The 144179-nt window shown below is 35.2% G+C and overlaps 2 protein-coding genes across 4 annotated transcripts; both read right to left on the bottom strand.

The window, feature by feature from the left end:
- Window positions 1-13266: 13266 nt before the first annotated feature.
- On the bottom strand, window positions 13267-22099 carry LOC142335444 (chymotrypsin-like elastase family member 1). Of its 2 annotated transcripts, none has more exons than XM_075383936.1 (3): window positions 21789-22099; window positions 18150-18243; window positions 13267-13814 (listed from the first exon to the last, which is right to left on the bottom strand). In XM_075383936.1, the coding sequence occupies exons 1-3, from the start codon at window positions 22030-22032 to the stop codon at window positions 13328-13330; spliced, it is 825 nt and encodes a 274-aa protein (XP_075240051.1). In that variant the 5' UTR covers window positions 22033-22099; the 3' UTR covers window positions 13267-13327. The 2 variants fall into 2 exon arrangements, with proteins under 2 accessions (XP_075240051.1, XP_075240052.1); XM_075383937.1 differs by having other exon boundaries at window positions 18150-18240.
- A 15795-nt stretch (window positions 22100-37894) lies between these two features.
- Window positions 37895-133231, bottom strand: LOC142335442 (procollagen-lysine,2-oxoglutarate 5-dioxygenase 1-like). Of its 2 annotated transcripts, none has more exons than XM_075383934.1 (16): window positions 132742-133231; window positions 129779-129897; window positions 120414-120772; window positions 114405-114537; window positions 108204-108267; window positions 107754-107872; window positions 103287-103520; window positions 90928-91014; window positions 79899-80030; window positions 69358-69644; window positions 64959-65206; window positions 55214-55428; window positions 50050-50163; window positions 46610-46801; window positions 45969-46127; window positions 37895-38351 (listed from the first exon to the last, which is right to left on the bottom strand). In XM_075383934.1, the coding sequence occupies exons 1-16, from the start codon at window positions 132788-132790 to the stop codon at window positions 38070-38072; spliced, it is 2793 nt and encodes a 930-aa protein (XP_075240049.1). In that variant the 5' UTR covers window positions 132791-133231; the 3' UTR covers window positions 37895-38069. The 2 variants fall into 2 exon arrangements, with proteins under 2 accessions (XP_075240049.1, XP_075240050.1); XM_075383935.1 differs by having other exon boundaries at window positions 129779-129894.
- Window positions 133232-144179: the final 10948 nt, after the last annotated feature.

Genomic DNA, 144179 nt, shown 5'->3' with positions numbered 1-144179 from the left:
TTTTTTTTTGAAAAATACTTGAATTTTTGTGTTTTTCTATCTGTTCCTCATTTGGTAGACAATTATGCCAAAAATGTGGATGAGCGGGGTCGGAACCTTATGTGCGATCGCACAATACCGAGCCTCCTTGTCTATTTTTAAAATTAGAAATTTTTGTGAACTTATTATGGTTTTCCGAATACTTTGTGATCAGGTTTATTGTCTTGATTGCTTTGAAGAGAGAATTTTGTTTCTAATGTGCTTTTACTGTATGTTCCTAATTTGTTGTCAGTTTTTCAGTTAATTTTTCACTCAATTATGTTGAAAGGTTTTTTTTTGGAGAAAACGACTTGAGGAAATGAACCAAGTTTGGAAGAAACTGTTTGAATGAACAAGTGTGAACAGCAGTTTTTTTGGTTGCTATTCTTCCGTTTATGGCTAAGTTGGTTTTTTTAGAAGCATTTAAAGGTTAGAGCCTTTATGAATCCTTTGTTAACTGCGGCTAGCCTCCCTCATACTGACTTTTGTCATTTGAATTCAATTGAACAAAAATTTTATTGCATTTTGTTGATTTTTTTTTATGTATGTTCTGCCTGGTTATTTTTTCCTCTCGTTTATTTTTAAAAAAATATTTTCTTGTTTCAATTGGCTATTGAAGTTTTTCATTTTTGGTTCTTTGAAGTGACAATTTAAATTTAAATCGTTTTTTATTTTGAATTTTTGTCGTTTTCTTTGTTATTTTATCGTGAACAAACAGATTCGACACTAACTGTAAATGCTGATCTTTGGAGCGGAAAAGTATGATAAACGTTTAAAAAAACGTGATATGAATGCATTTTTATAGCTTCTCGCTCTTTATATATTTGGTGTTAGTCTAGTTTTAGTCTTTTCGTTTTTGCGAGTAAGATCTGAGGACGTGAAATTTGTTTTTTAAAAGGGACATAAATTTTTTTGATGTAATTAATGTTTGTTGTTGTTGTTGTTTGATTTTGCCGTTCTTCTTCGCTCGCTTTCTTAATATCGGCATGTCTCATCAATCTAAAGGATCGTTTTTTACTCGACTGAGTTATTTGCTTTGGAGGCTATCTTTTCGTTCATACAGCAGTTTTTTTTGAAAAATACTTGAATTTTTGTGTTTTTCTATCTGTTCCTCATTTGGTAGACAATTATGCCAAAAATGTGGATGAGCGGGGTCAGAACCTTATGTGCGATCGCACAATACCGAGCCTCCTTGTCTATTTTTAAAATTAGAAATTTTTGTGAACTTATTATGGTTTTCCGAATACTTTGTGATCAGGTTTATTGTCTTGATTGCTTTGAAGAGAGAATTTTGTTTCTAATGTGCTTTTACTGTATGTTCCTAATTTGTTGTCAGTTTTTCAGTTAATTTTTCACTCAATTATGTTGAAAGGTTTTTTTTTTGGAGAAAACGACTTGAGGAAATGAACCAAGTTTGGAAGAAACTGTTTGAATGAACAAGTGTGAACAGCAGTTTTTTTGGTTGCTATTCTTCCGTTTATGGCTAAGTTGGTTTTTTTAGAAGCATTTAAAGGTTAGAGCCTTTATGAATCCTTTGTTAACTGCGGCTAGCCTCCCTCATACTGACTTTTGTCATTTGAATTCAATTGAACAAAAATTTTATTGCATTTTGTTGATTTTTTTTTATGTATGTTCTGCCTGGTTATTTTTTCCTCTCGTTTATTTTTAAAAAAATATTTTCTTGTTTCAATTGGCTATTGAAGTTTTTCATTTTTGGTTCTTTGAAGTGACAATTTAAATTTAAATCGTTTTTTATTTTGAATTTTTGTCGTTTTCTTTGTTATTTTATCGTGAACAAACAGATTCGACACTAACTGTAAATGCTGATCTTTGGAGCGGAAAAGTATGATAAACGTTTAAAAAAACGTGATATGAATGCATTTTTATAGCTTCTCGCTCTTTATATATTTGGTGTTAGTCTAGTTTTAGTCTTTTCGTTTTTGCGAGTAAGATCTGAGGACGTGAAAGTCGATTTCGACTTGAGTCACAAGTTTTCCGGCTATTTCGTTAAAATATATGTTGCAAAAATACGGCTTAGTGTTTGTAAATGCTGCGTCCGTATACATAGCAGCACCAGGAAACAATTATGGAGGAAGTCTGATTGGTGTGTTATTATCTATAATTGTGTTCTAGGTGCCCGTGAAAATGTGGAGAAGTCTGCATCTTTATCTTTCTACCATATCCAAGAGTTGCTCGAAGCACTTTTGCTCACTGAAAATGCCGAAACGAATATATTTGGATCCTATAATTCACCAGTGTTGAAAAGCGTAGCTGGAGTGTTGAAATCATATGAAAAGAACAACCTCTTTCTGGCTGAATCAGCTATGATTCTTGTTCGACTGCAGACTTACGAAATCCCTTTCTACCGAAAACAGATTTCAAAACTGAAGAGCTCACAAGTTGACCTAGACAAGAAAGTGAGTGATCTAAATAGAAGGTCGGAGGATGCGTTGCTTAGGTATCAATCGAACTGTAAGAAGTATGGAATTGTTGGTGATAATTTAATTCAAGAGTTGACGGATCTGACGACGGGACTTGGAGACTTTTTGAACGGTGTCGGCAAGAAATGCAAAGAACTGGATGCCGCCATTGATCTGTACTTGAGCTATGCATCTAAACATGGTCTTATAGATGGGCGAGGTGATGAACAAAAGCAGGATTATCTCAAATTGCTTAAGTACGTTGCGGCTAATGGCAACACATCAGTGCATGATTATGAGTTCGGTGATAGCAATGGCAAAGGAGGAAGCAGTGCAAATGGTTAGTTCTAATAGTATATTTGAGTTACTAATTGCTCGGCTATTTCCTATTTCCCCCTCCTCCCGCGCTCGATAAAGTTTAGACCTCTCTTTCCTTCGTACTCTACTGTCAATATACGCAGTACTGTTTGAAACAGACATCAATTCTTTTGAAGACAGTTGGGTCCACATTAATAATTCGTTCAATTTTTGTCAATGTGCTGTTTTGTTGATAGCTAGAATTATGCAACCGTATAATTGTCTAGAAATGGTGGTGTTTCTTAGGCTTGAAACTTGATTGTGTTCCAGGGACTAGCGAGTATGAGTTAGTAAACAGGGAAGACTGTCCGTCTTCAATAACAAGCGGTGACATTTTGAACCCAGGGTCCAAAGTGGTTCCTGAAATATCTACCCAGTTGTCTGGTGCATCAAGTGGTGGTGATGCAAGTGCTCAAGACGCTGTTGGTATAGACTGGGGAATCGATGACGTCACAGCTATTTCTCAACCAATTACGTTACAGGCGCAAGAAGATGACGGTGGAATCGACTTTGGCAACTTGGACATTACCACGGATTCCCCGAATGTCAACGCGATTGATTTTGCCATTGAAGTCGTTGGCGATTCTGAAGATATTAGTTTTAATAATACTTCAGTTTCGTCAGCACAACTCAACAAAAAAACTCGTTCTTTGTTCGAAGCTCAAGATACGAGACTGACGTTTTTAAACAATGTAGAAGAGCTGAGATGTTTCCTGCTGGTAAGAAAGCTTGAATTGGAGCAGTCATCAGATGCCTCAATTTTTGTCCAATCAGAAGAGAGTGTTGATCAAGTCAACGGATATTTGAATGCTGCCAATGACATAATACATTCTTTGACCAATCAGAAAACCCGCGATTTGTTGATTATGTTGAATGACTGTTCACATATAGAAAAGATAGCCGAAGAGTTGATGACCAAAAAGAAACTATCAGCTCAGCTGAAGTTGAAGGCGGAATCACTTCAAGAGGCGCTGTACAATGCTGCCAAAGAAGAGCAATCGTTGCGGCCAGTCAAAGCTAAGTTGGAAGACGACTCTAATTATTTAAAAAGAAAGATGGAACAATCAATTTCTGAGTTATACAAAGGTAGACCTGTCGCAATTATGCTGACTCAATAATGCTTGCTTGCTTGCTAAAATGCAAAAAAGACTAGCTTTTATGTAAATTTTACCGTTATTTATTGTAAATCTATATACCTGTTAAAGTTTTAGGTATATGTTAATTAAATTTTTGGGGAAATTGGATACCTTTAGTAGATACTCTCTAGTTTTGTAGCAATTATATTAGTCCTGGTCTTTTTTATGCAATTTTTCGCTTGACCGATTTTTCGTCTGACCCATTTGACTTTTCGTCCTCAAAAACATGATAAACAGGTAGCGCCCAGCAGGCATTAAGTGTCATTAGAGGCCCTTAGCCGCGTTTAATAGTACTTCAATTAATTAGTGTGGTGAAGCTACTGGGAAGGTAGTTTAAGGTTAAAAGTTCACCTTTAGCAGTTTTTGAGCCCAAAATGTTGCAATTTTTCTTGTTTTTTCGCCATTTTTCGAATTTTTTTGTTGGAACAGTCCAAAATTGAGGCTGGTTAAAGTTTAAAGAGGTCTTTTGCAAGACATCAGTACTTTTTATAACCATTTTAAGAGCTATATGTTTTGATAATCCAAACAAACACATAAGTTTATGCTAATTTTCACAATTTTTTTAAGCTTTTTGATTTTCGTCATTTTTTGTGTTTTTTAACCCTAGGTTTCAAGGAACGTCATCTAAGGTTTGATAATAGGTTACTACATAGTTTCTATGGGTCATGGAATTGTTGTCAACGTTTTTGCATTACTAATTTTTGCATTTTTTTGGACAATACTTACAATTTTAGTTTTTGACGTTTGTCATTCAGGTTTTTTTTCCAGAGCCAGGGGCCAGAAAACCTCCTTCAAGGTTTGATAATATGTTACTGAATATTTTTTTGGCCATGTAATAGTTTTCACCTTTTTAATATCACAAAATTTAACAGTTTTTTTAAAAAAAATTTTGAACCTTTTTGATTTTTTAGGTTTCTCCAGCCTCAATAGCCGAGAAACCTCCTCTAGGATTTGATAATAGGCTACTGTATAGTTTCCAGATGTAATGGAATGTTTTTGAAGATTAAAACTTCACTGAATTTTAGAATTTTTTGACAAAACTTTTTTTTGTTAAGTTTACATTTAAGTCATTATTCTATTTTTTTTCAGCCTCAGGGTTCAAAAAACCTCCGTTAGGGTTTGATATCACGAATTTAAGCAATTTTTTAATGGAAATATATTCAATTTCAAGATATTTGAGTATTTTTGATTTTTTTTTCTAGCACCAGGGGCTCATGGGCAAGGTTTGACAATAAGATGCTGCATAGTTAATGTAATGGTTATCAATATTTTAATGACTCCCAGCCTCACCAATTTTTTGATAAAACTTATGTTTGTTTTTCAAATTTTCGGAAAAATGTTAGGTTCCAAGTTTATGATAGTCGCTTGTTTGTCGCACTTCATCTGTTGTTTTGTGGCTTGATGTCGTCATATATTACCTTCATTAACGCTGATTTATTGTAGAAATGTTTTATCATAAATGACTTAACCAGCACTTTCTAGGAAATCATTGCTCATTGCTCCGGAGTTTGTACCAATTATATTAATCCTGTTGGTCTTTTTATGCAATTTTTTGTCAGACCCATTTGACTTTTCTTTCTCAGAAACGGGATAAAGAGGTAGCACTTAATGGGCATTAAGTTATCATAGAGCGTTTGAGCTAACTAGTCTCCAAGTGTGCGTTTCACAGAAATTATTTTGGAGACTTGTACTTATGGTCTGAAGGGCGGTTTTTAGAAATTGATCCCACTCCTCCACCCACGCCCCCACGTCAGGCTGTCCCCCAATCCCTACCCCTGCACATCGTTCAGGCCTTAAGGGCCCCATGGAGCCAAAGATCCCCTACCATAGTTGACCCTCCCACCCCGCCGCGATCCACACGCCCCTTCAATTAAGCTAAATCTAGGATAACTAAAACGTGGCTATTTACTGACGAAGTCAACCACTCGCCGGTCGTTTGGGAGCATTTCGCCTGACGTTAGTCGATTATGTTGATCATTTTTTAACGTTTTGAGCAATTCCGGCGGGGGATCTGGCTTCTGGCCTCATTTGTACTGAGTTTGTTTCAGATATATTTAATTGCTCTCGAACGAAATTTGAAGCAATTATTGTAATCGTGTTGGTCTTTTTATGCAAAATTTTCGCTTGACCATTTTGCGCTTTCAATCTAGAACATTCTTTGACTTATCAATTGGCTTTTTCACGCTTGAGTTGTTTAAGTTGCTCGCATTCCAAAGTAAAGCTTGTTGATGAAATAAAAGCGGTTATAAGGTTGAAGAGAATATTGCCCATAAAGAAAATTTTATGTAGGCTAAAGCCTCTGAATTTAATTACCCCGCCCGTCATTCGAGAGCAATTTGTCCGACGTTAGTCGGTTTATGCTTACCTATGAGATTGAGGTAGTCTCCGAGTGAATTCCGATTGGAGAGGAGTGGTAAGTCATGGCAACTGAATTACCAACGCGTCTGAGGGATTTAGATTTTCAGGTTAACAAAAGCTTCTGGTGTTTTTGCTATGTTTTTATGCCTAACAGATGACGTAAAGACGGCCTCCAATTACTTATGTTATAATGAGAAATTATTTATGTTCAAACTTTGGATAAGTGAACGGTTCTTAAATTATGAAGTCAAAATTTCCTACGTACTGAAGAACCTTAAAAATGCAATTAAATGTTAATTTTAAAAACATGTTTTGCATTTGTCTGTCAATTGAGGCGGACTGAGGCTCAAGGCGGAAAATGTATTTGATTTTGCCGACACCAGCCTTCATAACGCGTCTTTCATTCTGTTTGATAATTGTAGTTATTTTTTCATGGAAATAATTGTTTTAAAGGTATGTTTAATACTGTGATGTTCAAACTGGTGTACCTCAACAAATAAAATTTGAAATAAAATGTCAAATGATTTTTGAGAGAACAAACTTTTGTAGCAGACGAAGATTTTTGCTTCCTTTTTTGTTCTTATTGTATAAGTTCTGTTCATGCAGATGAGAACTATGATTAATTTTGACTAGTTGAAATCCAGTATCCTTTGGTGTTTTTCAGTACAGCGTTTGAATAAAAAGTTTTGTTCAAACTTTAAGTTAATTGGTGGTGTAATTTTAATAAAGGTGTCCTTGATAAGAAATTAATTGCCAAAGAATTAAGTTATCCGATTTGTTTTCTATCATAAAATAGGTCATCGTAGGAAATAAAATTGACCAGAACAGACATCAAATAAAGCCAAGTTTTTGTTTTTTAATTTTTTATCTTTTGTCTTTTCCCATTTTAGTTTCACATTCGGCCAGAAACTTCAAGTATTCACGCGCTATTGGTATATTGAAAATATTCAATGACTTGTTTTCTTTTGGAACTTTTGACGGTTCTTCTTAAAATAAGCAAAAATGATCAAGCTTTTTTTCCTGAAGCTTACGCGACATCTTTTTCAGGCAATTGTCACAATACAAATTTTTAACATTATTCTGAGGAAATTTTTGAAAGTGCAAACCTCAAAGTATAAGTAAGAACAAACATTGTTCAGCATTTGATATCTGCATTTTGGCTGTCTGCAACCTAAAAAATATTGAGGTTTTTTAAAACCTGAGAATAAGGAAATCGTTAACAACTAAAAAAAAAATTAACTTCCTTAAAAGACTAGCTTTCAGTTTTCGAAAGATGCAGCAATGAATGATTGCACAGCAAGTTGTTAACGAACCATTGTTATAGAAAGAAAACTACGTTCAATTAAATAGCTGCTGATATGCATTTAATCTAAAGATTTTGTTTCTCATTTTTAAAAATTTACTTGAAGTGACGGTTTTGGTCATTGTTGTTGACAGTTTATCAATCCGCGTCGTTTCTATACATTGTTTTCTATAAGTTTTTTGATTGAAAGGTGAAATATCAAGTAAACAAATATGTACGAATAAAACTTTGAACGCTTGAGGTGGTAAGTGCTCAAAGCCAACGTTGTTTGCACACAATACAGCACAAAACTGCCAATAAAACTCCCAAAATTATGTTTCAACTTATTCAGACCACAATTTTACTGTTTTAGGAGCCCCTCTCGAGGCATATGAAGTTAAAATTTTGAAAACTTGAATTAAGTTTGATACTAATTAAAATACGGAAAGTTTATTCTTATCTCGACTTAAAAAGTTCCCTACTTGAAATGGTCATGTAATTCATTTTAAGTGTCAGTTTTTCCTGTTCAAGTTTTTTTGTGCAGTGTTCGTACAAAAATGAGCTCAAGAGAAAATTATTGAGTTATGGATGAGATTCCGAGATTTTCCCCCAGAAGCTTGCCTTCGGGCGTCTTATGATTTTTCCAAAAGTTTTCTGTATTTTGTTAATTCTTTTCGTATTTTCTTGAGAGGTAAGAATTCAAAATTAGCGTTCCAGCTCAAGTAGACTCGCTTTTTCTTAGCAGGGCAATTGGGATCTGAGTTGCGAAATGATCTCGGCATTAATTATCTTGTTTTTTGTTTCTTTAGTTGAAAATATCAGGATTAACGATGCGAACTCTTGGGAAACTACAAACGCAGCAGTAAAATGGGCAGTTGATTCAGCATTCCTGTAGTTGTCATTGGATTGTTTCAACTCAGCTTAATGCAGCCAAGATGAGCTCATTTTAAACCTAAACTCAAATTTTTGCAAAAATCTTCTCTTTTGTTGATAAAAATTCAACAGAAGCGGTATTAAACCGTAAAATAAAATGACATTAAGGCAGCGTTCAGTGTCTGAGTGAGCATCAGCAGTCTAAGATATGCAGATATTGTTGACGTCTCTATGCAGGCTTAAATCAAAATGAAACACGATAATTTGGAACGTTTTTTTTCGTAATTTCAACAACTTGGTGGTCATGGTAGCAAAAGTTTTGAAATTTAAAATTGCTTGTTAATCTCAGAAATCTCCGTCCTTATTTTACTTTTCAACATTGGAGGTACATTTTTCTATTAGTTGGAAAATATGCGGTGGTGTTACCTTTAGCTGCATAATGTGATTTTGAAGATATTTACCATAAATGCTTTCAGCGAAATTGTAAAATTTTTTTTTACAATTTTGTTCTTTTCTGTTTTGGAATTTTAGGGGTGCAAAACTTTTTTTCAGGCTGAAAATATTTTCTTATTATCATTCCAATATCGTTTTTGGTGACAATTAACATAAATTGAACAGAGAATTTGTAGAAAATCTTTTTTTTAAATTGATTGCTCGCTAAGTTTGAAAAAAATTGTTGTCTTGTGTGTTTTAAATGCGTTTTTGCGCGACCATTTTGATTCTAAAACTAGTTGACCGCTCGAAAAATTTTGCGTGTCAAGTTATCTTTTTCCGGACTCGTTTCTTATCGAAACGCTCACTTTTTCACGAATTGCGTTTTGTGATCGAAATTGCTTTTATTCAGAACTCGCTAACTTATTTGGCGATAATTTACTACTGACTGTTTTGGTTGAAAAGTGAGCCAAAATTGTGTTTTCATCTATTCAAATCTCATTAAAGGATTTCTGAATTTGTCCAAAATACTACCCCTTGCGTTTAAATCAAGTCCAACCTGTCGTTTGAGAGCAATTTGTGCCACCTAGTCGATTTATGTTTATTGTTCACAGTTTTCTGGCAATCTTCTTTTGTCTTTGTTAGGAGTGATATTGTATATCTTTTGGCTGAAAGTGGTGATTGTTGAAAAACGCCACAAATGTTCAAAATTTAATGGCTAATATTTTTTGGAGTTTTTTCTGTTTGTTCATTAGACGCGAACTGGTTGGTTATCATTGATTGTTGTTTTTAAAAATTGGGGAAAAGGTACAGTATTTTTTTCGGGTGATTTTTTAATTAGTCGAGTGTAAATCAAGTATGACGCAACAGTCAGTGTCGCACGCAAAAACGGATGTTAAGGTCAATTGTCTGACCAAAGTAAAAAAACACGGAGAGTTGCTCGCACTATTGTTAGTCAGTGATTGATCAATATTCTCATCAAAAAATCTCTTTTAGAATCGGTTTTGTAGTTGAAAGTTTTTCATAAAAAATGACGTTGTTCTGTATTTGTTTGTTTTCTTCGATGTTTCCGGATACGCACGCATATTTTGTTTAATAGTTCGGTGAGCACTATTTTAACTTAAGGGGTACCGCACGGTCTGCTGAGGATAAATGTTGAGGGGTCCCAAATTGAACATTTTTTTTCAAAAAAGTATTATCGGCTATCATATTTTGCGTTTTGTTCCTTTCATCTGTTTTTCTAAGTTTTCTTTTCAGTTTCATTATCTTAATGAAGTTAAATGATGTTTAAATGAGTAAATGTTCGTCTAGAATGTTTCTATGTGGCTTTTAATGCTCAAGGGCAACACATGAAAGATTTTTAGGCTCTTTATTACAAAAAGAAAAATTGCGTTATGATGCGTGTTTTTGCTGTATTCCTTTAAATCTGAAAATCGTTTTCCCGAAAACTTTTGTTTCCGCCCTGCGGTCAGTCATTGACCGTATACAATTTTTCAGGAGGTGACTTCAAGATTGTGTTTTGGCACATTGATTTTTACCTCTGGGCACCTGTAATAGTGTGCATGACGTCATTTGGTACTCTTTGCTTATGAATTGTGTGCAATCAAGCGTGCTTCTTAACTTAAACAATGACCTCTGCTTCTACTTTTGAAATCGTAATTGAGAGTGTACGCTACTAGGAATTCAAAAGGGGTCATCCAAACTATATTTTACAAGGCCTAGTACTTTAATTACGTTAGTTTTTCAAATTGTGTTTCAAAATAAAAGCAGAATTTGTAATCAGAATTACAATTTATTTGAGTATTTTTTGTTTGGTCTTTTATAACTAGAGTCTCAACAGTTTTTTGGTTTCTATGGATTTGTGGCTTTCGTTTCGTGGCTACACTCAGCAATTGTCTCTGATGGTATTTTTGTTCCAACCAACTTGTGGGGGTAGTAACTATATACTCAAACGTGTTTTTTGTTCAGTCAATTTTGGCCGATCGATTTTCGTCGTAGAGAGTTGAGACTGGTATCATTAGAAAACTCGTCCAGCGTAGAGTATGGAATAAAAAAAGATTTTTTTGATTTTCCTTTTTTACAGGGAGTTATTGAGGTTTAAACTTTTGTTAATAGTAGTCGGAATTCTTTTGTTTTCGTTCACATTTTCCGTATTTTTAAACCAATATTTCGTCAATTTTGCAAACAAACTGTTAAAATTGTTAAAAACAATTTTATTGGTTTTACTTATAGAGGAGGCTTGTCGATTGGTTTTATCCCAGTCTTTTGGTTAATATTTTGCTAAATTTTTTGAATTTTGCTCAAAAATGGCTCCAAATACGCTCTTTTATACCACTTCCTTTAAATATGCAGGAAGTAGAGACCTAACATCCGCTGTCACATTCTTTGAAGCCTACAAGAAAGGCTATTTGTTTTCTCAATTCCTATAGGAGTCTTCTGGAAATAAATTTTTGCTGGTTTTTCAAAAACATAACTCTATAAAAAGCATTCACTTTTGGTTTGCTTAAATGTTTCATGCGCAAATTAATCTTTTTGATAACGTACGGAAAAATTAATCTTTTTTGTTAGACGCGCAGCAAAATGGGGGCTTTGTTAGGACACATCTTCGATTCTTACAATCATTTATTGTTCGGATTATATTGGGGCGGGGTCTCTCGACATAATTTCTCATTTTTGTTTTTTTTACTTTGATTATCGACGAGAATGATTTCAAAACAAAGACCAATCATTGACAGGTCATCTTTCCAACAAAATAAGGCCAAATGAAATTATAGGTCTTCAGAGAAAAGCCTATTTTTCTTTTTTGCTTTGACAATGTATTCTCGTAAATTGTAGTCCATCTCTTTTGATTTAGTAATGTTTTCTTACTACAAAATTTCATGAAGGTTTTTTTATTTTTGTATATTTGCCTATATTTGAGAAAGTTTTTCAAGGATAATTCAAATTGGCGTTGAAAGAAATTCAAAAATTCATTCGATTTTTTTATTCTGCCTCTTTTTGTTCTTACGTTCTTGTAGGTATGTTCTTGAGAACCAAAAGCCCTAACTCTGTCTATGGGTGTTTAAAGGAATCTGTTAGTGATTTTACTTTACAGCTATCAGTTTTAGTGATTTTCAATTAATTTTCTTTTTTTAAAGAAACTTTTTTACTTCGGAATTTTGTTCTCATTGTCGTCAACAAGTAACTTAACCTCCTTATTGGCAGAACGCGTCAATGTTCTGTTGTTTAAAACATTTTTTGCGCTTTTGGTTATGTTTTGACTGACGTCTTTTGAGCTTAGAAATGTATATTCATAAGAAATTCGTGAGTTTTCGATAATCGTCAATTTCTGTGGTTCTTTTTCTTGTCTTTTTCGAGACTCTTTCAATGAGGACATTTAAATTTTAAAGAGATGCAAGCAGAATGTTCAAAATATTTCTGTCAGTTTCAGGTTTTTAATGGCGTTCCATGTCTAATAGTTTGTGATTCAGCGCTGTGTGTATTCCGTATTTAATGTTTTTGCCGTCTTATGATGAGGCCTCACTGTTAACTTTCTAGGCAGTTGCAAGTGAATCTGATTCTGTTTTAAGTTGAGAGCTTGCGGTTTGTTTGAATTTTCGAAAATATTTGTGAAAAAAATTTGCGAAAAAAGTCAGTGAATTGAGCTTTATCGTTTTTAACCCTTTGCTGTCGATTTGTAGCCTGGTCTTTTTAAAGATAGGTCGCATCTTCCTAACGAACCAAGATTCAACCTTGATAACTGTTTTTCCAACGAATGGTTTCTTGGCTTTGGTGCTACGCATTGTCATTAGAGAAATGTGATTTTTGGACAATTGCCCATTTCTGAGTTTTTAAATTTCTGGCCTTATTATCACACTAATGGAGTTACCCAGTTGTTGAAAAAAATTGCAATTGCAGATTTTTAATGTATTCAATGAATAGCTTATGTATTTAACGGTTGCGACACCGCTTTCTTGTTAAGTTTAATTGAATTTTTTGTTTTTGCCGCTCTCTTTGTTGTCGCCTGCTTATTTTGGATAATGATATGTCTAAATTGCTTGCTATGGGGTATAAATTAACCTTGTTAATGAGTTGAGTTATTACGTATTGTTTTTTAGTCAATTTGAAATTGGTTGTTTTTTTTTGTAAAAAGTTTTTTTGAATTTTGCGCTTTCTGCTCTTCTTTGTCAGCTTGTTTTCGAGTCGCACTATTGACAGGTCTGTTTTTCTTATTAAGTGTTTTTTCGATATAGACATCGAGTTTTGGTCGTAATTAATGTTTGCATTGTTTGATTTTTATTTCATCGAAACGTGGATGAGCGAGGTCGGAACCTTTGCGAACGCACATTAACCGAGCCTCCTTGTCTGGCTCTTACGAATGAATATAGTTTATTTTTTTCGTGTTGTTCATGGCTACGATAATCATTTAGAGAGCAAGAGAGTTAAATCTTCAAATATACTTCGATTATCATTCAACTAGCAAATTGAACTGTTCGCATTATCCAGTTAAAATGGGCAGGAATGCTCGCGAAGAAGCTACGATGTGTGTGAGGGTATAGGGCGTCAGGCATCGAATAGCTAATTACTCCGTATAGGCAGATCCTAGTATTTAGGTGACACGAGTATGCATACAAGGGGCCTCCATGGTCGACGTGGCATATACTAGCGTCAGGTACTAATGGGTTTGTACAAATATTGCTCTCAGGGCAAGGGATCAGGGGCAAAAATGCATCGGCCGATGATATCAAATGAGTTTCTTTCAATCTCAATTCCTGCAAGGTCTCGGGAAAATCCAGGGAATTGCGTGACGTGGAACCCATGCCAAATGCACCAAGAATGGCCTCCGGGGGTTGCGGATATTCACATAGGGGCAATATTCGGATCTGATTAGGATCTACAGTTTGGGCCAGGTGCAGTAAAGCCAGGTCATTGACTGGCTTGTCATTGACTACATCGAAGCTGTAATAGACAAAAAAAATCGGAAAAATAACTGAAATATGTATCAATCGGGTAAAGGCGCTAAGCGTCTTCTTGGCCCGAACTTTTAAGACCCCGGGGATGACTGCATTAAACATTTCAAACTGTAAAATTTTCGGATCTATTTTGTACCCCAAATTTGTTTTATGACCCGAGTTACAAATTATGCGTTGTTATATAGCCCGTTACTATGAGAAAAACAGAGGCTGGGGGTATAAAAATATACGCATTAAGCGGCGGGAGAGGGAGGAATGGGCAAAATTGATCCAAGCGTTCTTAGATACTATATACCCAGACCTCACAAAAACAAAAATATGGTGGCAAATCATGTTTCCCCTTGCACAAAATTCTGCTCAACGACATGAATGTGACATGGCTGTGAAGAGGTCAATTAACATTTGCAACATGAACTTAGATTGAGAGGAGAGGCTTCCACAGAAGGAATGAGAGAACATTTCATGCAGGAAGTACAATTTCTGAATTTAACAAGGCCTGTAAAAGTGCTGTAATACTGTGTCAGCCATTTGCATATGCTACTCTAACAATAATGTCATTTTGTCAACGTGATACGTTTTGAACACTTTCTGAAGATAATATGACAATTTATAACTCAAAAGTATTTAGCACTGAAGAAAAGCAGGCTCAGTTTAAAGATATGAACAGGTTTTTCGCCATACTAAGGACGTGGAAATATGTCCGCCCGTTTGAATACGTTGATTTAGCCAACCCTACTCGAAGACAACAGAACAAATTAGCAAATTAATCAATGATAGAGCTGAACTCTAAATGGCATAACCATTTTAATTTGGTATAAATGTCTGATTTAAATTTTTCGGATCTCATTTGAAATTTTTTGCTTTGCTGATCCTAAAAAATCCCCAGGTGCACAAATTAAAGAGTCGTCGAGACGAGCAGCAGATTTGATGCATCACAAACTGAAAAATTTGAAAAATATAGATCTATCTTTGTTTATAATTATAAAACTACTTAATATATCCCTGAAATGCAAAAGAAGCTCTGCTGTTAAGTGAAAATAAGCAATTGAGTTAGAGAGCAAGTTTTTGTTAACCTTTTAATGGAGAAAATCATAAAAAAATATTCCATAAAGATAATTGAAAATGCCAAGAACATGGTTCCCATAAAAACCGAAAACCTGCGTCGCACAAGTAAAACGTGAGCACATAAGCTAAAGTTTAATGCTAAAACTTGATGCTTTGGAAAAGTTTTAGTGCCTTTCAACGACCTGATTGGTTTTTCCAAAGAATTTTTGGCAACAAAATGTTTTCTTTCAGAGAATGTTACATTCCAATTTTAATCTGAAGTGAAAGCATATCCACAAAGAATCCGAAGTTCAAACTAGAAATGCGGCATGAAAATTTTAGCCGGAACGACACTATTAAAAACATAAACTTAGGGTTAAGTCTAATCTATACTGTAGTTATACCAGGTACCTAATGAGAAAAATTAGACTTGAGTCAATAAAATTTGCAGATAAAATAACGTGATTTTTGTTCCTCTCTTCAATCGCGCAGTGAGCTTCCTTCCAGCTATTTTTGTTTTATCCGCATTGAAAAAACTTCAATAGTATCGAGCTTCTATGTTTTTAGACTTGAATACATGCCTCTCAAAGGTGGTAGCATAATTTTTGATCTTGGGAAAAGTAGCAACTAAGTTTTAAACAAATACTCTCTTTTACAATAAATAATCTACTTTTTAAGTTGTTTTTTAATGCAAACTACACAAATTTTTGTAATTGGAAGACCAATTATCAATAGCAAACAAAATGTTTTTCCAAGATAAGTTTCATAGATCATAAGAAAATGTGCGATGTCAGAAGTGATTTCCTCTTCGTCCTCTTTAGTCTTATTGCCAATTTTATTTTCTTTAGATAATAGGATTAAGGGCATATCCATTTTCCTGAAAAACATACAGTGATTCAAATATGGTTCGCAATTTTTAATGTTCTGTTGTAATCAGGTCAGGTCTTGTAAACGTTTCTAAGTTGTGCTCTACGGCGGTCAACGACATTTTAATTATTTCGTCCCCTTTTGGATTCAATTATCATTACTGGACATCAATCGGGCTGCCGTCAAAAAGCAGTGCATCGAATCAATCTTTGCAGCTTTATTATTCAAGTAATTTCCACTGTTCTGGTTGACTAGAAAAAGATAGCTTCAGCTCTTATTATCTTGAAATAGTAAGTACATCACTGAAAACATCACCGCTGAACCTTTAAGTCAGTCATCATCACATCTGCGCTTTGCTGCGTCAATTTTTGTTTCCAAAACGGCTAGCTTTCCGGATTTTTTGGTTGAGAATCTATTGCTTAAAGTTCGCTCGGCTAGCGGCATCTCATGTTTTAGGGGGACCTTAGAGCAAGTTTTCTGTTCCTTCCTGACTAAGTGAAAACAAATTTTAGTCGTTTAGCTGAGTCCTGAAGTTGAAACGAAATTAATAAATAGGAATAAACACTCGGATATAAACAGGTTTATTTGCCAGACTAAGCACGTCGTAATCTGTCTGACCGTTTGTGGTGGAAGTGCTATTAATTAACGCTTGCATACGTTGGTTTAGCCAACCTTACTCCAAGACCATAGAACTAATTAGCAAAATAATCAATGTTAGAGCTAACTGATTAAAGAGACAAAATGACGTCGAATTGTTTCTTCGTAAGATTTCTGGGAAGATCCAAATTCCGCTTAGTGTTTTGAATTTTTAAACTTTTTTAATTAGCTTATATTAAATCGCAGGATATTTTAATTTGGTAAAAGTTTCTGATTTACTTTTTGTCGGATCTCATTTGAATTTTTTCTGGTTTTTTGATCCTCAAAAAAATCTCCACGTTCACAAATGAAAAAAGTAAGTGATGGAGACTAGCTGCAGATTTGATGTATGACAAACTAAAAAAAATCCTGATTTACTTTTTGTCCGATCTTATTTGATTGTTTTTCTTGCTTTTTTGATCCTCAAAGAATCTCCCCTTCACAGATGAAAAAGTAAGTGTTGGAGACGAGTAGGAGATTTGATGTATGACAAACTAACAAGAATTAAAAAATATAGATGTATTTTTGTGCCTAATTAAAAAATTATATCCCTGAAATATTAGAGATGCTCTGTAATTAAGCGAAAATAAGCAATTAAGTTAAAAGCAAGTTTTTGTTAACCACTTGAGGTAAACAGAAAATAAAAAAATAATGGAAAAAGATAATTGAATTTGCCAAAAACATGGATACCATAAAAAACCTGAAACATTCGGTGCACACTTAAAAGGTGAGAATGTAAGCTAATATTTAATTCTAAAATTTGAAGCTTTGGAAAAATTTTGTTTTCCGTAAACGACCTGATTGTTTTTCCAAAAGAATTTGTGACCAAAAATTAGTAATCGATATTTGAGAATATTGTCTTCCAATTTAACTCTTCAGTTAAAACATGGCCTCATAAAATCAAAATAGCAATCTATACATGCAATATAAAAAAAGCCAAATTGTACGCTATATCCATTGTCTTCTGTTTAGTTAAATTCTTAAATTCAAAAAGAAAAATTTTCAATTTTTCATCTCCAGATTTTGATGAAATATCAACGCGCTACTTTGAGAGAATCTCATATTTGTTTGACTGTGTATAAGAATTTGAGCTTCTAATAAAGATAGAAAAGAGGAAGATATTTATAGTTTTCAATTTTTGTTCTCCGTTATTGAAAAGTTTTGTTCTTTGAGAAATTTTCCGTTTCTTTGTTATATGCAAAGTCTCTGCTTTTTAGAAAAAATCCTTGAAAGAATTGCTGTTTTACATTATTGTACGATGTCTTCATTTTATTGGAAAACAGAGCTTTAAAGTTGGCGTAAAATCATGAGAAATTTGATGAGGGTGCTTTTTGTTTTATCTCCACATTGAGTTATTGAGTTTCCATATGATCACTTCCTTTGATTTTTTGTGATCTTCAAAGTTTCGAAATCTGGATAGTTTTGGTTGAATAGAATGCTGAGCTAAAACTTAAAAGTAACTTTAACTTAAAACTAAAAAGTAAGAAAGATTTTAAGTTTTGGTTTTCTTTTGAAAGTATTTTTGATTTTTTTTCCAGAAAATTGGCCAAAACGTTGATTTATTTGTTCGTGTGAAGCGTTAGCCTTTTCCGAGTGCCTGTTGCCGTTGGTTTAGATGATAAATTCTTGAAGAAAAGTGAGTGATCATCAAAATCGATTATTGACCATAATTCAATGTGTGCAAAACCAAGATAAACTTGAAATTTTGTTTTTGTTCCTTACAAACAAAAAATGATTTAGTTAAGAGGACCTCGGTTTTTGCAAAATTACTTACTTTCGCGGTCTGTAGAAGGCATCCACATTATATGCTATTCTGCTGCTGTTTGTTTGTGTGAAATCGGCCACTAGTACTGTAATAAATGCCTCTGCTGAAAAATCATTGAATTCATCAAATTACCTTGCTCTTTAAAACGTCTTTTTAAAAGTCTTTTGAACACCACTGGCCCAAAAATAGTAATAAATCTTTATTAGTTTTAAAATCGGAAATACTGGGAGTGCTCTTGGGACAATAAACGTTGCACATAAGAACTACTTCTCAGAAACTGGCTTGATTACAGCAATAGTTTTAAAATTTATTAGAATTTCTCCGAAGATTTATTTAGAGTTCTGTTTTTGCAATGATCCTTTCCATGCGTCTCCTCCCCTTTAAATAACCTCCGCTGTTCTACGAAAATTAACCTTTTAACGGCAAACTACCGGAGTTTAAAGTCGGGTTCGCTATATTGGATGGTAAAAAGATTTGTTGCAGACAAGGACTAAGGGGGATAAGTATTTGTCATGCCACATGCAACGCCACATCACTCCAGATATAAGAATGTGGAGTGAAAGCGGAAAGATAAGGCGTGTGATTGATGCGCCAATGATCGGTAGTTCAATCACCCGCCTAAGTGAGGCTGTCTGTGTGAGGATGAGCTCTCATTTAATCATATTTTCAGGTTAACCATAGTCTGGCCACTCTTGCCTGCCATTATGGTACCAAGTGAAGGTTTCAGACAAAATTGGCCATATTCACCAAAAAAGAAGCACTGCAGGCTAAAAAACCTATTACTGCTCCGCTGCGGTTACGCAAAAGCAATATTATCAAAAAAATAATCAAAAAAATTACCATGTATTGGGTGATGTGTCCAAATTTGCGTGTATGCTGTCTTGACGACCAACAAAGCTATGGTTTCCTCACTTAATTCTGATCAGAAAATTAATTAGAAAGTATGAAAAAAAGACATTTAAAAACCTTGCCCAAAAATTTCGTGTCAAAATTTGCCTCAACGAGATATTTGATGGAAAAGTTTTCAAGTTTCGAAGAAAGTTTTTTTCTCAAAACATAAAAATCGACGCAAACGTTTGTTTTCCGTTGTGATCAATAACCCGCAAAAATTGAACTACATAAGTTTTGAAGAAAGTTATGTCTTGACGCTAAGATGATTTAGGAGAATTCGTTGATTGTTAAGGATTTTGTAATTCTATAGCAATATTTTGACTAGACTTTTTGTAAATTGCAATTTGATGAGAGGTTACTAAAACGATTGACAACCTGTACAGTAAATTTGATCACAAAAAGTCCAATTCATTTTTTTGGCACTTTTCAATCATGAAATACAAATTTTGTGATACAAGTTTAAAAATTTGTTTAGCGAAAACACAAAATTGTAAAAAAAAAGCAGTAGTACGAAATTAAAAATTGAAAGGTCGCGGATTTCTTTTTCACTGTTCATCTGTGAAATTAAAGAACAAACCAGAGGAAGCTCCAAGCTTTTAATTGAGAGCTGAAATTAAAATTCATAACAATCGCATTAAATGAGGTGTCGATGGATTATGAAGAGCACAAAAACGTGCCTCATTGAAATTATAACTACATAATCCAGAAGGCGTATTTTATTGATCTATAGGACTACTGACAAAACGTCTATAGGACCGCACTTAACATAGTGAAATTTTGTGACAAGTTCTGAAACTACGGCCCCTCGAGATTATTTAGTTTTTATTTTCGAATGTTTTTGCGCCAGAATAAAAAATCACATGATTTTAGGTCTGCAATTTGAACAGAAACTATGCAGAAAGTGTCTATAGCACAACGAAGCAAAACTTTTGTGTAAAAAAACGTTACTGTTGTTTTAAAAGAACTTCGTATTTCGACGCTTCGGTTTTGTAAATGATTGGCCAATCTTCAAATCAAGTTGTTTCAGTTTGTAAAATGATTCAAAAAAATTGTTCCAAAATATGTTTGATGAGCAAAATTTCTCTATTATACAGCCTTCTGTATTTCTAACTCATCAAAACTTGAAAACCGATCCATGTGCTCTTTTTTTGCTAATGGATTTGGCTGGATGTTTCTCTTGCAAAATGTCTTCATAACAACTATTGCAACTCGACAAATGTAGAAACTTCCATCATTTTTTTCAATGTTTCATAGATTGACCCTAACAATTGGAAGCAGTCAAAACCATAAACAGAAACCTCATTGCACACTATAAACGTGCTATGTTTTCAACTTCTTAAAAAACACAAATTCGATCTGTGTAAGCTTTTTTAATGTTCCTCCTTATAACTTAGAAAACAAAAACTTCAGGTTATTTTTAAAATTTTCACAAAAAGATGAAAATTAATCATTGTTCTTATTTTTTATAATAGTCAATGAAAACGCAACTGATAACTGAGCGAGATTTTTGCTGGGATTGATTATTAAACGGTCCGTAATCTGTGAATAAATTTCTAAATGGGGCTAATTTAGCTTCAAAAAAACGGATGCAATTGTTCGCTGCATCTAAGTTTTTTGTGTCTTTCATTTTTGAAAAAAGAATGTTTTTTTTATTTCTTTGTTTGAAGTCAGAGTTCAAATTTGACAGAAAAGACTGGCTCTTTGTCAGAAAATGCTTGATAAAACACCCTTTATATCTTAAGATACAGTTTTAAGGTTGCAGCTTTTCTTTTTTGAGACTTTCAACAAAAAAATACGGAACAATCATTGCGGCAGCCCGTGGAGCCTGAATTATTTTGTATTGACTGGTCAAACTGTGAAGGCACAGGCACCTTTGTTTTTTATGGTTATCCATACTTTATTTAGTTTTTGATCAGATTATTGTCCCGTTTTTAGCAACTGATCAGACCGGTTGCGTTACATGTTGGTCTCTGATCAGAAAGTGCATACAAAACATATCCATTAATATGAATTTGTAACGTATTCTTGGGCCGTATTCAAACATTCGATTTAAATGGTTTCTGGGCGTACCCAGTGAACTGAAATTTGGTACATCTTGATAAGAATCATACAAAATCTTGGTAAAACTTGCCGAGATCTTGCCATGGTACTTACCAAGAAAACATCAAGATTTGTACAAACTTGCAAGTTCTTTGCATGGCTGTCAAGAAACAAGATCTTGGCAAGATTTCCAAGAAAAATTAACCATGACATGGCAAGATGTGTCAATAAGTATTAAAAATTCAATAGCGCCCAAAAACAAGATGTAGCAGGAAGTCATAAGATTAAGCAAGAATTATCAAGAATGTCGGAAAATACTGCTCCCGTTACCATTTTTGTCTGGATTCCCGGTTCTACCACCTCACTCCAGGTACAAACAAAATTTTCTATGTGTCAAGAATAATCAAGATCTTATCAAGTTACGCCAAGAAAATTTTTTGACATATCTTGATAAGATCTTGTCAAGATCTTATCAAGGTGTTCCAAGAAATATTTGTCTATCAAGATCTTGGCAAGATGTTTCAAGTTTTGTAAGAGTTATCAAGATCTTGCACGACATGGCAAGGTGTATCAAGTTTCGTTTCACTGGGAAACTCCTAAAAAGATCACGCTATAAGTTTCACAGTTGCTGCTTAACATCTTTTAACACTAACCCTATAAGTAATCGAAAACACTGACTCTGATGATTACAGATATTAGGAAAAATTAAGCACATACCTTGTCTATTGTCTATGCAGTGGGCTGCGGTGAGTACCCATTGACCGTGTATTCTGGTTCCCCCACAATAAAGATTGCCCCTACCTTCCATGCGCACTCTGACCTTGACATAGAATGCATGATGATCACTATTCGTTCCATTCACAATAGCCGTGGTCAAATAACGCGAAATATTTTTGAACGAGGTAATTTCAGCGACATGAACACTCAACAGTTGCAGCGTGAACAGTGCTGCAAACTTCATGTTAATGAAAACTCTCACAATATTACGGTATTTGCCAAAGTTGTCATTAGTTGTTTACAGCTGACAAACTTCATCAAAACACATCTTGATATTAGCTCGATAAACTCGCAGGTGGCACTGATCTCTGAAACGACTCAGCCATTTAATTAATCGGTGAATTCATTTCGTGGCATTTGCAACATTTATAGTAAAATAGATAATATATCAGCTGGTTTCTGAGTTTTTAAAAACGATTAAAATTATACATTAAAATATCAAGCATCTATTCAAGTACCTGAATAAAAAGTTAGCTGCAGATGTCTCCACAACCCTCCCCCCATTTTTCGTACCTGACATTCGGAACTTTTCCTTTTGTGCCCAACACGCTAGGCAGTCAAGAGTTGCACCTAAATAACCAGATATAGTTCCTCTTTTAGCAGTAGGTAAAATGTAGTAATTCAAAAGGATATATCTGAATTAACTTTTCAAAAATTAATTCTGAATCTAGTTGTGGTCTACAAAATATTGAAAACATAACCCGCCAATTGCCAGAATGGTTGCAAAATAGACTCAAAGAATTCTTGGTTACCCTAGTATAGACTAATGAAAAACATTTAGTGGGGGGGGGGGGGGGTGGTCATTTATTACTACAAACGAATACACGGTGCAGCACCACCAAGTCGAGCGCTAAAGTTTGGTCATGGTCTTTTCATAGCACTCTACCGCTCAACATGGTTATGGTCCTTTTTATAAATCAAAGAATCGAATTTTCAAAATTGGTTTGTTATTTGTTCTCATTTCTTTCTGTGAATGCTCAAGCAACCGCCAAAGCGGCATTACGATGAGCCGTACAATTTAAAGAACAGCTGAAGTATTTCAAACATAAAGCATCTAACGTCGGAAAAATTGCTCTCGAATGACAGGCGGCGCAATTTAATTCAGTGGCTGTAGCCTAGATAAATTTTTGTTTATGGGTGAAAACATCTTACGACGCTAGGATTCAAACTGCGACCTCCGGAGTCTTCTTCCGTCGCGTGTTGAAATTAACCCCCTGATTACACCCAAACTGATGTAAGAGTAGGGGGTAATTGTCAATGGGGGTAAAACGATGTAAGATTAGGGTGGTAATGCGCGGTAATTGGGCGATTTTTTAATTTTTACCCCAAAAAATACACCCCAAAAAGATGTAAGATTGAAGGGCCAAATTTAGGAAGGTAAAACGATGTAAGATTATTGGGGTATTGGGTTGCATTTTTAGATTTTACCCCCAAAATTTACCCAAAAAAAGAAATGTAAGTTTAGAGTGGTAATTTTAGGGGGAAAACGATGCAAGATGGGGGAAGTAATATAAAGGGGTGTCATGCGGGGAGTTTTGACATTTTAACCCCCTCCCCCACAAAAATAACGGGGAGATGAAAAGGTTTATGTGGGTGGGTAATGAGGAGTATGGGGTTGGATTTTTAGTTGTGAACCCTCTCAACCCCCCCCCACCACAAAAAAACTACCATCCAAAAAGATGTATGATTAGGGTGTAATTTTAGGGGGATAAAATTATGTAAGATAAAGGGGCAATAAGGTATTGGAAAAAATATTCATATGGATGGACCGTCAAGAATTGGGCAAGCGTTGATGATTTAGAGGCTAAAGAGGACCAAAGTTGCGGAGGGTACAGAAGTTGCTGGTTCAAGACTCTCATTCTTCGAGTATGGGGGCTAAAAGAATGTAATATTAGGGCCTTCTAGCGGAATAATTACCCCCTACATTTGCATAATTGTACCCCACAAAATTACCACCTAATCTGACACCATTTTACACCTCCCCCCAAAAAATTACCCCCTTTACCCCTAATCTTGCCTCGAATTACAACCCATTACTGTTCAAAATGATATAAATTTTTTGAGGGGGTTTGGCTAAAAGTTCCCCCGATTACACCTCTAGCCTTACATCTTTTTTTGGACTAAAAATTCGACACGCAGTCACCTCGACGGAGCTTTTAACCACTCGGCTATCAGGTCCCTGTCATCAAGTGTCTAACAATCGGTTTTGTGTGAGCAACCAAATTTATTTTGGAATGAGAGCAAGTGAAATCACTCAAAATCAAGAAGTCCGTTGGGTGGTGCAGGGGGTAGTTTGAATGTGGGCAGAGAGGTAGGTGGAGGGAGGGGGTAGGTGGGGGATGAGGGAAGTTGTAGGTGGGGGGGGGGTTAGGTGAGGGGTGGGCGCAGGTAAGTTAGGAACAAAAAATCTCAAAATGACTTCTTCAACTTGAATGTTACCAGCAGTTCTGAATAATTTTAGATTACAAGCTGAGCGACTATTAAAGCCGAATGTTCGAAAACAGAAGTGAACAGTCAAAAACAGAAGAAAAATTTCATGGCGAAAGAAGTCAAAAATCAAGTCATTTTCAAACTTGCTCTGGCTAAATAAGACCTGTCGAATGGCATTTCTTCTCTTCGAGTCGTAAGAACGTGTAGAAATCCAATTTTGCTCTTCGAGGTGTGAAAAAGACACACGTTAACAGTAATTTGATTCTCATTCGAGAGCAATTAAAAACTCAAGAAGTTAAATTTGAAATGTCAGGTCAAATCAACTGCAGGTAGCTAAATGGAACTAGTTAGTATAACTCTAACAATCTTCATTCCAATAGAATTGAGTTTAGTGTGTTAATTGTTTGTCATTTCAGTTAAACTTGTTGTGAAACTTTTGATTTCTAAAGTAGAACAGTTCTTTTTGACAATAGAACTTTATGAACAAAATAGCATCTCAAGTTCATATGAAGACAGCAACGAATGGCACAAGATTAGCACAAACATTTAAATTCTCCTACATTAAATCTTTAACGCCATGGAAACGTAATGAAAAATAGTTGAAAACTATCGAACATATTCTTTCAACAGCAGCGTCAGTTTGTTATCGGGTAGCATTTTTCTAAAACAGTAGCGTCAGTTTTTGACCGGGTAAACAGCAGTGATCAACAGCAGCGTCAGTTTGCATTCCGGTATTAATTTTTATATAACAGCAGCGTCAATTTGTGATCGGGTAAACGTCAGCGTTCAACATCAGCGTCAGTTTTTATTCGGGTACCAATTTTTTATAAGAGCAGCTACAGTTTGTGATCGGTTAAACAGCAAAATTTAACAGCAACGTCAGTTTTCAATCGGGTAACAACTTTTGTATAAAAACAGCGTCAGTCTGTTATTGGGTGAACAGTAGCTTTCAACGGCAACGTTAGTTTGCGTTCAGGTAACATTTTTGTATAGCACCAGCGTCTGTTTGTGATCAGGTGAACAGCAGCGTTCAACAGCAGCGCAAGTTTGTACTCGGGTAACAATTATTCTATAACGGCAACGTCAGTTTGTGATCGGTTAAACAGGAGCATTCAACAGCAACGTCAGTTTGTAATTGGGCAACAATTTTTCTATAACGCAGCAGCGTCAGGTTGTGATCGGTAAATAGCAGCGTTCAACAGCAGCGTCAGTTTGTCTTTGGTTATATTTTCCATGAAAGTCTAGAAAAGGAGGCGAATAGATAATATAAACCGACTAATGTCGGAAGAATTGCTCTCGAACGACAGGTGGATGCAAAAATATTTGACCCCTACAGGGATTCAACGAAAGCGTGAAAAAGTCACTTGAGAAATCAAAGAATGTTCTAGAAGAAAAGCGCAAAATGTCAGGCAAAAAAATTTCATAAAAAGACCAACACGTCTACAATAATTGCTATGAACTTCGTTCAAAAGCAATTAAAAAGCAACCAAATAGTACAAACAAAAGCAATTAAAAACATCATTTCACATGGTCTATTTGGTAACCAAACGCAGCACTCAGTATATTTTTCCAATTTTTTTGCAGAAGGCTTCATAAATTATATCATTAACAAACATAGCCGGCAGATTGCCGGAAAAGCTGTGAAAGAATAGACTTGCGTGCCGTATAATAGAGATAGAACCAGAGACAGATCTAAATAAAAAAAAAGAATATCATTAAAGCGATAAATTATTAAAGCTTGCTAAAATTCATCCCGCAGAAACCTTTTATTTATTAGGTACCTTTACTGCACATATGAGTTCCTTTGATCTTAAACAAATTCAAATTAAACTTAAGTTTTAAAGTTCAAAATTCATTTTATTGAGTGAGGTAAGTTACTTGTGATCAAAATCTAATCACGCAAAAACTTTAGCTGAAGACAGTGAGAAATGACGTCACGCATGCAAACGCCTTTAATGAGAGGAAGAAGTTATTCAGCAAAAATGACTTTTTCAGCTTTGCTGTGTGAACAAATGTAAAACGAAAAAGAGCGTCAGACGACGAAACAAAAAACTTAGCCGGAAGAAATCCGGAAGCGACTCGAAGCGTAAAAACTTGACAAAAACCTTTATGGCAGCTGATGTCTTTTTTTTGTATTAAACCATAAATTCATTCCCCCCATGTCTGATCTAAAAATTGGTGAAATTTAAACCACTGTCAATAAGAGAAACAAAATGCAGCAATAATATATATTACTGAAAACGTTTGGCAACGTCAAGTGCAAAATAATTAGGATATTCAATACACTGATAGGCTGAAAAGGCTTACAAGGCTGCCAATTGCCCTCAAATAGTTCATGATTCTAATCTCAAAAAGATCGCGAAAGCAAACGGCAGATAATAATAATAATAACTTAGAAACTAAGTTAAATTTTTCAAAAAAAAGTTAGGAATCAGAAAACTACTACAGTTAGATTTCTAATCACTGCAATTAAAACAAAAACAACAAGTACGTCTTTCTTGTTGTATATATGCTAGACAACATGATTTCAAACTAATTCAAAATTTAAAATAATCATAGAACAGCAACAGAGTAACATTCAAATGCAAAAATTCGTTTACGAACAATACCAAGGCCGAAAAAAATCACAAATAAAATTAATAAGTGGACATTCTGAAAAAGGCTCTCTAGCAAACTGTCAGTACTGCCATATGTTGAATAAAATCAATTGCAAACCAAAGAAATGGCGAAAATCTAAGAAAAAGCGGAAATCATTCAATTTTTTAATAACTGAAAAACTCAAAATAAGCAGTATAAATGTAGGCACCAGATCAGAGCTACAATGATACAAGCTAGAATGTGAACAAAATGGACACAAATTAAGGAGCATCATAACAAAGACTAATTCTTAATTTTTGAAAGTTAAAAATCAAACTAAAAAACAAGAAAAACGAACACATTTCATTTTTCAGCATTCGAGACATAGAAAAGACAATGAGTCATCCGAGACAAACATCCATCCTCCTGAGCCAAAGAAAAAAGAAAAAGCAGAAATCAAACATACGAAATTTTGAAACATTTTGCAAAAAACGGTCGAAAAACTTTGAAGACAGCGTATATAAAAAAACTGTTTTTCAAAAATTTAACGCTAAAAAATGATTGAAGTTTTAATTGAAAAAAATTATAGCCCCTCATGTTGCACAAAAAAACTATTTCTAGTAATTGAAACCAAAACACAGACAAAAAAATGAGAAAAATTGAAAAAAAACTACCAACATCGGATTAGCATATGTACAATTTTATAAAACAAAATTACATCGAGGTAAAAAGAGGCGTTGAGTATATGGATTATCAACGGAAGTTGCCATTTTAACTGATTTTTGACTAAAAGACGGCTAAAAGATCCCAAAATGAAGAAATTAATAAGAAAAAAACAAAAAATTAATTTAAAAAATTAAGAAATATGTGCCAGTTTTGAACTTGAAACGCGTTTTCATGCTCTGCAAAACACTGTGGTATTAATTTCCAAGGTTTACATTTTAATATAGCATCAAATAAAAATCATTTCTACAAAAAACCAAATTACAAGCAAAAAAATGGACCACTTAGACAAAAAAACGTCTAAAAACGGTTATCTATATGTGCCATTCAGTCAAAAACTAATTTTCAAAGTCAAAAAGTCATTCACTAAACGCAGCGCATGATCAAAAAACTTCTCTCGCTCAGAAAAAAATAGTTCACATGGCAATTTTTCTCACTTTCGCTTTTAGGTCAAAACAGCGTCTGAACGAATAGTGCTTCCGGTAAAAAAAAACCTTAAGAAAACGAATACTCCTCTTCGAGTCGTGAAAAACCAAGAGCACCGCAATATAGCTCCACTCAGCTTACAGCTTCGCAGCTATAAAAGACAAAAACAAAAGAAAGTTAGAAAACCTGAATCTTTCGCCACAAATTTCTCATAAGGGTCTGAGAAATTTTTTTAAAAGACGACATCAGTTGTTATTTTTTACAACGCAGTGCCCAATCGCTAAAATTGATCAAATTTTAAAATCTTAAAAACTTCTGTTGCGCGACATGTCAAAACAGAACCCAGTGATGTCAAAAAGAGTTTTCCGACGACTAATTTTGGGGTCAATTTTGGTGTGGCCTGCTTCAGTTGGGGAGGGAGGGTTAATTTACTAAGGGGATCCAAAAGATGTCATTAAATTTTGGATCTATTCCAATTCGCAGTTTATTCTATTCTAACTCACAGTCACAATTTGTGTTGCGATATAGGATATTATTGTCAAAAAATACTGCACCTGATCTTTTCCGTTTGTACCCCCAGCTTAGTGGTTCTATATTATTTGCAACCTCCAGACGCACGTGCTACATTTTTTACATAATAATTTACTATGTCATGACACGTGGTCTGTAAAGGGGGGGGGGGGTGCATAACGTACTGGGGGGACCAACGGAAAAGGATCCAAGATAGACACACAGCAAGCTGGGGGCAGAAGAGATCCGAAATTTATATGCCATAATTTACCTTTGAAATGAAAAACGAAACCAAATTGCCGCAGTTTTCAATTTGCTTTTAGTAGTAAACTGCCGCCGATTGTGTAGAGCTGCTTAGAATTGTGAATGAGATAGTAATTGGGAACCTAACCAACTACGTCAAACGAATTGCTCTAGCCGGGTGACCATTTAAGCACAGTGATGGAGGGGGTGGTCAAATATTACCCATTAAACCATATAATTTTTTTCAAGCGCTCTTCAGAAGCTTTGATAAACCGTACACTCGCAGAACCTAAAGCTCTAAAGAACTGCTTCAACTGCCATTGTCCTCAAGCTTTACTAATCTATATGGTTTTTGAGGACATAAGTCAATATAAGTCGCTAAAGTGAGCAAAATAATGTTAAGGAGAGGAAGTGAAAACGGTCAAACGAAAACTTTACATGAAAACAAAACGGCACAACCGTTTACACTTGTTTCAAATTTCGTTGGGAAGAAATATCACGCTGAGCAGTTTGAATTTTGAGAGTTTGAAGACATAAAACTCAATAGCAGCGTCGAAGAACTTTCAACCAAAGTTTTTCATGAGAACTACAAAAAAAATTGCCACGCTATTGCTTTGTGAAAATTGCATTTCAAAATTACAGTTTTTATTGGCGTACGGCGATTGCGGATTATTTGTGATTATGACATTTTTTAAAATTTGTGTGGATTGAACGGTTTTTATCCAAAAACTGATCAAGAATTAATAGGACAGTTGTGCCGTTTCTCTCAATTCTGAACGTTAAGCGATACTTTTTTGTTTACGGTACTAGCTTATGCTTACCTATTATCAGTTTTTACAACACGCAGTTGCTATGTATTATCTCTATTTTTTTGTGATGAGTTATCCTAAAGTAAACATGAAGGAACTCAATGAATCAATTACTCCAGTCGAGAGTGGTCCATTGGACCTGTTTCTATCTACACAAACATAATATAATATTGCATATCCACAGAACTTTTTATTTAATCACTGAAAAATGGAACAACCGACTAACGTCGGACAAATTACTCATTACGACGGAGAGGTATACCCCAAAAATTTCCGCCTTATTAAAATTGGCTCAAAAATTAGATACATACAATGAACGAAATTATGAGACATCCTTTGTATCTTACTTTTCGCAAAAGGGGTTCCGCCAATTTTGCGAAATAAAAGAAATTTCAGAACAAAAAGTAGGTTACAAGTCTTGTAGCGCGTTTCCGCTCAATTTAGGTATCTATTATTCGCGCGCATTTTGAGCATGCAATAAGCACTTAAATAAAGATTTAATTTGAAGCTTTCAAAGTTTTAACGTGCTTTAAATACATGCAACCACAAAAACTGATTTTTTCCGAAAAAACCCTCGCACATCAATGGTTTTGTATATCAATGTGGGACTGGCCGATTTTAATAAGTAGTAATAAATAGTACTAATAAGTAGTAATGAGTAGTAATAAAGTACTATAAGTAGTAATAAAATAGTAATAAAGTACTGCTAATAGTAATAAGTTAGGCTTAATTCAGTAAGTAGTAATTAAGTTAGGCTTAATTGCGAATTATATGCGAAATCGAGCTACATTGCGTGCGAAAAATCGATACACAAATGGAGCAGATGCGTGATACAAGCCGTGCGAAAAAAAGGTTAGAAAGTTTGTACTTGTATTTCGGGGCTAGGATGAGGACACTTTTGCGAACACGGGTTGATTATTTCCCTTCCATTTTGCCGGTTTCTGCTAAAGTAGCTATTTTCCGCAATGTTATTCCATTTTCAATTTATTAACATAGTAAAAACGAATACGAGATACACGCATCGGGCATATCTGCCCGTGACGATTTGGGTATACCTCTGCGTCGTAATGCTTTCAAGTGATTGGCTAATGTTAAAGGTTTTGGTATTTTGGCATTTCTTCTATTTCTAACACGGGTGAAAGAACCGGTACTGATTATTTCCTTTTTGCAAGGTCTAATTAGACCCCCCCTAGTTGATATTTTTCACCTTTATGGTAGTATACATTTATTTTGATGAATACTCACACCTCTAAAGGGATGTGCGCGCGCGTGTGAGTGTGTTGGAGGGGGGAGTGGGGAGGTTGAATTGACATGTCTGATTTCTTTAGCGTCAAACATATTTTCACGTTCTTCGTCTTCGGGACAAAACCGGATCAATCAAAAATGTAAATTCAGAGTTATTATTTTTAAACTAGCAGGTTGTAGACAAGTTGCAATTTACAATTTAGATTTGTTCTCAATGCACATGTACGATTTGTAGAAAATCAAGAACTAATTTTGAAAAACAGCAATCAAAAGGAAGGAACATTGGTTTTGTTTTTGGTCCCATTGTAAACTTCGAAAGCACCACAAAATTGGTCCATTGTGTAAATGATATTGTTTATTTTTAATGTGAATATACGTACTTTCATTGAACCTCAAAACGTACAGTTTGCTGGAGTAAATTTATCTAAACTATTTGTTTTCAATTATCGTTCGACTATCGTGACAACTTTGTATTATCGTGACAACAATTATCGTGACAACTTTTTGTTTTCCAGGAAAGCATAGTTTGCAAATAAAAGCATAATAGCAAAATAGGAAACTATTGCGTATTAAGAAAAGGAATTGAAAATTAGCACTGTGATAAGCTGGATCATGCGAAATTTGGTTTCTGTATTTTATCTGTTAACTAATCAATAGTAAACTTTGAGAGATCGATTTTAGTCTTGTTGAAGCTGTTTTTAGTTGTCTACAAAAAATCCCCACCCTCCAAGTATACGTTCTACGGCCAAAATGTACGTTTTGTGGGGTAATGTTTTTGTGTTTGGTAGCGGGAAAAGTGGACTTTGCAGAAAAAGGAAAGTGGACCGCTATCATCACTTCTGAAACCGTTCTTTAAACGTAAGTAATGACAGTTTGACTGGTATTTTAAAACATACCCGGGAGATTGCCGGAAATTAACCGTCGTTGATTCCCATGACCATGATTGGGACTGAAAGAAGAAAAAAACTCATGAAAAAAAAGATTTTTGAACACAAACAATTTGAAAGTGCGAACAATATCGATGTCATTTTGGAGCTGAACATTATCTTGTTTCGTAGTAAAACGACACAGGGGCTGCTATCAATACCAATAAGCATTAGAGATGGTAAATAAAAACAAAGTGTGAGTAACGGGCATCCAAAATTGGGGTTTATGCGTTTATCCCGTTTCTATTTCTGATGTCGTTTTTTGATACTGACTCTGTTCATTTTGAATTGCTCTGCTGAGCAACTGCTGTCTATAAACACTTTTAGCAGAATGAGAGAAGAGTGAAACTAGCTTAGAAAGTCAGAAAGGTTTTTACGCAAAATGTTGAACAAGTTGGGAAATAAGGTAAAGCAAAGGTTTTTTTATTCGACGAAGTAAAAGAAATAGGAGCGCTATAATAGCCGGCTGAGAAGCTGAGGCGGCTAATAAAAGCTAATAAAAATGATTTTTTATACAAAAAATCTTAAAGTGCGAACTATTTTGTTGTCATTTTGGAGCTGAACATACTCTTGTATCGCCGTGAGACGTCACGGGTGCTAGTTTCAATACCAATAAGCTTTAGAGATAATAACTAAGAACATAGTTTAAGAAACGGGCGTCTGAAAGTGGGTTTTATAGGTTTAACCCATTTCTTTTTTTGATATCATTTTTGATGCTGACTCTTTTCAATTTGAAGTGCTCTGCTGAGCAACTGCTGTCTAAAAAATTTTTAGCAGAATGTGAGAAGAGTGAAACTAGCCTAGAGAAGTCAAAAAGATTTCACGCAAAATGTTGAACAAGCTGTGAACTAGGGCGAAGAAGTTTTCTACGACGAAGTAAAAAAAGCGCTGTAATAGCCGGCTGTGGAACTGAGGCGGCTACTAATAAAAAAAATAAGAAAACGAAAATTCAATTAAGTTTTTAACTTGTATAGGTGCATATTCATTTGGGAAACAATAGTTCAAGCAATCCAGACAACTCCATTGCTCACAAAAGTTAGAGCAAGCCAAAATAAACACAATAACTTCTCTGATTTTGAAATTAAGCGAAAAAATGTAAAAAATAAGAAAATTATTAGCAATTTTTTGCAATTTGTTGTCAAAGTTCATGAAAAAATTGCTTTTTTACCACAACTTGTTTTTAATTTTTTTATAAAAACTGCCTGCGGTTCTTAAGCTTAATTTTAGCAACCAGTTAAAGAACTGGCAAGAATGACACAACTGGCAGATTGCCAGAAAAGAGCCGCAAAAGCTTTGTAGATCTGCAGTCTAAAAAATACAGTAAAAAAGACAGACGAAGTAAAATAATAATTTCATTAAGGCTGAGACATTAATTTTGATTATGAATCTGTATGTTATTGCTGCCTCTAATTACTGCTATTTTTAGCTGTGCGGCTAATAAAAAGACAACAATGGGCAAAACTTGCCAAAAATCTTAAAAGCGGAGATTTTGTTGAAAAACTATCAAAATCGAATTTGCGTAAAACTCCCTTTAATTAGCAGAAACTTTCTAAGCGCTATCAATGCAGTATAAAAACTATAAACCAGTCTAAGGTAACGTCATGGACAACAAAAATTTCAAAACATAGCCGGCAGATTGCCTGAATGGCTGCGTGCCATATAATAGAGATAGAAACAGAGACATCTAAATTGAAAAAAAAATGACGCCGCTTAAAAATCTAGGTAAAAAATATTCACCGATAAATTAATAAAGCTTGTTAAAATTCATCCCGCAGAAGCTTCTTGTTAGGGACCTTTACGGCACATATGAGTTCTTTTGACCTTAAACAAATTCAAAGTAAACTTAAGTTATAAATTGAAAAGTCATTTTATTGAGTGAGTTAAATCACTTGTGTTCAAAATCTAATCAAGCAAAATATTTTTGCTAAAAACAGTGAGAAATGACCTCACGCGCGCAAACGCCGTTAGTGAGAGGAAGAAGTCCATCAGAAAATTTAACTTTTTCGGCTTTGCTGTATAAACAAATGTACAACGAAAAAGAGCTTCAGGCGACGAAACGAAAAACATAGCAGGAACAATTCAAAAAGTTTCGTTGACTAAACAGAAAACTAGTCCTAGAACGGACTATGAATGGATTGGGGAAACCATTTGGAAAAAAATCCGATCCAAAAATCGAAAAAACAGTAAAAATCAAAGTGAAATTGCCGCATGTGAACAACAATCCGCTAGCGAGAGAGCGAAATTTTGTTCAAACCCCCGTTTTCTCACTCTACTTTAAATTTAGAGCAAAAAAATTTCATGCCACAAAACCACTCGCTTTTTCGCTTCACTTCTTTTTTCGGCGTGACCGAAATCACTACTCCAATTTGACACCAAAAATCATGAAAAATGTGAACAGATCTTAAAAGAAAACAGCGCCCCAATACAATTCAAGTTCTTTGAATTGTAAAAACTAAGAGCGCCGCAATATAGCTCCGCTCAGCTTACAGCTTCGCAGCTCTAAAAACATAGCTGGCAGATTGCCAGAAATTAGTCGCAATGGCTTCGTAGATCTGCAGTCTAAAAAACAGTGAAAAAGACGCACCAAAAAAATTTGTCTTTTCATTGAAGGCTGATATGTTTTTTTTGATTAAAAATCTGTACAAATTTTTTGCTGCTTCTTTTAGCTGCTCTATAATAACTTTCATTCAGAGTGACACACACCCATTTGACCTTATCTCTTTGAATTAAAGTAAATAAAACCAATTTCAAATTGAGGAAGTCATTTTTGAGAGTGAGGTAAGTCAAGTGTGACCAAAAATTAAATCACGCGCATGAACAAAAAACTCGCTCCACTAAGAGCAAAAATTGAGATCAAACATGTAATTCAGTTGAAATTGCATGAACGAATGAACAAAAAGTGGCTGTGACGTCATATGGTTGTAACAAAAATCATGAAGACGAAAAAAAACCAAGAGAAGGCCAGGTTAATTGTAACCGCTTCAGCAGAGGATAGCAACCTAGATAAATTCAGTAAATCGACTTTAGATGATGTCGTTGAAGCGTAGTTTAGATCACTACTAACACTTAAAATAAACATAGCTGGCAGATTGCCAGAAAATAGCCGCAATAGATTCGTAGATCGGCAGTTTAAAAAAAAACAGTAAAAAAGACGGACCAAAAAAATTCGTCTTTTCATTGAAGTCTGATCTGTTATATTTTGATCAAAAATCTGAATCAGTTATTGCTGCCTCTATTAGTTGATCTCAAATAACCTTCATTTAGAGTGACACACACCCATTTGACCTTATCTCTTTGAATTAAAGTAAATAAAAGTCAATTTCAAATTGAGGAAGTCATTTTTGAGAGTGAGGTAAGTCAAGTGTGACCAAAAAATGAATCATGGGAATGAACAGAAAGACTCGCTCCACTAAGAACGAAAAATGACGTCACACATGCAATTCAGTTGAAATTGCATGAACGAATGAACAAAAAGTGGCTGTGACGTCATATGGTCGTAACAAAAATCATGACGACGAAATAAAAAAAACATAGCAGGACAAGTCCTGAAACACAATTCAAAGAATTGAATCAAAAGCTAAGAAATATTTTGCTTGACCAGCAGATCAAGTGACAAAAACCCGCCAAAACACTAACGAAATCATCTAAAATACTTGAGAAACTAAAATAATCAAAGAAACTAAACAAAAATATACTCATTGCTAAGACTCTTGAAGCTTTTACCACTAAGGCAAAATTTGATCCCTTTACCTATTTCAAAAATATGTTCAAAATTAAATTCGTTTCTGAAAGCGGTCCAGTATTATCTCTGCAAGACCTGAAAAAAGTTCATTGGCCCTTGAAGATCGATTATTTCCAAAATGACCGAAAATTATTTAAAATTAAATTTTAGTGTAAAATTTAATTAAAAATTTTGCTCAAAATTGCAATATTATTATCTTCAGAATCAGTTCTGTGTATCTAGAGGCTATCCAGTAACCCAAGTCCGAGCCTTAAGAAAATCATTGGCTCAAAGATCGATATGCAATAAATTTTACAAAAAATTTCAGATTTCAAAAAAGTAGAAATTCGTGCTATTAAAATGCTGAAACTATTTAATTGCCCAAAGCAACTTATTGATAACATACTATTAAATTTGCGTGAGGTTATCTGGCTACTGAGGCAAGAAAACCTGAGTGAAAGACAAATGATTTGAAAAAACTTGAAAAAAATGCAACTTTTATCAAAAACATTTAAGAATTCGAAAGGCTAAATTGTTACTAAACCATTGAAACTAACAATTCCATTGAAACTAACAACCATAAAAAACTTTTCATCGGACCGTGGAATAAGTTTTCTGGCACTTGAAAATGGACAAATATCAAGAATTGACAAAAAAAATTTAAAAAAACTTAAAAAAATTGCACACTTTATAAAAATTGCTTAAATTCGAGTCATTAAAATATTGAAAAACAATTCATTGTTACTAGAAACTATGCAGTGCTCTCTTATTAAACCTTAAAGGAGATTATCTCGTCCCTGAAGCTGGAAAAACTCAAAAAAACGAAAATTGCCAAAAATCTTGAAAAAAATTGCAAAAATTAGTATCGTTTTGCGTGTTTGTATTTGTAGTACAAAAACAGAAAGCTCATAAAATGGTCATAACAGGTAATTTCGTCTCGCAAAATGCCTTCATCAACTTTTAAAAACTTTAACCTACGACTAATCAAACCAAAAACTGAAAAAAAATCACAAAAAACATGAAAAATTGCACCATTTTGAGCACAAATCTCCTAAAAATGACCGTTTAACCTTAAATAATGCCATCCCAGCAGCTGCACCACTCTATGCACTTGAAGTACTAGTGAAGGCCACTTTGGGTCACTAATGAAACTTAATGTCTGCTAGGCTTTACCTGTTTATCACGTTTTGAAAGATCAAAGTCATTAAAAATGTGTGAACACATCTTAAAAAAAACACAGCGCCCCAATACAATTCAAATTCTTTGAGTTGTAAAAAAAACAAGAGAAAGCCAATAATAGCCCCAGCTATCGCTGTACGGCTATTAAACAAAAAGAAACGGCTTGAAAGAGCCAGACGGGGACAAAAAAATGCTCACTTAGCAAAAATTTTTTCACACCAACTTTTCTCTCTCTTTTTCAAAAGAAGGCATGAACAAATGAAGCTCTCGCTCTCTCCCTCTTTCTTTCTTTCTTTCTTTCTTTCTTTCTTTCTTTCTTTCTTTCTTTCTTTCTTTCTCTCTCTTCTCCACTTAACGAGTTTGTTCACTGAAACAACTTGTTCAAACCTTATTCACTCCCTGAACTTATCACTCCCCGGTTTTCTTGCTCGCTCACTTATGAAAAACAGAAAATCATAAAGCCTCTTCGAGTCTTTAGAAAACAGCGCTATTATAGCCGGCTGAGAAGCTTGAGGCGGCTATTATAAAACATTATTTTCTCTACCTTTCTCTTCCTCTTTCTCTCTGCAGGTATATTTTTGCATTTGCTTTTTTTTCATAGTCAGCCTTTTCTTCGAAACCATTTGACCTTTGATGAACTAATTATATTTGTTCATAACAGGTTGTAGATCTGTTAGGAGATAGGGAATGAACCGCGGACCAACAGCAGCAGGAATTATAGGTTCTGCTGTCAATAACATACCCGGCAGGTTGCCGGAAAATAGCCGCCGTTGATTCCAATAAGCATGATTGGGATTGAAATAATAGAAGATATTGAAAAAAAAAGATTTTTGTACAAAAACATTTTTTAAGTCCGATTTATTTTGATGGCATTTCGTAGTTGAACATACTCCTATTTCTTAGAGAGAGGCTACAGGGGCTACTATCAATAACAATAAGCATTAGAGATGGTAAATAAGACTTATAGGAACGACATTCAAATAGCGGGCATCTAAAATTGGGCTTTATGGGTTTATCCCGTTTCTATTTCTGACTTCAATTTTTATACTGACTCTGTTCATTTTGAATTGCTTTGCTGAGCAACTGATGTTCAAATTCACTTTTAGCAGAATGAGAGAAGAGAGAAACTAGCCTAGAGAAGTCAAAAAGATTTCACGCAAAATGTTGAAAAGGCGGCAAAATGAGGTAAAGCGAAACATTTTTTTATTCGACGAAGTAAAAAAAAAATAGGAGCGCTATAATAGCCGGCTGAGAAGATGAGGGCGGCTATTAAACAATAATAATTTGCATATAGCTACAGGCCCATTTTTGACCTTTCAATAATTCGGCCAGTTTTTGCACGACCTTGCATAATAACAAACTTCGCACTTGTTTACAACAAAGTTCACAATATCTTCTTTTGTAAAAGTGACCTTTCTGTTCCACAGTTTGATCAGGGTTGCATAAATGACACTAGAATGTACCGCGTGCCTTTGGTAGTATTCAAACCACTGTGTAAATGGGTGAGTTGACCGGGATGCACCAAAATGTCGCCTGGATTCGAGTCAACAACTGAGCAGTTCTGTCGGTAGAAGAAGGTACCCCCACCCTCGAAGTCCACTCCTCTTTGGTTGAGAGCCATGTTCAGTGAGTAAGTAGACATGTCGTTGTGTAGTCCAAGATATGCCTGCTCTTTGGGTTTGTACCGGGCTATGAAAGACTGGCCAGGGTTCTCCTAACAAATTGCAATCTCTGGTTCAAAATCAATGCCAGAGCTGTAATTACATGCACAAAATTTGAAATGATAATAATTGTCTTGCTGTTGCATGCAAATTTTTTGCGCGGTGTCTGAGTATTTAGATTGCCGAAGAACAGCAACCGAGTGATTCGCGTGAGTTTACCGAGTTATGCTCACGTCTGTTTGCATTTTATAGCTCGGCTTATACTATGGTTCTTTGCGGGAATATAAAAAGATTTGAGCTATTAAACATAACCGACTAACGTCGGGCAAATTGCTCTCAAACGACCGGCGAGCGGTTGGCTTCGTCAACAGCTAGCCACGATTTAGTGACCTCAGGGCGCTACCTCTTTATCCCGTTTCTGAATACGAAAGTCAAGAGTCAGACGAAAAATCGGCCAAGCAAAAAATTGCATAAACGACAAACAGGATTAATATATATTTGCTAAAAATTGCTTTCGAGAGCAATTAACAACGGTTTCCCAAAAGTGCTTGTTCGATCGTTTATGATTAAAAAAATTTTCTACTAAAACTCATTGTTAATGAGGATCAGATATGGTGACATTACGCCACATAACAGCAGCTGAAGTGCGGAATCAACAAAAAGAGAGATTGAGAGAGATAAAACGTGAACGAGAAAGACAAGGAAAGGAACCCCACCCGAAAGAGATGGAGGAAGACAGGAATATATTCCATGATTGGATTCGACACTGAACTTCTAGTTTTCTAACAAAAAAAGTGAAAAAGGCAAAATTAAAAAAAAGTTTGCAACTTCGCAATAAAAAAATAAAATCATTTTTTGTCTCGAAAGTTCTGTCACCCATCTCCGAGACATGAAAAGTTTCGTTGGCCAGTAATGGTCGTTAAACTCAGAAAAGGACAAAAAACATGGAAAAAATTTGAAAAAACTTGCAAGTTTTAACAAAATCTTGCTAAAATTCAAAACATTAATATCTTGAGAACCATTTCCTTGTCTCAAGGGACTATCCAGTATCCATGTTTCAAGCCTGAAATAGTTATACTGGCTCAAAGATACATACGCTTGGAACATTAAATTTTTCCAAAAATTTGAGAAGTTTAATTATTATCCAAATATTACTATAACTGGAGTCATTAAAAAGTTGATCACAATCCCATTAACTCTACAAACAATTCAGCAGCTTATTATTAAACTTGGAGAAGGCCCAAGGCCCTTTTTTGCCGGAAAAAAATCAAAAACATGAAAAACTGCAAATATTTTAAAAAATTGCTTAAATTCGTGATATTAAAATCTTGAAGAACATTCCATTACATCAACAAACTATGCAGTAACATATTAACAAACACTAGAGGAAATTCCGGGTTTCTTGAGGCTGGGAAAACCTAAAAAATGACAAAAAATTTCAACAAACTTTATTAAAAATAAACAATAAATAAAAAAAATTGCAAGTTTTATAAAAAAAATTGATAAAATCTGTGATATTAAAAAAAAATTAGTCTATGACCAACAAAAATTATCCAGTACTAATTTTCAAACCCCAATGGAGGCTTTTTTGACTCTTGAGGCTCAAAAAATCTGAAAATTGACTATAAATTTAAAAAAATTGAAAAAAAATTGCAAAAAATATCAAAAATATGATAAATTTTGTGATGTTAAAATCTTGAAAGACATTCCGTTTAATCTCTAAACTATTCAGTAACCTATCTTCAAACCGTAGAGGAAGTTCTTGGCTCCTAAGGCTGAAAAAAACTAAAAATTGACAAAAAATTTAAAGAAACTTGAAAAAAATCAAAAATTTATCCAAAAAATGCGAAAATTTGCGACATTAAAAAGTTGAAAAACTATCCCTTGACCGTTAAAAATTTGTCAGTAACTTATTATCAAACCCCATAGGATGTTTTCTGGCCCCTGGGTCTGGAAAGACCTGAATAAGGAAAAAAATGTCAAAATTTGAAAAAAAATTGCACGTTTTGTTAAAAAATTGATAAAATTCGTGATGTTTAAATGTTGAAACCATTCCATTACCACTAGAAACAATGCAGTAACCTATTATCAATCCGTAGAGGAGGTTCCTTGACACCTAGGGCTGATAAAAAAAAGAAAAGTGTCAAAAATTTTCAGAAAGCTTGAAAAAATTTGCAAAATAGTATAAATTTTCGTTTTTATCAAGCGGCTGTTCGTCAGTAGCTAGTCATGGGAGGGGAGGAGGGGGGGGGGGCTGCACCGGGGGCTGATCTGATTGGGGGCAACACTGGGGTGGGGGCAACAGTGCGGTGGGGGGGGGGGTGGGGGCAATAGGGGGGGGGGGTCAACAGTGGGGGTGTCTTCAACCTCTAAGAACCGCCCTTCAAGTATAAGTCTCCAAAACAGTTTGAGCTGAAACAGAGCTGAAAGGCTCTATGAGCACTTAATGCCTGCTGAGCGCTACCTGTTTATCCCGTTTTTGAGGACGAAAAGTGTCAGACGAAAAATCGGTCAAGCGAATAATCGCATAAAAAAGACCGACAGGACTAATATAATTGCTACAAACTTCGTTTGAGAGCAATTAATAATTAACATCAAATCCAATATCCAATAATTAATTGAAGCAATTGAAACAAAACAGAGCATCGTGGGTTTATCCCGTTCTTTAATTGCTATCGTTTTTATCAAACTCAGAGTCTTTAGTTTATGCTGTCTTGCTAAACAGCAGATTTTTCAACGGAATATTTGCAGAACAATTGAACAATGCAACTACTCAAAAGAAGTAATTAATATCTCGCACAATTACAAAATGGGATGATGGTAACAATTAACAATATTGATTGAAGAAATACAAAACCGCCGGAACAATTTAGCAAATGACGAGAAGAGTAACCTTTAATCAAAAAGTAATCCCTACACTGCCTCGTGCCTATATAAACAAACAATTCCCAGAAAACTGTAACGAAAATTTTTAATTCACCGCAAAAATAGAACTACTACGTTTGAACAAGAGGCCAAAAACGAAAGCGAACATTAGTGCGCAGTTTTTTTGTCGCTTTTCCTACAAAAACATAGCCGGCAGATTGCCGGAATAGCTGCGAAAGAATAGACCTGCGTGCCATATAATAGAGATAGAAGCAGATACAGATCGAAATTGAAAAATAAATCGACGCCGCTCAAAAAACTAGGCTAAAAACATTCAGCGATAAACTGATAAAGCTGGTTAAAATTCATTCCACAGAAGCCTCTTATTAGGGACCTTTACTGCACATATGAGTTCCTTTGACCTTAAAAAAATTCAAATTAAACTTAAGTTTTAAATTGCAAAAGTCATTTTATTGAGTGAGGTAAGTCACGTATGATCAAAATCTAATCACGCAAATAACTTAAAAACTTTCGCTAAAGCGAGTGAGAAATGACGTCACGCGCGCACATGACGTCACGAGAGGAAGAAGTCATTCAGAAAATTTGACTTTTTCAGCTTTGCTGTGTGAACAAATGTAAAAGGAAAAAAGAGCGTCAGACAACGAAACAAAAAACATAGCCGGAAGAATTCCGGAAGCGACTCGAAGTGTCAGAACTTCACTAACAAAACCGTAATTGCAACGGAAGCCCTTACCGTTTGTAATAAACCATTAACTCACTACCTCCACAGGTCTGCTCTAAAAATTGGTGAAACTTAAACCACTGTCATCAAGAAAAACAAAAAGCAGCAAAATTTTATTTTATCGAAAACGTTTGGTAACGTTAAAAAATCCAAAATAATTAAGGTGGTCAAAAAGCTAATAGTCTGAAAAAATTGACAAGGTTATCAATAGCCCTCAAATAAATCATGATTCTAATCTGAAAAAGTTCGTGAAAGCAAACGGCAGATAATAATCTTAGAAACTAAGTTAAATCTTTTCAAAAAAGAAAGCTCAAATTTAAGAATCAGAAAACACCTATAATTACACTTCTAATCACTGCGATTAAGACAAAAAACAAAACTCACCTGTTCTTTCTTGTACATCAGCTAGACAACATGATTTCATACAAAATCAAAAATAAATTTGATCATAGAAAAGACATAAGCAGCAGAATATTCCCAGGCAAAAAATCGTTTTAATTATCACCAAGGCCGGGAGAATGCTATAGCAATTAGTAATAAGTGGAAATTTTGGAAAAAGTTTGCTATCAAACTCGCGGTACTGCCTTATGTTGAATAAAATCAATTGCAAACCAAAGAAATGACGAAAATCTAAGAAAAAGCTGAAATCATTCATTTTTGACAACTGAAAAAATCAATATACCCAAAATAAATGTAGGTACCAGGACAAAGCTAGAATGATACTATTTAGAATGTAAATATGGGCACAATGTAAGGAACACCGTAAAATAAGACATTCTTGATTTTTGAAAGTTGAAAATCAATTTAAAAAATTCAAGAAAAACGAATACAATTCCTTGTTCAGCATTCAAGACATAGAAAAGATAATTAGTCATCCGATACAAAAATCTATCCTCCTGAAGAAAACAAAAAATAGGAAAAAGCAGAATTCATAAACAGGAAACATTGAAACATTTTGCAAAAAAATGATCAAAGAACTTTTAAGTTAAGACTGCATTTATGCAAAATTTTCAACTGTTTTTTCAAAACTTAACGCCAAAAATTGATTGATTTTTTATTGAACTGAAATTAAAGTCCCTCATGTTGCACAAAAAACGATTTCTAGCAATTACAACCAAAATACAAACGAAAAACAGACGAAAATTGGAAAAAAACTACCAAAATCGGATTAGCATATGTACAATTTTGAAACAAAAATTACATCGAGGTAGAAAGAGGCGTTGAGTATACGAATTATCAAAGAGAAGTTGCCATATTAACTGATTTTTGACAAAAAGACGGTTAAAAGATCCAAAAATGAAAAAATTAGTATTAAAAAAGCCAAAAATTAACTAAAAAATCAAGAATTATGTGCCAATTTGTAACTTGAAAAGCATTTTCAGGCTCTGCAAAACACTTTGGTATCAGTTTCCGAGGTTGGCATTTCAATATAGTATCGAATAAAACTTATTTCTACAAGAAACCAAATTAAAGCAAAAAAATTGGGCCACTTAGACGAAAAAACGGCTAAAAACGGTCATCTATATGTGCAATTCAGTCAAAGACTACTTTTCAAAGTCAAAAAGTCATTCCTTAAACGCAGTCCATGATCAAAAAACTTCTCTCGCTCAGAAAAAATTAGTTCACACAGCAATTTTACTCACCTTCGCTTTTAGGTTAAAACAGCGTCTGAACAAATAATACTTCCGGTAAAAAAAAACCTAAAGAAAACCAATACGTCGTAAAATAACCAAGAGCACCGCAATATAGCTACGCTCAGCTTACAGCTTCGCAGCTATATTAAGACAATTCACGCAGCGAAATCAGTGTCTTTTTGCTCAAGAATTGCTTTAAAAAATAAGGTCTAAGCGATTGTTTAAGACAATACGCCGCAGATGCTTCTCTTCGAGTAGCAACAATAAGAGGAGAATAATAGTAACATGCATATTATAGACGATAGGCCTAATGATTGACGAGGCCTACTGAAAACCATACAACTAACTAGACGCAAAAGCGTTGTCGTCTAAGTACCTTTTCAATGATTGGTCAGTTTGTCGGCCATTAGATGCAGGTGGGCCATTAGATGGCATGTTTTATGAAAAGTGATTTTATTTGCTATATTATGTTATGAAACGTAAAACGATGAATTCGGATGAATTTTTCTCGACAGATGAGGACTCCAATTAATTGTAACCGCTTCAGCAGGGAGTTAGAATCCTGGACAAATTCAGTAAATCGCCTTTAAATGATGTCGTTGAAGCGTAGTTTAGATCACTACTAAGACTTAAAATAAAACATAACCGGCAGATTGCCGGAAAATAGCCACCGTTGATTCCCAGAGCTCTATTGGGATTGAAAGAATTGAAAACATCAACAAAAATTGATTTTTGTGAAAAAAAAACATTTTTAAGTGCGATTTATTTTGATGTCATTTTTTAATTGAACATACTCCTGCCGCTCAGTGAGAGGCTACAGGGTCTAGTATCAATACCAATAAGCATTATAGATAGTAACTAAAACTTCAAGATAACGCGGATTAGTAGTCATTTGGGTTTTTGGTCGTCCATCTTAGGCGAGAAAATTGATAACGCACATGGATATTCCAGAATGAAATTTTCTCTGTTCATCAAGGGAGCTTCAAATGATATCTTATGAGGTTATTTTATTTCACTTTAAGCACTAATAAAATTCTAAATGACAAAAATCATATAATGTTTGGCCCACTTTTATTTTGATTCTTTGTAGCGTACAGCCCCTTGTTGAGTTTAAATGTTGACAGTTGTGATTGAAAGAGAAATTTCATTTACAAAACAAAAAAAGTCACTCAAAAAGTCGAAACGATCAAGCAAAAAATTACTATTAAAGCATAGCCAATAGAATACCGGAAACAACTCTTGAAGATTCGTGCAATAAAAGATCAACTAAACTTACCTATTCCAGAAACCTGTCTATTTAAGATAAACCTACCTATTTCAGAAACCTACCTATTTTAGATAAACCTACCTGTTTCAGAAATATCAAAAAAGCATTATATAGTTAGAAACAATAAGTTTTTAGTTGGGAAAGGGGCTAGGTTTGGGGGAGGGAACGTAGGTAGGTGGCGGTACGGGTGTTGGGTAGGAGGTGGCGGTTTAGGTAGGTGTAGGTGTGTGTATGTGGGGGGTGGTAAGGTGAAGTGTATGGTTGTTAGGGGAGGTAGGAAGGTGTACATGGGGTAAAGGTAAGTTTGATCGTGGGGTTAGTTATAGGGAGTACGAGGGACTTTTATAGGGTTAAAAATTCCCGAAAGGATCTTTTCACCTAGAATGTTGCCAGCAGTTCAGAATTATTGAACGTTACAATCTAAACTACTGTTAAATTTCAATGTTCGAAAACAGAACTCATTTTCAAAAAACATAACCGACTACTTCGAACGAATTGCTCTCAAACGACTGGCGAGAGTGAGAGGTTGGACTCGACAGTCGCTAGGTATGGTTTAGGGAGGCTAGCTTTACTTTGGTAAAGTTAGCTTCAGCTTTAGCTAGCTATAGCTTTAGCTTAATTGCCGTGCTGGGGGTGAATTGGGGTAGGGGTCAAACTCTAAGAAGCTCCTTTCACACCATAAATTTATGTCTCCAAGGCAGTTTAGTTGACCCCTAAACTTAGAATGCAGCTTTAGTTGACCCCTAAAGCTGCATACTTAGAATTAAGAAAGAAGAGTCTCTAAGAGTCGTTAAGGCCCTTCGGGTGCTACCTGTTTATTCCGTGTTTTGAGGACGAGAAGTCAAATGGGCCAGTCGAAAAATCGGTGAAGCGAAAAAATTGCACAAAATACACCACAGGATTAATATAATTGCTGCAAATTTTAGTTAAGAGCAATTAAACAGAGTTAAACGTTCAAAGTTCAACTCATGACACAGGTCAAAGTTCAACTCATGACACACTTTCTTCAGCTAAAAAAAATGTTTATTACCAATCCTCCTCTTCGAGTCCTAAAAAGATCAACATGTTTACTATAATTGCTTCAAACTTCGTTCGTGAGCAAATAAAAGGGCTGTATTTGTGTGTGTGATGGTGAGCTTGAGTTTATATATGTACAACTAACGGTAGTGACATAGAAGTCGAACTGGGGGTAGATGACTTCGAGTAGAGGGAAGAGGAGGTGGTGGACTGCTTGAAGCCAGGGCTCGAACAGACCCACCTGTTCAAACTGGATGTCTACCGTGGGGTGCGTTTCCTCAACCAAACTGCCACTCCTGTTCACCTGTGACCCAATAAATATAAAACACAGTTCTATGCAGTTAACGAATACCTTAAGTAAGTTTTCAATTTTGATGCAACCCTATTTGAGAGGTCGACTGATGAAAAGACAGAGGTCAACCAATGTTGCGCATGAAAAGACCCTGGTCGACCGATATTGGTTATGAAAAGATTTTGTCGACTTTAATGGTCACAGCCAACCATGATTTGACCGATATTGTTCGGGGTTGAACATGGGTTTATGGAACGTATGGGATTGACCAAGACTACGTGAGCACATAAGCTAACACTAAAGATTGTTGGCTGCAAAAATTTACTCCAAGATCGCTTTAATAACACAGAAAAATCATAAATTTGTCTAATCTGAAACAAAAGAGGGATTTATTCGCAATTCCACTTGTACATACCTTGTTCAGCATTGACAGGTCTGAGAAAAAAGATTTCTCTTGGGTTATTCATTTTTTTATTAATGACAGTTGAGCTGACCTCTACAGAGAAGTCGTATCCACCTGGACCCCAGAGGCCGGACTGGTCACAGAAATCAATTACTTCTTGTGTGAATAATCTGTTGAATGTGGGGATCCGGAAAACCTCTGGACATGGTTGGTCAAACTGGGCTATGGAAGTGTACTTGAGCAACTTGTAGTACTCTGAACGAACGTATTTTCTCCTCCAAGACTGCAAAAATAAGTGACGTAATCACATGCATCAATCAGACAATTTAACGTGGGCTTCCCATATTAAGTCCTTGTCTTACAGAATCATAATGAGATTATTTTTGATTTACATGCAAGGATCCTACTGGGAAATAAGATATGATTTGTATGACATCAAATACGATACAAGTAGGATTACAGGTGAAGTTTAACCCGGGATAAATCAAAGGCCTAGTCTGATTATCAAATGCAAACAAGTTTGAGTCCCCCCTCATATGGTTTGCTCTGTTTCGGATTGCCCTCCCCCTCTGATTGCTCTGTTTCGTTATCTAAAGTTGCTATTCGTATCTTAATACCTTTGGATTTCAAATAATGAACGTGGAATTGATATACTCATCATTATATGATTTTAGGGATAAATAAAAGCGTATCTTTTCAATTTGTGCCCCCCCAGCGTAGTGGATGCATTTTATTGGCATCCCCCAGACGCACGTGCTGTAATTTTAAATAATGATTTACTATGCAATGACAGGTGCTCTGTAACTGGGGGTGCATAACGTACGGGGGGGGCAAACAAAAAAAATTGGATCTATTCTGTTCCCCCCCCCCCCCCCAGTGTGTTTTTTATCACCCCCAGTTACAAATTATAAGTTGTTATATAGCACGTTACTATGTAAGAAAATAGCACGTGCGCCTGGGGGTCATAAAAAATTTATGCTAACTAAGCTGGGGGGGGGGGCGAAACAGAATAGATCCAAAAAATCCTTAAAAACTCCTTACAAATTTAATTAACCAAAGAAACGTGAAAAGTAACTCCAAAATTTTGGAAGCGAAGTTGAGAAAAATGGGTAACTATGAGACTTTTTACTGCACATCATGAGTAGCAATATGCTCTTACGATACACCGGTACAGTACTGGGCCGCCGATATAGAATTGGGATACAACGTTTCAGTACTGAAATACTATGGGACTAAGATCCGGATAGTTACGTGCTATAAAACAGCCAGCAGATTGCTGGAAAATACCCGTTGTTGACGCGCTTGATGCACATCCGGATTGAAACAGAAAAAGAAAAAGCAGAGAAAAATTGACTCAATTTTTTTCAGTGTCAAAAAGTGTTCTACTTTGGCGTGCAGTTTCAGTTAGATTCTAAAACTATACTTAATTCAGCTTCTAAACTGAAAACTAATAAGCTTAATACCAATATCAGCTAGCAAACACTCTAATGAACTTTGACAACCTAATTCTCAATGACTCAATGAACGGGCTTTATCGGTTTATCCCGTCTCTTTGGATTTTGATATTTTTGACTTTGACAGTATTCACCACATTGCGTAATTAAATGCTTGAAAGGATTTAAAATCATGAAAATTGTAAATTATGTAAAACGAAAAACGTGATCAAAAAGTAAAGCGAAACAAAAAACATAGCAGGACAATGAGTGAATTGGGAAAACCATTTCTAAAACAAATCAGGTAAAAAACCAAAAAAACCCCAGAAAATCAAAGTCAAAATGCCGCTAGCGAGAACAAAAAACCTTTAGCGAGAAATGTAATTTTGATTCTAACGAAAAAACTAGGCCGATAATCAACTATGAATCGATTTGGAAAAAAATCCGATCCAAAAAATTTAAAAAACAGTAAAAACCAAAGTGAAATTGCCGCATGTGAATAAAAAATTAAGCAAAAAAGCGAATTTTTGTTCAAACACCGTTTTCTCTCTCTACTTTAAAATTAGAGTTAAACTATTTCACGCCACAAAATCACTCGCATTAACAAAACATAAATTTATATTCGGGGCATAAAAAGGGGAGGTGGGGTAAAAAGAATAGATCAAATTGGCAAACCGAAGTGCAAGCGCTACAAAAGCTATCAACATTGTATCTAGCGCGAGGCGCGTATTATATATCGGAGTGCTAAATAAACTACAAGGAAAATAACATCAAGGAACAATTATACCAAAACAAAATGAGTTAAGACTTTGCCAAGACAAGCGAAATGCGATCTTTTCCGTTTGTTCCCCCGCCCACATATTGTTTCCACCCTCAGACCCACGTGCAACATTTTTACTTATTGATTTACTATGTAGTGACATGCGTCATGCGTGCGTTCTGTCACTGCGGGAGCATAACATAGTGGGGGGATATAAAGGAAAAAAAATCACATGTGAAAATGGTTCCCGAGTCGTAAATCAACTTAAATCCACGTTTTGAAAAAATTTCATGACGTGTCACCTTTTCAAATTTTCTGTGGTAAATTCACAAGGGAAAAGAAACTGGGAAAAGTTTGGGCTGAAATCAGTTTCTCAATGTAAAAATAGTAAAAACCTTAGTATGTTTGCCTGTGAACACAAAAAAATATTTCTTGTGGCTATTGAGGTGCTAGGAATATTGGCCGACAGGGCGTTTAGCCGACAAGGAAAAAATGAGAAATTTAGCCGACAGTTTTATCATAATTGGTCATAAATTTTACTTCAATTGGTCATAAAAGTCTCATTGGTCCATAAATCAGTAGTTCGGTTGTGATAGATTCATATCAAGTCCCACGGGCCGCTGAGGCATGGCCATGGCCCGCGAGGCATGGCCAGATGCGTTAAAATACGGTCCGACCACGGATAGACCTTCGTTAATAACACTAGTTGATGAAAAAATTGCGTTATATTCCGCTCACGAAAGTGTTTTAAATTGGCCAATCGCAGCTTCAGAATAAGTTTTATTGCTCATTTTACTTAAATTGTCGGTTAAATTTCTCATTTTTTGGTTGTCGGCTAAACGCCCTGTCTGCCAATACGGCGGCCAACGGCTATTGAAGTTCAGCTATTCTATCGGATGGGAGCTGTAATGGGTGGGCGACAGGGCGTTTAGCCGACCACAAAAAATAATAAAGTTAGCCGACAACTTAAGTTAAATGAGCAATAAGAATAATTCTGAAGCTGCGATTGGCCACTAAGAAATAGTATTTCGTAATCGGGACAAAATATACGACGGTCTTTATTAGCTGGTGTAAAAAAGGGGCGTGGTTACACCCCCTCCAGGGGGAGGTGTGTGCGGCCATGGAGACGCCGCGTGGAGCGCCACCCGACCACACAACAATGATAATGGTCAAACAACTGATTTATCTACCAATTAAATTTTTTGATTAATTATGATAAACTTTAGCATTTTTCCTTGTCAGCTAAATTTTCCTGTCGGCCAATTTTTTCAAGTATTTGTTAACGATAAGTATAATCTAATCAATGAACGTGCTCCTATCGATGCCTTCTTAACTTACCGATGGTGACGTGTAGATCAATTTCAGTTCAGAGTAGGGGTCATCTGGGTCATAGTGGTCCAGGGTCAGCTGGTGACCAAATTCTTCGTAAGTGATGGAGGCCACATATATGTTCTAGGGCGAAAGCAGGACTTTGTGGAAACTTCCGAAGGTCAGAGTTGCGGAGTTTATATGTAAACGGTAAGAGGATTAATTGATGCCGCGACGTTCCAGATTGCCGGAAAATAGCCGTCAATGACCGCACTGACTGGGGTTGGGATTGCAACAGTCAGAGAAAAACAAAGCGGTTGCCTATTTTTTTCTAAGTGTCAAAAAATGTTTTCGAAGGCTGTCAGTTTCAATAGATTCGATAAACATGGTAAATTCAGCCTCTAATTTCGAGGACAATAAGCCTTATACGAATACCAATCAGAAAACTTTATGAACTTTGATAACTTAATGAACTTATTGTTTAAACGTCCAGTCTTAGTGACTCGGCTTTAGTGGTTATCACGTTTATTTAAATTTTGCTTTTTGCCGTTGACCGCATTTGAAAACATTTTCTGCTAAATCGAAACACTCTGTTGTACATAATAATTTTATTTGGTGCAGTAAAATTATTATACGAAGTAATTATTTAATGTTATACCTTATCTTGAAGGCCGTATCAAAAAGTCATTTTAAGTTCAGTATCTACCACTTTTAATTCACATATTATTTCTGTTGCCCGAATTCCCGCCCTGGGAATTATGTGTTCACATTTAGTTATGACTTCTGAATTGCTAACTGTTATAGCTTTCCATTCTCTCAGTTTCGCACCCCGAGTACAGTTGCCCAATTTAACTTATTTCTTGTCAGTCGTATTTAATATCTGAGTAAAATACACAAGTGTCAGATAGGCGATTCGCTAAGCGAACCCAGGAACAAAACTTTGTTAAGTGCACTCGCCGCACAAGTACACTCAACAAAAATTCTAATAGTGATTCGCATTGCAAAATCAAGTACACAATATTGATTGTGTACGACATGGCGCAGTCAGCAACGCAAAAACGAACCCCACTCGGCATAGAGCCTTTCTGGGAAAAACCGAGTGCAGACCTTCCGTTGAAGTGGGAGAAATGGCAGATGCAGGAAAAACTGGCTCTTCTTGCGAAGGAAAACATTGCATTAGACGTTTTGCTTGAACCAAATCCCGAAAATGTTCAACTACCGTTAGAACCGATTTACGAGAAAACAATAACAAGTTCCTCAGCCCAATCGGAACAAGAACGACTAGCAAGAAATGCGCAATTAAAAATGAACTGGGAAAATCGATGTCAGAAACAGATGGAGATTGGGATCATGTGTGGAGACAAGCCATGGACACAGGCAGACCGCAAGACACCATCAATACCATATCTCAGTTTGGGTACCAAAGGAAGACGCATCATATGTAGCAGAAACCCTTATCTTAAGATGGACATACTGACAACGGTGGAGCTTTTGGAATATTATGGAATCTACGTTCGTTTGTCAGCGAAACATTACCTTTGATAGGTACATGCTCCTCAGTACTAAACAGTCGAAGGGAGAATCTATCGAACATTTTTTTGACTAATTGATAGAATTGTCCGAGAATTGCGATCTTGGAAATCAGGAAAATACACTGATCAGAGATCTGTTTATTGCAAATATGCAAGATCCCGAAATTCAAAGAGAATTACTTCGAGAAATTCTCGAACCGCCCCAAGCTTTAATTTTGGCCGTAAACATGGAACTCGGACAACGGAATCAGTTACAAATTTCGAACACACAGTCCACATCGCGTGTCAATGCTATAATTCCACAACGGCTTTTCGCCAATCAATTCAACGGCCAAATACCTCAACTTCTAATCGACAGTCGAATCAACTATGCCGTAATTGTGGCCTGACTTGGTCAGCAAATCACAAGGATTAATGTTTTGCGAAAAGCAAGACGTGCAGTAATTGTGGTTTACAGAATCATTTTTCTCGGGTATGCCGTAAGCCGAAGTCTTTATTCACTACGCCCACTCGCTCTAATGTTAACTCAATAGAGGAAACTACAAATAAACAGTCTTTCAATGCGATCCAAAAAAAATTACAATCCGTAATGTGAATCCGACTATGATAGTTCAGATGATAGTATGGTAGCTAGCATCGTTAGTAACACAATTCAAATCGAACCCAAAAATACAACTTTACAGATCGGAAATACTAAAGCAGGACTCCTCATAGATTCCCGCAGCATTTGTAGTATTTTGAATGAATCTCTTGCTATGGAAGTAATTAGCAATTCTACTCTTGCTCGATGGCTGACAACAGCACCTGCTCAAGAACTCAAGACCTTTGCTAATGAACCAATACCTGTTATTGGAATGATGCAAGCACCGATAGAAAATGATGGTTGGCGGATCGATGACGCCGAATTTGTGGTCGTCAAAGACGGACTGAAACCACTGATTGGCAGAGACCTATTTGAAGTCCTGGGAAATTTAATCACTCTTACTCTTTGTTCAAATGAAGGTAGTATGGTCAACACTATTACAACTCAATGTCCATTTAAAACACGCATAGCAAAGCAATTTCCTCAACTTATCTCACGCATTGGTTGATCAAAAATTCACATTTTTAAATCTAAATTTCACAAAAATTTCCATCCAAAACATCGAAAGGGTAGAAGAGTACCCATTAATTTACAAGACCGAGTTAACAGTAAAATTGAAAAATTTCTTGAAAAAGGACACATAGAAAAACTTAATAAATCTTCTGATTAATATTTTATTTCTCCTATAGTTATTACAGTTAAAAGAGACCAAACAATAAAATTAATCTTGAAATCCTTAACAAATCCTTACATAAAATAACTATCAAATGCCAAATATTGAAACACTTATGGACTCCATATCACAAATAATAACAGATTACAAAACAGAACCAGCGGAAAAATCTATTTCTCTATTATAGACCTTAAGTACGCGTATAGCCAACGGAATCATCACCCTGAGACAGCCAAACATTGTAATTTTAATATCATCAGTGGCGATTTGACAGGCACATACCGATTTAGAACAGGGTTTCATGAACTTACAGACATGCCGGCCGAGTTTCAGAAGGCGATGGATTATAGGTTAATCGGTCTCAAAAACACATTTTGTTTTATGGACGACATACTGATTGTCAGTAGAGGTTCAGAAGAAGATCATTTTAATTTTGTATCAAACTGTCTTAAAAAACTGGACGCGGATAACTTTCGCATCAATCTTCCTAAATGTCAATTAGCGAAGCAAGACATTTCATGGTTGGGGTATAATATTAACCAATCAGGGACATCACCTCTTGAAACTAAAACTTCGGCAATCCTTTTATTACAACCAACTAACACACTTAAAAAGTTACGCTCTTTCCCTGGTTCGGTTCATTACATTAGTAAATTTATTCCCAATCTAGCTCAACTTTGCCATCCTCTAAGACCCGTTTTCGAAAATCTACGAAGTACTTCTGTACTGACGAACACACCATACAATTTAATGCTGTAAAAACACGAATTGCGAACCACACAAAAAACATTCATTATAACCCGCAACTCGAAACACGTGTAAAAAGTGATGCTTCTCTCTCCGGCCTTGGAGCAGCATTAGAACAATTGACGGTTAATGGTTGGAAACCGATTTCTTTTGCATCTAGATTTTTAAATAGTAATGAAGAACGTTATAGCATCAATAAACTTGAACACCTTGGAGTGCTTCGGTCCATTGAATATTTTAAAAATTACTTTTATGGCAAAGAATTATCACAACTGATCATCGAGCTCTTCTTTCAATTTTAAAAGAACACAGATCAAACAAAAGCTATAACAGTCGTTTATCACGATGAGTTGATCGACTTTTACCCAAACAATTTAAAATAGAACCTTTGCCGGGCACAAGGATGGGACTTGTTGATTATATATCCCGAAATCCTTATCAACCGGCAAAAAATATTTTTAAATATTATGAAGAATTTTTAGCTGCGACATTATCACGTATACATACTGATGCAAAATTACTTCAATAAGAAAAAAATATTTCTGCTGTCACACTTAATAAATTTTATCACGATAATAGATCTGATATACCAAAAGCTAGCAAACAACATACAAAACAAGTATTAAATATAAATTTCGCTAAGCCTAAATTATTAATAAAAGACAATATGTCACCAGCTCCCCAAAGTTCTAGTTCAAAATTACCCTTGAAACGTAAATCTAAATTTATTTGTGATCCCACAACGCGCGTACGCTTAACAGATAATAATTCAGCACTCGCTACGCGAATGTATCATTATGATCTGCTCACTCCAAACACTATTAATTCGGATAGTGAACACGCAATGCGCGTACGCTTAACTCAAAATAATTCAACACTCGCCAGCAAAAGACTAATCAAAATTTCACCCACATTAATTGTACAAAATTTGATAGCACACTTGCACCGCGAGTACATTTAACTCAGTTAATATTATTACGCACATCACTGTGAGATTCCCATGTTCTACCATTTCTCCAAAGATTACGCAGCTTTTCATTGCAAATTATTCCTTAAACATTTTAGTTGAAGAAAGCGCAAATTTTTGCTACGAAAGTGTTGAAATGCGCTGAAATAGATATGAAAATTGTGTTCTATGTGCTGATAAGGAGCTGAATTTAACATTGCCGGTAAATAGCCGCAATATAAACAACTAAAGAAATAAGATAGACAGATTGACCACCAGTTCGTTAATAGACCACCAGATTTTTTGGGTTAGACACGCACTGTCATTTTTATGAGACACATAGGCTCTATAAGGAAAAAACCCTAATACATCTTTTTCAAAATTAATATTCGAAATCAAAATCTCAAGACTCTAATACTCAAGACTTAGGGCATTTACGTTTGGCACTACTTAGATGCACACTATTGATCTTTAACTAGTAAATGTTCAAAAAATTTAAAGTTTATAAAGTGAGTTCAGAAGTCAACTTTTTTGAGTGAGTTAAGTCACGCAATTGACCTAAAACCACAATATCCGCTATCGGTTCGCGGCTACTAAAAACATTAGAATATTCAGCGTATTGAAACATATTTTCAATGCAATTACTGCTTTTGCGATGACTCCTCGACACGTGATTTGAAGTTTTTACGAATATAATATACAACAAAGTGTACCTGTTGTGCGAGACAATGATTGATCAAATTGTCCAAATGATCTGAGTGTAAAGGCTCTTGTTCGGTTGAATGGTTCGTTTTGTAGAAGTTGAGGATGGTCTTAAGAGTGGTGGCTATGGTGGTGCCTTTGAGCATGATGGGCCCTCCTCTGTACACACCATTGGCTATTCCTTTCAACACCGACTCTCGCTTCTCATCAATGTCATCATAGTAGCCTGCATAAACGCATTTATGGACGACTGATTTAGCCCTGAATACCTCACCCCCACCCCCCAGAATCACGCCTATATATATATATATATATATATATATATATATATATATATATATAAGAACGCACACAATCAATCTTTTTAATATTATCGACCCCACTTTGGGCGAGGGGCTTCATGCTCAACTGGTTCAGTTAATTTTGGTCGGTCGATATTTGACGTAGAAAGACAAGAGTGGTATCATCAGAAAGCCCACAGAGCGTAGGTTATTTTAATTTTTTGTACTTTTCATTTTTTGATGAGTTATCAAGGCTGAAAGTTTTGTGAACATTTCATAAATTTGACTTTATTTTTGTTCACTTTGGGTCATTTTAAGAAAAGGGTTCGTATTTCATCCAAAAAAAATAGAACTGCCTATCACCACTTTTATTTTAAATACTCCTAAAAATTCGCCTTAGCTGTGAACTGTCTTCGAAACTCCATTTTTTAAATTAAAATTTTACCAGATTTGCGAAAATTAGCCAAAAACTTGATAATATAACGCCAAGGAGCCAACATAGCCAAAGTTTTGATTATTTTTAGGCCAAGAACTTCACTTAACGCAAAACGTACACTAATGGGTCATCAGTTTCAGAATTTTTGACGGTAACTAGAAATTCTATTAACTTATTCGTTCATTTTTTGCAGGTGACAGCTGAAAGGTGACAGCTGTGCAGTTACACAACAGACCGAATCGCTTGGTCTGACTATAGACGACAGACTTGAATACAAAGAGCATGCCCGGTCAGTCATGACTAAAACAATGGGGACCTGGAACCACTACAGAAGCCAATGTTCCCGGAGGTGGGGACTACCATTACAAACCCAAGCCTTGTTGTACAGAACAATTATCCAACCGCAAGCGAGCGCCGTATACTTTCCCGGTATGAGGGCAAAAAAACATGAAAGATCTGCAAACTTTTCAAAACAAGGTCATTCGATCCATACTACAAAACTGCCTCTCACCATCAATTCCAGTGGCCGAGTTTCTCCTAGGTACACCACCGGTGAGCATCTTTGGCAAAAGCTTGAATGACAAGTTCCTCATCAAAACAAAACAGAAAGGCCTAGACCTGATCTCTACTGCCAACGATGAAGCAGTTCAATTACAAGGGAGCACAAGTCATATCCTCCAGAGAGGTCTAGGAAGATATCAAAAGCAAATGGCCCCAAACAAGGATCCACTAGAATACTCAGCGAAATCAATAGCCGATTTTGTCATAAAAGAATGGACCAATAGATGGAAGAGTCCCTATTCATTGGGATTTTTAAAGAATTTCCGGAGATTTGTCCCAGAGATAGGAACAACAAGCCCACTGCCTCGTGGAAATCCAAACAAAGCAAACAAGATTGCTGCACTTTTGTTTGGAAACTCCTTGGAATACAAGGAGATGAAATGGAAATTAAGCCGAGCAGCTTCTCCCAATTGCGAATGTAAAAGTTCAAAGGAAAATGCGTAACACTTTTTCTTCGTTTGCAAGAACCGCGATCATGCAGGGCCCTCGCAACCACAGCTGCTGGATTTCCTGTCGTATCAGGAATTTCAGCAACTCATGACCTTTGTCACTAACTCCGGTAAACTGCAAGACTGACCCTATCTTTCAACTGATGTTGTTAACGATTCCAAGAGAGAACTTCCCCTACAACAGACGAGACGGCTGCAATCCTCGCCCGCAAGGAGGGGCTGAACAAGAAACTATATATATATATATTTATATATATATATACATATATATATATATATATATATATATATATATATATATATATATATATATTATATATATTTACACTACTTTCGATAATTTTTCCAAAATTATACGTTTTTATTACGTTTTGCTGTATTATGTCCAAAGTGTTTGCCACAATAGCGTTAATTAATATTTACGTTCAATTGTGAGTCTTCTTCATCTTGCAGATTCAATTGACTATCTGGATCTATTGGTCAGATCTCTCCTGTACAGCCCTTAAACCACTGTACATATTATTTTGCTATTCTTTCTCGTCTAGAGAAGTTCACTCTTCTCTAATTTAGTTCAAAAAGATTTCTATCTGAAGATGTCCATAAACCAACCAGTTAAGGCGTTCGGAGTTTCAAAAATGTGTTGTTGAGTTATAAACATCTTTTTCAGCTGAATACTTTTCAGCACTGCTTGCTCGATTAAGTCATAATGAATCAACCGACAGTAAAAAATAAGCACGTCCGGTACTTCAAAGGCATAAAAGTTTTCATTCTGAAACAAAAGATAGCGGTGATGATACAGACAAAAAAACTATACAGATCATAACTGGAATGGATAAGAGAATGAAATGCTGAGCCTGAGCTAGTGCCCGTGAAAAAACAACCAGGAACAGAAGAAGGCCGCAAAATGCTGAAGGATACATATGAAATCAGAGGTAAAAAATATAGAAGACAAAAACGTAGATTAAAGCACAAAAGATGCGTCAATGTTTTCATAGCCTTTGCAAGAGAGATTGCGTTGTTTACAAGCTATACAGTTTTGAGTTAGGGGGCGCAGATGCTCAACGACAACTTGAGCATTCTGAGGATTTCACCATATTTTTCATCAGAGTAGAGGAGCTGCCTTTAAGGCCAAAGGAAAGATGTAGCGAACTGAAAGGCCATCTTCAGTTCTTCGACTATCAATAATCTGCAAAGAGGTGTGAAAATTTGTGATACAGGAGCGCTTCAACCCCGCAACGAACTCCTCAGAGTTAAGGATGAAGCTGCTAAGCACTTTCATGAGAACGCTGGACAGGGATATGGAGCAAAGTAGTTCAGATGTACTAGCAGTGAAGCCTGACCGCAATAAAGGACCCATAAAGAAGCCAAAATAAAACTGGTTTGATAACTGCACATTTTCCAAACTTTCACAGTGAGCGAAATGCATTAGGTGCCATGAGAAAAGACACCAAGATGGCGCAAACGTGAGACGTGGAGAAGGAGATCAGTAATATAATGTGACAATTGATCCACCTTCGGCTATACCAGACAAATAGTTGCGCCAAACCTTACCCAATGGACAGAAAAATCATGCTACCGAACAGTGGCCACAAATACAAAGTGGGACACGTCCGTGTTTTCCTATTAAAAAAAGTTTAATCTTTCAATTTCGTTAATGAATCATAAGCAGCAATCAGTTTTAAAAACACAAAATAAGTTTTTTCATCAACAAGAATCTCAAATAAGGCATAATAGCCTTTTACGCTTCTGAGATCCCTAGGAACAGTAAAAAAAAAAAGTTCATGCAAGCAGGCATTTTCAAACATGTAATTATCAGAAAATCTACGAAAAATTTTTTTAAACTGAAATGTTGACAATTTTTTAATGTTAGTTGGCATAATATCATTTAGGAGAATATTGTGGGCTGTTTTAATCCGATTCTCTAGCGACTTTCCGTGTAATAGAGACTTAACTTTTGATGTTTTTACTAGACCTTTGAAGCCACTCCTAGTACGAGAGTAATATTCTCTGTGTCAGAAAATTTCTCTGTCCTAGTACGAGAAGTTCTTTTGTCAAAAAATATTTGTGATAAAAAAGTTGAGAGCTACCCATTATTTGTTGAAAAAGTTCTTTGAATATTTCCACGAAGTATAATTGTGGATGTACTATTGTTAAGATTCCTACAAAGTTGCTCTAACGAGGCGTTTTTGAGCCAATAAAATCTTCTTCGAGTTGGGTTTTGTTGTTGCATCATGAACAGTCAAAGAATAACGTATTGTTGGTTCAACCTTACTTCGATAAAACTTGTGCAGCTGCTTTTTGGTCAAAAATGTTCGACTGAGATAAACCATTTCGCCGAAACGGTTCAATTTTTTAACCACATGACTGTCGTGATTACTGAAATCCTTTTTTTGCCAATTTAAACACCAATATATTTTACGCTATTTTGCCATTTTAGAGAATATCCAAAAACAGAAAAATTTTCTTCATGATACCGTCCAAAGTTGATAAGTTCGCACTTGCTTTCGTTCACTGACAACCAATTTTCATCGAACCATTCCTTAAGACTATTCAGATCATCTAAAAAATATTGGACATTAGAAGAAGTTCGCGATGAGAAGAACACTGTTGTATCATCCGCAAGAAGAAAAACGTTTGAATTTTTGCAACTAGAGAGCAGATTGTTAATGTAAAACAAAATCAAAAGAAGACCCAGCACGGATCCTTGAGGGACACCACAATGAATATTACGAAAATCTGATGAACCCAAGATCGTTGCAACGTATTGCTTTTGGTCCACCAAAAAATCTTTAAACCAACATAGCACATTGCCTCAGATACCATAATGTTCCAGCTTCAGTAATAAAATATCATGATTCACAGTGTCGAAAGCTTTTTGAAGATCAACAAAACAGGCTAAGCCTATGTTTCTACTTATTATTGACCTTCTAATATTTTCGGTATAGCGAAGAACAGCCGTGGTGCAGGAATGTTTAGGTCAAAAACCATGTTGACCATTGCTTATCAGGCTATGTTTGATACAAAAATTGAGAAGTCGTCGATGCATTAATTTTTCAAAATATTTGATCAAAGATGATAGTAAACTAATTGGACGGTAATTGTTACAGTCATCCTCTGCTCCTTTTTTGAAGAGGGAAAAGTTTTGCTTTTTTAAACTCTGGAAAAATGCCTGCTTGCATATTTTTGTTGAAAGTGTTTGCCAGGAAGTCACTTAATACAACATTAAAATAGCTAAGAAAAACGCCACTAATGCCATCTTGACCACTCGAACTTTTTTGCCTACTGATTTTAGTATATCAAACATTTCTTTTTTTTCCGTCGGAAGAACTGCAAAAGCTTTATCGTCGTAAGGAAAATTGGGCTTGTACTGGGTTTGTGAAAAAAGTATATTTTAGTTGAGAAGTTCAACAGCACATTGTTGGAATTCGCAAGATAATTGCTCAAAGAAAATGGCTTGATGTAGAAAGTCTGTGGATGAATGTGGGAGGCACTAACTCTGAGGATGAATGTGGGAGTGGCCAGGAATAGAAATTTGGTTTTAAGACATCAAGATTACATCTGGCCAGTGAAGATAATGAGATGCTGAACGTCTAAACTTCGAATTATAAGATTAGTTACTTTTGATCGCACAATTTTCATGAAGGAGCGAAACAAGAACATCATCAAACTTGAACTCCCAAAAAGGACGGGAAGTTTTTGAGTTGACTTAGTAGTAACATTGGATAACTGGTTTACACCCAACTCACAGAAAATGATTGTAGCTCAGACTGTGATCTTCAAGAAGTCGGTAGTGGGCTTAATCAACAAGACATAAGTGATTAACGCTTTGTGACAATGATATCACTTTATTGCTAGACAAAAATGAAAAGAACGACGAAACTAGCTGACAGATATAAGTCCGCAGTAAAAGGGCAAGAATAAGAGACAGGACACATCTACTGCAACAAAGGGGTGTGGCAAGAAGCAGAGAACAGTGAAAAAGGATTGAGCTCAATTTCTAACACAGACTGTTAGCTCCAGTGGTGATGCGCAAAAAAAACACGCAAAAAGTTTGTGTTTTGGGTGCGGCACAAACTTATCTTGTGGTGACTACCAAGAACCAAAATTAGCCTAAAAAGTCAAACAAAATGAGGATAGCAATCAACAGCATCCCGCAATGTAGAACAAAGTCAAGGCACTCCAAGGGATTGAGATTTGGAAACCACTAATGAAACCAATCATAGGAAGGAAAGCCGTTCTGGTTGGTTAAATTGGCACAAAAAATTGTAGTTGTTACCCAGCAGAAAAATTATCAAAGCGTGTTGAACATCCAGATAGACTGAACTCATTTTGAGCCCTTTGATGCAACATGCTTGACTTAAAGATTCAAGAATCTACTTCATCTTTCATCGAAATATTCAGGCACACAAATATAAAGATTCAGAACATGTAACTCATCAAATTAATTTCAAAACGGTTTCCACACACACACACACAAACACACAAATAGCCGGCAGATTGCCGGAAATTAGCCGTGATAGGCGCTTGTGGCGTTACATGAATTGAAACAACTATAGAAATAAAATAGACAGATCGACCACCAGTCCTTTAATTGACCGCTAGACTTTTTGGGTTAGCTTCGGACTGTCATTTTTATGAGACACATAAGCTCTATAAGGAGAAAGCCCTAAAAGGGCTTTTCAAAATTAGGATCTTTTCCGTTTGTGCCCCCTCAGCTTAGTGGGCGCATATTATTTGCACCCCCCACATGCACTTGCAATATTTGGGGAGGGGGGGGGGGCACAAAAGGAGAAGATCCCAAAATTAATATTCGAAATCAAAAACTCAAGACTCTAATATTCAAGAATTAGGGCATATGTTTGGCACTACTTAGAAGCACACTATTGACCTTTAATAAGTAAATATTCATAAAATTTAAAATTTCATAAGTGAGCTCAGAAGTCTTTTTTTTGAGTGAAGTAAGGCATTGAAAAAGTCAATTTCAAGAAGTCACGGTAAGACGATACGAAAATCTGTTAGACGAAGTAAAAAAACATAGCAGGACAAGTCCTGACGTACAATTCAAAGAATTTTCATTGACTAAACAGAAAACTAGACAAAGAACGGACTATGAATGGATTAAGAAAATCATTTAGAAAAAAATCCAATCCAAAAAATTGAAAAAACTGTAAAAATCAAAGTGAAATTGCCGCATGTGAACAAAAAACCACTAGCGAGAAAGCGAAATTTTGTTCAAACCCCGTTTTCTCACTCTACTTGAAATTTAGAGCGAAAAAATTTCACGCCGCAAAACCACTCGCTTTTTCGCTCCACTTCCTGTTTCGGCGTGACCCAAATCACTACTCCAATTTGACTTCAAAAATCATGAAAATGTGTGAACAGATCTTAAAAAAAAAAGACAGCGCCCCAATACAATTCAAATTCTTTGAATTGTAAAAACATAGCAGGACAAGTCCTGACGTACAATTCGAGGAATTTTCATTGACTAAACAGAAAACTAGACCTAGAACGGACTATGAATGGATTGGGAAAACCATTTAGAAACAAATCCGATCCAAAAAATTGAAAAAACAGTAAAAATTAAAGTGAAATGGCCGCATGTGAACAAAAAACCACTAGCGAGAAAGCGAATTTATTTTCAAACACCGCTTTTTCGCACTCTACTTTAAATTTAGAGCGAAAAAATTTCACGCCGCAGAACCACTCGCTTTTTCGCTCCACTTTCTGTTTCGGCGTGACCAAAATCACTACTCTAATTTGACTACAGAAATCATGAAAATGTGTGAACAGATCTTAAAAAAAAGACAACGCCCCAATACAATTCAAATTCTTTGAATTGTAAAAATTTAGGAGCGCTATAATAGCCGCCTAGAATTGAGGACGCGGTTATTAAACACAAAAAACTATACTTGACATAGAAAAACGACTTCAAGCATAACTGAGTGGGGATAAAACAGTGGACAAAGGAATGGAAAAAGCATTGATTGGGTAGCCATCTTATATGTGAAAGAAACAGGGCCAGAAACCACATTCAACTTTTTGTACAGACACATGACTACCGACCGCCAAAAAAGCGACAAAATTTCAAACTAGTTACAGGTTTACAAGCAATTCAACTTTCCTTACAATGAAAGGGCGAATTTAAATTGAGTCTGGAAAAGTGTCACAGACTAGCCTAGTGATTAAAACATCGGGAAATCATCAGTTGGTTACTACTTTAAGCTCAAAAGGCTCAACTGTGTTATCAAAAGGAGCCCACGTTTGCTATGTTTCCGCCAGAAGCAGAATATCATGGCATGGCGGTAGCAAGGCAAAGAATAATCCGCCTGAATCAGCTGAAAATTAATAGCAGGCAATACGCACCGAATAACAACTGGCAAGGAAAACAACGATTTATAATGCTTTGTGAAAAACCCGTCAGTAACAAGAAACATAATAATGGCCACTAGATTAGTGTAAAATAGCCGCCCTTGACGCGCTTGATACACATCGGGATTGAAACAGACAAACAAAAACAGATAAAATAACCGAATTTTTTTCTGTGTTTTTTTTCAGTGTCAAAAAGTGTTCTAAATTGGCGTGCAGTTTCAGTTAGATCCTAAAACTTTACTTAGTTTAGCTTCTAAATTGAAATTTAATACGCCCTTTACCAATGTCAGCTAGCAAACACTCTAATGAATTTTGATAACCTAATCCTCAATGATTTAATGAACAGGCTTCATCTTTTTATCCCGTTTTTGCCTTTTTTTCGTTTGACTTAGACAGTATTCGCCACTTTGCGTAATTCACTGCGTGAAAGAATTTAAAATACCTTCAGTTGAAACAGTGCGTTAAGTAAGACAGAAGTAAAAAGTGAAAATTGTGACTTAAGTAAAACGAAAAACATGACCATAAGGTGGGGCGAATTAAAAAAGAAAGAGACCGCATAAACAACAGCCGTTGAGAGGCTAACGGCTGTTATTGAACAACAAGAAACAGAATTACACTTTTTCGTGACAAGAGGAACAATGGGATATTCTCAGTTCACGGCGTCAGGATGGCTTTGGGCATCTGGGAGAACTCTTTTCTTGTATCGAAGAAGGAGTGTTATGTTTTCAAATTGTTTTTGTTGGAAGCAGAATCTGCACAATCAGTTCAATTCCTAGTTGAGTTATATTGTTAAAAGTCGGTTCAATCTTAAGAAATATTTCGTCCACAGTTTTTTAAAGTTTTAATTCATTAGGATAATGTCAAACGCAATTGGTTCAAAGATACAAAAAAGTGGGAATTGAATCAAGCTAGCTGTTTTTGAGAAGATCAATATCTTGTTCAAGGGACGCGATTGCGATAATTGTTAATGGCTGTAAAATAGTTCGAGGAAGTTCGAAAAAATCAACGATACTTAGTCAGCTTTGAGACAACCTCTATCAATCTTGGTTATATGTTTAGATTCGTGTTTTGTTTTTCTCATGATAGTGGTTTTAAATAAGGGCACATTTTGAGACCTATATCTCTCGCCTGCAAGCAGCCGACTGCATTGATGAGTTTATGCTTCCTCAGCAGTTTCGGTCAATCGCACATTAGAGAGTTTTAAATCTTTAAAAGAACTAAGGAGTTTCTTAATGACATCAAGTTTTACCAGTTTATCTTGTTCTTCTAGAATATGAAATTGATCATACAAAAAACGGTCTTATACAAAATTGCATGAGAAGGACCCGCACGACTGAAATCATTGAGACAAACTTCGTTTGAGAGCATTGAGCATCAAAATTTTCTTTCGATACGTTAAAACAATAAGGAAATTATTAATCTCCCCATTTCTATCACTTCGCGGTTATTAGTCGATAGAATTGTAAACATTGAACTACCGGTCTTATTTTTGTAAAAAATCTGGTCATTTTTGCAAATATGATGTAACTTGTGCGTTTCAACAGCTTATTTGTGTAAACAGTTGTTTTCCTGGACTGAGGGTTCACTTTACCTTAAAGTTGTCAGAGATTTTATATTTTGCAAGACAAAAAGTTTTAAAAAGTTTTCAGATTTTGCGTACCTGGAATTTCTTCATATTGAGGCTCTTCGTCTAGCATCTTCTGAACTTCTTCATAAATCTCTTGGCGGTCTGCGCCTTCTATAACTTCTTCTAACAATTCCAAACCATCTTCTGTCTCAGTTGTTTCCTCAGGTGACCTCTCGACAACAATGGGCCTCATGTTTTTGGGGGGACTGTTGGGCAAATTGATGTGGTGGACGGGTGGAATATCCGGATAGTGGATGGAGATCCAGGGAGATACTACATTTCTGTGTAGCAAAATAATCAAATCTCAAAATTGAGAGCTTTCTACACCGTAGAAAAACTAAAAACATTTCTGGTAGATTACCAGAATATAGTTGAGAGCGCCTTGTAGATCTGCAATCTTAAGAAGATAATAAAAAACAGACCAAAAAGAGAAATTTTCTTAATTAAATGTTGGGATGTTACATTTTTATTTAGAATCTGTATAACCTATTGCTGCTTTTACACTCGTTCACAAAAGTAAAGGTACACAATGCAATTTTGCATGGTAAACTACCTGTTTCTGAATCCAATTTTAGTCAATATAACATTGGTGGTTTTTTTGATGTTTATATCAATCGACGCGTATTCATCAGAAGTATAGCACAACTTAGTTCATCAGAACTGACATGCATACTTGAACATTTTTGGTCAAAACAGACCCCTTAATTTAATTCAAATTATCCCTTATTTTAGACCGGTGGATTTCACTTACGGAAAATTGAGCTACACTTAATCCGTCAATGTTGTCCACCAAAATTTTTTAGAGCCATTACGTGGAAAAGACAGATGATACAAATGACGTACTCTGAATGAAGTTTTTCAACCCATTTAACAGAGAATGAGGAAGCAATTTTACATTTTTTAAGTCCAACATTTTTTCTAATTAACTTGTATGTTTAATCGATGATAAAGTGCACAAATATCCCCTCTCCCATAATTGAGTTTAACTTTTATAATCTAGGGTGGTTAACTCTGATTCACGCAAATTGAGAAATCTAATTACTCAAATTGTCAAATCTACGTACATTTGCTTTTGAAAAACACTTATAATCCGTCAGTGTTTTCACAAAATGCGTTTATGGGCATGCAAAATTGAAGACGTAGTCCCCTGAAAATATTTCAATCCAAGCCAATTTAGCAAAAATAAATGTTTTCTACGGAATTAATATGTTAAGATTGCATGTGAAATCCGCTTGCACAAACCGGTCAATTATGCCCCATTTGGGGGGGGGGGTGTACTGACCAGTAATGCAAAAAAATATCTAGATGGAATTGGCCAGTTTTCTGTAAGCAGCAGTGAGTTGAATTGGCGTGAAATCTGTTTAATATGATCATTAAGTTGTTGATTTGATAATCTAATTTTTTGCTTGAACTGATGGAGGCATGATTAAGTTGAACAGATTTGAAGTGGAACTCAACTCACTGCTGCGTACAGAAAATTGACCAATTTCTGACTGGATTTTCCCTGTAAGTAGGCGTGTCATTTTATATGAACGAAAATCTACTATAATTTAGATGAATATGCGTCGATTGGTATAAAATCAAAATAAAACATAGCTGGCAGATTGCCAGAAAATAGCCGCAATAGATTCGTAGATCGGCAGTCTAAAAAAACAGTAAAAAAGACAGACCAAAAAAAATTCGTCTTTTCATTGAGGGCTGATCTGCTATATTTTGATTAATAATCTGTTTAAGTTATTGCTGCCTCTATTAGCTGCTCTCTAATAACCTTCATTTAGAGTGACACACACCCATTTGACCTTATCTCTTTGAATTAAAGTAAATAAAAGTCAATTTCAAAGTGAGGAAGTCATTTTTGAGAGTGAGGTAAGTCAAGTGTGACCAAAAATTTAATCACGCGCATGAACAAAAAAACTCGCTCCACTAAGAATGAAAAATGACGTCACACAAGCAATTCAGTTGAAATTGCATGAACGAATGAACAAAAAGTGGCTGTGACGTCATATGGTCGTAACAAAAATCATGACGACGAAGTAAAAAAACATAGCAGCACAAGTCCTGACGTAAAATTCAAAGAATTTTTATTGACTAAAAAGAAAACTAGCCCTAGAAAGGACTATGAATGGATTGGGAAAACCATTTAGAAAAAAATCCGATCCAAAGTCGAAAAAACAGAAAAAATCAAAGCGAAATTGCCGCATGTGAGCAAAAAATCCACTAGCGAGAAACCCAATTTTTGTTCAAACACCGTTTTCTCACTCTACTTTAAATTTAGAGCGAAAAAACTTCACGCCGCAAAACCACTTGCTTTTTGGCTCCACTTCCTGTTTCGGCGTGACCAAAATCACTACTCCAATTTGACGTCAAAAATCATGAAAATGTGTGAACAGATCTTAAAAAAAACATAGCCGGAAGAATTCCGAAAGCGACTCGAAGCATCAAAAGTTCACAGAAAACCCTAATTGCAGCTGAAACCATAACCTTTTATATTAAAACATTAACTCATTACCTCCTCAGGTCTGATCTCACAATTGGTGAAATTTAACCCACTGTCACCACGAGAGACAAACTGCAACAAAATTTTATATTAGTGAAAACGTTTGGTAACGTTAAAAAAGTCCAAAATATTGAGGATGGTCAAATTACGGACCGGCTGAAAAAGCTGACAGTGCTTTCAATTGTCCTCAAACAATTCATGATTCTTTTATCAAAAACATCGCGAAAGTAAACGGCAGAAAACAATCTTAGAAACTAGGCTGAATTTTTCAAAAAAGAATGCTCAAATTTAAAAATCAAAAAAACACTACAATTAGATCTCTAATCACTGCACTTAAGACAAAAACAACATATACTTCTTCATTTATGTATATATTCTAGACAACATGATTTCTTACTGAATCAAAAATTAAAGTAATCATAGAAAAGACAAGCAAAAGAATAATAATCAAAGGCCAAAAATCGTTTTAAAGTAATACCAAGTTCGGAAGAAAAATGCAATAAACAGTAATAAGTAAAAAATTTGGAAAAAGTTTTTTTTAGCAAACTCTCAGTACTGCCTTAAGTTGAATGAAAACATTTGCAAACCAAAGAAATGAGAAAAATCTAAGAAAAAGCTGAAATGATTCAATTTTTAACAACTGAAAAATCAATATAACGAATATAAATGAAAGTGCTAGGACAAATCCAGAATGACACAAACAAGAATGTGATGAATATGGACAAAATGTAAGGAAAACCGTAACAAAAAGATTAATTCTTGATTTTTGAAAGTTAGAAAAATTATTGTTTGTTAGAAAAAATCAAGAAAAAAGAATACATTTCATTGTAAAGCATTCGAGACGTTGAAAAGAAAACGAGACAAAGATCCATCCCTTGAACAAAACACAAAAAAAGAAAAGGCAGAATTCAAACAAACAAAATATAAAAACATTTTGCAGAATAAAATGTTCAATAAGCTTTTGAGACTGCATTTATGAAAAAAAAGTAACTGTTTTTCAAAAACTTAAAGACAAAAAAATGATTGCCAAAAACAGATTTTTATTGAAGTCTCCCATGTTGCACAAAAAGACTATTTCTAGTAATTAAAATCAAATTACAAAAAAAAACAGAAAAATTGGGAAAAAACTACCAAAATCGGATTAGCATATGTACAATTTTATAAACACAAAATTACATCCGGGTAGAAAGAGGCGTTGAGTATGTGAATTGTCGAAAGGAAGTTGCTACGTTAACTGATTTTTGACAAAAACACAGCTGAAAGATCCAAAATTGAAGAAATTACTAGAAAAAAAAGTCAAAAATTAACTAAAAAATCAAGAAATATGTGCCAATTGTGAACTTCAAACGCATTTTCAGGCTCTCCAAAACACTGTGGTATTAATTTGCGAGGTTTACAATTCAATACAGCATCGAATAAAAATCATTACTACAAAAAACCAAATTAAAAGCAAAAAAACTGGGCCACTTGACGAAAAAACGGCTAAAAACGGATATATATATATATATATATATATATATATATATATATATATATGTGCAATTCAGTCAAAAACTACTTTTCAAAGTCAAAAAGTCATTCACTAAACGCAGCGCATGATCAAAAAACTTCTCTCGCTCAGAAAGAATTAGTTCACACTGCAATTTTACTCGCTTTCGCTTTTAGGTCAAAACATCGTCTGAACGAATAGTACTTCCGGTAAAAAAAAAACCTTAAGAACACCAATACTCCTCTTCGAGTCGTAAAAAAAGAGAGCGCCCAATACAATTCAAATTCTTTGAATTGTAAAAAACCAAGAGAAGGCCAATAATAGCCCCAGCTATCGCTCTGCGGCTATTAACAACCAATATCATGTTGAGTAAAATTGGCTTAAAAAACAGGCAATTTTATTATCTGTTGTGCCATATGGTGTAGCTTTAAATGTACAAGACTTACATTTCTGATCTTGCCAGCACCATCAATGTTTTGCGATTGGTGATATGATAAGATGAGTTGACCAATAAGATGGCCTCGTTCTCAATTGTTTCTGGTGCCACTTGCAGAACAAAATCTTTCAGTGCCCGGATCCGGATTTCATTGGCTGTGCAGGCTGGTACTTTAGCTGATAAACATAGCTGATCTCTGGTGGTGAACTGAACTGGGACTGCATTTGAACTTCCCCCAAAAGTTTGATTTAACAGCCGGTTAATTGTGTCTTGCTCGTCTGTCTTGGTAATTTGGTACTAATGAAATAAACAGATTCACAGCAATTTGTACTAATTTTGTATTATTGTAGAAACAACGGGCAGATTGTCGGAATGGCTGCGAAGTAGATTTGCGTGCCGAATAACACAGATAGAAACAGAAAAAGCTATAATAGTATGAAACATACCCGGCAGATTGCCGGAAAATAGCCGCCGTTGATTCCAATAAGCATGACTGGGATTGAAATAACAGAAGATATTGAAAAAAAAGATTTTCGTACGAAAACATTTTTTTAAGTCCGATTTATTTTGATGGCATTTCGTAGTTGAACATACTTCTGTTTCTTAGAGAGAGGCTACAGGGGCTACTATCAATAACAATCAGCATTAGAGAGAGGTAACTAATACTTATAGGACCGACGTTCAAATAGCGGGCATCTAAAATTGGGCTTTATGGGTTTATCCCGTTTCTATTTCTGACTTCAATTTTTTATACTGACTGTTCATTTTGAATTGCTTTGCTGAGCAACTGATGTTCAAAATCACTTTCAGCAGAATGAGAGAAGAGAGAAACTAGCCTAGAGAAGTCAAAAAGATTTCACGCAAAATGTTGAAAAGGCGGCAAAATGAGGTAAAGCGAAACATTTTTTTATTCGACGAAGTAAAAAAAAAAAAATAGGAGCGCTATAATAGCCGGCTGAGAAGATGAGGGCGGCTATTAAAAAACATTCAACGATAAACTAAAAATGCTTGTTAAATTCATTCAGCTGAAGCCCATTTCTTAAGGACCTTTATACACATATGAGTTGCTTTGACTATAAACTAATTCGAATTAAACTGATGTTTTGAAGTGCCATTTTATTGATTGAGGTAAGTCACCTATGATCAAAATCTAGCACTCAAGAGAACAAACAATGAAAATATCATTACAAATTCCACACTTGGAAACAACATTCACGTTCAAAAACCAAAGGCTTGTTCGAATACTATATTTTTTACTCACATTTTAACGTATTTTTTAAAGTTTTTTTCAAGTCCTTTTTTATTGAGTGAAATAAGTCACCTGTGAACAAAATCTAATCGCGCGAAGGACCTAGCAAGTTGTGCAAGAGAGGGTGAGAAATGGCGCGCAAAACCATTACTGAGAGAAAGAAGTAATTTCGAAAATTTTACTTTGTATAGGCAGAACGAATTTAATTATCAAAAAATCCGTTTGAGAGCAGAAAATATCAACTCCGAGAGGCAAGTGTGGCTTTTCTAAAATATCTGCTATTTTATAGAATCTTATGCATCATACGCAGAAATTGTACGTAGGAAGATAAAAGGTTAACAAAATCATTTCGCTTGCGATCGAATAGTAAGAATGCGTTTCTCGCGTAAACTTTTATAATTGAATCACAAATAGAACTGGAATATGTAGAACACAGCCCGTGTGTAACGATATTTAAAATTAAATCGCGGTGCGTTTATAGCGGTTTTATTAAGAATGCTAATTCGCGGGGCGAAACAAGCTAATTATTTAATATGCCACTAGGGTGATTTTCGGGGCGATATGGCCGATTTAAATTACTGAATTGTTTCGATTACTGGATTGTTTCGATTTAACTGGAAGTTTTAATTCAGTATTGAAATCTAAATGAATATTGAGAAGAATGAAATTAACTTAGGCAGTAAGAATATGGCTGCTAAAAAATTGAATAATTTAGGAACAGAAGATTTCTACTACGAATTAAGAGCAGAATTAGGAGCACCACTCCAATTTTCTTAATGACAAAATTCAGTCTGAATTGGAAGTTTCAAAAATTGCAACTGCAGGCATAAGCAAATTATCAGGAGGGAGCTTGAGTATAACCAAAAATGGACTGATGCTTAGAACTAAAAATGGAATCATGTACCAAGTATAGTCCCTGTGCCTCAAATTTTATCTTCAAAAAGAATGAGTGAAAATTTTGCTTGATTTTAAGTTTTGGAATCAATCAAAGTATATTTCATAAATATGGAAAAAATTTTTAAATGCATTTTTCCTAAATATGGAAATATGTACCATGTATGGTACCTGCGTATCACATTTCCTCATCAAAAAGAATGAAAACAAAGATTTGCTTGATTTTCGTTCAAGTTCATAAGTGTGCAAAAAAAACTAGAAAACAAATGTACCTGTACTATTACTAAATAAATATGTGATTGGTGTTTTTTGAATTAATCAAGGTTTAATTAATATCACAGTCTCTGTTCATTTTCGCCTCCAGTGCAGATTGTACTAACGAGTCAATGTTGGGCAAATCATAAATTTGTATGACTGGAACAATTTGGGGCGAAACAACTCCAATTTCTAAGTATGTTGTAGTTGTTGAATTTTGCTCCGCAAGTGACTAAATTTTATCAATTACGCTTGTTTTTCAGAGTAACTGGCTTGAATACCAATCGATTGTTGGGTGTTATTGCTCAGCTTTCGTCTTTTTGGTGCTGCTAGGACGGCGGGGCACGGAACTGTCGATTCCTTAGCTGAGTAAGTGTTTTTTCGATTGTGTTTGCTGCGTCGCGGTTGTTGTCAGTATGCGCCGCGGATGTGGGTGTGTTGTCAGTATTCGGGGCATTTGTATCTTTTTTAGGGGTGGCGGCGGCGGCGGTTGTACGGACCTAACTGGCTTACGAACTCGAAAGTCTCTTCAAGGTTATGAGTTCACGGAATAGACAACGCTATCATCATCTCTTGATGGTTTTCGACTGATTCCTCAACTATCCGCCTCTTTCTCTGATGGTCGCTGGCGTGATAAGCGATCTTGTCTTGGGTAGATTTTCCCGTTGGGATTTTAGGTCGCGTTTCAGCTAGATTTGAAGGAGAATTCATTTTCCGGCCTTTTTACCGAATTTTGCCACATCAGATTGTTGGCGATTCGTCGGAGGTGTTCGCCAACTGTCTTTAATTCGCGCCGCGAATTGCTTTTGCTTTTTTCACCTCCACTACTGTAACTCTAAGCTCGCGTTCTTCACACTTGTCCTTCGGAATCAGGCACGGTATCTTGATATAAAATCTTGTTAATGACATTTCGGTATGAACGCCTATTTAGTTTGCGTTCGGAGCATATACTGTCCAATGGTGTGTTTGGCCTGTGGTCGAAATGCGCTTCAAGTGGACTACTTTCCAAAGTTTTTTTCCTAAATATTCTTCGATGCTATATTATTTAGTTGTCGAGTTTTTCAAAATCAATTGCGACTTGGCAGTTTCGTTAATACATCCCAATCTACGATTAATTGTCTGAATTAATTGCTCTACTAAGCTCATAGATCATTGATTGGCGGGGCGGAAAACCGATGTGATTTTGTTCACCAAAATTACTAATTTATCATCCAACTTGGCTTCTTTCCTAGAAAAAGCGAATGTGCCGCGGCGCGCCGTGTTTGAGAATATAGTTCTGCAGAATTTTTTGGATATATTTTTAGTTTTATTGTGTTCGTACGCTTCCGCTGATGGGAATTCAGAATAGCGATCATTGCAAGCTAGGGATTATACTTCCTGATGTTTTTCATTATAAAGGGGGCCGCGGAAATTGACTTGTACTTCCTCGTTGGGTCCGCTATTTTGTTTGATGTAGTGACACTGTGTTGATAGTATAATTCATTTTAAACTATACCAATTTTTATACAGGGGCCTTCTTTTGACGTTTTTTGATGTGATATATACGCTCATATAGGACCACCATGCATTCAAAGCCATATTTGTCATTCCCCGGCTGCCGGGGAAGGTTGAACGGCTGGCCTGTATGTAGGCGTCCTTGATGGATTGCGGGACCGCTGTTTGATCTCAAGGCGCATTCATCGAGATTTTATCTGCAGGTCTCTTGAAGGCTGTGAATTTAATTGTTCAGCTGCTTACACCTCTCTTTATTCAACGTCAGCCCACATTCTTTGACTCCCTTCAATACAGCAGGCGAGGATCTGCTTCAATAATTGTAAGGCAAGCGAGGAGTCTTTGGCGAATATTTTGCTTTGGCAAAATTCGAACGCGTCTGAACAGACGGCCGTGGGTGTTTCTGGTGTAGAGTCAGGTGTGTGTGTGTGTCCCAATTCTTGTTGGTGTCTCTGGTGTTTGCAGTTGTTGGGCTTCATCATCGAATATGTCTCGGGACGGGGTATTTTGCATAGACATTTCAATGATATTGATTAATTGCTGAGCGGTTCTTTCAAATTTAGTGCGCAGTTTAGATGAGTAAATTTTAGCGATCAAATAAACGGAGTGATTTTGTTCAGAGCTGTCAATCAGTTCATTTTTTCCATTTAAGGAATGTATTTTTGCGACAAATTTTGATCTAGCGTGATTTGTTATCTTGCCTTCAATTTGCTGTGCAAAAATATTTTTTTGGCTTGCATTATTAGCATAAATGGGTAATGCATGGTAATTGCAGTCATTTTGTGAAGCATTTGAGTCGGAATTTGACTTGTTCATAAGAAAGTGTTTTGCGCTTCGTTTAACTAGATCGAGTTTGGCCACTACGAATTACTCATCGTATTGTGTTATGTTACTTGCTTCTGTCCAATGAATGGTAGTCTTCTACTTTTGAAAATCACGATCTGTTCGTTTTAAGCGGACTGAATATTACATTGGACTTGTGCTAATAGTGTACCCAAAGTGGTCATCGGTTCGTTTGAGAAAATCTTTAATTTCTCCTTTATCAGTTAAACACTTTGCATCGTAACAGGTTTCTATAATCGATATTGCTTTGTCCTTCCATACAATAAAACATGCACTTCCAGAATCAAGTAATAGTAATATTTTGCAGTTTCCAGTTTTCAATTTTATGTTTTGTGGTGATGTGTCATGATATTCATCGTTGGTTATTGTTGCCACGCAATTATTTTCTGATGAACTGACGATTTTATCGCGCTGCGTTTCAATGAACCGAGTTTAGTCACTACAGATTCCTAATTGTATTGTGTTTTGTTAGGTGTTACTTGGTTAGGCTCGCACGATAAATAGTCCATCAAGCTCATTTTGTGAGTGTCAAATATTTTATTTCAAAAAAGAACGGTAAATATCGATCGACCCACCGTGTAAGTCTGCTATTGTAAGGTTTATTCGAACAGCGTTCTTTCATGATTGAGAGCAGTGCTCGGTGGTCTCTAATCGATCTAATTTTCTGTGCAAAAATACCTAAAGTATTCTCTCGCCTGTATAACCCTCAATAGTTCTGATTAGTTAATGTTTATTTGGGTTTCCACTGACTTCATAAAACGAGAGGTTAATGCAACTGTTTTCCAAACTGGAGGATCTATTTGTTCTAGGGCTGCTCCCAAAATTTCTCTAGACGCATTTTTTTGTAATTCCAAATTTTGTATTGTAATGCATATGGTGTTCGGCTCATATGAAATTTTTTTATTAGTTTAAACAATATGATGACGTAGTTTAAAATGGATGAAACATTTTGGTGGAACCGGGATGAATTTACTCAAATGGTTTAGGATTCCGAGAAATGCTCTTAGATTTTTTCTAAATATTAGATGTCTTTATCCTCACAATAGCACATGTTTTGGTTTCTTATGTTTTGATACCATTTTACAGGGTCATTCTTTGTTTTCTTTGCAAAGAGACCTTTTGATAAATTTCTCAGATCTTCTTCGTCCAGTTTCTTAAAGCATTTTCTGACGAAGTTTAGATTTTCATCAAAAGTTCCACTGCTAGTGATTAATATCTCGTCGAGAAAACAGTATGTTTTTGTGGAGCCGATAAGGATTGCGTCTATAGCTTTTTGGAACTCGGCCGGCATGCCAGCCAAACCAAAAAAACCTGTTTAAGGCCGTATGTGTTGGCCAAATTGCCACAACGTACGTTGAAGTTACAATGCCGTGAGGCTTCGGGGTGAAAACTGAGTTGGCTATGTGCGCATTTGACACATTCTGCGCAGCGTTTGAGATAGTATTTTTGAAAATTTTGTTTTGGTTTAATTACATGTTTTTTTAATTTTGATGTAGCCTTGTCCTAAATTTTTTTGTTTCTATTTTGTCTATTGAAAAATTCATGGCTTTTTCATGGCGCAATTGTGTGTTTTTAAGAAAGTGTGATATCACATGATGTTTTCGACTTACCAGTTCGTGTTTTTAGTCCGGGAAATTCCGCTGCAGTCTACTCTTTGACCGGATTTGGTTGGTGTATTGATGCAGTTCACTATTTGTTGGTTGCTTGTTGTTGTCTGATGCAGCTGCTCAGAGTTTCGAAAAAATCTCTTCCAATGAATGGTAGTAGTCTACTTTTGAAAAACACGATTTGTCAGTTTTTAGCGTACCAAATGTTACATTGGATTTGTGCTACTAGTGTACCCAAAGTGGTCATCGATTCGTTTGAGAAAATCTTTAAGTTCTCCTTTATCAGTTAAACACTTTGCATCGTAACAGGTTTCTATAATCGATTTTGCTTTGTCCTTCCATACAATAGAACATGCACTTCCAGAATCAAGTAATAGTGTTATTTTCCTGTTTCCAGTTCTCAATTTTATGTTTTGTGGTGTTGTGTCATGATATTCATCGTTGGTTATTGTTGCCACGCAATTATTTTCTGATGAACTGACGATTTTATCGCGCTGCGTTTCAATGAACCGAGTTTAGTCACTACAGATTCCTAATAGTTTTGTGTTTTGTTAGGTGTTACTTGATTAGGCTCGCACGATAAATAGTCCATCAAGCTCATTTTGTAAGTGTCAAAAATTTTATTTCAAAATTGAACGGTAAAAGTCGATCGACCCACCGTGTAAGTATGCTATTGTAAGGTTGATTCGAACGGCGTTCTTTCATGATTGAGAGCAGTGCTCGGTGGTCTGTTCAATATAAATTTGTATCGGAAGTTTCATTACTTAATGTATTCTATAACCCATACAACCCCAAAAACTCTAATTCGTTGATGCTATATCGGGATTCCACAGAGTTCAAGAAACAGGACGTTAATGCAAGTAATTTTCAATCTCAATGATCTAGTTGTTCTGGGGCTGCTCCCAGTCCTTTTCTAGACGCCTGCCATTTTTCTAGTTTCTAGATTTGGATTGTAATGCTTATAATGTTCAGATTGAAAGAAATTTTCCGATTCTCTCAGTTTTGGTTCTAATAAGAACACATAGTTTGAATTAGATGACATATTTGTGCTCGATTTGGGTTGAATTTACTCAAATGGCGTACGGATTCGAGAAATGATCGTAGTTTCAAGGTATTAACAGACTTTAGCTTAAGAATCGCTTTTGTCCTAGCCTCCTAAGTCTTGATACTGCTCTTTTGAAACTTATGTCCTAGCCATTTGAATTACTTTTTTAAACAATGGCATTTTAAAAAAAATTTCTTCTCAGACTTTCATCCTCTAGTTTCCTTAAGCATTTTCTGACTATAATTAGATGTTAGTCAAGTGTTCCAATAATATCAAGTTATATATTTTTCGAGAAAGCAAAATGTTTTTGTGTGGGCCAATTAGGGTTGCGTCTATAGCTTTTTGGAACTCGGCCGGAATATCAGTAAAACTATACCGTTTTAGAGCGGTATGTGCAGGTCGTATCGCCACTGAGTATTTGCGGTTACATTGCCTTGAGGTTTTGGGTTGTCCATTGAGTTCGATATATGCGTATTGCAAGTCAACTGTTGTGAAGTATGACTAATTTTGTGACGCATTTAAGCAAACTATTTGTGATATGAAATGCACCAAGCTTTCTATGTTGGGAATCTGGTATTTTTATTTTTGTGTATGGAATTGATCTGGACTTTCGAATCTAGAGTCAGCTTTATAGAGACATCTTTCTTGACAATTATTACGATTTGCCAAACGAATTTTTTTGTCTGAGCATGACTCCGTTGTTTTGATGTGGCCTTGTCCTATAATTTTTCATTTTCTGATTTATAATTTGTCTCTGTTTTTTGACTTACCTATTGGTGTTGTTTTTCCGTGAAGTTTTTGGGACAATTGTTCTTTAACGGGATTTGGTGTATTGGTGCAGTTCACTATTTGTTCGTTGTTTGTTGTTGTTTGATGCAGATTCTCAGAGTTTGGAACAAATCTCCTCTAATGAGTGGTTGTAGTCCATTTTCGGCAATCACGAATTTTGCCTTTTTTGCGCATCAATTGTTGCATTTGATTTGTGCTATGAGTGTACCCAAAGTGGTCACTGGTTCGTTTGAGGAAGTCTTCATGTTCCCGTCTTCATCAGTTAACCACCTTGTCTCCTGAAAGTTTTCTATGGTTGCTACGTCCTTCGTTACAATGGAGCACACACATCCAGAATCGAGTAGTTATCAGATTTTGCTGTTTCCAGTTTTAAATTTCTTGTTTTGTGGTGTTTTATCCTGATATTCGTCGTTGGTTATTGTTGGCGCGCAATTAACTTCTGATGAACTGTAATCGGAAAAAATTTTCGGACGTTTTTCTGCTTCAGTGTAGTTTTCGATATTTCGTACTGATTTTTTTGTTTTCATCTGTGATTTTCGGCACATGTTTGCGAACTTGTTCAAATTCCACAGGTAATGCTTTCTTGCTCAATGCAATACAATTTTAGTTTTGATTTATCTGCCATGCTTTTCCACAGTATCTACACTGAAATGCCTGTTCCCGACTGTTAAAGGTTTGTTGTTTTGATTAGGTTCAATTGGGAGGCAAAAACTACTGTTATTTTGAATATTGCTGATTGTGAGTTGTGCTGCACAAATTATTTTCATTTGTTTTGCTGTCACACTTCCATGTTCAGGTCTGTTTTTAGAGCTACACTTGGGTATGTAATTTCACAGAGCAAATGGCGTTGAATTTCTGTGTCAGATATATCGATTATAATTACGTCGCGTTTTTCCGTCTCTTCACAATGCTCGAAAAAGCATTTTTCAGCTAGTTCATTTAGCACGCTGTAGTATTGTTCGGTAGGTTCTCGTTTTTGTTTTCTTGAGAAGGAAAGGTATCTGTTGAAATTTATGTTATGTGGTGGGATGAAAGATTGTTCCATTAGCTTCTACAATAGGGTTCTTTTCTACGGCATACGGTTATTTTCTGTTTTAATACTCTCCTTCCTTCTGTTCGGATGCTCAAGTATAGGAGGAAGACGCGGTTCAGATCACAAATTGCCCAAGGCAAATCAGAATAAACTTTTCCAGCTTCGATGTCTTTTTGGCTCTTCAAATTACAGGATAATTATAGCTGAGCGCTTCTAGATTTTCGTTCTCGTTCAATTACCTCAGTGGGATTGTCAATGGGTTTCTAATAGTTCGATTCGCGTGGTAGCAATACGTTTGAGGGAGTTGGACTGCGAAGAGAGTCTAAAATTATCCCTTTGGTATGAATTGCCAACTTAACTTGGCTACTCCACCTCTCCAAACAAAGCGGAGATCCCGTTGATACGTTTTTTTAAAAAGAGAGCTAATCCCGAGGGAATGTTTCTGAATCCTGCTGGCGGCGCAATGTCGTACACAGTTCATGTGTAATGATATTTATGATTGATTCGCGGTGAGTTTAGACGGGTTCTATTTAGAATGCTAATTCGCGGGGCGAAACAAGCTTTTTAATTTAATATGCTAACAGGGTGATTCCCGGGGTCATACGGCCGATTTATATTACTGAACTTTTTCGCTTAGCGAATAGAACGATTGAACTGGAGGTTATAATTCAGTATTGAAATCTAAGTGAATATTGAGAAGATTGAAATTTACTTGAATAAGTTATGAATAAGTTTTGAACAGAAGATTTTTTACTACGAAGTAAAAACAGAATTAAGAGCACAGCACCAAATGTATGAACGACAATATCTAGTTTGATCTACATATTTTTCCACCTTTATTAAATAATAAAGAAGAATGTAAAAATAAAAAAAAATGCACCCCTATTTCTCCGCTTAATTAATGGTGGAGGTGTGTAATTAAAAGAGTATCATTTTAAAAATGCGAGAGGAAGAGTGAGAAAATAATTTTAAGGGTGAAATAATAAAGGTGTAAAAAGTAAAGTGTAATTTTTAAGAATGTAAATATTCATTTTTGCACTTTTTTTCTCACTCTTATTTTTTAAAATTATACCCTGTTAATTACACTCTTCCACCCTTACTTAAGGGGTGTATTTTTTTATTTTTACACTCTTTACACTCTTTTTCCCGTTATTTTAGGGTGAAATCCTCGACCCGGGGAGGGAAACTTGAGTATTACCAAATATGGAATGATGCATAGAAATAAATATGGAAATAGGTACAGAGTATGGTACCTGTGTACCACAGAGTATAATGACAATCATTATAGGAACCATCCAATATCGCCCAATCTTGATTTGGCAATTACGGCTGTATACACACTTACTGCAGCGTAGATGTGAATTGATAGAAGCTTCTCTGGGTACTCTAATCTGACAAGGTTCCAGAAAAAGTCCTGCAGGAAAGGTACTGGAGCGTCCAGAAAGACCAGTAATCTCAACTTGGGAAGACCTTCTTCCTGCATACAAGGCATAAACAATTGAAAGCAGATATAAGAGGAAATTTTTTTGATAAGTTGTACCCATTCTTTGTGGGCACGCAACTTCTATCACAATCACGTACCATTTTGACATATGGTTACTTGACATTCCGCAACATCGCATAAATTTTAACTGTGGGTCAATGGCTCTTCCAGAATAGACCCTTAGATCAGCTCAAATGTTCTTTCTCTGTGTTGTTTTCACTAATCTGACACTATATTACTCAACAGGTTCTGACCAAAATGACCTGTTATCACCAAAATGACCAACTCGATTACAAAAAGGGGACATTTTCAGAGAAAAATTACAGGGTGTGACCTGACGCCCGAGAGAGCTTCAGTCATGGTTTGATATGGGGTCTGATCAGAGGTCATTTAGATCTGGATGTTCTTTTCGGATATTCTTCTCTCTGAGTCTGCATATATGGAAACAAACCTAGCTAAGTATACAAGTTCGCCAAATGTGATACATTTGCAAACTAATACAATGGAAATATAATTTTTAAGAAGTACTATACCCTAAAGTTTGCAAGCTGACATAATATAGGTTGCAATAAATCAAAAAATGGTATTTCTCTACCTTGATTTCAAAATTGATTAAAATTTATTTTAATAGCACCTGTTTTAAAACATATCTCTAGTCTAATCATTTCTTAATTTGTTAAAAGAGCACGTCTAAGTTTCACGTTGTTGGACAAAAGAGTCAAGTTTTTTGTTGCAATTTTGGCGGTTTTTGAATCATCTTGAAAGTTGCAATAACATTGGCAACATGCTGCAAGGGCACAAAGGGGGCATCAAGGGTTTTCGGAGGCATCAATTGATTGAAGTCTTTTCTCATCTTCTTTGAAATTGGCTCTGAAACTGTAGGCTGAAATGTTGTCAATATGGTCAGTACATCAATTTGTGGGAAAGGGGTAACTCACGTTGCCTAAAACCGGAGCGAGAAAAATCTAAAAAAAACTACGGAGAAAAAACGCGTGCGAGACCGGAAACGGGGCGAACGAACGTGCCGTAAGCCGTTTTTACCTTTACGACTCGTGTTTCTCCATCTCGTCCTGGCGTTGTCTCCATGACTCTTCCCAGTGGCCAAATGCCTCTTGGTGTTTGGTCTTTCAACACCCAAACAATGTCGTCCACTTTGAGAGGTCGATCGTTGCTGTTTGACCATTTCGACCGTCGGCTAAGCGTTGGCAGATACTCTTTCACCAAGCGTCGCCATATATGGTTCATCAGCTTCTGCGTGTTTTTCCATGTCTTCAAGCTTGCAGGTTGCTGGTCTCCAAATTGTCCTGGTGGCAAGCTATTGAAGGGACGCTGGATAAGAAAGTGGTTTGGAGTCAAAGGTTCCTCGTTGTCAGGCTGCTCAGCAACGTTAGTCAGTGGTCTGGAGTTGAGGATTGATTCTGTTTCCACCATAATTGTTAGGAAAGTGTCAAAAGAGAGTCTTCTGGATCCTAGAATGAGGAGGAGCGTTCTTTTGGCGCTCTGGATCAAACGCTCCCAGACACCGCCAAAATGAGGGCCGTATGGGGGATTGAATTTCCACGTTGTATTGGCTACTGCTAAAGCTTTGTAGATTCTGTCATTGTCCAAGGCTTTAACAGTTTTCTTCAGTTCTTCAGAAGCGCCAACGAAAGTTTTCCCGTTGTCGCTGTAGAGAAGTTGGGGCTGGCATCGACGACTGCAAAATCTTCTGAAGGCATTGAGAAACGTATCTGTATTGAGGTCTGGACAGGTTTCTAAGTGAACTGCTCGCGTCACCATGCATGTAAATATTAGACCATAATGTTTTTCTAAAATGCCTTTGGAATCTTCGATGTAGAAGGGTCCAAAGAAATCTACACCAGAATTAGCAAAGCGGAACTGTGTTTTTGTTGTTGGAAAACGAAAACTAGGTAATGGTGCCATAATTGGTTGAATGTTTTTCGTGTCAAAGCGTCGACATAAGAAACAATGAAACCGTACGCTTGCTAACGCTTTCCGAAGGCCAATCACATGGTAACGTTGTTGAATGAATGCTTTTGTTGGTTCTGTGGACTGGTGAATACATATTTGATGGGCATGTTCCAAGTACAAACGAACAATTTTGTCCTTGGCGTGCAAAATTATTGGACGTTTTTCCAAATCCAGTTGTGTTGGTGCATACTGCAACCGACCACAAGATCTGAGTAATCCGTCCTCATCCAACAGCGGATTTAAGCATCGTATTTTGCACTTAGAATCTAGTTTGATTCCACGTTGTAAGGAATTAACGGTCGAATGGAAAAAACTGTCCTGAGATAATTTCAGGAGATAATTTCGCGATAATTGAATGTCTTCAGTTGTGTATTGGTGATTGTTCGTTCGCATTTTCTTTGCACGATTAATTAGGTTGAAAACTGTTGCAACTGTCAGAAGAAGTTTGTTCCATGTTGAGAATTTACTCGGATCGACAATAGGTTTAATTGTCTTGGGACTTCTCGTGACTGCCGCACATGTTGCGCGTGGTTTGTTTATCTCATTCCAGGTCGACTCGCTTTGGCAAAGAAATTGGGGTGGATCTAACCATTTCTGCTGAATTTCGTTTGTCTCAAGACCGCGAGTTCCGTGATCGGCGGGATTGAGATAAGTTGAGATGTGATGCCATTGCTGGGGTGAAGAACTTTTATGAATTTCTCGCAATCTGTTTGAAACAAAAACGTTTTGCTTCTTATTTGAGGCTATCCAGTCCAAAACTACTTGACTGTCGGACCAGAGAAAAATTTGGTCGAATGTCAGTGTCATTTCTCTTTGGATCAGTTGTAGAAGGCGCACACCTATAACAGCGGCTTCTAGTTCCATTTTTGGCACACTTATTTGTTTAATGGGAGCAACTTTGCATTTTCCCATGAGAAAGCATGCTTGTGGCGGAGTGGTTTGACTATTGGTTGTACGGAGGTAAGCAACGGCTGCCTTAGCTGCCATTGAGGCATCCACAAATATATGAAGTTGGCTGCTTGTGATTTTACTGAAATTGTGAACAGTTCTTGGTATTCGGATTTCGGGCATGGCAAAGTAGCTGTTTAGAACTTTCTGGAGGTTATGGTGTAGTTCATGTGGTATCAAATCATCCCATTTTCTTCCAAGTTTCCAAATCTGCTGCAAAACCATTTTGATTCTAATTGTCAGGGGAGACAACAGGCCGAAGGGATCGAAGATTGAAGATACCAAACTGAAAATTTTCCTTTGTGTGTACACTGTTGCATCTTTAGGAAATTGTTGTAGGGGGAACATGACAAAATCGTCAGTTGTTATGTTCCATTTTTGACCAAGGACTCTTATGATCTCTTTTGTTTCGTCTTTGTCGTCGGAAGAGATTTCAGCAAGTATATCTGGTTGGTTCGAAACAAATTTTGTCAACCTGAAGCCACCTTTTTTCAGGCATCTTGTTGTCTGTGATATGACTTCTTTGGCTTCTGAAATTGTTGGCAGGGACTGAATGTAGTCATCCATATAAAAGTGGTGTTTAATAGCGTTCAAGGCGGCTGGAAATTCACTTTTGTTGTCTTCTGCACATTTATTGAGCACATAAATTGCGCAAAATGGTGAACATGTTGCGCCAAAGATTAATCTAGTGAATTGAAATTGTCGAATGGAGTTGTCTATCATCCAAAGGAAACGAAGAGCAGACTGGTCTTCTTGTCTCACGGCAATCTGCATAAACATTCCTTCGATGTCTGACAAAACAGCAACCGGGTGTTCTCTGAATCTCAACAGCACTCCAACTAAGTTATTTAGCAAATCAGGACCAGTCAGAAGATTTGAGTTCAGTGATTCACCGCGGAATTGTGATGCTGCGTTGGCAACTCTTCTCACTTTTCCGGGTTTGTTTGGATTAGTGACTGGATGATGAGGTAAGTACCATATTGACTCTGGGGGTGGTGCTTGCATTTCGACTGGCTCGACAAAATTTTTATCCAAGTCTGTTTGGAGTGTCTGGTTGTACTTCTGATTGAGACCGGGATCGTTTTGTAGTCGTTTTTGTAGACTTTTTAGTTGACTGACAGCTGAGAAATAGTTATTCTGGAGTTTCTTTACAGGTTTCCAAGGAAGGCCAATCTGATATCTTTCACCGTTGTGACAGATTGAGTTTTCCATTGTTTGGACTGCTAATTGGTCTAGTGAGCTGTCTTCATTCTGTTCGGGTAATGTACCTTCAGCTTCTATTTTCCAGAATCTTTGAACTAATTCGTCCAATGGTTCTTCTTCAGTGTCTTTCCGGCAGACATGGTAAATGAATGGTTGGCGAGGGGGCTTGTTTGAGTTTATTGTTTTAGGAGATAGCTCGTACTCTCCAGCGAGAGTCCAACCAAGCTTTGTTTTTACGCCGAATGGATGCTTTTTGCTACCTTGGATTACCTCGACTGGATATGTGAAGGGAAACGTATTGACACCAAGAAGGGCGCCTATTGCACCGTTGGATATGTCAGGGAAATAAATGTGACTAAGTTCCTTGAAGGTGTCGCATAATTGATTGAGTTCAAGAACGTTAGCGGGTGATACATTGAGACATGGCGTGCTATAGGCTCTTGCAATGCTGAAGTGTTGACTGATTTTGTCATAAGGCGTTACTGTCACTGTTTCACTAATTTTGGACAGTGGCATTTCATGTTCAGTGTTTAGGTACTGCAGAGTTGTTGATGCTTGTGCTTCGCAGGGAAGCTCAAGAAAGCTAGTAACTTTATCCAGCAGGAAGGTGAACTGGCTTCCGGGGTCAATCAAGGCGTAGGTATCAAACACTTTACTTCCGTTTACAAATGAAACTGGTATTATTTGTAGTTGTTCATACCATTCAGGAGGAGGAATTGTATTTCGGTTGATACTGAAGTTTTGGGTCGGATTCGAAGCACTCAAATGGGCGCGTTGAACATTTTGTTGCTGTGATTGTCTTTTACCAGAAAACGATTGACCGTATCTTGTCTGCTGGCTCTTTGTACTGCTGACAGTGTCAGTACTTTTGTTTTGATTTTGTTGTTGAAAGGATGGCTGTGTTTGGGGGCTTGCTAGATTTTGTGTCGGCTGATTGGGATTGCTTGTTGAGAAGGCAGCGGTGGGCCGCTTAACTTGTTTCGAAGGATCATGCAAAGTTGTGTGGTGAAATCCTTTACATGTTTGGCATCGTTTTGTGGACGGACATGACTGCTTAAAATGTTTGTTGCTTAAACAGTTCGAGCAAAGATTGTTCTTGCTCACAATGTCATACCTTTGGTCTGGCGCACATTTCTGGTATTCAGGGCATGTTGCGAGTATGTGACTTCCTTTGCATTTCTCGCAAGACCTGTTTGACTGATCAGCATCTTTACGCGGAGGAAAGGGTGGTTGACCATGCTGGTTTGCAGGGCGACTTGAGTGCAATGAATTCGGTTTCCAATTGTTTTGTGAAGTATTAGAAAATTGATTCATAGCATTGCTGTTCCTATTATCATTGTTGTTGTTAATTCTGCTAATGCTATTACTGTTGTGACCGAATGTGTTCCAATTATTAAACGGCTTATGAACATTTTCTCTGTTGATTTTGTCGTATACTTGGGCCTGTACTTCAAGCCACTTCTGAAAATCAGAGACGGTTGGTTGATTTCCAAATGATGTTATTGTATACTCTGTCCATTTTATCAGAATATTATGTGGAATTTTTTCTTTTGCCTTTTTCATCAATGTTGAACTTTGCAAGTCGGCTTTGAAGCCTAAATATTCAAAAGCTTGCACTAATCGTTTGAGAAAAGAAGCAAAAGATACGAAACTCTGTTTGTTGTAGTCATTGTTCGGACGCCAGGCTTCCAGTTGATTGATGAAAGCATTCACAACAATGCTGGGATCTCCAAAGTGATCCATGAGCTCTTTCAAAGCAATTGCGTAGTAAGCTGGGTCACACGAGTAGGCTTGAATTTTTTCTTTGGCTTTTCCTACGACCGAGTTCTGTAAGTATGTTATACGGTGTGTATCCGTAAGGCTAGTATTATTGTGAACTAGGTTGAAAAAATTGTTTATCCACTCATGGTATTTCAGTGGGTTACCATTGAAATTTGATATTGTAATTGGTGGAAGTTTAATGGAATTTTTGTTTGTGGTTTGTAAATTAAAATTATTTTCAAACGGGATTGTTTCTGCTTGTATTTCAGTTCGTGGCTGAAACAGTTGCTTTCCAGAAAAAGACCAATTTGGAATTTGTTTCGAATTTCCCGAAATGTTTGGTTGGCTAATATATTGAGTAAAGGGGGGAAGAATGGCTGTTTGGTAGTTTGTAAAGGGATTTTCCGGAGTAAGCGGACAATTAGGTGGCTGAGATGATGTACAGCAAACAAGGTTGGTACCTTGGTTGTTGAGTGTTGTATTGGAGGGGAAAACAATTCCATTGTTTGGTTCTTCCGTTCGATTTCCATTGCTAAAATGAACTCCAGTTGGGTAAAGTGGGTTCTGAAATTGTTGGGAAACGTTTGTTTGCGCTACTGTTGGTAACGACATTGCTGACGCCAATTTAACGCTGTTCTGGTTTTCACTTATTGGAACAGCTGAAAATTGAGTGTTTGAAACAGTTTGAGCAGTTGCACTTTGATTGTTGTCAAAATGTAGGGGATTGTGTCGACTGTCTTCGTAACAATATGGATTTGGCGTGGTCTCATTTGTCACTCTATTTGTTCCTTTTTCTGAATGAAATTGACGCTGAAGCATTTGCTCATTCAAATTGCATGAACTTAATGTTTGGCATGTTTTGGTTTTGTTAACTGGACAGTTATGTTGAATTGAGTTTTGTAAATCTAATGCAAGACGTTGTATGCTTTGATCTTCACTTTTGTTATTTAAGGGAACAGAAGACTTTTCTTTTGGTCTAACTGTGGCATTTGCTGGTTGATTTATTGGCATTTCGGGCAATGTGATCAGCTTTGAACTAGAGAACTGGTTCAATTCTCCAATTGATGAGTGAATTAATTCCGGCTGGTTATCAATAGATTCAACAGGAAATAAGACTGCAGTTTGATTCATTGGAATGGAGGGTTGTTGAATTGAAGCAAACTGGTTGAAAGTGTTCTCTTGCTCTCTGAGAACAACTTTGTGTTCTGGGGATTGAGGATTACTCAAGACAAATCTGTCCTGAATGTTTGCTCTGGATAATAGGGTTGATGCTGGTGTTGGGGCTGCTAACAACGACATTGATTGATTTATGTGTTCAGCCGTCGTAAAATTTTTTACTGGTTCTTCAGTCAATTCTCTAGTATCCTGCGCAAATTGGCTGTTGCTCTGAAGGAATTTGGAGAGAAGGTTGGGTTTATTTTCTCCTTGCGGAAGGAAAAACGATGGTTTCGCCGGTCTTGGGGGCACTGGAGGGGAGACATCGCTGGCAGGGTTCTTTACTGTCATGTTGTTTTGCTCTGAGTTTTGGGAAACCGGTGTCAATCGATGCAACTCGAGTTGTCTTCTTGAGGACTGTGAGATGCAGCTGATGTCATCGCGCACTCGAGTCGATGATTGACTCAATTGACCATCATCGTCGAGACTGTTGACTTCTAGTTCCAACTTTTCTAGACGAGAGATCAAGTTCGATTGACGCTTCATGACCGAATTTATGCTACTGGAGCTTACTTTTTTAATCATGATGCTGTCAAGGTTTGTCTTCAGCTCTTCAACGCTCTCCTTGATTTTGTTGATCAACAAAGAAAGAGTGCGGAAGCTTTTTCTCTGCTCAACGGATGTCTGTAAGAGATCAAGCTGATTTTTCATGTTGAGCTCAGTCATTTTGAACTTGTTCAATGCGTATTGTAACTTCTGGCTGTTTTCTTTTGTCATCCTGATGAACCGGCTGTAGTCAACTTGTAATGGTTCTGTTGTATTTAAAGTAAAGGTAAAGAACGGCTCGAAATTTACGGAGCGACGAATTTTTTGGTAAATTAAAAACCTCTTAAGTTTTTGTAGGCTAATCAGCCTAGCTCTTTTCGTTCAAAAGTAGCAACGCAAATTTTCACAAAAATAGGAATCCTAAAGGTGTTTTTTGGTGCTAAATCTAGCTAAAAATTTGCTTAAAAAAAGGAAAAACTAAACGTTCGCGCGTGTGTACCGTTGATTTGTTGAACAGGACCAAATAATTGCTTTCAATTTTTTTTACAGATATGACTTCGCAACGATTCGCCTGTAAATTTTAGTTCTCCCTTAAATAACAATCAAAGTACCAGAAAAAATTTTACTGAAGTGTTTTCTTTTTTTTTTCATGTGGAGTTTTAGGAACAAATAAAACCAAACAATAAAACCTAAAACCAAACTAAATCTATATTGATACTTCTTCAAAGTAAGTTAACTTTTTTTAGAATTTAAAATGCGGTGCGACCAGGCAACGTGAGCTACAGACAAGCAGAGAAAACTGGTTGCTTAAAAGCTGGGTCTACTTTGAAGCTCTTTTCCAAGAAATTCTGTTTTGCGATTCTTATGAAGTTAAGGACAACTGCTACCATTAAACTGCTTGTATTTGTTTCTGGATATTATCTGCCACCTATGAATTGCTCATCTTTACTTTGGTGACTACTGCGACCCAACGGAAACACACTCGTCTTCAGTTGGTGACTACTGAGACCAAAGGGGGAAAAGGGACTTCTTTCGGCAACTTCTGAGACCGCGGACAAAAAAGAAGAGACGTTTGAATTTTGCAACTTCAAGGGACTATATGCGTGGATGAATTTGAGTGGGGAATTATTCGAGAGCTTTTGATTTACTTCTTTTTGAGATCTTATCTTCTCTTTTATTTCTCTTGAGAAGTTATTTTCAGTGTATACTACTCAATTAGCTAGATGCGCGGCTAGTAGTATGCAAAATGAAAACAAAATAAGTGTAAATGTCGGGTGCTCTTAGGAAAGCATACTACCCCATTAACTAGGCTCGCGGCTAGTAGTATGCAATTAAGATCAATTAAGAAAACACAAACCTCTTTGCAGGTTTTTTTTTTTTTTTGTCAGAAGATTTTCAGTAATTTTCTGTCTGTTGTTTTCGGTTTTGCAGAATGGTTATATAGTTTTTCAGCTTGTTTTTTAATGATCTGCGGAGGTATATAAAATAGCTCTTTTTTGAAAATTGATTGATTTTTTCTTTAATAAGAAAAAAAACGTGAGAAAAACGTTTTTTGATTTTTATATATCAGAGAAACAATTTTGCCAATTTTCTGTTGCTTCTTTGCAGTTTTGAATTAAATGAAATAAATTTTCCGATTATTTTCAAACAAACGGAAGGAGCTATTTCGAACGTGTTCTTGTTATCTACTGAAAATTTCCAATAAACATTAGAAAAATGTTTTTTTTTTTTTTGAGTTTTTTGAGTAAAAGAAGCAAATTTGCAAATTTCAAGTTGCCTCTTTATAAGTTTGTATTTTCAATCAAGTGATTTTGAGACTTGTTTTCCAACAAAACCAGGGGAGCTAATCAATGGGTTTCAGTGGAACTATTAAATGTTTTATTCAAAACGTTAGGAAAACGTTTTTTGAATTTTTTGATTCAAAGAAGCAATTTTTGTCAAAATTGAGTTGCTTCTTTACAAAATTGCGAAATCGATAAACTGATTTTAAAGCTTATTTTCCAACAAACTCAGGGGGGCTAATCAATGGGTTTTTTGGGTTTATTAAAAGGTTTTCCCTAAAACGTTAGAAAAACGTTTTTTGATTTTTTGTAGTCAAGGAAGCAAATTTTGTCAAAATTGAGTTGCTTCTTTACAAAATTGCGAAATCGATAAACTGATTTTGAAGCTTATTTTCCAACAAACCCAGGGGGGCTAATCAATGGGTTTTTTGGATTTATTAAAAGGTTTTCCCTAAAACGTTAGAAAAACGTTTTTTGATTTTTTGTAGTCAAGGAAGCAAATTTTGTCAAAATTGAGTTGCTTCTTTACAAAATTGCGAAATCGATAAACTGATTTTGAAGCTTATTTTCCAACAAACCCAGGGGGACTAATCAATGGGTTTTTTCGATTTAATGAAAAGTTTTCATTAAGACGTTAGAAAAACGTTTTTTTTTTATTTTTGACGCTCAAAAAAGCACTTTTGCGACTTTCTCATTTTTGAGCAAAAATTTTACATAAGGTGTTCAACCAAAATAAAGTTGATTTTAAGTCCAACTGAAGTGTTCCATTCAAATAAAAATTTTACTTTCATGTAGATTTTTTGCGACAAATTGAGAAAATTGCTTTTGAGTTTTTCCGATGCAAAAAACGCTATATCGTTTTTTCGAGCAATTTGTGTTTTTTTTTTCGTTAATTGCTGACTTGTAGTTATTCACGGCTATTTCTTTCATAAACCGTCTACCAAAAGCTCGTTGGGGGACAATTTTTGTGTGTTTGAGATTTTTTGTCGCAAAAAAAATCACGTTTTTTTTTGGATACGTCTAACCGGGGAAAGGACTTCTAAGGTGACGTCTGGAACCTCGGGCGATCATCTCTTGGTGACGTCTGTAACCAAAAAAATGCCAGGCCTTCTTGGTCGGGTGACGTCTGAAAACCCTTGAAAAAAAAAACTCTTCGTCTTTGGTTGGCTCGTCTGCAATAAGAAACTGTCGTAGTCTTTGATATTAGTCTTGGGGTGTGCTCATGCCCCCTCTTTGTTTCAAAAAAAAAAATTAAATTTAATTCAGAAGGTTTTATGTCCTTATTATCAAGGCGGATGGTCGCCAAAATTATGTTTTAAAACATATCTCTAGTCTAATCATTTCTTAATTTGTTAAAAGAGCACGTCTAAGTTTCACGTTGTTGGACAAAAGAGTCAAGTTTTTTGTTGCAATTTTGGCGGTTTTTGAATCATCTTGAAAGTTGCAATAACATTGGCAACAGCACCGATGATTTCAAACAAAGATCTGCGGATCAGCAAGAGCACCTGAGATTAAAGACGACCTACATTTTTGACGTCCAATAGAGGGTTGAGAAGCTTTCTTGGTTCCATTTTGTGTACCAGGTATGCCTTCAAGTAATACTGAATGAGCGCCTGAAACACTTTTTCATCTTCTTCGAAGTCAATCGAAGGGAATTAACATACTATCCCATTTTAACTTCCGCTTTTATTATTCTTCCTACCTATACTTTTAATTGGGTAAACAAATAGGATAAATCAGTTTCTTTTGTTGTGAGAGACATTATTACTTGTTTGTCGCACAAAAATTCATGGAATAAGTAAGCCGATTCGAAAAAAATAATTGCTGTAACATAGACCGCACATTGGTGCAACAGAAGCGAAATAGTAGTCTTGAGTGCCGTATTACACAGATAGAAACAGATAAAGATATAATTTGACAAAATTTGGTAAAATTCACCCCACAGGAGCCTTTTTATTGGGGGCTTCTTTTGCATATATCAGCACATTCGACATTGAACTATTTTAAAGCAAACTCAAGTTTTTATGCTTAACAGCGGCGAAGAAATGGCAACTATTATTGGGGACATCGTGCTTTTTTTTTATAAATCGTCGTCTCCATCGATGATTCTTGCGACCTGACGTCTTGCAATTTACTTGTCATTTTCAGTGACCCCTACTGCTTTTCAGTTAAAATTTGTGTGCGCGACGTCGTTTGTTTTGCTTTTAGGTCAATTGCATGATTTACCTCACTCAAAATAGTGACTTCTGAAATCACTTAATTAACTTGAAATTTATGAAAATTTACTAGTTAAAGATCAATAGTGTGCATCTAAATAGTGCGAAACATATATGCCATAATTTTTCAGTATTAGGGTTTTTGATTTTGAATATTATTTTTGAAATATCTGTTAGGGCTTTTTCCTTATAGAGCGTATGTTTCTCATAAAATTGACAGTCCGTATCTAACCCAAAAAGTCTATTGGTTTATTAAATGACTGGTGCTCAACTTGTTTATCTTATTTTTAGTTGTTTCAATTCCATGTAAAGCCACAAGCGTCTATCGTGGCTGTTTTCCGGCAATCTGCCGACTATGTTTAAAAGTCATTTTATGAAAAATTTAAAAAAGTCCGTCAGACGGCAAAATCAGAAAACATAGCAGGGAAAGTCCGGACATGAAATCCAAGGCAGTGAAAGAAAAACTACAAAGTACTGTAACTGATCAGTAGACCTTTTGGAAAATGACAGCCAGGGAGACAAACACAGGACTACAGGTTAAAGAACGGACACAGACAATCAAATTTTATGTCTTCTAAATATACCCAAAAATCCTAATGTTTTTTGAGAAAAATTAATTGGTCTTTAAAGAAAAAAAATGACAAAAAAAATTCAAATCGGCCAGCTCGACTGTAATTAGCTCAAATTAAACTAATATTTTCAAGCAAAAAAGTCATTTTTATTGAGTGAGGTAAGTCACGTATGATCAAAATGTAATCATGCAAATGACTAACAAACACTAGCTAAAGAAAGTGAGAAATGACGTCACGCGCGTAGATGCAATTCGAGAGAGGAAAAGTCATTCAAAAAATTTCGAGAGCCTCACAAATTACGAAACTAAAATAAGCAAACAAAGTTGACAAAGATATAACCAATGTTATAACTCGCAAAATATATGACTTGCTAAATTTTTTACCTTGAAAGTCAAAATTTATCCGCGAAAAAAATTAACATGCTTTCAAAGGGGCCAATCGGCCACTAAGGTTAGAAAAACTTGAGAAATGTGACAAACACTTGAAACTGCTTTTTAATTGAATGTTTCTAAATTTCCCAATATTAATAGGTTCTAAATCCTTTTCGCCTGCCTCTTGAATTTGTCCAGTAACCAAGCTCCGAGACATAAAAACGGTTCATTGTACCCTGAAGGTGGATAAACTCGTGATAATATTCGTGATATTAATTTTTTTCAGAATTATTCTATTGTCTTCAAAAACTATTCAATGGCTCAATTTTAAGCCCATGAAAAGTTTCACTGGCCCCAAAAAATTGTAAAACTTGGAATATCATAGTTTTCAGAATTTGTGAAAAAAATATAACTTTTATCATTAAAATCACTAAAAACCAATCCATTGCCACTATCAACTATGCAGTAACCTATTGTCAAGCCTGGCCTCGATTAGGAAAGAGGAGATTCCTTGGCCCCTGTCTCGATAAACTCAAAAAATGAAAACATTTCCAAAAAACCTGATAAAAATTCCAAATTCTGTCAAAAAATTGCTCAATTTAGTGACATTTAGTTGTTGAAAAACACTCGATTACTAACAAAAACTTTGAAATAGCGTTTTATCTAAACTTAGAGGAGGATGCTTGGCCCCTGGGGCTCAAGAAGCTAAAAAAGAGCGAAAGAAATTTTAAAAAAGTTTTTTCAAAAAAATGCAAAATGTCGTCATATTAAGATGTTGAAAACCATATAACTCAAATAACACTAATTCAAATAAAACTAATTATCAAAAAAATTTGAAAAAGCAAGTTTTCCAAAAACGAAATTGCTCAAGTTTGTATATTAGAATGTTGAAAACCATTCCAAGATCTCTAAAATTTATGCAGTAAACTATTATCAAACCCGAGAGGAAGTTCCGTGGCTCGGAGGCAGGAAAAATCCAAAAATTGACATACATTTTTAGTTAAAAATCTTGATAAAAAGTTGCAAAAATTGCAAAAAAAAGAATCCACAAAATGCAAAAAAACCTTAAAAAACCAAAAACACATAGCTCATAAAATGCTCTAAAAAATAATTATAAGATGCAAAAAACTTTTATCAACTATTACAGACGTCAATTAAATAAAAACTCAAAAACACGAAATAAAGAAAAAAAATTGCACCATTTTGGACTCAAAACTCCTAAAAAAGACGTTTTGACCTTGAATTAAGGCCTTCCCAGCAAACAGTCCAAATTCTTTGGATACTAAAAACCAAGAGAATCAAAACATAGCTCCGGTCAGCTTACAGCGTTGCAGCTATAATTGATTTGTTGCTGGAAAACGTGCTCTTAAGGAAACTGTTCAAAGCGCTTGACATAATTTTAGTTTCCAATAAATTGATTGGTGGAAATCTATCTTCTGAGAAACAGTAATCTCACGCTCAAATGAATCTACAAAAATGTTAAACTTTTAAAAAAATTAGTTTTCCACGCTAAAATTTTTTTCAAAAATTTGGCGAAAATTCTTTTGGCTCAACCTACTTAAAACTCCTTTGATTTTTTTGAACTTCAAAAACTCCAAATATCGCCCTCAGTCGTTGCCTGAAGTTTTCTCAGCAGCTTAGCCGAAGCATTCACCTAGAGCCTTCTCAGGCAATAAGAGAGCCTCTCATCTGCAATATTCCATTGTCTTTTATAAATCTCTGTTTCTTTTGAAAAAAGCCCAGGCGATTTTAAGAATTTTCTTGGTCAAAAAATTTGAAAGCATTTGCATAAGAAAGTCGAACTACTGCAAAATCTGCTTGAAAATTTGCTCGAGAGAATTTAATAAAAACTCACATTAAAAGAGTAGAAAATTGTTTTTTTTTTGGTTTTTTGACTGTGAATTGAATTTTTTCGTGGACGCAAAAGAATAAACTCAAGCTATAAATTTAACGAAAAGGCGTCCTTCAAATTGTGTTACTTTTTTGAAATCAAAGGCTTTTTTCAACCACAACGATATGGGTTGAAAAAGAAAAACTCCATAGCCGACCTTTTTTTATCAAACCAAATTCAACTATTCGATATTTTTATTGAGCGACGGGAGTCGTCATACCTTTCAAAAGCTATTTGGGATATTGAATCGGCCTTTTGGCTGAGGGGGGGGGGGGCGTCAAGCGTTTTTGGGGGTATTTTTGGGAAGGTTGAACGAGAGGCGGGTCCAAATCTCCGAGTGGAGGATAGTGGTTGGGGGAGTAATGAGGGGCAGAGGGGGTTCGAATTTCTAAGAACAGCCCTTCACACATCAATTTTACATCTATTCAACAGTTTCCGTGAATCGCATTCTTAGAGACTAGTAGGCTTTAAGCCTACAAAAATTAATGCCCTCCGGTCTTTACCTGTTTAGCCCGCTTTTGAGGATCAAAGTTGAAAGGATGAGACAAAAAATGGGTCGAGCAAAATATTGCATAAAAAGCTCACAGGACTAAATTTTGTTTGAACCAATTTGCATAAATTAGATGTGGTAAAAATGAGGCTTAGAGTACAAAAGTTTAAGCAAATTATTTTCTAGTTTTTTATCCGCAAAATTTGTTACCAAGAATTGAGTCCAATATTAGCCACTGACGCATATACTCGACGGAATCCAAAGCAAAGCCGTTTTCTGAAGGTTAACTTTTATTAAATGGTAACTTCAATACATTAATAGTTTTGTCTAGTCATCAAATTAAGTATAAAAAGAAAAGATTTTATGCTGCGTTCAGTGTAAGATCGAGATACAGATCATTATAACTTGGTAGTGAATTTCCAGAATTGAAACATAATTGCTGGTAATAACTCAGATGATAACTTTCTACCGATTGAAAGAAACAAAAATGCGTTTTTCACATTATTGCTTTGCTCTTCAATGTTTACAAGAAACAACGTATTCCCAAAAGTATGGATGATAATTTCTTTGATTTTGCAGGAAAGATGATTGAATTTTTATATTGATTAACTCAATTAATAGTTTTATAATTTCTCTTTAATTTTGATCTGCCTAATGGGCTAATTTTTATTATAAACTAAGATAAAATTAAAGGGCCACCCGTCTTCCTTGATACTTGAGCTTAGCTTTCCCATAATATGAACCATAGAGAAACCAAGAACAGCTCACGCCATTAGTTTCAGTGCAAATCTTCATTGTTAGCCTGTTATGTTCTCCCTTTACTTTCTACATTTGAATAAATTTTACTTAATATTTGACACAAAGTTTTTAAAGAAAAAAATTTTTTTTCACTTACCATAGTTGAATTCCAATTCAAATTATTAATGAAACTTAAAAAAGTAAATAGTCGGTATAGCTAAAAAGCCCGGAACATTAAATCATTAGATATCTACTGATCAAAGCCTCCTTGTAACAAGAGATAGTTAATCTTCAGTTAATATCGTAAAATTGTATGTTTGCGTTGTGGTTAGACAAATACCTTCTTATCAAATAATGAAAATATTTTTTTCTGCATATGACTTTGGAATTTAACGCGTGAAGGCATGATGCCCATCCTGTTTGATTTTTATATCAAAGTAATAAAAAATAGGTTTCACAATTATAAAAATAGTTCAACCTTTTTGAACTGCAGTAGGCAATACTAAAAACCATTTGAAGATTAAAGAAATCTTTTTGAAATTTTCTTGCATTTTTTTGCCTTTGGTGGACACTTTCTCTAATCATTATAAAAGTGAACTCTTCAAGTTAAGTTGCTAATCTTTACTACAAACTAATTACGCTAAAATTCTAAGAAATTCTGTTGTGTTAGTTTCGCTTTAGACATTAGTTAAGATGTTAATTTCTCAAAATGATACGCGCCCATGAGATGCAAATAAGTGTAGTCAAATATTTGCCATCATTTGTGGTTTGACAGTATTGACAAAAATAATGTTTAAACTCATTGTTTTCTGAAGCAAGCTCAAGACAATAGTTTTTATAAAATATATCTCATGTAGAATCATTTTAATCTGTGTGAAATCTCTCAAGTGAAAATTCACAAAAAATCCAACTACCTCCTCAATGAAAAAATAGGAAGTCCCTAGGACTATGGTGCCGTAAAAAAATTTAAAAAATTCAAAAAACTTAAAATCGAAAAAATTTTAAATTAAAATCTTGAAAACCATTGCATTACATCTAGAAACCATAAAGTAACCAATTATCAAACTCTAGAGGAGGTTATGTGGCTCTTGAGGCTGGAGAAACCTAAAGAATTTGAGAAAAATTGCAAGTTTCATAAAAAATTGCTAAAATTTATGATAATAAAAGAAGAAAAAATAATCTATGGCAAAAAAACTACCAGTAACTTATTATTAAGCCCTAACGAAGGCGCTCTGACCCTTGAGGCCGACAAAAACCTCAATAAGGACAATAAATTAAAAAAAAATTGCAAAAATGCAGAAAAATCTTGATGTCAAAATCTTGAAAACCATCACATCTAGAAACTATACAATAACCTATTATCAAACCGTATATGCGGTTCTTTGGCTCTTGAGGGTAAAGATACCAAAAAACGATAAAGATTTTCAAAAAAGCACGTTTTATCAATAAAAAATTGCTAAAAAACTGTGATTATTAAAAAGTTGATTAAATTTGTATTCCATGACAAATACAAAATCTTCAGTAACTTAATATCAAACCCTACAGGAGATCTTCTGACCCGTGCGTCTGTAAAAACGGGAACAATGAAAAATTAATGTCAAAAGTTGAATAAAAATTGCACGTTTTGTAAAAAAAAGCTAAAATTCGTGATATTAAAATGTTGAAACCATTTCACTACCATTAGAAACTATGCACTAACTTACTATCAAACACCAGTGAATGTTCCTTGACACCTAGGGTTGATAAAACTAAAAAAATAGCCCCAAAAACTTAAAATCGAAAACATTTTATGAGAAAATGCTTAAATAAGTCATATTAAAATCTTGAAAACCATTGCATTACATCTAGAAACCATAAAGTAACCAATTATCAAACTCTAGAGGAGGTTATGTGGCTCTTGAGGCTGGAGAAACCTAAAGAATTTGAGAAAAATTGCAAGTTTCATAAAAAATTGCTAAAATTTATGATAATAAAAGAAGAAAAAATAATCTATGGCAAAAAAACTACCAGTAACTTATTATCAAGCCCTAACGAAGGCGCTCTGACCCTTGAGGTCGACATAAACCTCAATAAGAACAATAAATTGAAAAAGAAATTGCAAAAAATGCAAAAAATCTTGATGTCAAAATCGAAAACCCTCACATCTAGAAACTATACAATAACCTATTATCAAACCGTATATGCGGTTCTTTGGCTCTTGAAGGTAAAGATACCAAAAAACGATAAAGATTTTCAAAAAAGCACGTTTTATCAATAAAAAATTGCTAAAAAATTGTGATTATTAAAAAAGTTGATTAAATTTGTATTTAATGACAAAAACAAAATCTTCAGTAACTTAATATCAAACCCTGCAGGAGATCTTCTGACCCGTGCGTCTGTAAAGACGAGAACAATGAAAAATTGATGTCAAAAATTGAATAAAAATTGCACGTTTTGTAAAAAAAAAGCTAAAATTCGTGATATTAAAATGTTGAAACCATTCCACTACCATTAGAAACTATGCACTAACTTACTATCAAACACCAGAGAATGTTCCTTGACACCTAGGGTTGATAAAACTAAAAAAATAGCCCCAAAAACTTTCAAAAGCCTTGAAAACAAAATTGTCAAAATTAGTAAATCTTTGCGTGTTTTTAGCGAGCGGTTCTTCGTCAGTAGCTAGCCACCGGGGGGGGGGGGGGGGGTGTTATGCACAAGGGCTGATGGGGGAGGCGGAACAGTGGGTTGGGGGAACCACCTATTATTCAAACCTACAAGAGGTTTCTTGACACCTAGGGCTACAAAAATCAAAATATGTCAAAAATTTTTGAAAAAACTTGAAAAAATTGTGCAAAAATCTATAAATTTGCGTGTTTTTAGCGAGCGGTTGTTCGTCAGTAGCTAGAAACGGGGAATGGGGAGGGGGTGCACCGAGAGCTGATGGAGGAGGGGCACAGTGGGGTGGGGCAACAGCGAGGGGGGATGGGCAATAGTGGGGGTCAACAGTGGGGTTGTCTTCAATCTCTAAAAACCTCCCTTCACACCATATGTATAATTCTCCAAAACAATTCAAGCTGAAACAGAATTGAAAAGCTCTAAGGGCACTTAATGCGCTCTGGGCGCTACCTGTTATCCGTTTTTTGAGGACGAAAATTCAAATAAGTCAGACAAAAAATCGGTCAAGCAGAAAATCGTATAAAAAAGGACCGACAGGACTAATATAATTGCTACACTTGATTTGAGAGCAATTGAAAAACTGTCTTCATTTAAACGTCTAGTACTTTCACATTTGTCAAAAATATTGGTTTTCAAATGCTCGGTTGCCTCCTTCAAGGATTTTCATCGCCATTCACTAATTATTGATACACATCCTTCATGTATTAACAGTGTGAAATATTTTTCTTAAAACTCGACTTGATGATAAATGTACCTACTATATATATCCTGCTGTTGTACTTAATATTCACATTTAAAAAACCTGATATGATTTTGTTCTTTTACCTATTTAATTATGGATGCCTGAATAAGGAAGTAGGTCTGTCCTTCTCTCACCTAGACTTTCGTGTAAATGACATGAAAAATAAGAAGGACAAAGTCAAAAGATTTATCAAATTTAAAGAAACATCACGTAACAAATTTAGATTGAACGAGCTTAAGAAATCATCAATGAGTATTCTCACCAATTATTTAAATAAAAACAAAAACTGAGCACAGCAGACACATTACGGGAAGATAGCTGTTTTTAACCGCTTTGACGCACAACGAGATTGAAACTGAAAAAAAGAAGGTATTGAAACCAACAATTTTTCAGTAGTGTTAAATGTCTAAATAGCTATGCAGTGTCAGTAAGATTCTGAAATTACACTTAATTGAGCTTAAATGAAGGCTATTAAGTTTAATGCTAATATCAGCTAGTAATCACACTAATAATCTTTGATAACCTAATGCGCTATCAATTAATAAATGGACGGGACCTATTTGATTATCTTGTTTCTTTTGAATTGTCTGCCTTGACCTTGACAATAATAACAGTTTTGAGCAGTTAATTGAGTGAATGGTTTAACCATCAGCAGAAACTGTGAAATGAGGTAACGCAGAAATTAAATGTGAAAGTCGTGATTTATGGAGAACGAAAAACATGAAAAAACGTTCAGCGAATTTTAAAAAAAATATTCGAAACAATTTTGAATACGACTCGAAGCCGAAAGGTCTCTTAGTTATTTTAATCATTGAAAATAATAACAGTAAAATTAAATGTAGAAAAATATATGTCATTAAATACTCATAAAACATCTAATAAAAATTCTATGAATTGAGATTTCAAAGCAGCTTTTGGCATGAGACTTTGCGACAAAACTAGATTTCATTGATTAAAAGACTATTTACTAATTGAGAAAAAAGCTACAAAAATCTTTTTAAAACAAAAAAACTGACCATAGCCGGCAAATTGATAACCCCGGTGAGTTCTTTGACAAACATCGGGACTGAAACAGAAAACAGAAAACAGATAAAAATTTTTCTGCTAAGTGTTAGGCAGTGTTTCAATTATTTTTCCAATAAGTTTGAATTTATAATTATTTTTTGTTCAGTTTTTGAACTGAGTGATATAGCTATGATATGGCTATGAAGCTTCACACAAATTTCAGCTAGCATGCAACCTTTTGCTAACATACTCGATAACATAATGCACTGAGTTCGATCCCGTTTCTCTTGATTTTGCTCTGTTGACTTTGACAATATTCACTAACTTGCGTATTTCAATGCGTGAAAAAAATTAATGACCATTCGGTTGAAATAGTGAGTGAGATAAGACAGGAGTCAAACGTAAAAGTAGTGACTTATGCGAAACAAAAGTGATCAAAATGTGAAGCAAATTAAAACGCATAACAGCACGACTCCGAAGAAATGAGTGCTGTTATGAACTGTAAAATTTCCTACTTACAAAAACATCATACTAAGACAAACAACAATGCCCGTGATCCTATATGCGCAAAAATAAACAACAAATATATAAAAATGAATAATAGTTTCTGGTTTCGTTTATATAGTGTTTGAAGAATCACCATGAATATTACATCTTAAGAAAAGTTGGACAATGCGCACTCTAGAATGAGAACATAATACATCAAATTTTAGCAAATTTTTTACTGACAGACCAAAACGAGGCAAAAATTGGAGAAATGCGCCCAGGTTAAAAATTTTTAAAATTCAAGGGCGTTTCAAACAAACACCATAAATCTAAAAGCCAAAACTTTCAACCAGAGCATACAAAACTTGAGAAGGCCCAAGACTTAAAACATTCTTCAACAGTTCTGGATGAAAAAAGCATAAAATAACAACAAATGAAGGCAAGATTCACACTCCTTTTTACATATTGGAGAAAATTGGAGAAATTGGCCAAAACAAAAAGTTTTTTTAAATTCAGTGGCGTCAGAGTACAAACATCACCAACCTACATGCTTAACTTTTAACCAAAGTATACAATAAGACTTGAGAGGTCACAAAAAATAAAATATTCTTCAGCTGTTCTGAATGAAAAAGGCATAAATAACTACAAGTGAAAGCAAAAAAGGTTGACAAACTCAAATTTACATTTTCAAGGAAATTGGCTTCTCGCTCAAGGGTCTTTCTAGTTGAATGTTGGAGTTAATTTTTTTTCCAAACCTATGTTGCACTAGAAGGTTGATGAAAACTTATTTTTAAGACAAAGCAATACTAGCAAAAGAAAACCCAGCAAAAGGAAGAATTTTTTTGAAAACAAACATTTTGAAAGTTATGAACACCTATAGTTATGAACTCTAACTATTGGTTAGATTGCTTCAAGCCTCACTGAAAGTCAAGAAGAGCTGCAGTAATGATGCCAAGTGATAACAAAAAAGTTTTAAAAAAGCAAGTTAACTTAACCGACTAACGTCGGGCGAATTGCTCTCAAACAACAGGCGAGCGGTTGGCTTCTTCAGCAGTTAGGCACTGTTTAGTGAGGTTTAAAGCTTTAGCCTAATAGGAGGGGCGTAAGTGAGCGCAGCGGTGGGAGTGCACCGGGGGGCTGATGGGCTGATGGGGTGGCAAGAGCGTGTGTGTGTGTGTGTGTGTGTGTGTGTGTGTGTGTGTGTGTGTGTGTGTGTGGGGGGGGGTTTAGTCTCTAAGACCGCCCTTCGCACCATAAGTATAGGTCTCAAACCAGTTTCTGTGAATCGCATAATTGAAGAGTAGTGAACTGAAAAGCACTGAGAGCACTTAATGCCCGCTGGGCGCTACCCCTTCATCCCGTTTTTGAGAACGGAAAGTCAAATGCGTCAGACAACAAATGGTCAAGCTAAAAATTGCATAAAAAGACCGACAGGACTAATATAATTGCTACAAACTTCGTTTGAGAGCAACCAATAAAATGAAAATCTTATAATTTCTAGTAATAATAATAATGTCAAAGGAACAAGAAGCACTAGCTTCCCGTTGAAGAACTGAAGTCATGAAAAATAGCGCTGTTAAAACACACGTGTCTCATAAAAAAAGCACTAAAGAGAAGAAATTTCAAAGACAGAGTTCAAACTAGCGCACGTGAAAAATTTCCTTTAAAAAACCGAAAAATACCTTAAACACCAATTTGTCACATCACTTTAAAATTATTTGAAATTTTACTTGTTTTTTAAAGGAAATTGACGGCAACTATTAAATAGAACAATTAGTTTCTTAAAGAAATTTGAAAATGCAATAAAATTTTGAAGCATAACACAAAAACTGCTACAAACCTGACCACCATAGCAAAAAAGGTAAGAACAGCTCAAAATGGAATCTAAAAGTTTAATTGCTTCAAACGGTCAAAAATTCTTCTAAATGCACAACTACTAGAGTATGTAAACAAAATAAACATATTTAAAATTGGAGTTTTAACTAAAAAACTCGCTTTAAAATGCCACATCTGATGAATAAAAAATGGCTGGTTAGCGAATAGTTTTTCACACCTATTTTTCTCCCTATCTCTCTCTCGCTCTCTCAATAAAAAATCCGATTCCAACAGAAAACTGCCCTCTCTTCTCTCAACTTTTCAGGCAATTTAACTGATACTCTTCGTTTTAGTGCACTTCACATACTGAATAAAGTTAAGGTAAATTTTCCTTAACGGCGTAAAGGTAAACTGTTGTTAAGGTAAAGTTAAGGTAACATTTACCTTAATTTTACCATAACTTGAAATTACCTTAAATTACCATCTTTTTTGTAACCATCTGCAGTATATAATTGTACAATTTTAGTAAAATTACCAAAAATGTTGACGTTTGCTTAACAAAATAGACACGCCTCCATGACACTCTTTGGTGCCCCCTTAACTTTTAAGGTATTTTTTAGGTAAAAATCAGGTAAGTTAAGTAAAGGCAAAATTACCTTAACGTTTCAGGTATGTTAAGGTGTTTTCTCAGGTAAATTTACCTTAACTTTATTTAGTGTACACTTCCTGTTGTAAATACACTCCAACAAAATCGCCGATCCAAAAAGACGCTCCTCCAATACTCTTTTTCGAGTCATAATGAAAAGGAGAGCACCTAAATAAGAGCCTTTGAGAGGCTGACGGCGTCTATTAACAAGATTACCATTGATACACTAGAGTTAATAGTTAGGCATCTTTTACTCACGTGGCTGTCATCGATGCCCATGAGGATAGGAGGTGCACTCTGAAATGGTACGTTCATTGACAGCAGCACCGATTTCTCCGCATCCTTTCTTTCCTCTTTGCCCTTCTGTTCATCTGCAGATTGATGGAGAGTATTGCCTACATCATTGCTGATGGCAACGTCAGTCTGGGACAGTTGATTGAATGTTTGGAAAAATATGAATTTGTTGTCAATTTCTACTCGCTGCGTCGTTCTCTAAGCACAAAAAGGAGAGCAATGATACCTAACTTAGGGCCATACGACTTGATGCATAAAATTTTCTCCTTTGAGAGCGAAAACGTAGAGATTTAGAATTACGCGAAGTTATCGTGGTTGTTTCTCTTAAATTGACGAGACATAATATTCCTATAGGTATTAAATTGGTAAAGATGTGAAGATAATTATAAATCCGGTCAGGCCTTTTATATATTTTATTAGAACAATTTTCTAACATTGATGTCCTCGATGTCGATTATTGACATAAATATTTTGAATTATGATTTGCTAAATTCTGGTGATCGTACAAAAATCTGGACACAAACACCGAATTATGGTGAAATGCTTATCTGAACAAATGAACGAAGAAGGGACAAAAAGTTTGCCACGCACTAAACATTCAAAATGAGAGAATTAGTCAAATCTCTTTAAGATTGTTGCCAGTCATCGCAAATAACATAGCTGACAGATTGCCAAAAAATAGCCGCATTAGCTTCGTAGATCTGCAGTCTCAAAAAAATTAAATCGCGCGAATGGAAAGAAAAACTCTCTCCAACACGCTTAAGGCACATTGGGATTGAAACAGAAAAAAAATTAATTGATAGAAATTGACAGAATTCTTCTAAGTGTCCAAGTGGTCTTATCTGGATGCAAAATCTGCAAATTCGGTTTTATTCGGTATTCAAGTTCTAAAATTACACTTATTCCAGCTTCTTTTCTGAATGCTATTAAGCATAATACTAATTCCAGCTAGCAATCGTTTTTATTGAACTTTGATAACCTAATGCATTATGGCTAATGCATTATGATAACCTAATGCCTATTAAATATAGCAGGACAAGTCCTGACCTACAAATCAAAGAATATTAATTGACTAAACAAAACACTAGACACAGAATGGGCAATGAATGGATTGGGAGAACCGTTTTGGAAAAAAATTGAAAAAATAGTAAACATCAAACTCAAAATTCCGCATGTGAAAAAAAATCACAATCTTGAAAGCAATTTTTTTACCGTTTTTTCAAATACCGTTTTCTCAATCTATTTTAAAATTCGAGTGAAAAAAATTAACGCCGCGCCGCAAAACCACTCACGTTTTTGCTCCACTTCCTGTTTCGGCGTGACCAAAATCCCCGCTCAAATTTGACTTCAAAAATCATGAAAATGCGTCAAGAGCTCTCTAAAAAAGACCAAGAGAAGGCCAATATTAGCCTCAGCTATCGCTTTGCGGCTATTGATCAAATCAGGCGGATTAAATTAATTTTCTCGCCTCATGATGACAATGAACCACGAAGAAAAAACTTTAAATTACTCATAAGATAGGTTTGATATCTACAATTAAAATGTGTTCGTTCAGTGCCGAACTTTTCTAAGTCCACATAGTGTCCTATAAAATATATTATATTGCCATTGGCTGTTCATATATCTAGAAAAACAAACATACCCGCCAGGTTGCCGGAAAATAGCCGCCATTGATTCGAATAAGCATGATTGGGATTGAAAGAGTAGAAGATATTGAAAAAAAAAAATTTTTGTACAAATTTTAAGTCAATTTAATTTGATGGCATTTCGTAGTTGAACAAACTTCTGTTTCTTAGAGAGAGGCTACAGAGGCTAATATCAATACCAATAAGCATTAGAGATGGTAACTAAAACTTATAGGAATGACGTTCAAATAGCGGGCATCTAAACTTGGGCTGCATTGGTTTATTCCGTTTCTATTTCTGACTTCAATTTTTTATACTTACTCTTTTTTTCAAATAGCTTTGCTGAGCAACTGATGTTCAAAATCATTCTTAGCAGAATGAGAGAATAGAGAAACTAGCTTAGAGAAGTCAAAAAGATTTCACGCAAAATGTTCAAAAAGCGGCAAAATGAGGTAAGGCTAAACTTTTTTTGTTCGACGAAGTAAAAAATTATAGCAGGACAAGTCCTGAAAAGCAAAGCAAAGAAATGAAAAAAAACTTAGGAGTACTCTACCTGACCAGCACATTAATTGAGAAATGCCAGCCAATACACAAACAAACGCAAAATTATCTAAAAAAAATGTGAAACTAAAACAATCAAACAAACTAAACAAAAAACACTAATTGCAAAAACTCTTGAAGCCTTTACTCCAAAGACAAAATTTGATCCTTTTAAATATACCTATTTCAAAAATAGGTTCGAAATCAAATTTTGTTTCTGAAAACCGTCCAGTGTTTTATCTGCAAGACCTGAAAGAAATTTCATTGCCCTTGAAGATCTATTAACTCGAAAGTGACCAAAAATTTTTTTAAAAAATGAATGGCAATTTTTAAAGAAATGTTGCTAAAAATTGTGATATTAGTATATTCAGAATCGTTTCTGTGTCTCTAGAAGCTATCCAGAAACCCAATTCAAAGCGTTAAAAAACTCATTGGCTCAAAGATCGATAGGCAATAAATTTTAAAAAGTTCAAATTTCAAAAAAATAGTAATTCGTTCTATTAAAAAGCTGAAAACAATTGAATTGCACCTAGAAACTGTTTAATAACATACTATCAAACCTTGAATAAGGTGACTTGGATACTGAGGCAAAAAAACTGAATAAAAGACAAACGTTTTCAAAAACCTTGAGAAAAATCGCAAATTTTATAATAAATTTTTCTAAAATCCGAAAAGTTAATTTGTTGAAAACAATTCCATTGAAACAAACAATCATGCAGTAACGTTTTTAGCAGACACTGGAATAAGTTTTTTTGGCACTTGAGAATAGACAAATATCAAAAATTGACAAAAAACTTCAGAAACCTTAAAAAAATTAGCAGAATTTATCAAAAAAAGCTAAAATTCGAGACATTAAAAGGTTGAAAACAAACTCCTTTTCAGTTGATACTACTCAATTCTTTTTTATCAAACCATAAAGGAGATTCCCTTGCCCCTGAAGCTGGAAAAACTCAATGACAAAATTTTTCAAAAAAAAATTGCAAAAAATTTTTCAAAAAAAATTGCAAAAATTAGTACCATTTTGCATGTTTGTATTTGTAGTACAAAAACATAAAGCTGAAAAAAAAGTCAAAACAAGTAACTTTGTCTCGCAAAAAGCCTCCATCAACTTTCAAAAAGCTCAGCCTAAGACTAATCAAACAAAAAACTAAAAAAAAAATTAAAAAAAAAACATGAAAAATTGCACCATTTTGATCCCAAAAACTCCTAAAAATGACCTTTTAACCTTAAATTGAGGCAATCCCTTCAACTGCAACACTTTTAGCAGTTGAAGGACTACTAAAGCCCACTTTGGGCCTCTAATGAAATTTAATGCCCGCTGGGCTTTACCTGTTCATCCCGTTTTGAAAGATCAAAGTCATTGAAAAATGTGTGAACACATCTTAAAAAAAACACAGCGCCCAAATACTATTCAAATTCTTTGAAATGTAAAAACATGGCTGGCAAATTGCTAGAAAATAGCTGCAATAGCTTCATAGATCTGTTGTCTCAAAAAAAAGGTAAAAAGACAGACCAAAAAAGAAACTTTTTTTCATTAGGGGCTGAGATGTAAGATTTTGATTGAGAACCTGCATAACTTACTGCTGTTTCTAATAGATGCTCTTAAATAACCTTCCATTAGAGTGACAAGCACTCATTTGACCTTATCTCTTTGAATTGAAGCAAAGAAAAGTCAATTTCAGAGTGAGGAAGTCATTTTTGTAAGTGAGGGAAGTTAAAAAACTAGCTCCACTAAGAGTGAAAAATGATGTCACTCGCGCAATTCAGTTGAAATTGCATGAACGAATGAGCAAAAAGCAGATTTGAAGTTGTTGTGACGTCATATGGCCGTAACAAAAATCGTGACGACAAAATAAATAAAAAACCAAGAGAAGGCCAATAATAGCCTCAGCTATCACTGCGCAGCTACTAAAAAAAATTAGGAGCGCTATAATAGCGGGCTGAGAAGATGAGGGCGGCTATTAAAAACCAATTAAAAGTCATCAACTAAAACCTAGTTAATGATCGAATATGACATCCGTGATAGACCAGATACGAACTATATATATATATATATAACACACACACACACATATATATATATGTATATATATGTATATATATATATATATATATATATATATATATATATATATATATATATATATATAACTTATACTCTTATAATTGTCAGATCGTTAAAATATGAGTTGCTGGATATAGAACATATAATGTAAATTTAAAAGATATATCTAGTCAGATGAGAAGGAGCATTTTTGATCCTTACCCTCAATTTGGCCTCTGCGAATATCCTGCTCATCATTGTTTCGTAAGTGTCACTGTCCTCTAAAGTGGCCTCCACGTTCCTGACTATTTCTAGGGCTAAACTCAGCCTGCCCACAAAACCTTAAATAGATATTCATAATTTGTCGAATCTGTTTTAAACAGTGCCATTTAAACTCAGTTAATGAAAAAATACGAGAAATCAAAAGCTGCTTTAGCTCTGATTAAAACACTCGCGTGCACATTTTAAAATTCCGAAAGTTTGCAGTGCCAGAAATTAATATACCAGAAGTTGCTACTTAGCCAGAATTTGGCTTCAGTTGACTTTCGTCATTTTAAAAAAAGTGCGTTTCGAGTTTTAAGCTCGGTTACGAGCTATAGAGCAAGGCAGAGTGAGTAGGATCGCTTTTTCATAAAGAAGTTTTGTGATTGCTAACTCTGAAAGAACACATACCTCCCAAATTGAGTTCGCCGTCATTCAACTCCACCTCTGGGTCATAGATAATGCTATTGTTGCCCTGAAACGTTTGATTGTTACACTCAGGTTTGCATAAGGGGTGGGGGGTGGGGGGGGGTTGATTTTGTTCGGTGATTAGCGATGAGTAAAATGAATAAAGGCTAGGAGTAGGAGGCTGGGGGTTGGAGAATTCATATGTCGAAGTATTTAATAACTAAGATATTGTCAGTTAGATCGAAATAAAGAATCGATGGTTTGACGCGATAACACACCAACTTGTAATCAAATTTCAAAAAAGTTTACATTGAATTACACCCATGAATTATTGATATTGCGGTATTGTAACAAACCAACTACCCCATTGTAGAATTGATTATTTTCATTCAAATCTTACATTAAAAAAATGACTCAAAAAGCTGTATGCCTTCGCGTTGGTTCAAATATGATTGAGCATGTCTTTGCGAAAAAATTAAAAAAAGAAAGAAGTTTGATTTCCTGGAATCTTTTTTGTGACACTTGGATGGAGTTCACCCATTCTACATTGAGGTATCTGTAAACTCATAATTGCGTATTATCTTAAATTCGTATTATCTTAAATTCGTATTATCCCCTGTACCGCACTAGTGTAGGGGACCAATGGTTTAAAATTCGTTAATGAAATATGGTCACAAGGTGAAGTAATATTGCGTCACAAATTGAAACGTTACTTCATTAAACTTTCGGGTGCTAACTTACTTTTGACGTTCAGTATACAGGTGAATCTCGAAATGGTATTGACAAATGTGAAAAAAGAGAAAAACAATTCGGAAACATTTGGACCGCGAACGAGCACCCAAAAGCATTTATTTATTATGCAGAGCACAAGTGTTCGGACTCCAAAAATTAAATTATTTGGTGTGCCAATTAAAATTCATAATTGGTGTCCAGTCGTTGACTTCTTTTTCCTTTCATCTCCGAATTTTCGTTAAAATTTGTTCTATGTTGTATCTAAAAACTCTTCTTGTGCATTTTAGATGATCAGTTTAAAGTATTTTTTCTGACCAAGAGGAGTTAAGGAAAAACGATGCCCTCAATCAAACTTTCGTACACTCTATAACTTTCCCGTGTGAAATCACACGATTTTTTCTCGTGTGATGAAAAATCACACAATTCTTCACATGAAAAATGCGCCTCGTGTGATTTCACACGAGAAAATTTTCCTCGTGTGATGAAAAATTACACGATTCTTTGTGCGATTGAGTGTATGAGGGAAATTAGCAATTTTTAAAGGACAATTTTTTGCACGCTTTCTTCTTTAGTATTTGTATTAAAAAGTCAATAAATGAACAACAAATTAAAACTTTTTGTGAACGCTTAGTCTGCTTTAAGTGTTGAGACCGAAAAAAAATCACCCTAGATTAGACCTGACTTTGTACTGTCTATTTTGTAATAGATTTTGGTCATGTCAAAAGACTACAAATACGTTTTTTTCAATTGAAGTTTACATCGTTTCTCGTGTTCACACACATGAGAAATTCTTGTGGTTTTTAAGCGAAAAATGGTATTTTTTACACGAAAAATCTGGGTTTTGTCACATGATTTTTAGCGTGAATCACACAAAAAACCGTGAGATTAAGGCCGAGAGAATCGTGTAAAAACTTATGATTTATCATGTAACTGGGCATTTTCTCGTGTATCACTTTTGTCCCGAAAAATAGTGTGGTAATGCACGATTTTTTGTGTGATTCACACGAGAAAAATTTAGTGTGTACTGTTTAATTTACGTTTTTGATCTAAAAACTGAGGAATATCAATAGTTCAGTTTTGTAGCAACTCCAGCACGTCTTATGATGTACCTATATGGAAATCTTTGATTGAACTGTTAAATTGCGTTTTGATAGATCTTTTTTCATACGCTCTATTTCTTTTTACTGATTTGCGTTACCTAATAAGTTATGGTTAACATTCTCGCTTATCCTGCCTGATTCTTGATACCTAAGATCCTCTGCTATTCTGCAGATATCGTAATCTGCTATATTACCACGCAAACCAAAGACATGGCCTGTTAAATGCAATCTAAAATGCTTTCGTACGTGTCTTGTCATGATGTATGGAGATTCGATTCGACGCAAATTCGATTCAACTTTAAGCTTTCACTGGAGCAGTTCTTAACCCAATTTAGGTGCCCACTTTTCCCCTTCATTTTCCCTTTTTGACAGATGACTGCTAGGAGCTAAATAAAGCAAATTTAGCGTTGGTAATTATAATCATTTCTAAAACATATTGGTCCCGCGAAATTCACATTAGAACTTCGAGTTTTGACAAAAAAGTTTCGATCATCGAAACTTTTTTGTCAAAAATCGAAGTCAATGATTAACCTTCAATTGCTTTTTAGACATGTGTTTATCTGTTTCGGCACGAGTTTTGAAAATGAAGATGAATGAGCAAAACTAGTTCTCATTACATTAATTTTTTAGGTGACGAAAATCAAGAAAGTTAGATACAGCCTCATGGAAAACTGACAGTTGCCACAGTTAGTAGATTTTCTTATGTTCTACTGCTCTGAACGCAGTTTGGAGTTAATTAAGAAATTAACTGTCATACTTCAGCAAATAGGTAAAACTCAGCAGGCTGAGGTATCTAAATCCAAAAACAGTTGGTCTTTTTTTAAAGACAACTTTATCTGTAGCGCTTTACGTCACTTTCAGTTTTTGACAAATGTATTTTTTTCAAAGGAGCGGAAAAGGCCCATTAACCAAATAATTTGCCTATTGGTAGATCAGTTTCGAATTGTAAAGCAGTTTGAGCAATGAAAGATCACTTGTAGCTTGTAATGTTGAAGCAGTTTTAGCTATTTACTCTCGATTGCCCTTCATATCATTTGTAGACATTCTACGTAACATTCTACTTCCAACCATAGTTTTTGTCTGAAATTTATTTTTTGTCTTTTTTCTGTATAGACGCAAGTTTACGTTTACGTTTACAACAATGTGCAGGAAACTCTATCAATTTCGAAAACTTCGACTTATATAGTCATGTAACTTATCATACAAAAAATCGTCTAATCGATTATCACACAAAAAATTGCGCGCACTTTTAGTAGGCGTGCGTGCGTGCGTGGGTGCGTGCGTGCCCGTACCTAACTCAAAAGCAAATTCAGTACTGAATCAGAGTAAAATTCAGAAATTATCAGTACTGATTCAGACTCTGATTCAGGTCACATTTCGCTCTGAATTCCTCTGATTCAGAGTCTGATACAGACTCTGATTCAGACTCTGATTCAGACTCTGATTTTTCTCTGATTCAGACTCTGATTCAGACTCTGATTTTTCTCTGATTCAGACTCTGATTCAGACTCTGATCTTCTCTGAAATAGGGAGAATTCATAACTATGTTCATGAGCCAAGCTAGGTTTTACCATTGCTTTCGCTCTCAGGTCCTTAAAATATACAAATTCATACAATACCTGTAGAAATTGAAGAAAATTAGAAAATAGGTTGTCGGAAATCTCCTCAAGTCAAGTTAAAGACTGACTTTTTGAGATTTTCCAGTATGTTCTGTGTGGTTTAAACCCTCCTCCTTTTTCATTCCGGGCTGGGGACCGGCAGTGGCGGAGTTACTGAAATAACCTCTAGGAAAACTGGTATAGCATGGTAAAAAAACCAAGCTTGAACAATTTTCCAAAACAAAATAATTAAAATAATGACAACGTTTTTTCAAATAAACACATTCTGACCAAATCTTTTACTGATTCAGAGTTCGCATAGCCCACAAAACTGGTTTTAAATCAAAAAATCCGGAAAAAAGCACTATATCACAATACCAATAAAACCTATTTTAAAACTGATTATAGAGAACATTGCAATTTCTTTATATAATGTTAACTTTTTTTCAAATAAATACATTCTGACCAAATCTTTTGCAGATTCACAGTTCACATAGCCCATACAACTGTTTCTAAATCAAAAATCCCGGAAAATTGCATAATTTCACAATGCCAACGAGACCTAATTTTAAAACGGATTATAGAGAAAATTGCAACTTGCGTACATAATGACAACTTTTTTTCAAATAAGCACATTCTGACCAAATCTTTTACTGATTCAGAGTTCGCATAGCCCACAAAACTGGTTTTAAATCAAAAAATCCGGAAAAAAGCACTATATCACAATACCAATAAAACCTATTTTAAAACTGATTATAGAGAACATTGCAATTTCTTTATATAATGTTAACTTTTTTTCAAATAAATACATTCTGACCAAATCTTTTGCAGATTCACAGTTCACATAGCCCATACAACTGTTTCTAAATCAAAAATCCCGGAAAATTGCATAATTTCACAATGCCAACGAGACCTAATTTTAAAACGGATTATAGAGAAAATTGCAACTTGCGTACATAATGACAACTTTTTTTCAAATAAGCACATTCTGACCATGTAAAAGGACAAACAAGAACAGTTCATTGGCAACAAAATGCGACCTTGCCCTTCGAATTTGGTCAAATACTTTAGAAGATATTACAAAAACACATATTAATACCCCATGTTTTGGGCTGCAAGCGATGCAGCAAATCACCGATACTGACGTGAAACAACGTGACACAACATTGTCAGTAAATTTTTGGGTGTAATTTTGGTTCATCTCAGTTTTTTTGGTCACAGCCAGTCTTCATGGAGAGGTGGGAAAAAATTCCCACCTCGTCATGAAGGCTAAGATGTTTTGTATGTTTTGGCAAAATATGACATTCGTCAAACTTTGATGAAAAATTCAAAAATAAAAAGTTGTCGTCAAAGACTCGTAACAATCATGTTTGACCTATGCAAACAATAAATTTTAATAATGGTGTGCTTATTTTACTGATTTTATTTGTTGACATGGACACGAATTATTACCTTATGAATGAATGAATGTCATGAACTAAACTTTTTTTTGTAAATTTTGAAGTGTAAAAAACTTTGTTGTTTGTGTGGGTAGAAATTTCCTCAGGTTTTTCTACGGCTATTACTAGTTGGATACTGCATATTAAGTCTAATATCCGACGAATCAAATTTCAAAAAAAAAATGAGTTTTGTGGAATTCTGTGACAAAGATTTTTCCCCTTATTTTACGATTCGTTTTCCACTTTCGACTATAGAATTCAGTCAAAATTTTTGTGAATATATTTACTTATATCGTCGAAAAGGTTTACTTTTTGTGATGAGTATTCATATAAAAATTGTTTGAAAAATCGAAAAATTCTTTGTTGCAAATGCAAATTACTTAAATAAAGACAACTTTTATTCTCATATGTGTTTTTTGCCGTTTTTGCAGATTAGATACGGAGTGGCCATACGGTTAAGTTTATATAAAAATCAAGAAAATCAAATAATTTACTTTAACAGACTTTCTATATAAGACTTTTTATATAAGTGATTATAAAGAAAGTCGCAAAATATTTTTCTATAATGACAGTTTTTTCTCTCAAAGGAACACAATCTGACCAAAAACTTTGTGTGTTCTTGGTTTGCATAGAGTCTCTAATTGCATCATAGAACCAGGTGCTCAGATATGCAGCAGATGTTGTAAAAAATGATCAGAATCATAGTTAACTTTTATATTCTAAAAAGTGCAAAAAAACTCAAGATGCTTACTTTTATCACTGCTATTGTTGCAAAGACCTATTTCGGAGCCAGTTTTTTGACCAATTTTGTTTGTTTTGCTGCTTTAAAAAATTTCTGATTTTTTTTCTGAATCAGAGTTGATTCAGAAATTGTTATTCTGATTTTGCTCTGATTCAGAGATTTTCAGAGAAAGTTGATTCTGAATTTTTCTCTGAATCAGAGAAATTCAGAATTCGTTCTGAATTATGTCTGATTCAGTACTGAAAACCTAAATTTCTCTGAATTTGTTCTGATTCAGTACTGATGATCTCTGAAGGTTAGGTACGGGTGCGTGCATGCGTGCTAGTACAATTGCGTACAATTGTAAGTGCGTACGTGCATGCTTTAGTGCGTACAATTGTAATTGAAGTTTTCGCACCACAGAACTACGTCGCTTTGGGGGAGTTTGTGCAAAGTGAGGGGGTAATTTCGACACAAGAAAAAAAAACAAAATTGTTTGTGGGATTTCTATAAGAAGTTCAAATCTTTCATATAACACTGGACTTGTGTCTTTAGCTTCTATTAACCTAGATAATGCTTCATCTAAAAACAATGAATCATAAAACATGAAATACCGCTTCTTCGTCTTCTGTGGGCAAGTCGTCTCCCACCAATAATTTGTTGGCTGGAAAGAGGAGGTCTACTTTGACGAAGTGAAACACCTCCACAATCTGCGCTTCCGTTTGAGTGAAGAGCGCATCGGAAGGGCTGAAGACAAGAATTTCATAGAATTTGATAACCTGCACCTGTGTTTTTAATCAAGACAGTTGAGCATCAAACTCATATTTGATATAATACTATAATCAGGGTTTTTCGGACCCTGTAATTTCACCGTGTAGTTCTTTATTAAATCAACGCTAAAATAGAGCAACTTTTATCATTATTAGTATTTCTTCCCCTTTTCGATATTAAATGTCTAACAGTCATAATTTGGAAATCGGCGCCATAATGCAGGTTTTTTAAACCCATTTGAAACCAAAAAGTCTGAAAAAACTTTTAATTCCACTTGAGTGATCTTTAGTAGGTATTAATTAATTATTTTTTAAAGAAAACATTGTATATTTTGAATTTAACAGCATAATTGTGAAAATTGCTTTTGGTTTAACTGCACGACACAGGCGTCGATTTTTTTTATTAAATCAACTGGTGGTTAATCAATACTTTTCTGGGACATAACAAAGACTTGAACTGATAAAGTGACTCCCCTTTAAAAGAGTATAACAGTTATCTTGTAAGATGGGTAATAATTAGTTTCGTATTTAACCAATTTGCAAAACTTTGCAAGCTTTAGCCGATGCAACACATAACTATGTCTGTGTGATAATTATCTTTTCAGATCACACAACACCTGGCGAGAATAGATTTCTCATATTAAGTCTGGGTTGTTCATAACAAAACTCGAAAACTTTGCGAGATACTTTTTACGAATTACAAAACCCGTACGACGGTTTTCTGAAAATTGCAGGATGATTCTTCACAAATAAGAAGTGCAAAATGGAACTGATGTGTTTTGCATTCAACAAAGATACATTATCTAGATAATGTATTTGTTTGTAACTTTATAAATCAAGTTTTCACTTTGTAAAAGTTTACAACTTATAAGTCATTTGTAGTTAACTTGAAAAGAAATTCAAAATTTGCAAACAATGTATCACGATAGCTTTTTCACCATCTTATCTATAATAAATGGCAATTATTTCTTATATACAGTTTAACATAGTCTTACACAAAACTTGCTCTATGAGTGAAAAAGATTGTGCGAATCTTTAAGCCCATCAAACTTTCATTAAAACATTCAAATAGAAACATTTTACTTTGTTTTGTTACGAAAACTTGCAGGTAATTCTGAGGCATCTGTTGTGTATAGGGAAAAGGCAATTTGTTTAGCTCTATTATATGTCAGTAATTGCTTAATTTTTAATGTCTGGAAAAAAATACAAAGAAATTCTAAGAATTCGTGCTTGAAGACAAACTTAAATTTGTCAGTTTTTTAGTTGAAAAAAGGTAAACTTTTTTGTAACTAGATAACACGGGATCTTCAAAAGCCACGAGACCCTTTATTTGTTTGTAAATAATGTTTTTACTTTGTAAAAGTTTACAATTTATATATTATCTACAAGAAGTTTAAAAAATTAAGAAAAATATGTATCACTCAGGTTTTTTCTTCAAATTTCAAATGTCAGTGGCAGAGATATCTAGTATACAGTTTAAAGTAGTTTCACCCGAAGCACAAAACAGAAAAAAAAACTGGAAGTTTGGTTTCAAGTTATTGATTTGACGTAACAACAAAGCTTTCGGCACTTCGAAGGTTTCGAAGTTCTTGATGTTTTTATGTAGAAAAGTAACCAATTAGAGTTGCTCAAAATGCTCTCAAACGTGGCATTTAATTAGGGAGGCAGCATATGCTAAAGAAAATTTTTTGGTGCAAAAACTTTAGACTCAGGGGAGTCTCAAACCCAGGACCTCTGGGAGAATTTTTGGTGAAATTTGCCACTACCATGCAAGAGCTAAATACGGTTACTCCTCACATTTGCTTTCGTTTAAGTTACAATTTTAATTTCTGAGTGAGGAGCGCAATTCAAATCACTCGAGGCAATGAAAAATTCCCAACAAAAATGGTCAACCGAAAAATTTACTTAAAAAAGACGCACATATCAACATAACAATACTTTTCTCAAAATTCGTCAGAATGCAACAAAAAAGTGATTTGAAAAGACTGGGAAAAGACTTTTTTGTCCGCTTATAACGAAGATTTCGGTTGGTCCATGATGCAGAATGCACTTTTGTGACGCGCAATACAGCTTGTCTGTGATGAGGAGTTGGCTCATCAATACTACTACTACTACTACTACTCCATTAAACTTTAATTGAGCCACAAAAAGTTAATGCATTTCTGTACATTGTTTTAACTCACCTGTGTATTGTTACAAACGGTGGTGGTGGTTTCAACGCTAATAATCGCTAAAACATGTAACAAATGATGTGAATTCGTTAATGGGTTGTAAGGATTGTTCTCTTTAGTGCTGAATGCAGTGAAAGCTGTAATAATTAAAATTTTACTAAAAATCATACATCTTACGTCTTTTCACCGGTAAAAATGACCGACATTAGATTTTTGGTGTTGGAGTTGTTATATTTAGAGCTGTTTTACGGTAGTGGCAAAATTCATTATTTTTTGTAAAACGAAAATTAAATTTCTCAGTTAAAAATTGCTTATCGCACAAGAATTTACCGCTAAGGACCGTATTTCTAACACAAACTCGCCGAGTATATTTTCCAAAACTAAAAATATAGGAGCGCTATAATAGGCGACTGAGAAGATGAGGGCGACTCTAACATTCAATTAAATTTTTGGCTAAAAAACAAGGTAACACTCGCGCTCAGTGCTGTGATTGTGGTAAAAATAAAACTTTTACTGATGGAAAGTTTTCTATCGCTTAAGCGCTGAAAAATAAACATCTCCACTTATTTTTTATCCTACAAAAAAATTGCGTGTCTTTGATGCGGCGTTGGTTCATCTATGCTCCACTAATCTTTAGTTGAGCCATAAGTAATTAACACTTATATTAACCTCGTTTTAACTCAACCGTGTATGTGCGCGGTTCGAGATGTCATTGCTAAAAATTGCTAAAACATGCAGGACTCGCCTGAAACTGGTAAAGAGTTTTAAGGCTTGTGGTTTTTAGCGCTGAATGCGGTGAAATCTGTGAATCTAAAACTTTCATCGCTAAATACCGCACATCATAGGTCATTTCGACGGTGAAACATAACCGCAAATCTTTTCGCGGTGAATGTGTTTAAAACAAGATTTTTTGTTAGTGGAATTGTTAAATTCACAGCTGTCTGGTGGTAGCGGTGATATACTCTTTTACTGCTCAAACCAGGAAAATAAAAGTTAGATTTCAGCGCTGAAAATTTATAATCTTTAAATTTTTCCACTAAGGACCCTAATTCGTACAAAAATTCACCGAATACGTTTTCCAAGAAAAAAACATAGCTGGCAGATTGCCAGAAAATAGCCGCAATAGTTTCGTAGATCGGCAGTCTAAAAAAACAGTAAAAAAGACAGAACAGAAAATTCGTCTTTTCATTGAAGGCTGATCTGATATATTTTGATTAAAAATCTGTATAAGTTATTGCTGCCTCTATTAGCTGATCTCAAATAACCTTCATTTAGAGTTACACACACCCATTTGACCTTATCTCTTTGAATTAAAGTAAATAGAAGTCAATTTCAAATTGAGGAAGTCATTTTTGAGAGTGAGGTAAGTCAAGTGTGACCAAAAATTTAATCAGGCGCATGAACAAAAAAAAACTCGTTCCACTAAAAGCAAAAAATGACGTCACACATGCAATTCAGTTGAAATTGCATGAACTAATGAACAAAAAGTGGCTATGACGTCATTTTGTCGTAGCAAAAATCACGACGACGAATTAAAAAAACATAGCCGGAAGAATTCCGGAAGCGACTCGAAGCGTCAAAACTTCACTAACAAAACCGTAATTGCAGCGCAAGCCACTAACTTTTGTATTAAACCATGAGCTCACTACCTCTCCAGGTCTGCTCTAAAAAATGGTGAAATTTTAACCACTGCACCCAAGAGAAACAAAATGCAGCAAAATTATATATCATTGAAAACGTTTGGTTAGGTTAAAAAAACCGAAATAATTAAAGAGGTCAAAAAAAACTGATAGACTGAAAAAGCTGACAAGGCTATCAATTGCCCTCAAATAATTCATGTTTCTAATCTGAAAAAGATCGCGAAAGCAAACGGAAGATAATAATATTAGAAACTAAGTTAAATGATTTCAAACAGAAAGCTCAAATTTAAGAATCAGAAAACAACTATAATTATACTTCTAATCACTGCAATTAACACAAAAAACAACACACACATGTTCCTTATTGTACATAAGCTAGAAAATAGGACTGCATACTAATTCAAAAATTAAGTTGATCATAGAAAAGACATAAGCAGCAGAAGGATACTCGAAGGCAAAAAATCGTTTAAATTAATACCAAGGCCGGAAGAAAGTTGCAATAAATAATCTTATGCGGAAATTGTGGAAAAGGTTTGCTATCAAATTCTCAGTACTGCCTTATGTTGAATGAAATCAAATGCAAACCAAAGCAATGACGAAAACCTAAGAAAAAGCTGAAATCTTTCATTTTCATTAACTGAAAAAATCAATATACAAAAAAATAAATGTAGGTGCCAGGACAAAGATAGAATAATACTAACTAGAATGTGAAGAATATGAGCACAATGTAAAATAAACTGTAACAAAACCACATTCTTGATTTTTGAAAGTTAAAAGTCAATAAAAAATTCAAGAAAAACGAATACATTTCATTGTTCTGCAAAATTCAGAAAAAGCAGAAATCATAAGTACGAAAAATTGAAACATTTTGCAAAAAAATTGTCAAAAGATTTTTAGGACTGCATTTATGAAAAAGTTTTAACTGTTTTTCAAAAACCTAACGCCAAAAAATGATTGAGTTTTTATTGAAACGAAATTAATGTCCATCATGTTGCACAAAAAAACTATTTCTAGCAATTACAACCAAAATACAAACAAAAAACTGACGAAAATCGGAAAAAAACTAACAAAATTGGATTAGCATATGTAAATTTTATAGAACAAAACTACATCGAGGTAGAAAGAGGCGTTGAGTATATGAATTATCAAATAGAAGTTGCCATATTAACTGATTTTTGACAAAAAGGTGGTTAAGAGATCCAAAAATGAAGAAATTAAGAAAAAAAGCCAAGAATTAACTAAAAATTTAAAAAATATTTGCCAATTTTCAACTTGAAACGCATTTTCAGGCTCTGCAAAACACTGTGGAATCAATTTCCGAGGTTGACATTTCAATATAGTATCGAAAAAACTTTATTTCTATAAGAAACCAAATTAAACGCAAAAAAAATTGGGCCACTTAGTCCAATAAACGGCTAAAAACGGTTATCTATATGTGCCATTCAGTGAAAAACTATTTTTCAAAGTCAAAAAGTCATTCACTAAACGAAGCGCATGATCAAAAAATTTCTCTCGCTTAGCGAAAATCTGTTCACCAAGACAGCTTTTCTCACTTTTACTTTTAAGTCAAAATGCCGCGTGAACAAATCTACTTCCTGTAAAAAAAAGACCGAGAGAAAACCAATACTCCTCTTCGAGTCGTAAAAACCAAGAGAAGGCCAATAATAGCCCCAGCTATCGCTGTGCGGCTATTAAAAAGTAGGAGCACTATAATAACCCGTGAGAAGATGAGGGCTGCTATTTATAATCAATTAAATTATTGTCAGAAAATAATATAAGACTCGCGCTCAATGCTGTGAATGTGGTGAAAATAAAATTTTCACTGATGATTTTTTTTTCACCACGTAAGCGCTGAAAAATAAATATTTTACCGAAACTCGAATTTCTTCTGCTAATCAAGTTTACGTTTCATTGAAAAAGTGAACTGTTAAATATAGCTCCAATATTTTTCACATTGGGTATAGAGGAAGTTGATTTAGATCCCCCCGTACCCATCTCCTTTGAAGGAAAGCTCAGATAATTTCGGTTTTCTGCCAATTTACCTGTTAATGAATAGGACAATAGTCTCATTTTGCAGATGATGATTTGGCGTGTCACTGATAGAAGACCCAGCAGACGATTCTTCTTCACTATCAACATCTGAGGCCGTTTTGGTGTCTTCTAACTGGGTGTATTTTTGGCGATCTTGATTTGCATCGGCATCAGTATCTGAGTGGCGCTCTGAAATTTCGTCATCTGTTGTTCCATCCGCAGAGCATTGTTGGCTAGAACTCAATATATCTTTCTCTGAGTTTTCCCCACATGAGTTCAACTGATCCTTTTTTGCTTCTTCTTCAATTCGCTTCAGCAGTTGTCTGAGTACATCTTGCGGTTTTGTGTTCCCGTCCTTGTTTCCTAATATCTGTTAACAATCATCATAAAATTTCTATTCAAAATGTGGGTTATAGTTTTTGGACTGTGCTCGCGTGCACAGGTAATTTTGATTTGATAGACTTCGATGGAACGTGACCAAGATGTCCACTGCCAATTTTTTTTTGCATTTGAAGAGCGTTCCTCTTCTAATGAAGACCGTTGCTGTCTATGGAAGAACGTTCATGTTAAAGATCTCCCCCTGCGAGGACAGAGGAGCGTTAACAGGCCATGTGAGTTGAACATAGATGCTTTTCCTACTTTTTCTAGACAGTATCAGTGAAAAATTACATATCTGTCTCATATCTGTCTAGATATAGACTAACCGATATAGGCCAGTTCACACATTAGGTTTGAATAAATTTTCTTGTTTCCATATATGGAAAATATTACTGTCTGTACTTTTTGTGTACTTAGCGTATTGTTTTCCTAACCTGAGAACGCGTCATTCATATCTACAAGGAGGAGGATTGGTGGGTTGATATTGAAATAAAGTTTAAAAGAGGGCAAGTCTTGAATTGCAATCCAAGGGACTGACAAAATAACCATACTCAATTATAAAGAATTTTAGAAAAAAAAATTAAGCATCAGACCCTATATAAATGAAATTAAACGAAGGAATAAGAAAGTTTTGGAATTTGATGGTAGTTGAAACAAATTACTTAAAAAATGAAGTACGTTTCTTGTAAAAAAATGTGGCAAGTTTATCAAAACCAATAACAGAAAGAAAATAGTCAATCTCTTTACAGATCCTTAGAACACATACTTAAACCGAGGGGAAAACTGCTGGTTTTAAGGCAGGAAAATAAGCAAAACGAGAGGAAAAACGTAGAGAAACAATTGAAAAAATGTAGATTAGAATACAAAAATGAAAAATCTGACAAAATGTAGAAACTTTTTAAGAGGTGTTGACGTCAAAGTTGCCAAAAAAGGTTTATATATTGAAGTTCAACAAAAAATCATAATATACAGCGTTCAGACTGCAAATAAGATCTTTTTTATCACTTCCACATAGACTCAAAATACAAAAGTTACAAAAAATGAAGTTGGTGTTGAATTTTCTCCAAAACTATTCAGAGAAAAGTATCAAAACCAAAAAAGACACCAGATAAAAATTAAAACTAATAACTTCAATCATTTTGACTCATAAAAAGGCCCATATATCTGTCATCACTGAGCATAAGTGACAAAAAAAAGTAGATTTCGATGCAACTCAAACGTTCAAGGAAACAGCGTGGAATCAAATAGTGCCAAATCACCAAAAACAAAAGATATCAACTGGCAGCTGTTAACAAGCAACACTCTCCATACTTAATAAGACTAATGTCAAGACAACAAAAAGTTAAATACGAAAAACACAAAATCAAATAAAGTAAAAATTAAAAAACACACAGTTCAGAAGTCATTAGCTACCAATAAAAATTAATCAAAAACAATATATTAAGTTTCATGAAAAAAACAATGGGATCTTTATGCAATAAAACTAATCGAAAAGACAAGAAAAACCGTAAAACCAGCATAAAGCACAAACTTCACTAAATAAACAGTATTCAAATCGTAATTAACAAAATCAACTCATTCAATTCTAATTTGATTATGCCTCTATTGAGGTCCAAAGGGGGTTGTCATTAAGTACACTAAGTGTCAGGACAACACAATCGACCGCTAAATTGGTCCAAATGCAATTATATTTTGAATTTTCTTTTCTAACGTTAGAGCAATTTGATTGACGTCGGGCAAACGTCGTGCAAATTGCTCTCAAACAACTGGCGAACGGATGCTTCGTCCATAGCCCCAGTTATGGGAGAAAATATCAAATTATACAGCGTTGAGACAGCAAAGAACATCTTTTTATCATATCCACAGGGACTCAAAACGCGAAAAGTTGCAGAAACTGAAGGTGATGTTGAACTTTTTGAAAAATATTCGGAGAAAGCCACAAAAACCCAGCTAAAAACCAAAACTTATTAAATTGAAATTGCTTTGACTTGCAAGAAGGCCTATGACGACTGTCGTCAGTGAGACTAAGTGACAAAAAATAAAAACTAAAGTGTGATATCTTTGACCCGCCATTAATGAGACTAATGTTGAGAAAACAAAATATTAGATCGGAGAAACACAAAAACTAGTGAAGAACTTGTTAAAACACATAGTTCAGAAGTCTTTAGACATTAATGGGAAACATTCAAAATAAAATAAATTTCATCAAAATTACAATGTGAACTATGCGTCAAAAATAAACATAACTGATTAAGGTCGGGTGGATTACTCTCATTTAACCGGCGAGAGCTTGGCTTCGTCAGTAGCTAGCCACGGTTTAGTGAGGCTGGTTTTAGCTTAGTTGAAGGGCATGAGATGAGGATAATAACTGACTGACGACTTCACGCCGCATAAATGCAGCTGAAGTGCGGCATGAGCAAAATAGTTAAGGAGAGAGAGAGAGAGAGAGAGAGAGAGAGAGAGAGATGGAGTGTGCGAAAGATAAAACGTTAACGAGAAAGACAAGAAAAGAAACCCCAACCAACAGAGAGAGAGAGAGAGAGAGAAAAAGAGAGAGAGAGAGAGAGAGAGAGAGAGAGAGAGAGAGAGAGAGAGAGAGACAGAGATATTTTGCATGATGAGATTAGAATCTGCAACTTCTAGTTTTATAGCCTTCTTTGTATTTGAATATATAGAAAAAATAACCGAAAATGGAAAATTCAATTGAAAAGTTGCCACATGTTGCAGTGAAAAAAAATTCAAAACCATTTTTTGTCATTGGAATTCTGTCATCTGCAAGACCCAAAAATTTTGTGTTTGCAAGTAATGATCGTTACACTCAGAAAAAGGCAAAAATGTTCCAGAATTTTAAAAACAATAGCAAATTTTTGTCAAAGTTGCAAGTTTTTAAAAGAAATTGCAAAAATTTAAAAACTATTCCATGGCCAATAAAAAAAATTTTTCAACAAGCTATTATGAAACTTTTAAGGAGGTTTTCTGGCCCTTGGGTCTGGAAATACTTGAATAATGAATATAATTATCACAAAATTGAAAAAAATTGCAAGTTTTGTAAAAAAAAAATTGTGACGTTTAAATGTTGAAAACAATTCCATTACCACTCAAAACTGTGCAGTAATCTATTTTAGGAGGTTTCGTGACGCCTAGGGCTGAGAAACTCAAAAAATGAAACAATTCTTAATGAATCTTGAAAAAAATTTGTGAAAGTTAGTGTAAATTTGCGTGTTTTTGTTTAGATTACCAAAACATATAGCTCTCAAAGTGGTTATAAAAAGTACTTATGTCTTGCAAAAGAAGTTGATCAACTTTAATTAGCCTCAATTTTAGAGTAGTCCAAAAAATTGAAGAATGGCGAAAGAACACAAAAACTTTTTGGGTTCAAAAACTCCTAAATACGACTTTAAACCTTTAACTACGGCCTTCCTGGCAGCTTCATCACACTAAACACTTAAAAAGCTACTAACCGCGGCTAAGGGCCTCTATGAAACTTAATGACCCCTGGGAGCTACCTGTTTATCCCGTTTTTAAGGACAAAACGTCAAATGGGTCAGACGACAAGTCAGTCAAGCAAAAAATTGCATAAAAAAGACAACAAGACCAATTTAATTGCTACAGGCTTCGTTTGAGATCAATTAATCAAAAAGACAACAAAAAGTTTAAATACAGGCAAAAAAAGCCTTTTTTCACTAAAAATACTTTTTCACTAAAAAATTAGTGTGCAAATCCTAATTAACAATATCAACTCATCGAAATTTAATTTGATTATGCCTAAACAGAGAGCCGAAGATGGTTGTCGTTAAGGAGACTAAGTGACAGGACAATTAATGTTTTGACTTTCGTTTACTAACGTTGGGCGAGCTGACTGACGTCGGGCTAAAGTCGTGCGAATTGCCCTCAAACGACTGGCGAGAGGTTGCTTCGTAAGTAGCTGCAGCTTAGGGAGGCTAGCTTTGGTTTTATTGAAAGTGGCATGTGATGAGCCTGGGGCTTGCGCACGGCGCGGGGAGCCAAGCGTGTTGTATTCAAGGGTGGAATGAGGGAGTGAGGCGTGGGTGAGGTGAAGGGAGGAGTGTATTGAAGTGAGGGGGGGGGGTTGGTGGTGAAAAAAAGGGGTCAAATTCTTAAGAACCACTCTTCAAACCATGATTTTGCGTCTTCTAAACAAGTGCGGTGAGTCGCATTAGTGGAGAATTTATTGCCCTCCAAGTTCTCACTGTTTATCTGTTGTTGTTAGGAGGAAAAGACATAAATTAAAGACCACAATACTATTATAAATGCTACAATTTTTATTATTAAATGTAAAAAAGAACAACAAATTTAGTTTGTTTATGTTTCATTATAGGGTGGATAAATGTTGTCATTAAGGATGTTAATTGGTACGACAAAAAGAACTGCAAAAGCAGGCAAAATTCGGAAAATCTCTGATAAATTTTGAAACCAAACTGTGTTGAAGCCATGAAAACTATTAAGGATTATCCAAATTGTGTCTATACATTAACTGGGATCTTTTGGTTTGTGATAGGTTATGCATCTCTCAGTTCCAGAGCTTTTGTCATTACATAGCAAATCATTATGCAAAAACATAGCAAGGACTTAGGGGGTGCTACAAATATGCGCCCGCTAAGCTGGTGGGACCACAGAATAAGATCCAAACATTGAACACATTTATTATCATTAATAGCGTGTGTGCTGAAACCTCATTGGAACACAAAAAATTAGAAACATCATTTTTTTACTTTACTTTTAAAACAGATTGGAAAATTTTCACAACCATAAATTAATTGCTTTCTTCCTTTACCACTTTGCTAAGATTCTTCCTGTGATTTCTAGCTTTTCCTAATGCGACTTCTCTTTTACATCAAAAAGTAGAAAAGTGTGTGAACACAAAACATATCTTAAAATGACAGATTCACAAAGCAATCCTTATAAAATCCAAAGAAGGCTAAAAATGGCTCCGCTCAGTTGTCGCTATCGACATTGATATTTAGCTTTGTTCAACAATTTTGGAAACATGAAATCAAAAAAGAATTTCTGCAAAAAAAGAAAATTATTCACATAGTAGCCAATGCTATTTTCTAGTTTGTTTGCGTCCTCTCAATTCCTACAAATTGCTGACTTCTGATGAAAAAAGGGTGAAGCCTGAAAAAGGGTTTTGACTAAAAATCTTATCTATGATTTCAAGTTTTCCTTAAAAAACCGTTTGATTTGAAATTCGACCTTCTGTTTTTTCACCCTTTAGCTGCCAAAGATTTTTTGGTTCCTATAATTGTCTGCTGTCTTTTATTATTGTCAATGTTCTTCTTACAATCCCAACTAAGCAATATTTTCTAGTATTCTGAAAGCTAAGTTGATTCTGAGGTGGTTGTTTTCGGGGCATCTCTCAATTTTTGCAAACAGTAACGGACTGTCGAAAAAAGTTGCTTCAGTGGCATATAAATTCGCTATACAGAGTCATGGTGTAAGAAAACATACAGGTTCATAAATTAGTATATGGGTATAATCATCGCTTAATTGTTAAACCCAAAAAATTTTTAGAACATACCCGACTAACGTCTTGCGAATTGACCTCAAATGACTGGCTTGTGGTGAGCTTCGGTAGTAACACAAGCGGGGCTTAGGAATGCATCAAGTGGGTGTTAGGGGAGCGAAGGGGGTTCAAGCGATAGAGGATGGGTTGTGGGAGAGCGGGGCTGGAGGAGTGTGGACGGGGGGTTGAATGGGGGGGGGGGGGGTGACAGAGGGGGTCTTTATTTATTTTACAACTAAGAATTGCCCCACAAACTTTGACTTTGTCTTCTCAAAACAGTTTTGGTGAATCGCATATCTATATTTAGAAGCTGCTTGGCCACTTAAAGCCCCCAAAGCGCTGCATGTTTATCGTGTTTTTGTTGACGAAAAGTCAAATGGGTCAGACATAAAATTGGATTAGCAAAGAATTTCATAAAACAGACCACAGGATTGAAATAATTGCTGCAAACTTCGCCTGAGAGAGTCAACCAAGAAGACAAGATAATGTATCTCCACGATATTTAATTTTTTAAAAAGGAAATTGCACTAAATTGTACAAATTTTTGAAGTTGTCATTGTCTTTTTGTCGATAGTTCGTTAGAGGTGGAAGTTTTAATGACAAACTCAGACAGCTGGAATAAAAGCAAGGAAAAAAATTATTTTGAAAGTTGCTGCAAATTTAGAGCTGTTTTGTGTTTCAAATCTGCTTTGCAACTCAAAACCCGATCATTTTTGACAAACCCGTGAAAATAATTGATCAGAGCTCAATAGAAAATTTCACAATTTCTTCACTTAGTGACATGTGATGTGAATCTGATGTGTTATTATTCCTTTTTGATAAAGAACTCATTATTCAAGCCAACGTTTTTTGGACAATTACATTTTTTGGAACCCTCATCTGTTCTATACTCCTAAAATTGGGAAAATTGGGTTGAAATTTTTAAGACTAAAATACAAACTTTATATCGAACAAAAATAGTTTATTAATCTTTTCTGTTCAACTTTCTTCAAACCTGAAAACCAGGAAAATTGTAAAAACAAACCATCCATGTAGTAGAAAATTTTTGTGTAGGTTTTGGTGCTCTTTCTATTTTTTAACGAAAGCAGCAATGACATTTAGGACAACAATCGAGTGTTGAAATGATCTGACATTTACCGACCAAGCTCCTATTTTTATCAGGATTGTTATATTGGAATAACTAATTATCTTTGATATTTGATATGCCTAAGTTGATGTGTGCGCTCCAAACTGTCCTGGACCAGATCATTTCGAGCGCACAGGTGATCTTTCTTTTTCCGCTCAAAATTTCGGGGTCTGGAAACTGGAATGAGCGCACTAGAGTCTGATAATAGGTGGATTCGAGCGCATTTAGCTCTGATCATAGGAGGAATCCAACGTACTTGAGTATGATCTTAAAGAGCTTCGAGCGCACTCAAGCATGGTCTTAAACGGCCTTGAGCGCAACTGAGTCTGATTACAAACGACTTCGAGCGCAAATGGGTCTAATCATAAACGTCTTTGAGCGCACGACAGTCGATAATTCCCGCCAAACACCAATTCGGCTACATCGGCGTGCTGTTCAAATGCGCATTGTGTAGGTACTATAACATGCGTGCTTAGTTTTATTTCATCTATACGCCTATTTGACATGAAATATTCTGTTAAAGCACTCACATGCAAATTTTAAAATGCCAAAAGTCTGCAGTGCCAGAAGTCAAGATGCCAAAAATTGCTACTCAGCTAGAAATTGTATTTTGTTGACTTTTGTCATTTTAAAACCTGCGCGTTTCGTGTTTTAAGCATGGTTAAGTGACTCTGCAGAAGTCACTTCAAAATTCTGACTGATTATCTCGAACCGCGTCACGGTTCTCGATAAACGCCAGAAGTTCTCAGTGACTTCAAGCAGAATCACTTAACCACAACTTCGAGCTCAGTGATAAGTGATATACGATAATTTTATTGCACTAGTTATTTGTCGAGACAAATATGAGGCAGTCCATTTCGTTAAGTTAGCGAAGAAAAGAACTAAAATTTTGCAAATTTTAATCGGTCGCTGAATTGTAAAGTTGATCAGTCATAGAATGTAGACAGGTTATTAATTCAGTGTATTCAAGCACCGTGGACAATAATAAATTGGAACATAAATAAATCACAAACATCAATTTTTTGCTCCACTTTTAAAGCGGATTGTAAAATAATCACAACCGTAAATTAATTACTTTCTCCATTTACTACTTTGCTAAGCTTCTTCCTGTGACTATTAGTTTTTCTTAATTTGACTTCTCTTTTACATCAAAAAGTAGAAAAGTGTACTTGAGTCTGATGATAAACAGCTTCGAGCGCACTTGAATTTTGTCATAAACTGCTTCGAGCGCACGACAGTCGATAATGCCGGCCAGACACCATTTCGGCTAGATCAGCGTCGTCTTCAAATGCGCAGTGTGTAGGTACTTCAACATGCGTGTTTAGTTTCAATTCTTCTAAATGCCTATTTGACATAAAATTTTCTGTTCGATCTCAGTGATAAGTGATATACGATAATTTTATTGCACTAGTTATTTGTCGAGACAAATATGAGGCAGTCCATTTCGTTAAGTTAGCAACGAAAAGAACTGAAATTTTGCGAACTATAATCGCTGGCTGAATTGTACAGTTGATCTAATTATAGAAAGTAGACAGGTTATTAATTCAGTGTATTCAGGCACCGTGGAATCAAAAAGTTAGTTTGCTTATTTTGTGCGAAAACGAGAGAACAAACGTTTTTTCTAGGCAAGCTAGACGGAAAAATTTTGGCGTTTTAGAATCCCATTTTATAAGCAAAATTTGAGTATAAAGCTCAATTGATTTTGATCAACTCCTTGACCCGATGAAAACAGCGATTTTTGAAAATTTTAATTTGCTTACTTCGTATGAAAACAAGAGAACAAACATTTTTCTAGGCAACAATAAGAAAATTTTTTGACGTCCTAGATTTCCCTTATTTTAGCAAACTTTTGGTATAATGCTCAATTGTTTTGAACAACTCCTTGATCCGATGAAAAAGAACTATTTTTTAACAAAGATTATTTAATATAACTTCTTTGACAGTTCACTGCGAACATGTTCCTGATCAGACCATTTCGAGCGCAACTCAGTCTGATCAGAAGTGAATTCGAGCGCACGAGAGCTCTAAAACTGTCGAGTGTATTTCAAGCGCATAGAAACTGTCGAGCGCGCTTGAGTCTGATCAGGGGTTTTTTGGTCTGGAACGGTCTGGACCAGGACGATTTTGAGCGCATACTTCAGCCTGGGTACGTCTATAGCTTAGGTGGACTTGTACGTTGTTAAATTTCGATAAATTGTCTGCCATAAGAAGCAAATTTCTGTTTTGGACATGGTAACGTGCAAGGTCTCTCCTGATAAAGTCACTTTGAAATTCTGGCTGATACAATCAAAACGGTGATTTTCTCTGTGACTTCATCAGAATTTATGTTTAGCGTAATTTGGGCTTGCCTCAAGATGTGAGATGGATTTTGTGTTGAAAGCAGTGTGCAATTGGAGCATGAACTCCTCATTTTCTGAGTGGGCTGCGAAGCTGAGAAGCCTCGAGGCGAGAGACACCTCCCTCACTGCTGAAATAACACGTGTTAAATGAGAATAATAATCACAAACATCGTACTTTCTCACTTCCCTATCTTAGTAGAGTATTCTGTTTTTCGACTCTCTGTAAATAATGCGAAAAACGTTTGAAAAAAAATTCTACAAACATAAACATGAAAAATCTATTCTTGATGTTAAACAAAAAGTATTCCGACCAATGTTATCTGGTCTAACTAAGAAAGCATTGAGCTGACTTTGACAGGGCTTTAGGTTTTAAATGCAGGGTTTTGTTGTTTACTAGTCTAGTCCCAAATATAATGAACGTCAAAAGTAAGTTAGCAACCCCTAGTTTTGAGAAAGAAAAATAATTCATTTTTTGACGCAATGAAACTCAAACTTATAGCTTAATTTCTGCAATAAATTGTTGCAACATTCATCCCATAGGATAGTGGTTTTGTCTCGCCTACTAATGAAAATCTTATAATACATAACAGTAAAATGGCAGATACCCCATAACAAAATTGATGAACTCCATTCAAGTGTTACAACAGAAAAAATTGACAAATAATCTCGTTTTATTCACATCTTTTCAACTCAATCTTAGTCGAGATTCAACTTATGACGCAATTTTACTCGATTTTGTAATCAAATTTTGGAGAAAATTTTTACACCAGTGATCACCTAAACAAGTGATCTTGCCAGCTTATAAAATTCCGATAATACGCAATTGTAACTAGACACATTCTCCAATGCAAGGTTTACGAACTCTATCCAAGTCCCACAAAATTAAAATTTGTCTCGAAGTGTGATTTGTTTTCACAATTTGTCGACTTTGATTGAGTTTCCATTCAATTGAAACATTAAAGAGGAAAAAGTTGAATAAAATTCAATTTCGTGACAACTTTATTTTTCTTTTGAGAACTGTCTGGAGTTTGTCAACTTTACATTGAGGTTATCGGATATGTTACAGCTGCGTGTTGTCTGATTACAATGAGTTGGCAAAACCCAAAAATTTTCTTCGTAAATTGATTGTAAGATCAAGCAATATTGCATCAAATCCTGAATTTGTAGCTCTACAACTAGGGGCGCTGAATTAATTTTGACGAGCTTAGCAAGCATTGGGACATCATTTTTTTTAAATAGGTACTAAGTGCATTGAATCCCGGAAACCCTGATGGGAAGCCATGGAATCCTAATTTTCCCCAGCAAACTTAGTGGGAACCCCAGGAATCCTGCATCAAGTTTTTATACATATGGAAACTTATGCAGTATGTAGGGGAAGAATCTCTTAAGACTGTGAAGCACTTTAATATTACCGTTAGTAGCTACTTTTCCCATCAGTTTGCATTAAGTAATCTGAATTGAAGTTATAATTGTTCAGTAAAGTAAAGCAAAGTATTTTTTAATGTGTATATTTACGGTTATTGAAAAATTTAGACAACAAAAACTCTTTGTAAAGAATGATTCATGTAAAAATTTGCAACATCGGAAATGAGTTAGTAGTTGCATTGAGCATAGAAACCATGTTTCTCCATGGCTTTAAAACCTTTTTTTCTGAAAAAAGGATAAATTATTTAGTTCAATTAAATGCGATATTCATGTTATGCAAATGAAGTTATGGTTTCATAGGAAACATATCCAAAACAACACAATTTCATGGCGCCATGTAAGACCATAAAATTGGAAGTCAAAAATTACAAAAAATTACGTGGAATATTTAAATTAAAATCTTGTGACTGCATAAAGCCTTCGAAAAAGCAAATTTGGTCAGTCATTTTGTTCTTGGCAGCCGTTTACACTTAGAAACTATACAAGAACTATGCCAGGACCTTGTACGATACATGAATTTTGAATGAGTCATAGGGTCATATAATAAACATGTAGGAACCATTTATGCATCATGTAAGAACCACTTATTGAATCATGTCAGAATCATGTACGAAACATGTAAGAACCATCTATGGAACATACATGAGCGATATGTGAACCATTCTACTTTACATGAATCTTTAATGAACCATGAAGTCGTATAAGAACCATGTAGGAAACATTTATGGAGCATGGAAGAAACATGTATGGATCATGTAAGAAGCATGTATGGACCATGTAAGAAACATGTAAGAATCACATATGGTACAAATATGCCATACGTCGTCTAAAGCCCTTAAAGCTGAGACAGCTGTATAAACTTTGTATGGGTGTTGAAGGAACGCACAAATGTGCAAACAGAATTTTTGGATACCATATAAGAATCACAAATGAAATGGCATGTATGGCGGCCTGTATGGTTTTGTATATGGTTCAGAAGAATGGTCAGCCCAGGAATGCCATCAATTATAACAACAAGTTATAAATTTTGTTTTAGTTTTTACAAGAATCGATTCATAGTTTGGAGAGTTTTAATTTTTATCATATGTCTTTGAAGAGGGAATTTGTCAAATGAATGCGAGAACATTATAATCTCATTGTGCATTTTTTAGTTAAGTTCAACTTATTTCCTCTTATGAAAACAAGTTTTTCAATATTCTATTGAGATTATTCAATAGGTAATATTAATTTGGTTTGAATAATAAAAATGATTCAATTCGAGGGAGAACTGACTGCGCAAAATCACAGATGCGCTAGGGCTTTTGTCTTGTTTTGCTCTCAAAATCCCGAAAAGCGCCCCTGAGGTTCAATTAATGCAATTTTGGGGGTGCAAAACAGCTTGCAACCATAAGATGAAAGTGTTACAATCAACTTTTTGAAAGCTTTGCGTTTTTGTCAACTCAGGCAACAGCATTAAGGAAAGCAGCAATTTTATCTTGAAGCCATTGATTATCGAAGACAAAACGTGGAAGAATTTACACAGTAAATATTTTAAATTTTGTACTCACTTGCCAGAAGAAGCAGCAGTGTTCCAATAACAGCACTGTTGATCGACATGATAATCCTCTTCCCTGTAAATTAATAAAACAGAGGCACACAAGAAAACAACTTCAAATTAGTCGCAAATAAACCTAAATTTTCACTGTTTCGTGTAATAATAACCGAAATCCACAAGTTTTATTAAATTCAATTGCAATTTTTAGGGAATCTAACTAATGTGTGCGGTAATTTGCTTGTTATGGTAAATTAACTCCTTAAATGATATGTGACTAATTTTCGCAATTCGCGTAAGCTTATATTAAACGTTTTAGTGCTAAATTGTTTTTTGAACTCTAATAGTAGCAGCACGTGTTGTTATATTTAAAAAGGGGGTAAATACGTATGCATAAATGGGCTGTGAAAAGCTAAATGGAACAGACGCTAAAGTAATACATGGTTTAATCTGCAATAAAAACAGAAGTCATCTGATTCTGGACAGAGTCTCAAATCTTTGAACAGAATAAGTGAAACATCAATCACTTAATCTTCAGAGCTCTGCTGAGCAAGTTCTCTCTGAACTCTGCTTTAGAATTCCACATAATTTGAAAGTTAACTTTTGTTAGTATGACACGCGTTAAATTAACATAACTTCCAAGAGAAAGCTTAAAAAGGAACTTTGGCGATATAGTTTGACGAGGAATCATCTGTTTTTTTTTGTCGCAGATCATAGAAATCAAACTATGGTTCCTGACTAAACCCAAATTATCAGTTTTACTACGTAGACCATAGCTTAAGCGCCACAAAATCTACTCAACTTGATCATTCCTTAAAAGACCAAAAATCTGCATGGCCTGGTTTATTTATTGTAACTTTGAGAGATAATCAAGTCAAACAGATTTTACATGAGCACTCGTTCAAGCAAAAATCTAAAACTTACGCAAAAAATAGTGTTTTCTATGGAAAATTTGACCAGAACTAAAATGGTGCGTTTTTCTCCAATTTGTATTCCACACAGTTCTACTCGTTAAGTGCTAAATTTATATTTCCGAGTGATTTGACAATAAAAATTGTGGTAATTTCAAATTACAGAATAATAAAATTCAAAGAGACAAATGGTCATTGAAAGGCGGCGGTTTTTTAACAGCAATTTGAACAAATAAAGTCTTCATTTTATTCAGTTTAATCGGGCAGATTTTCAGGCAAAAAATTATGAACAACTCTCATTAAAATTCGCTGTTCTAGTAACAAGATTGAACAAGTGTGAAAAAATGAGTTTAATTGAGCTTAAGAAAAAGTGAATCTTTGTCTATATTTTTAGCACAGCTTTTTAGGGCTTTTTTGTCAATTTTGCTGCCGATTATGAAATAGGCGCACTTTTCCTACAAATTTCAGCAGCTTAGTCTAGCAGTCTGTGTTCATATGACAAAATTGCTCAATCATTTTTATCAAATGCTAGTTTTCCCGTGTTTTACTTTATTTTATTCAATTCAAATACCCTGTACCTTAACCCCATAAAATATAACTGTACTAAATACCTTATACCCAATGGTATCTTACTCAAGATGATATTCTTAAGATATACTTAAGATGGTATACCCAATGCCAAAATTCCAAATGCGATAAATACATAATTTTTCTGTGATCTTATAAGATAAAAAGTGCTCATTTTAGGTTCAAAGCAAAATGGGTAACGTTAAATGGATTGAAAAAAGAGTAAGGCGGCTATTATTTCACAGGGAAGGCCGTCAACCATTATAACGATTGCCACACAGATGGTAAAAGTTTCTGCCTGCTGATATTACCTTGTTATATAAACAACAAAAGAATGTCGACTCTTTGTTCTTCGGTTTCAAATTATTTGTAAAACCAGCTGAAAGTTTGCTTGCATTTGCGTCATTGATAATATGATGAATTTTTGATGGGTTTTGAAATTGAAATAAAATTGAAAACAAGCGGTTTCTGCATTTTACTCAACTTTGTTTTCGGACAATCCAACCGTGAAGCAAAAAGTACATTTCTCGTGAACCTAATGCAACACTCCCTTGAGGTTTTAAACAACTCATTGACAAGACTTCAAGGTTCCCAAAGTTTAGACCTCAGACATTCGCGAATAGTTTTCTTATGCGGCTGTCCGCACTAACTCGCACTATTCCATCAGAATGTAGTACAATTGAAAATGATTCTTTAGAGATAAAAACCATTAAAGACTCCAATTTTCAGGACATAGCATGAAAACATAAGGTTATTAATTGCGCTTGAACGAAGTTCACAGCAATTATTGTAAGCGTGTGTGTCTTTTTTAGGCAAAACTTTCGCTTGACAATTTTGTCTTTTCGAGTGACTTCTACGCCCTTGACTTTGCGTTTCGCGTGATTTAAAATTCCCTCACAATCACAACTTCAAGCAGCTGAACTCAATTGGCGGCAATATAATACTAAAAGTCAGATGAAAGGTGCGCCAAAACTGGTGCCATTTCTTACTTTAAATCTTAATAGTGGTAGATGTTAACATCTAATGTGGTTATTTGAAGCCCACTATTGAACTTTTTAGTCCCATTTAGGCTCCCCTTCCCTTCCCCCCTTCCGACCGACTGAAGCAGGCTGCAATTGATTAGAGCTCCAACTAGTCGTTCGAGAGCCGTTCTTCCGACGTTTAGTCGGTTATGTTTGTAATTAACATTATATCATGGACAAGATTAAAAAAATTTGTCCTGAGTTTTTTCGCACTACAGCACGATGTATCATCAATAGTAAATACAACGTATTTACTATAGATGATAGATCTATAGTTTAAAAAAACAATCAATTGTTTCTACCAATACAAAAAAATAGATTCAGAAAATATGCTTTGACTGATTTATACAAACTCTATATCCAACCACTTGTGCAGTAAGTTGTACTAATTTGTGGTTGCACAAACAAAACAGGTTAAACAAATTAAATGGTCACAAAACCACATAATCAGGATAAATTTTGGACTGAAAAAAAATTTATAGCGTCCGCGAGGTAAGAGAGAATTATAAATTACTGACACCTATGGTTTTGCATCCGTGCGAGTTGTTAAAAATGACGAGTAAGAGTTTAAGACCAAGTATTGACTGTGGTTTTGGATCACGAATCGCTCGTAATGAAGAAATTCACAACATTCATTCTGATGAGGAAAGACTAAAAATCATAAAAAATGGGGTTGACGTCGTGCCAACAAAAAATTACCGAACAAAAAAAACTTTAATATTCCGGATACCCTAGACAAAACCATTGTATGGAAGTTTTGAATTGTAAATGAATCTGTTCTAGCATATATCATACACAACTTAAAAGATAATTACATACAGGGAAACGAAGAGTTTTTACGGGACAGTTCTGGTAATTTTAGCAGTAGCGTAAGGTAACTTCCTTATTCTGCAGGCTTAAAAGATGCACCACACTAAGGACAAGCTAAGCCCTTTTCAGTCTCCTCTTGAATGTGTTGTTTATCTATACACTAGTTTGGAAAAAAATTATTATTACGTAACTATCTTCAGCAAAATTTTTAGATTATAGTTTTGCTCGAATACTTCACTGCCAAAAATTGAAAACTGCAAAACCTTGATCTTTTTTGTGAATTAGTTTTCAATATCAAGTTTTTTTAAAACTCTGTGTAAGTGTTATAGTCATTCTTCTGATTATTGAATTTGCAGTTCTTCAAAAACTTCTTAATTGTAAAATTATAACAAGAAATCTGTCGTAAACGTTACCTCAAATCTGTTGTTAACGTCATCGTTTAAAAGATTTCGGGGATTTGCTAAAGAGGTAACGCAAAAACGTTCAATAAAAACACATTAATGTCTAAATAACATCTTGAGTTCACAAGTGTTGCAATTTTGGCAGTGAAATATATGTGAATTTTCGGTTTTTGCGAGAATTTATAAAACTCGTGCGTTAAACAAAGTATTAGCATGCCCGCAAAAGCATAAAAAGAAAATCATTAAAAAGAACAGAGGTTTACAAAAATTTAACGGTTCTTTTTCGCAACAACTTGAGATTGAACCCATGCCCCTCTTTTAACAGCCGCTTTTGATAGGTTTTTCTACTTATGCTTTTGATTCGAATTGTTTGTATGCCTTTTTTATCTTTTGTGACAGCAACTTTTTTTAAACAATTTTCTGGCCTTGTTGTGTGAATGTTTAAGGAGTTCTAAGACTTGTGCAGATGAGAATCTCCTACATGGTGACATAGCGAGTCTCAAACGTATGTACTACGTTAGGTTGCATGTTTAAGGAGCGTTAAAGCAGGCAAAGATTAGCAGCTAAAACATGGTGACAAAGCATTCGATGCTTTCATATTAACTGCATTAGAGTTTATAAGGATCCATGATAACAAAAGGCAAAAAAGCAGATTTAAGATGCTTTTGATGAGCACGTTCAAGAGCTCTCGAAGAGCATGCTTTAGAGCTCTCGAGCAGCATGGTTAGGAGGACGATCGCGGGAGGTCAATAACCAAAAAATACTATCTTCACAAAAAGTCGAGGTCCGTAAAGACGCAGATTGAAAAAAATGTCATTGACCAAACAATTCAGGCGCCAAAAAATTCATGCGCCGAAATAATCAGCAAAGCAAGAAAAGTCAGTGGCAGAAAAAATATGTCGAAATAAGAATTAAATGCAAAAAGAGGTTAGTGTCAAAAAAAGGTCTGCTGAAAAATAATTCTTCAAGAAGCGTGGATTTTTCCTTTCCATTTCCTTCCCTCCACTACTAACTGCGATAGTGATAGCTGAATTGAGGAATTGCTTTTCACTATGATTATTCGTACAACGTTTTGGCCTGATGCATCTAGATTTTGATATTCTTAATTGCCTTTGATTTCATGATTATTGCCAGATCTAAATCTGGCTGTATTGCAGATTTTTAAGCCCTTGAAACAGCTATACACTTTAGAAAGTGAAGTACAAATTAGGCCAAGATTTTCAACCTATTGCGTCGGCAGGTTTCATGTAGCCCACTTCTTCCTTTCGAGGTTATTTCTTCAGATGATTGTCGGCTCTTTCTTTGTCATCAGAACCGAACACAGTAAGTTTCTATTTTTATACCGACTGAGAAGTCGGTACTTTTATACCGCTCAATACTTCCGACCATTTCATTGAGCTCGCTTTTTTTGAATTTGTCGGGATAATTTTTCAATTAGTTCAGGGTAGCAAATAATCAGTTTTCGATAATTGAAACATTCCAAATCTTTGTGAAAGTTTTGAATGAAGATTTTATTCATACGGACCTGCTACTCTATATACTAAACGCGTAAATACATAAGGTTGGTTGCATTTTTGAGGGGCCTCACTGAGCAATATGTTTTAACAGTAGAGCACAGTTAAGTGATTGCTGAAACGGACAATGACCGATAAAATATTACTAAAAAGTCATTTTCTGGAATTTTGCTAATATCTTCTTGTCCGATAAACGGTCAAAGTTTCTCGACCAAATGTGTTGCTAAATGTCAAGGAGCGAAAAATGTTTCGCAATAAAGACCTGTTGCTGAAATTTCTTAGCAAGAGAAAAAGACAACAGTCGGTGTTTCAAAGCAAAACTTGTCATTGGTCTAAATATTAATCCAAAAAGAGTCTGTGACCTACAATTTGTTCAGAAAAGGGTCTGTGACCAAAAAATTGTTCAGAAAAGGGTCTTCGATGGAACAACAGCTGATACTAAAAAGGTGAAAGATCAAAAATGTGTCCACGCAAACAAGGTCAAATACCGGAAAAACATCTTGTTTTCCAATTCAATTTCAAAACATTATTTATGAAATAGTATATCTTGAAAAGTTGTCATTTAGAAGTCACTGACCGATAATTTGATGATTAAAGGTTGAATGATCAAAAATTGTATTATCACGGTGTCGCTGAGCGAAAGCCTCCTAATACAGAGGAACTCAGTGAACAAAAATTAAGATTTCAAGAAATGTCAACGGCCAAAAAAGCGCCGGTACAAAAAAAAAACAAAAGTCGGGACAAAAACTTTCCATATGCCAATAATGATTTGTCTCGAAAATACTACATATTATATCTCCTATTTTAAGTTCATCGAGGAAATATTTTTGGTGGCGTAAGACTGTTTTTTTCGCAGATCTGTGGCTTCTCCCTAAAAACATACGCAGTTGCTTGTTTACGATTCAAGGGTCTCTGTTGTCAATGTTCTATGTTTTCTGTGCATTTTTGAACTGTTCAACCATTTTTATTTTTTGTTTTTCCTTTTTCTCCCTTATTTTTTATCATTCTTTCTGTTTCGTTTTCAGTTTCTTTCTCTATCTTCTTTTCTTTTCTGTCGCACTATCTTCTTCCACAATCCTGTTCTTCAAGTTATTTGTTTATTTGTGATAATTGCCTTGATCTCAAATTTTTTGTTTGACTTTTTACGCTAGCCCACAATGTTTTGTACGTTCGGTCACTAATGGTCCCGGCTTCTTTCTTATTGAGGTCTCATTTTTTGCATTTTGTTTCTTTCGTCTCTACTCTTGCTTTCTGTCTCTCGCTCATTTCCCTTTCTCTCTCTCTCTCACTCTCTCTTTTTCTTTGTTTTTTACCAACTTCTTTATTTTCTGTATTCGTCTGTTTTTATTTTTATTTTTTTTTTGCATTGCATTCTCTTTGTCTTTTTTCTATCACCAAATATTTTCAATTTTTCCCTCTATTGGTTTCTTTATTTCCATATTTTTCTCTCTTCACTCCTTTTCGCATATTTTCTTCCGGAATCTTTTTTTTTCTGTTTTAATTTTTTGCTTTCAGCCTTCTTTCGATCTGTCTTTGGCTTTCTTTGGTATTTTTTGAATGTTTTTGCTCTCTCACTCAATTTACAATAAACTTTAATTTCTCTCTCTCTCTCTCTCCCTTTCTGATGCTTACATTTTTTCTTACTCATTCTTTCTCTTTTTATGTTCCGCTCAAATTCCTTTCCCTGTCCAGTTTTGTCGCCGTTTTTTCATTTGTTGTTCTTATATTTGAGTCCTTTCCTCTGATTCTGTTTATAAAACTTCCCTTCTAGCTTTTTGTTACTTTCTCGCTCTCTCTCTCTCTCTCTCTCTCTCTCTCTCCATCTCTCTCGTTCTCGCCCTCTGAATTTGAATTAACTTGTTGTTTTGTTGCTCTCCTCCTTTCATTTTCTCTCTCTTTTTCTCTCATTTTCTCTCTCTCTCTCTCATTCTCTCTGTTTGGAAATTTTTGGAATGCTTTGTGATAACATGTATCAAATTGAACTCAAATACAACCGTTCTCGACAGATTTGGCTTCCTTTTTTGGTTTGTTCAAAATAATTCTGAAGAGGAAAGGTTAATTGAGACAGTTTCATGTACATCAGTTATCAGGAATTAGTTTTCAATGAAAGTACCAATTGTTGAAGTTAGCATATGATGCATTGAGATTTTTAACGGACCTGCTGGTTATGTATAATTTTCCAGCATATTGTTAACAGCAAGCTAAAAAAATTTCATGTAGAATTCTCACATACCCTAACATATGTGAAAAACCTATATTAAAAAATGTTTAAGCCCGACCCAAAATTTTTTTCATGTTGAATTTACCAAAAACTCATAATTTGCTTACAATCCTTTGTCAAATGAAGTATTCTCCCCGAATATTGAAAAGAAATAGGGGAAAGGCACTGGCCAGTAATATTGCGCAGAACTGCGAAATCGGTATGTAAATTGAAATTCAACCTCTTCTCTTCTGATGACAATGAAATAGCCGACAAACAGCAAACAAACAATAATCTCGAAAAGATGTAGGGGTTGATCTTAATCTGCATTGGAGGAAAGTTTAAAAACTTTTCAGCCACCAATATCAGATTTTCCTATTAACAACTTTGTACTACCTATTAAAAAGCTGAATTTTTTACCTCATTTTGAGAAGTAAAATTTTTTATTCAGTCCTCAAAAAATAGAGGAAAACATATTTTAAGCCGGGCAATTATCTTGAAATCAAAGGCAAACATGTGTGTTGAAAGTTTATATCTATCAAGAAAAATCCTTGCATGAAAAAGTTTGTCAGAAAGCAATTGAGCGACAAATTTTTCGATCGCGTGCTAAAAAACTTAAAACTCACTAAGCCAAAACAATCTCTTTCGCAAAATCAAAAAAAAGGATTGTAACCTCATATTGTTGCCGCCGACATCTCGTCGATGAAAAAATTAAAGTGGGGACAAAAATAGCTCCCAGCTCAGCTGTCACTTTTGCAGCTATTAAAAAAAGGCACGGGAGAAGAAATTCATCGCTTTCTGTACAATCGTTTTTCACCTCAACCTTATTTCGGGTACAACGTTCTTTCTGCGTTTATTTTCATTTTGGCATTCTTTTTTATCTAATTTTGACATTCTTTTTTGTCAATGACTTTAGTTGTATCCCTGTTTTTCATCTGCGCATGGACCTGTTGGTATCTTCATATTCGGTCATTGACTCTTTTTGCACATCGGTCAATGACTATTTTTCGATCAGTGTTTCATTGGGAATTGACGTTTTGAAAGAACAACTTTCTTACACTGTCTTCTCGCGATCTGTCAACTTAGCTTGTTGCAGGAGGGCTCTTAAACATGTTCTTCAGAGGCCTCCAAAAACATGCATTATCGCCTTTCGTTAGACATGATGCCTTATAAACTCTCATGCTTTTAAGATACAGAACATAGTTATATGCCAAGTAAATGCAAAAACAAACAACATCTATCCAGTCTTTTAGTAACGATTGTCTGTTCAAGTAAACTCTTCCAATTTTTTTCTCCTACTAAACTATTCTAAATTCATTCAAGTAAACCTTTCGAAACTAAGTTTTCTTAGAAAAATAACACAACTAAATTAGAAGTTCAATTAAACCTAACAAGGAAGATCAAATTGTTGTCACCCTTAACAAAGGATTTAAATTGCTTTCATGTTTTATTTCCGTTTTATGACAGAAGTATAAGGTTTAAAAGACTTTCTGTTTAAATTGATGTTAATTGTTGCAGGTGATCTATATTGATCTCAAAGCAATTGATTCAAAAACCTGTCCAAAAAAACTTAATCTGTTAATATTTTAAAATTTTTCAATGAAACAGAATTGAGTTTGCTTTAAAATTATTTTTCAGCGAATGAATTGACTATTAATCTGTTGAAATTAGCAGCTAAGAAAAAGGACATCTTATAAAAACGGAATCAGTAATACTAATTCTTTGAAAGTTGAAGCCGTTTTTTAGGATCCTTTTCTCTCTTCTCCAAAATATTCCAAACTTTTCATTACGTTGTTTAAACTGTCACTATCAAACTCATACAGTGCTAATATAAAAACGACCAAAAATATATTTTTCGATTGCTATGTAATTTAATGATTTGTGCATGCTGTTCCAGATGGGCATTCTTATTGTTAAAACAAATTGAACTGAATTCAACTGTTCTCAAAGGTGTCACTTTGAAAAGGTACACCTTAAAAACATCAAGCATTGATCTTTTGCCTCAAGCTTGAGGAAATTAGAATTAATTGTCGGCTTTTTCTTCGGCTAATTAAAATTATTTGTTCTTTCTTTGTTTTTTCCTATCAAAGAAAAGAGACAAAAAAATTGTATCTGCTAATCTCTCCCATTTCAAATTCATCAATTGCGCAAACACAGTTTCCTTAGTTTTCTCTCCTTATTTTAGTTCTTTTCTAGAAAAATCAAACCTCAATGCGGCGTGGCGTGTCCAAAATTTGTTTTGATTTGTTCTTAGTGTCTTTTTCGAGGCCATATTGTAGCACTATTTGCACACTATATAATGTTGTAATCCCAATAACAATTTCATCGATACTCTCAGTTACATAAAAACAGGTTTTTATTCAAAACTCCAAAACTATTGCCTGCTACATCTGTCAGGAGAGGTATTACAGGTATTACTTCCAAACTTTTAGGGGTCGTGGAAAACTGATGCACTTAGGTTATTTTTAAGTCAGCATATTTTTCTATGTACTTTAAACAATTTCAACTGAATATATGATTAACATCTCAGACATACAATTCGAACTTATAGCCATCCTTGCAGTTTTAAAAATTTTTCATTGTTTTGTTTACATAACATACGAGTACTTGATTTTGCTTGAACTACGCCGTTGAAGTGTGCAGGCCCTTCTTTCTTTATTCAAGAAAAAAACCTTTTCGTTCTGCCCCAACAATTAATTTCCTAGTAATTTAGTCAACTCTTTTCTATCAAGACTTCACAATAAAATCCATGGCCCCTGAAATTAGCAAAATTTACCACTTCAAATAAAGTATTCAAATCAAGTTGTTTTATCTTGACGGTTAATTTTTAGAATAAGGCATTGCTAATAGCTGGAATTCACAAACCTTTTGAAACGTTCTTGGGATCTTTTCCGTTTGCCCTTCCCCCAGCTTAGTTGTTGCATATTATCTTCAACCCCCAGACGCACGTGCTATATTTTTACATAATGATTTACTATGTAAAGATACGTGCTCTGTAACTGCGGGGAGCATAACGTACTCGGGGGTACAAACGGAAAAGATCCTATTCTTGTTTTCAATGGAAATGTTGCATCTGATATTTGATAAATTAGTATTTTTTTGTGATAGTTTTTTAAGCTTGTATTACCAATGAGCTTGTGGCGTTTCGTTTTCAGGTTTTTTTTCAGAAAAAGTATTGTGTTGAATTAGATGTATGTTTCTCGTGGTTGATTTTGCTTCCAACTCAAAATCCTATAATTAATTTCAAAAATTAAATGTAGATGTTTAAGATCCTTTTGCTTATATAGCATTAATAACCCCTGTTGACCAGGCCGAACAAAAACGTTCAAAATGTTGTGGGAACTGACTGTTTTTGATCTGTTTTGAGCGCTTTTCACCGTCTCAATTAGGAAGTGACCGTTTTTTATTGTTTTTGATCGTTTTGGATAGTTGCATTTAGGAAATGATTGTTTTTGACCGTTCTGTTAGGAGACTGCCCAGGATGAAGTCCTCGACCCAAGACAGGTTTGGACCAAACAGGCTTAGGTCGCGGACAGGGGGGTTCAGACCGAACATACCCAAATTCAGGTATTGGTTAGATCGAAGAGACCTTGGTCACTCTGGGCCAGACCGAACAGACCCAATGCTGATACTGGGCCAGATCGGACAACAAGTGTTAAGTACTTAATTACAACGTACAACGTGAAAAATTTTTGCTTGGAATCTGTCTTTTGTTCCAAAATTTATCCTGTAACTCTTACTGAATATAAAAATTTTAGTTATGTATAGAGGCGAGTGCAGAGCTTACTGTATGGGTCTTGAATTTGAATTGGTATATAGAAAACAAAACCTTCACTACATATAGAGCTCTGTTGTGATATTTGAGAGCAGTTTTTCGTTGGCGTCGTTCTGCCACGCATTTGATTACCCACGTAATAAAGATATGAATGCAAATAGATTGTTTATCTATAGGAAAAATCGAAAGGTTATCTCTGTAGTCAAATTAAGGGAGCTTCCCATACTGTGGTAGGAAAATACAGACAAAAATTC

The sequence above is a fragment of the Convolutriloba macropyga genome, chromosome 2 (genome assembly GCF_964194025.1).
Source record: "Convolutriloba macropyga chromosome 2, txConMacr16.3, whole genome shotgun sequence".
NCBI lineage: Eukaryota > Metazoa > Xenacoelomorpha > Acoela > Convolutidae > Convolutriloba > Convolutriloba macropyga.
Note: the sequence above shows the minus strand (reverse complement) of the source record. Positions and strands in the feature narration are given on the sequence as shown.

Excerpts from the sequence above, each read along its gene's own strand:
- LOC142335442 (XM_075383934.1), bottom strand. The coding sequence starts at position 132,790 with ATGTCGATCAACAGTGCTGTTATTGGAACACTGCTGCTTCTTCTGGCA. Across the intron at positions 108,268-114,404 it reads CCACAGAAGACGAAGAAGCG|GGCAACAATAGCATTATCTA; the intron begins GTATTTCATGTT and ends CAAACGTTTCAG. Across the intron at positions 46,128-46,609 it reads GATACGACTTCTCTGTAGAG|GTGAACAGGAGTGGCAGTTT; the intron begins GTCAGCTCAACT and ends ATTGGGTCACAG.
- LOC142335444 (XM_075383936.1), bottom strand. The coding sequence starts at position 22,032 with ATGAAGTTTGCAGCACTGTTCACGCTGCAACTGTTGAGTGTTCATGTC. Across the intron at positions 18,244-21,788 it reads CTGCATAGACAATAGACAAG|CAGAGGCATTTATTACAGTA; the intron begins GTATGTGCTTAA and ends ATGATTTTTCAG. Across the intron at positions 13,815-18,149 it reads GCCTTCTACAGACCGCGAAA|CTTCGATGTAGTCAATGACA; the intron begins GTAAGTAATTTT and ends TGTCTATTACAG.